The following is a 139,419-nucleotide window of genomic DNA, read 5'->3' on the forward strand; positions in this document are numbered from 1 at the left end:
CTAGTTAATGAAATATTTACAAAGATAGAACCACATGAAGTTGTCATTATGACCATTTTTAAATCCTGAAATGGCAATTTCATTTGGTTCAACCTTATATACGAACATTAATTGTCAAAGACTAGTAGGTTGTGTGTGTGTGTGTGTTGGGGGAGGGGGTTATTACTTTCAATAAATAATCTCTATTATGAAATTCCCTAAACACATTGGTTAATTTACATTATGTTTCTTGACCAAACTCAACTACAGGATATGTTAAGTCCGGTGCCTTATAGGGAGGGATGTGTGTATAATAACTTGGGTTTAGAAGAAAGAAATCTGCCTTCAGGTTAAAAAGTGTGAAGATACAAAATGTTTCACACAGGAAGGTAAATGAAAGAAATGTAGAAAAGCGCTGTGTTTACAAGAGGAAAGCTGGAAATAAAATAGTTAACATTTTAACCCTGAGAGGAGGAAGTAGGGCCAATTTGCATAGACTTCAAACAGTCTCACACTTTTGAGAAAACCTGCAAATCCTGGAAAGAATTAGAAGTAAAAGCCAAAGTCAACACACTTCAAATACCCTTGATGTTTCACAGTCACTAACGAGAAAGCATCTTTTGGTAAGTTCACACTTGGCACAAAATAAATAGTAATTCTGTTGTTGGTAATTTTCCAAAAAGTTAATATTTTACAGTTCAGGATTTTATTTCCTAAGTTTGCCTTTGAAGCAGGAAAAATGCTCTTTGAAGTTATGTTTTCATAGTCCTAGAAATTCAGTCTAAAAATAAAGGATGCTATCGAAGATTTATGTACAAAGATGTTCACTGAAACCTTATATTTATAGTTACTGTTCACCACTTAAGTCTTATGCCTAGCATAGCACCTAGTATGTAGTAAGCACTCAATAAATATTCTTGAAAGAATTAATCACAGGAGAAAATTTGAAAATTTCCAAATTGGGGATGGTTAAATGATTATGGGTAAATTGTGACTTATTATATAATATTATATATAATTTTGATTATATGTAATTATTAAAAATGTTTTGAAGACATTGGGGAAATGTTAAGACACTGGAGAGAATGTTAAGCTAAACAGATGTTAACAATGTGTACACTATCTAATAAAAATTTTATAAAGTAAATATATATGTGCATACAAAAAGGCTAAAAGGAAAAATAAAATTATTGATTGAGGTGGTTTTAATTTTTTTCTTTGTATTTCCTCTGTACATTGCAAATTGTCTATCATGAGTGTGTGTTACTTTTATAATCAGAAAAACATTAAATGTTATTTATGATTTTTTATGATGCTCTGCTAACATTCAGATCTGTAATAAAAATTTATCCATTAAAAGTCATGGAGCTAAATAAAAGGTAGTTGTTGTGCAGAGATTCAATATTTGTACATATAATAGTGGCTTTTCCCCTTCACTTATTTTTTTTTTTTTGAAGATTTTATTTATTTTATTTTTTCCCCCCAAAGCCCCAGTGGATAGTTGTGTGTCGTAGCTGCACATCCTTCTAGTTGCTGTATGTGGGACTCGGCCTCAGGATGAACGGAGAAGTGGTGCCTCGATGCGCACCCAGGATCCGAACCCGGGCCGCCAGCATAGCAGCGCGCGCACTTAACCACCAAGCCACAGGGCCGGCCCCTTCCCCTTCACTTTGATAGAACAAACCTTCACTAGATACTTTTGGTAATTTATTCAGTGGCCTGAATGCAGAAGCCGGAGCTAAACTGTTCTCTACTTTTGAGTATTACACCAATAACAACTTGTGTACAAAAGTTATAGAGATAGGTGAATTATTTCTCAAGTTATACAAGCAAAGATGAAATGTAATGTTTTTTCATCAGAGAGAAATAAAACAACCATCATGGATTCAAATAGGCACTGGGCCAGGCTCTTTACCTGATCTTCAATCCTTACAGCTACCCTGGTAGTAGGTACTTTTATTCATATACATATTATAGTAGAAGTAATAATAATAGCTGAGTTATTGATCAATTGTCACATGCCAGGCTCTGTGTCAGGGGCTTATTTTTCTCTCATTTCATGTTTTAAGCTATGGGGGCAAGTAGTGTATATTACTCTCACTTTCTACTTGAAGACCCTGAGGCCCGAGGTGGAAGCCAGATCTAACCACTCCTCCATGTGGAGAAATATTTTTATTCTCTATCATTAAATCATTTTTGCCCCTTCTTTCAAGAACAATAAACAAACATTGAAAACACTGCATTCTACAAATGGATTTGATCTTCTTTGGGGGGGTGGGGGTAGAGGGGTAAGAAGAGGAAGCTTAATCAGTTAGAGTTGAGGTTTTCTTACTTTCCTTGGAGTAGGACAATGGGAATAGCCAGTCAGACATTACCCATTTATCGGTACTAAGCAAATTCATCAAAATGAATGTTTTCAAAGGTATTGGTGAAGAAATATAATGAATTTCCCTTTGCCTTGTTTAAACGAAAAGTCTTCAATCAAACTTAAGACATCAGCTATGTAAGGGTGTTCCCATAATAGAGGAGGTAGTGGTTTGCCATGTCCTTATCAAATCAGGATGTATTTGTCAATGACTTCATTGAGTTCTTCAAAAAACTTCCATTCTGGCTTTTTTCCTTTACCTCTTTCCTACCATCCAGGTTCCAAGGAGATTTAGAGTGAATGTGGACAGATGATTAGGAGATTTTAAAAATAACTGAATCTCTGTATACTCTTAGTTCCTGAAATGGTCCAGCTGGTTCTATTTTTATAATAATAAAATTGCCATTTTTTTAAGTATTTTCTGCATGTCAGAGCTTTATACATTTTATATCATTTGAAGCTCACAACCATCTTTCAAGGGCACCTAACCCCAGAGGTTAAATACCGATTATACTGCATATCATGTGGCTACTTTAGTGAAATTCGAATCCAGATATGATTCCAACTAACGGGCTTCCTTCAAAACACGTTGCCTAGCAACAAATCGATCCTAGTGATTTCCCTACATCCCAAGTGGAGAAAAACAACCAATTCCTTCCTAGACGCCAAGCTTGAGAACAATTAGAATTTTCTAATAGAAATGTTCCCCCACCCCCTTCTGCGACCAAAGCAGTTATTTAAGCAATAAAACCTCCCATTGGCCAACGTCAATTTCATCCGGGACTTGGCCCCTGCTGGTAAGGAGAGGAGAATCCCTGGTTCTGATCACGCGAAGCTGACTTTTGGGGAAACTGGCGTCCAGAAACCCCCAGGAAAACCATAATCTTTTGGGGGAGACCTCAGGTTGGGGGACCAAGTCCCACAGGGGACATTTGTTCATCCACATCCAGGGACAACCCTCTCTCCCAATTCAAGTCTTCTTTTACTCCACAAGTTTAAAGTTAACGAGGGCACCCCGCCATTTTCCCTCTCCTCCCTAATAATAGGATCAGGTATGGACAAAGATATTCCAAGCCCGCTCCCTTCTGCCCTTCTCACTGTAACCAGTGCGCGTGCGGACGTGCGTCCCCAGGTGTATGCACCCAATTCGCGGCCCGGATGGACCTCCAGAACCGCGGAGATCTCCGGGTCCCGAGTCTCTCGCCCAGCCCCTTTCGTGACTCCTCGAGTTTGCTCCGCCCCCGTCACACCCCCGCCCTGCCCCTCAGTCTTGTCCCAGGCTCGCCAGGCCCCACCCCGCCCCCTCAGCCCCGTCCCGGCCTTGTTCCGCCCCCTCGGCCCCGCCTCTTAGGCGTACCCCGGGGGGTCTCCCCGCCCCGCCGCGCTCCGTCTGTCTCGCGCGCTCCTCTGCTCTCAGGGAGCACCCGGCCCCTTCCTCGCCCCTCCGCGGCTTCCGGAGCTTGCCCCGCCCCCGCCCCGTCCATTCAGTGTCTCCCCTCGGCTGCTCCCGAGGCTCGGGCTGCGCTTGGTCTCGTCTCCATGGCGACGCGGCGTCTGTGGCTCCTCATTCCGAGCGGAGCGCGCACTGCGAGCAGAGGTGGCCTTCCGTGTCTGCCCTTCCGAGGGTCGGCGTGAGGGCCACAGCGGGTAAGAGGCGCCGCAGTGACGGCGGGTCGGCTTCTCCCCATCCCCGCGTGCAGCCCGACCCAGCCCTCACCTCGGACCCCCGCTAGGCCCGGCGCCTGAACCCAAAAACCTCTCTGCCCTTTCCAGGTTCGGGCTCTGGGGCCCCACGGCTGTCGAGGCGGCGCGCGCGAAGGTAGGATCCGCGAGGCTGGCTCGCGCTTGGCTTCCTCTTCTCACTGTAGTCGGGCACTGAGGAAGGGATGTTTCTGTCTACGTGGGTGTGAGTGATAACTGGGCAGTTCTGACAGGCGTGTCCACACCACCATTCTCTGACCTGAGGATTCGCACGCGCTCCCCCACCCCACCCCCTCAAAAAACCCAATGAAAACAGCCACATTCCATCTCAGGGCTTCCCACTACTTCTCTCGGTTCCCCCCCCCCCCCCCCCCCCCCGCCTTTAAATCTTTCTCTTACTCTTTAACTTTTACTTTTCTTTGGAAACAGCTTAATGGCCAATAGGAGCAAGCACTCACTGGCTGTAGTTGAGACACCATTACTCGCTAGATATAACTTGCTCGGCCATAAAAAATTTCGCCAGCGAATTTGGGAAATTATTTAACGTCCCCGGCCTTGTTTTCATTTTCTGTAAAATGAGGAGCTTGAACAACGAATCCCTTCTAAGGTCCAGTCTTCGGCCTCCTTTGAGATGACGAAGTTGACATGAGATTTTCAAAATCAAGATGTCATGGTCTTTTGACTACTCAAACTACACTGCGCCCCTGTAGCGTTTAAATTAACACATGGAGTAATTATAAATTTATCATTTGGCTTCCCTGAGGATATAGGTGAGTTGGATGTATCGGTTCTTACCCCAAGAGACCCTTGGAAGTTGCTTTTTAAAAATAAATGTGAAAAAGACCCATCCAGTCTCAATTGTGCACTTAAAACTGGCTTCCTTAGTCAGAGTTCCCCTTCAGCGCTGTCCTTGCTAGGCTGTCGGTAATAATAATAGTAATAGGAGGAGGAGGAGTTGTAGTAATTATAATTGCAGTAGGAGATAGGTGCTACCATTATTTATTATTAGCTATTTATATTAACTCTCACAGTAACTCTATGAGGTAGGCAGTATTTTTATCTTCGTTTTATAGTCGAGGAAAATGAATCATGGAGAGGTTAAGGAGCTTGCTCAAGGTCACGCAATTTGCTGGAATTTGAATAGGCAATCTGACTTCCGAGTCTGGGCTCCTAGCACTATATTATGCTGTAAAGGAAATATATAAAATTTATATGTAGTCGTTTTAAAATATAAATGTAGGTGATAGATGATCATTGAAACCATTTTTATATACATTTGAGACTTTGCAAGGAAATATTGCCCCTACATCCTATTATGTTTCCCCACTAAGCTCCTCTAGGATGGAGGATGGTGCTTAATCAGCTCCCTCTCTCCTCGCCACAGTTGCAGGGCCTGAGCATGTAGCTGTCTATTTATTAATTCATTCTTTGCCTATTAGAATATAAGGTAGCTTATAAAAACAAATAGTACAACAGGATAAAATAATTGCCCAAGTGAGATGAAGAAAAAAATGTCTTCCAATATTACAAGAGAAACCTAAAATGAGAATTTTGTGAAATCTGAATTTAAACGTTGGTAAATCATTTTATAAAAGATTTTTTTGAAGCCTATCGAATCCAAATAAAACCTATTTGGCCCTATTGGCTGGTGGTTAGTGAACACTTACCTAAAGAAATGGAGATATGAGATGTTTTACATTCTTTTTTTGGTACTAAGTCTTTACAATCTAGTGTGCATATTTCAAATTGAACTAATAACATTTTAAGTGCTCAATACCACATGTGGCTGGTGGCTACCATATTGGGCAGCGAAGCTCTAGTTTAATACATTCTTTTCCTTTGCTTTCTTATTTCCTTCCTTCCCATTCCATTCATTCAACAAATATTTATGCACTAGACACTAGAGATTTTTTTTAAGATGGCATGAGTTTATCTGTTCTTTGTAGCCCAAAAAACCAGCTGAACTAATTGGGCCATTGACTGAGGTTTTTGGTTATAGAGGGAGTCGACTTTTCCTTAAAGCCTAGAACTATATCATGTAAAACTCAAGAATTACTGGGAGCCATGGTTTGCACCTAAGTGTAGAAAATCTGTCTTCAATGAGAGGGAAGAATGAGGCCCACATGTGGAAGAAGCTGGGACAAACAAGGAACAGGGATGCCCCACTCAGCTCCTTGAACACAGCTGTCTGTATCCACTGTGTCCTGACTTCCACACTGTTTGGGTATTCAACTCTTGGATTCTTTGAGCCAACAGTTCTCTTTTTTTGCCTATGCTAACTTGAGCGTGGTTTTTGCCACCAAGAGTCCAGACTCATATAGCTAAGAAGCCAAGAACCAAGCCCTTTCTTTTAGAAATAAGCCCATGATGCACCCCCACCCTGCTATGCCCTGACCCCCAAAGTACATTTTTATTTACATAATACGTAGAGTATTTTCAAACATATATAATTACATAATTATGCCTTTATAAATCGTTTGGTCATGTACATTTTATATGCTTATTTAACCAGATAACATTCGTCTTCTGATTAGTACTACCCATCTTTCTATGTAAGTCTTTCAGTATTTTTTTCTTAATAAGAATAAATCTATATCTGTTTTTCCCCAACTCTTTTCTCTGAATCATCCTTTCCAATTCTATGAGCCTTTCTTTTTATAAGATCATTCTAAACCAGGTAAGTTACTTTATATCATTCCAATGGTTTTATTCATTCAGTCAATATCTGAGTACCTTTAAAGTGGTGTGGGAGCCACACTCATGAGTAAGAACCAGTTTCTGCTCTCCAGAAACTTCTGTCTTGGTTGTACAGTCATTCCCTCACTCTGTAGTTATTTGTCTATAATATTGCTTGTGTGCATTTCCTGGACTGATATTTTTTTTCCCTCCACTGGCTTCTTAAATGTTGGTATTTCGCAGGATTCTGTCCTTGGCCTTGTCTTATTCTGCATGGGCCGTGCCATCCATTCCTACTTTTCCCTCGCTGTCCCATATATCATCTTTTCCCTTGAGTTCTAACTCTGTTTTCAATAGAATAGAACAACATTTGATTTCACATGACCTATAGGCATCTCCCACTCGGAATTTCCAAAAACAAACTCATTATCTCCCAGATGATATCCTCATCCTAGTCATCCAAGCTAGAACCATCAAATTCTTTTCCTCTCCTTCACTTCTATGTCCCGTGACTCTCAGTTTCACCTCTCTTTTTATTCCATGTGTACCTTCCCTGCTTTGTACATCATCAGTTTTTCCCTCGACTAGGGTTTGGGAAACTTTTTTCTGTCAAGGGCCAGATAAGTATTTTAGGCTTCGTAGGCCATATGGTCTTTGTGGAAACTATTCAACTCTGCCATTGTAGCATGAAAGCTACCATTGACAATGGACAAACAAATAAGCAAGTCGGTGTTCCAATGAAATTTCATTTACAAAAGTAGGCAGTGAGTCATATTTGGCCCGTGGGCTGTAGTTTGCCAACCACTGATCTGGACTATTGCAGTAGCCTCTTAACTGGTCTCCCCACCTCCCATTCTCTCTCAGGTTTACCCTCCACAGAATTTCTTTTCTAAGATAGATCTAATCATATGTGGTTGTTCTTCAAAGCCTTGGTTTGCTTTCCATTGCCTACTGGTTAAAGCCCAAAATTCTTAGCATATAGCAATTAAAGACTTGTAAAATTTACTCCCACATATATATCCGACTTCATCTATTGTCATTCTCTGACACACCACTAGAATACTCTTCCCCTTCTATTGACTGACTACTTAGTTAAGTAAATGCCACTTTCATTGTGAACCTGACTCAATCTTGCTTCCCATAGCGGGTAGAATTAATGACGTCTCACTCTGTGCTCCCATGGGCTATGTTAATTCTAGTATTGTAGCTCTTATTATATGTTTTTAGATGTGTTAGCCTCTTTTGTTTTCAAGGAATAGGAGCCATATTAGTTAAGGTCTCTTTTGGTTTCAAATGACAAAAACAACTCCAGCTTCTTGGCCCGGGTAAAGGCAGAGGTTGAGCTGGAAACAGTGACTCAATATCATCAGGGATGTATCTGTGTCTGTCTCTCTCTCCCCGCCTCCCTCTCTCCCTCTCCAGCCCCACCTTTCCCTCATCTCTTCATCTCTCATCCCTGATTCTTTTGTATATTCTGCTTCACTCTTCAGGCCACTTTTTTCCTGAAGGCTAAAACCATGGCTACCAGGAGCTCTACACTCATATTCTCCCATCTTTGTGACAATTCCACTTGGAAAAGTCTCAGAGAAATGTTATGATGAGCTTAACTTGGATCACAGGCTCAACCTTTGGTCTAGTCACTGTGTTATCTTACGAATTACTATGATTGGTCTGTCTTAGGACATTGCTACTCTTGTGTTTAGGTGGGCTGGATCTGTTATCTACATAAAGAGGAAGGCAGACAATACCTTATTCTAGGAATACTTGTAGAAATTATAATACCTGGGATAATATAACAAACCCAGAGAATAGGCTTCAGAACTGGATTCTGGAACTGGAAGATTGTTCAGAGACAGCTCTGTTGACTGCACTCTCTCTTCCTCTGTCTTTTCAATTCTGCCTCCACTGCCTGCTGACTCTCCTTGGGTATCTCCAGTTCATGGGCTCAAAAGAATAGATTTGATTGGTCCTGTTGGGGCAGTATGGAAAATTACATTGGAGCCCCTTAGAGGGAAGCATTTAGTACAGTACTTTGAAGTTTGGTCTGTCCCATATATATAGGAAGTTAGTGCTTGTTTCCCCTATAAAATTCTGAGCTTTTCTTGAATCCCCAGAGTTTATTACAGACATATCTGATGCATAGTAGGTGCCCATCAAATGTTTGTTTTAAATAGACATTGACTATTACCTGAAAATTTGGAACTATCATAATTGTGTTGTTCCCATTACCACCGGGACTGTTGAAAGACACTAGGAGAGTCTGCCCGTGTTCCAAAAGCCAGAGGGTGCACCTGGTAGAGATTCAAAGGGCTGATTAAATGAATGTTGTGATATTAATGTCAACCATAATCAATAGTAATGAATATACAAGGTGTGCACCTGTATACCATTCTTTCTGGATATCATGACCCCAATTTGAATAAGTACCAATGGGTAGAGAAGAAAATTGAAGCAGCACAAGGCCAACATACTGCTCTCATGCCTGTAAGAGATGGATAAACACAGAGATACAAATGGTACTCAAGTTTTAAATTGTATTTGTGGGGCCAGCCCGGTGGCATAGCAGTTAAGTTTGCACACTCCGCTTCGGTGGCCCGACGGTTCGCAGGTTCGCACCCCGGGTGGACGCGGACTGACGCACCACTTGTCAAGCCGTGCTGTGGTGGCATCCCATATAAAGTAGAGGAAGATGGGCACAGATGTTAGCCCAGGGCCAATCTTCCTCAGCAAAAAGAGGAGGATTGGCATCGGATGTTAGCTCAGGGCTAATCTTCTTCACAAAAACAAAAATAAATAAATAAATTGTATTTGCTTATTTTTAAATAGATAATACAATTGTTCAAAGTTCAAGAGGTACAAATGGACATAAAGTTAAAAACTCCTTCCCACCCTAGTCCTGCAGCCCTCTGTTTTTTCCTCCCCAGAGTCAACCAATATTATCAGTTTCTTTTCTGAAAGAATTTCCTTTCAGAGATAGTTTTTGCATATTGATAGTTATTTGAAAAATATCTGTTACCTATACAATGGCTATATCTCATTCTCCTCAGCTTATCAAGCACCGCTTTAACTTGACCTGTGTTCTCAATTACTCTGCTTTTTCCCTGGAGTCAATGATCTTTCTAAGCAAGTATCATTACTTTGGGGCTTATGTATTTTTTTAATTAGTTAATTAATTAAAAGTCTTCAGAGCGAGTCTGCTTGTCTCAGTCACAGTAAAGCCTCCTTTTTGTTCCCCTAAGCAATCTTAATCAGCACCCATAAGACATCTTCCCAGTTTTTCCTTTAGATAAAACATCAAGTTGTTTCTACAGTGTCCCCCCTGTGTGCCAGGCATTGCGCTAAACACCTTACCCAGATCATCCTATTTAATCTTTATAATGATCCAATGAAATTGGTGCCCTTGTGATCCCAGTTTTACAGATGGAGGAACTGAGGCCTAAAGAAGTTAACTAATTTGGCCAAGCTCAAATGGGAAGTGACAGAACTGGGATGTGAATCCAGTCTCTTTCACTCAAGAGCCCCCCCAGCTCTTGAGTATTACTCTGTACAGCTTCCAAGGAATTCAGTTTTATGAAAGGAGATTAAATGGACCCTTCTAGGTAATGATAAAGCCAGTCCTAGCAGAGCCTGGGTTCCATCAAGAGCCAGGCTCTGCCCACCCTAGGTTTTTCTTTTGCCAAGTGAAAATGAGAGGAGAATTACATGCATTGATGTTTCATCCAGGTAAAGGGTGGAATGTAGCAATCTGTAAAGATCCTGGAGCTAGAAAGAAGAGGAGGGCTCTAAATATACAGGGGATGTCTACCCAGACATATGGGTACCCACAGCATTGCGGAAATCTGTGGAAGGAAAGTACCTCTTAGGAGAGGTCATCTTAGATTTCTTTTGTTAAGGCCTTAGTTGGTTCATTATTGCGTTGTTTCAGCTTCTGAGCTCAACTGCCCTAGAGAATCAGGGGTAAAAATCTTTCATTTATCTTAGACTTTGATCTTCTACAACTGTTTTTCCCAAAAAGATACCCTGCTTTTCTTTTTTTTTTTTTTTTTTTTTTTTTTTTTTTGTGAGGAAGCTCAGCCCTGAGCTAACATCCACGCTAATCCTCGTCTTTTTGCTGAGGAAGACTGGCTCTGAGCTAACATCTATTGCCAATCCTCCTCCCTTTTTTTTTCCCCCCCAAAGCCCCAGTAGATAGTTGTATGTCATAGTTGCACATTCTTCTAGTTGCTGTATGTGGGACGCGGCCTCAGCATGGCCAGAGAAGCGGTGCGTCGGTGCGTGCCCGGGATCCAAACCCAGGCCGCCAGTAGCGGAGTGGCGCACTTAACCGCTAAGCCATGGGGCCGGCCCGATACCTTGCTTTTCTGATGGACTTTAGCTCTCTGTGAGCTTCTCAGAGGGATAATCAAATTAATAACATACGGAATGTCTAGTTTCGTCAGGGTTCCCCAGAAAACAAGGCCTGAGGCAAAAGTTTGTGTACTACTGCTTTATTTGGGAGTGCAAATCAGTGTGAGGGAGATGGACTTAAAAAGAGAAAAACTTCATACAAAATAATGAAGCTTGTATTTTATTGTCCAGGGTTTTGGCCTTGAATTTTGTATTCCAGAGATCCCTGGGTATGTGTGACTACTACTAGTTTTAAAAGTCTGGCTTGGGATGTGGGGACAGGTGTTGGGGGAGGAGAGGGCAAGTGAATTGTTACTTATGAAAAATTTAAGTGTAGGCTCTCTCATACATAAAAAAAAACCTTGAGTTGATTTTTCTCTTTACAATTACAATGAAATTTATCCAAATATATAAAGGGCTAACTTATAGGAAAACCAGTCTATATAGGGTAACTTAAGAAAGGTAGACATTCACAGAGAAAACATTATAATTTGTAAGTATTACTGAACACAGAAGAGAACTTATAAGGTTAGAATTGTATTTTAAAAGATGTCTTTGGATAAAATCAAAGGTTAATTTATAAATGTATTTGTTGAAATAATATTTTATTAAAAATACTATATCTTGAAATATCATGGAAAAATTTCTTGTTCTGGCTTATATGCACTCTGTGAAGGTGTTTTTCATAACACAAATGAACTGGAATGTGGCAAATAATTTGGTTTACATATCGTTTTTTAAAGTGGGGGAGAAAAGTGGTATTGTAGACATAAGCCAAGCTGAATCTGTGATTTCTAGGGTCAGCTCAGTAGAAAAGGGGAGTCCTTAACCTGCTGTTGATTGTATTTGGATCTAGATCTAGAATCCAGGTTATGTACAACCAAAAAGTTAACGAAAAGTTAGAGGCTTATTTAATACATCATTTTCTAACGTGCAAAATCATTCCTATAGCTCTTATTACATGAACTCCAAGGTGAAATGGGGAGAAGGGGAAGGGTTAATTTCTCTAGACTCTTTTAACCCAGTTTCATAATCCAGAAGAATGAGCTGTTTCAGTTAGGATGGAAATAATGCTACTAAATACAAAAACAAAATACATACTTAATACCCTACTGACAGATTGAGTTCTGCATTCTGTTTTATTTATATTCTAAATGTATACAAATGTTTAAAGATTTATGAAGTAAATATTTTGTTTTTTGGAGGAATTATCTAGACAAGACAGATGCTGTAAAGGTGAGAGCACATAAACTATTTTTTAGGATGCTTTAGTTCTGTTTTACCGTCAATTTATATAGTTTTTGAATAATTGGCTTTAGTATAAAATTACATTTTAGCCTAGATAATAAAAATGTTTATATAAAAGCTATGAATAAATTATTTCATATACCTCAAACTAAAATAATAATGATAATGCTAGTTTTTATTTCTGCTTTTATTTTAGGCATCAAAATATAGACAGAATGGCAGATTGCTAGTGTTTGATCCAAAGGGTAAATGATTTATTACTTAAAAAGAATGTGTTTGACAGCCATTTTATCTTAAATATCTGGAATGGTTGAGTGTAGTTGAAAGAGTTAGCAATTAAATCCTTTATTATATGGTCTTTCTTTCAAAAAGTGCCTAAATATTTGCCTATCAAGAATTTCTATTAGGAACATCACTATTGAGTAAATACTGAGTTTTTTTTTCTTCTCTTTCAGAAAGAGTGACGATTGAACCCAGTGCAACAATGTCAGAGTAAGATGTCCCTGGTTGTGCAGCTGATCTATCATATGCCTTTTAAGCAATTAGAACTAGATAATGCAATCATTTGTCACCCAATTAAATTTGAAAGGCCAGAAATGCATGGATTAGCACTTTAGCTTTTGCTTCAGTCAAAGCAATTGTCCTAGATAAAAGGGCATTTAAAATGAAAAATGAATTTAGATAAAAATGTAGAGGCATAGATAATATTCACTTCTACTTTCTAAATGCTTAACCACCAAGTATTCTGTATTTTATTTATATCATTTTCATTACTCATTCCTGTTTCCCTTTGATACTTGTTTATTTCTTTCAGAATATCTCTTTAAATGAATATATACTTTAAAACTAAACAAATTCTTTATTTACTGAGATGAATCGTTATTACTAAATAAGGAAAATAATCACCCAACTAGTTGAAGAGATTGGTGTTAAAAAGAATCAGTCCAGTTTTAATTTAGTAGCTAAATATTAAGTACCCGCTTTGTTCAAGGGATTGATTCTGATAATTCATTAAAGCCCTTCTTGATATGATCATCTCCTCCCCCTGAAAAAAATATTCTATTATTTATTCTATGAAAAATTACACTTTGAAAGTTGATCATAAAACACATAGAGATCAATTATTGACAGATTGGTAGGCACCATTCTAGTGGGATTCTATTCAAATTGATATTATTTTGGTTTATTCTGAATATTATTGGCTGGGAAAAATTCTACATTATGTATGTTCATTTTTATACTGTCAAAGCTAAAAATTAAAATTAGAATCTAACTTGGTTTTTGTTGTAAATTATATATTAAATACATATTTTTATATTAAAGAGAAAGTAATGTATAACAGATCAATGACAGAGAATGTTTATTTCAGATTAAATGTTATAGAAACCAGAAAAAGTAAATACCTTGTTAAGTATATTAATCTATATGTAAATATATATATCCTATTACATGGTTGAAAACATATTGAAATAAAGAAATCTAAGAAAATTTTAGTAGTCTTTGAGGGAAATATGATATAACTTTCAATAATAATAAGGGAAGTTAGTAGGTCATTAATGAAGATAATTACTATTGTGTCTATGAATCCCACTGTTCATAGACTGTGGTAACAGTGTGGGAACTAGAGCAAGGGGTAATCTACATTCTGAGGTAGTTAAATCCAAGGGTAAATTAAATGCAGCCTGGGCCAAAATAGAAAGCAAAGTGATTACTTGTTCTCTTGATCTCATTAATACTTGCATCTGCTTATCAAACTGCTTTTTGCGAGGGCAAAATGATCATGTTCCCTTAATTCACTTGCAGAGAAGAGTTTGAGTTTGGTTGTTTGGAGTGGGAGAGAAGGAGGAATGGGTAGTGTAGCCGATAAGCTTCACAGGTGAGTGGCTTTGTCACCTCAGGTACCTTACCCAGAGTTGAAGGTAAACAGGACCAGTCCTGGAAAAAAATGGTCAAGTAGGAAAATAGAAAATCATGGGGGCCTTTTGCTTGTGGAACAGTGTGACTGACCTGCACAGTTGGTAAATTTTCCCATTGTAGCTTCCATTCTAATCTCCACCCTCCTACTGGCTCCATAGTCTGACTGGCAAGTGGAATTTGCCAGAAGGTCCTATCCGGGTTGGGTTATGGAAAACTAGAAGTTTTCTTTCCCTGCCAGTTCTCTGCTTTAATCTTTTGATTGATTATTCTTTCTAGTCAGAAGCTCAAGAAGTGTGTGGACTTTATAAACCAGGAGTTTCAAACTTCTCTGCACACAAAGCCCACATTTATCATTTCCTTTTTTCCTCATGGATCTCATGTGTGAAAGATTTTGTCTACTCAACAAATTGCACTTAATTAACAAACTATTTTCAGCAGTAAAAGTAAAAGATATCTTTAATGCTGGGCAAAGTTTTTTAGATATTGGACCTTTGATCTATTGGGTTTTGGTCAAGCTTTCGAGCATACTTAAAAATGTGAGGGGAAAATGGCTGAAGCACATCCAGAGCATGGTTGAAAACATTTTATTTATAGGTTATTTCATAATCATATGTTTTATCTTTTCTACTAAAATGCATGACAGGTTATTTTTTATTTCTATTTTTACACTTTAAGTAAATGCCCATTTGGACGCAGACCAAGGTTAGCAAGAAAACTTTATACCTCACCAGCACAAGTCTCTCTAAATGTAGCTAAGACGTTCTCAGAAAAGTAAGTTTTAATTAACTTTGTTTTTAAGCCCATGTTTGGCAAACATAAATCATTTTAAAACAAAGTTTAAAATATAAACTTCCTGAAAAAATTATTCCAATAGAAATTCGGGGACATTTCATAAATATGCCCAATGTTCTTAACACACTAAGGAACAATCCTGAAACCTAGGTTATCTACTCTCTAGCATAAATATGTTCCAGTGGGATATCTAACTTGACTAACTCTCTAACCTTAGTAAATACTAAATTAAATACCTTCCATTTCCAAAGGATATTACATCAAGTAAAAATTTGAATCTTTCCTCAGTTGTAACTTCAGGAAATTGTAATTACAATTTAAATTGTATTTAAATTAGAGAAAACAGGTCTTTCCGAGTATCCTGGTTAGAGGCATTATTACCATAAATAACATCAGTTTCTTAGATGGCAGTCAATAGATTATAGTTGAAGAGGAGGTTGGATTTTGGGCCTTTGATTCTTTGAAAGTGTGTGTGAGAAAGACTACAGAAAGTGAGCAGAAGAGGAATTCATATTTTACTGTTAAAATGATGATTTGGTCAATTCTTATATGTATTTTTATGGCATGTTCACTGCTTCCAAATAGTAATATCCCATTTATCTTCAGGCTGTTGAGTATGTTGACTTCCTGCATGTTGTGTCCTTAAGATTATTAAAGGTATTTCCAATTATTCAACTACCCAGAACTATACTAGATAAATTCCCCTCCTTAGGGATATTACTCCCCCACTTAGTGAATATATAAGTACCATATTTCATAGATTCTAAAGCACACATATTTTCTTCATATTTTAACATCTCTTACAATTGATGGCATCTTACACTTAAACTTGGCAATGCTTTTTCTTTCTTAAATTGTGGTATGTCTTATAATAAATAGATGATATCTTAGATTCAACAAAATGCTGTAATTCTTGGGGGAGAAAAGGCAGTAAAGCCCTTTCATCTAGATTAGATATTAGAGCATACAAATTCTAGTAATCACTTATGGTGACCTTTGGCATAATAGGAATCTCACCATGCTAAAAATTGAATACTTAAGTGACTTCTCAACTTTTCATATGTAGAATTTCTTCTTGGATGCTTTCTTTCTTAGAAAGTGGAGGAGGGCAGAGGCAGAACAAATGTAAATTATCTTTGCTCTGCATTTTTCATTACCAGAGAGGGATTTTGCTTTAGCATCGTATACTGGGGAAGTGAAGATTCCCATAGTATTAAGACTACAACAAGCTGTTCAGCCTATTTGCTAAATCACTGTACAAGACCACTAACTTAACTAATGTTCTGGATTCACATTTCAGTGGGGAGTCACCATAACTGTGGGGAAAAAAATAATACTTTACATCTTTTTATATCTTTCCATGCAAACTAGAAGTTGAATTTTTAAACTTGGTAAAGGAGACATATTAAAAGAATCTTAAGACCACAAAAAACAAACTTGGGTTTCTTTCCACCAGCACGTGTGCCTGTCTTTGCAAACAGAGTGCACCACACAAGAATCCTCTGTCTCAATGCGTTATTTATTGATATGAAGTTTCAGGCTTAAAGGCTAAAAGAGAAAATTAACGTATTTTTATTTCAACTACTTAATGAAAAAGCAGGCTACTTTATATTATGACCAAGGGTTAATGTTAGTGTTGGACTCTCTCCATAAGTGTAGCATTTAGCAATGGTAAGAATTGATTTACAAATTTAAAGAAAAAAACTCAAGGCTAGTATTCCTTAAATAGTTTTATTCCATCATATCGCAATGATGTGCCAAAGACATTCATATAACTGATTGCTTATATGATCTATGTTAAAGAACTATGGAAAGAGTCTAAGAATCTTTACACAATGATAAATGCCAAATAGAAATAGAATTTTAATCAGTAAAAATTATTTTTAATGCTTTTCCACAAAGAAGATACTGCATTTAGCTGTTTAGTTTATTGTTGGTATATTGTGTGCCTATATTAAATGTGTGTATGTGTGTGAACCCATCTAAAGCCTTAAACAGAGCTGTAACCTAAGGAAGTATGTTTTCTTTATCTACTTTACCATTTAGGAAGGAAGTCTCTTCAAAAAATATTGAAAATAAAATCTCTTTAAAGAATACCGAGAATAGAATATCTTCAAAGAGTATTGAAAATAAAGATATAAAAACAAATCTACAGTCTAAGCTATGGTCATCTTCCTTCTTAAAAGAAAGCACAGGTAATAACATTTGTCTTGAGTAACTGTAGCTTCTAATTTAGCCCTCCTTATCCATGACCTCTGGGATGTTGACAACTCTGTAGGTCTGGGGTGGATTATAGGAATCAGTAACTTTTCAAATTCATGTACTGGATGATTCTGATATACAGTCAGGTATGGGATCCATGGGTATTGTTATTTATTATTTATAACATGATAATGGTAGGGTATTAAATTTTAGAATGAATTAAAATACCTATGAAAGCATTAACAAGTTCCATTCATTCAACAGTGATTTATTGAATGCCAGGCACTGGTTTAGAAGCTGTGGATATAATAGTTGGCAAGTAGGCAAGGTCCTTGCGCTTACAAAGTTCACATTCTAGTGGGAGATACAAAAACAAACACAAATAAGCAAGACAATGACAGGTTGTGATGGGTGCTATGAAGTAAATAAATGGCACCTGAGAGAAGACCACCTTAGATCTAGGGATCAGGAAACGTCTCTCATGATGCTCAGTAAGTGTTTGTGAGTTGAATGAGACAGTTCCTGTGACATCACACAAAGCCTTTAATTCCCTGTTGTGACCTTCCCTGATGATATCAGTGTAATGAGTCAGTGAACAGGCTGGATACACACTGGAAGATCAGGGTGGTTGTGAGCCGATGGAGACTGTAAATGAAACAGAAGCAGGTAGATGGCCTGAATAGCCCCGCCATCCTTTTCTTGGAAGGACTTGGTATCCCTTTTCAGGGTAGCACTTTTTGTTTAGAGTCAGGAGTTTGCTTTAGGGTCAGGAGTTTTGTCAATTTTTTTCTTTTTTGGTCTGCATTGTCTTAACATTGTCTTCTCTTGGGTTCTCTTGGATTTTCTCATTTCCTTCTTTCTAACACAAGTGTTTCTGTGTTATTTAGAGTAACTCATGGCCACATTCCCATAAAAGAAGGCATCTCACAGGACTTCCCAGACACTCAATCTTACAAGAAAAGGGATGGTGTAGCACAAGTTCAGTTTGAAACTGTGAAAGACATCTGTAGAGCCAAAGGAGTTGGCAAGATCACACAATAGTATTTCCCAAAGAGATAATTTTAGGAAACACATAGTAAACATTTTTTTTAATTACTTTAGTAGTACTATATTTTAATGTGTGTTAGAAAAAAATAATGTAAGACATAGTTAAGAATATGGGCTCTGGAGCCAAACTGACTCCCAGATTTACCACTTAATTAGTGGTGTGAAGTTGGGCGGGTTATTTAATCTCTCAGTCCCTCAGTTTCAACTATGAATGGGATAAAAATAGCACACACCTCATTGCGATGTTGAGAGAATTAAATGAGTTAATATGTGTAATGTTCAGAAGAATAATGGCATATAATGTTGGTTATATTATTATGTTGCTTTTATTACTACATCCATCAGTCATAGATGATAATATTTATGTTCTGATAATTTATAAGTTAAAAAGTAGATTCAAAGAAAAATATTAAGTAAATAGTATAGATGATACTCATATATGGCAAAATGGATGAAGATAGAATAAGAATTACTGAAGTTTGGAAAATATTCCAATACATTGTGCCATGGAGATTTTACCTCTTAAATATTTCTCTGTCCCCTCTTCTCCATCCCTATTTTACCAGCGCCCTATCATTCATCATCTCTCTCCCTTGGACTTTTTAAAGAGACCTTTAACCTCCTTGCTCTTTTTTCTTTTTTTCTTGTCTCCCCTCAAATACGCTTTCCACCGTGCTATCCAAGTGTTCCTTCAGAAATGCAGAATTTATCATACTTATTTCCCTACTGAAAAATCTCTCACTAGTAGCCCCTTCATTCTTAGAATAAAGTCCTAACTCCAAGGCTCCTGGCCTGCAAGACTCTCCATTCTCCAGCTAGCCCCTACCTACCCCTCTCGCCATGTCTGTCACCATTTCAGCCTCAACCTTGACCCTTAAGCAGCATCAAACTGTTTGTAGCTCCACACACATTCTTGTTTCTGCATTGGCTCATGCTATCCCCTCTCCTTGGAGAACTGATCCACTCAGATTGGACAATTCCTGAACACTCTCCAGACCAGCGTGGGGCCCTCCTCTGTTCTCCCATTTACCTTGTACACATCTTTATCACTGTTCTTTCATACTGGTTTATAATTATCCATTATGTTTCTGACTCACCATTGGAGTGTGACTGAGTACGCTGAGGTCAAGGACTGTTCATTTTTGTGTTCCTGGGACTCAGCATAGTGCTGGGCACTGAATGGGTAGTCGGTAATGCTTATTTTTTATTTTTCAGTCATCTATGTTTGGTGATAGGTACTGTGGCTTGACATGAAGAAAAATCATTAATAACGTTATGTAATCTCTGGTTATGTGTAGAATACTTCACGTGTATCTCTTCCTAATTTGTGTGCGTGTGTGTGTGTGTTGAGAGAGAGAGAACTTTATTCTCAGATATCCAAGGATTGACATGATCTGCCTAAGAAGTCTTATTTGCTTCTCAGCCTCTCCAGTCTTACTTGTCCTCTCCAAGCTCTTTATTTAGTACTTACCTTCCTATTAGAACAATTTGGGAAGTATATTTTTGGAGATAGAATAGCAGTAATTTCTTTTTTCTTTAAATTATTATATTCTTTATAAACAAAACTGTTTTCCATTTATTAAAATTTCATGCACTAAACAGTTAACACTAACATCAGCTCAATGTTATTGGTTTGGGTTTTTTCTTCTTGCACTTGGCAGTTTTATTACCTTTTTTGGAAATGGAAATCAGATGAAGTTTATTGCAGTGCTGTTTAGTCATGAAAAAAAATAAACTCCAGAACAGGAAGCCATGTAGTAAACATGTACACTTATTATGTTATAATTTAGGAATAACCATTTTTAGTTTTTGAAATTTTCTATATTTATTGATTAAATGATGTATATTCTATTTTAGGTAGAGTTGGCAAAGATGCAGTCATTGCAGAGCAGGCAAAAAATAATGAATATTGCCTTCAAGATATTGATGATAAGTTGTCCAAATCAACAGATGATGGTGGTAAAGATGATACCAATGGTGAAGATAATGATGAAGACAGTAACCCTAATAAGGATACTCATGCCCCATTAGAGTTAATGGCAGAAGTAAGTTTTACTTGTATTATATTATAATTTAAGAAACTTAAAAATATTTAAAAAACTAAATCGTATATAGCCTTGAAGATTAAAAAAATCTGGTAAACAGGAGAAGGCATTCCTGGCATAGGAAACAGGTTGTGCAAAGGCATTGAAACATCACATGCAGAAACTGTACATAAACATTTACTGATAATTCTATAAAGGACAAAACAATTTTACCTCCCTTGTGGTTTCACAGTCTACCTTTAATTAATATTGTACAGCTTCATGTATATCGTAAGAACTTCATAACAGTACATTTTCATTTCCCTCTTCTCTTCCTTTGTACTGTTGTTACCATACATTTTATTCTACATATAAGCCCCACAATACATTATTATTTTTGTGTTAAATGGTCAATTATCTTTTAAAGAGATTTTTTAAAAATTGGAAAATATCTTTTTTGGTATACATTTCTGGAGTTCTTCAGAGTTTTGTGTAGATCCAAATTTCTACCTGATATTATTTTCCTTGTACCTGAAAAACTTCCTTTAGTATTTCTTATAGTGCAGTTCTGCTGGCATTGAATTCTCTGAGCTTTTGTTCGTCTGAAAAAGTGTTGATTTCACCTTCATTTTTAAAGGATATTATTCCTGGAGAATTCTAGGTTGCCAGGTTTTCTTCTGTGCTTTGAAAGGTTGCTCCATTGTCTAATAGTTTGCATAGTTTCAGACAAGATGTCTGCTGTTATTCTTACCTTTATTCATCTGTATATGTCTTTTTGTCATTTATTTATTTATTTATTTGTGTGTGTGTCTGTGTGTCTGTGTGTGTGTGTGTGTGAGGAGGACCAGCCCTAGGGTAACATCCAATGCCAATCCTCCTCTTTTTTGCTGAGGAAGACTGGCCCTGGGCTACCATCCGTGCCCATCTTCCTCCACTTTATATGGGATGCCGCCACAGCATGGCTTAACAAGCGGTGCATCGTTGCGCGCCCAGGATCCAAACCAGTGAACCCCGGGCCACTGCAGTGGAGCGCGCACACTTAACCACTTGCGCCACCAGGCCAGCCCCCTGTCTTTTTGTCTTTTAAACATTTTTCATCTGTATTACTATTTTTGGTGATTTGATTATGATGTGCCATGATGTGGTTTTCTTCATATTTCTTCTGTTCATTGAGATTCTTGGATCTATGAGTTTATAGTTTTCACCAGGTTTGGAAAAATGTTCAATTATTAAGTCTTCAAATATATTTTCTGACCTCTGCCTCTCTCTTTTTATCTAGGCTACAATTACATGTATGTTAGACCACCCAATATTGTCACAAAGATCACTGATGTTCTTTTTTTCTATTTCTCTAGATATTTCATTTTGGAAATTTCTATTGCTATGTTGTCAAGTTCATGATCTTTTCTTTGCTATTATAATATGCTGTTAATCCCATCTTCTCTCCCCCCCTTTCTCTCTCTCTCTCTATATATCTATATTCATTTCAGATATTTTATTTATCATGTCTAGAAGTTTTATTTAAATATTTTTATATCATTTCTCTCCTCATCATTTTCATATTTTTGTCTACTTTTGAGAATATGGCTTATATTTATAATAGCTATTTTAACATGCTTGTGTGGTATGCTATCATCTTTGTCAATTCTAGGTCAGTTTTTATTGATTAAGTTTTTTCCTGCTTATGGGTCATATTTTCCTGCATCTTTGCATGCCTGGTAATTTTTTACTGAATCCTAGGCATCGTAAATTTTATGTTCTTGGGTACAAACTTTTGGTTTTTTTAAAAAAAAAAATGTTGTTGGACTTTGATCTGAGACACAGTTGAGTAACTTGGAAGCAGGTTTCTCTTTTTGAGTCTTCCTTTTAAGCTTTGTTGGGCGAGTGCAGAGCAACCTTCATAGTATAGGGACACTTCTAAGGCAATACCTGTACGAGGACTCTTCCCAATGCTCTGTGTATTAGGAGGATCTTCCGCTCTGGCTGTAGAGAACATGAACTCTTCTCAGCCCTGTGTGAGGTCCAGTGATTGTTCTCCCTGCTCATTCTAGTGATTCTTTCTCTATCCTCTGATAGTTTCTTAATACTTATATGCAGATCAGTACCAGCCAAAGACTCAAAGAGACACCTCAGCAGATTACTGGAGTTCTCTCTCTTTGTGAAGCTCATCCTCTTTTGAAAATTATAGAGCCCTTGGCCTCTCTGAACTCCAAACTGTGTTATTTCAACTCAGAGAGATCTCTCATCTTGTTTGTATTCTCCCTGCCCGTGCTGGCACCTAGAAACAGCCTAAAAGCAGTAAAATAAGGCAATCATAGGACCCATCTTGTTTCCCTTTTCTCAGAGATCATTGTCTTGTAATGTCTGTTGTCCAGTGTCTGAAAACTGTTGTTTCACTTATTTTGTCCAGTTTTGTGTTTTTTTAAGGAGGGGAGAGTAAATCTGGTCTCTGTTAACTCCATCATAGCTAGAAGCCTCAATTAGAATTTTAACACAATGAAAACGCTAATATGCTTGCCTTCTTAGATAATTTAACCCATATGCTAATTTATCCCATGGAATCATATAAGGAAATCAGACATATTTATTATGTTTTTCTCCTAGAATAAAGCATATGTAGGGAATTTTACAGCTTCCTTAATATTATAAGGTGCTTTTAAGAAGGGGGAAAAAAATTGATTCCAAGTGTTGGAACGATTTCACTTGACCAAACACACTTTTGACTGAATATCTAAATCATTCATGAATTATAGAGCATTCAGAGACCCTGTTTGCCATAACCAAACTGTCTGGAGTTGCTCATTTTATTTCTTTTCTCTTTCTTTTTTGACATTTAATTATAAAGGTAATCCCTGAATTCATTTTCGTATAAGTATTCAGACAGTATGAAATTGCTTATTTTCGTATCTTGTGCTGCTATGCATAAGATCTTTTGTTTCAGAATGTGTCCCTTTTTAATTTTCACAACTTTTTATTTTGAAAATTTCAAACCAGTAGAAAAGTTGAAAGAGTATAACAATGAATACACTTTACCTAGATTCACCACTTCTTAACATTGTGCTACATTTGCTTTATCTCACTCTTTTCATAGATGAGGCATACATATAACCTAGATATATATTTTTGGCAGAAACCTTTGAAAGTAAGTTGCAGACATCGTAAAACTTCACTGCCAAATACTCAACCATGCGTCTCCTAAGAATAAGTTCATTCTTCAATATAACATCATACCCTTATCACATCTAAGAAAAATTAACAATAATTTTGTGATAAAATATAATATTATATTCAAATTGAGATTTCCCAATTTGTCTTTAAAATAGCTTTTATAACTGGATTTTTTTCCAGTCAGAATTCCATCAAAATTCATGTTTTGAGTTGAGTTGTTAAGCATCTTTTTATTTTGAATGTCATAAATAATTTAATATAAGACCAATTTTTTAAAACCTGTCTTCAGCTTAATTTTGAAGTCTTAAGTAATTTTCATGAAAGTCTTTAGCCAGATATTCATTGCATGAATATCTTAATTTCACTGCCTTTTGAACTATTAAAAGAAAATATGTTTTATGTTAACAACCACAACAACAAAAAATAGGTCAATGCAAAGGAGCCTTTGAAATTGATTCCATGCTCCTTATCATTTTCTGAGGCTAGTATTAATATAATGTTTTATTAAGTAGACTAGATATTAGTTGACATTAAGAAATTCTTGTTAGTTTTTTTAGGTGTGATAGAGATAATGTGATTGAGTTTTTAATTTAAAGTGAAATGAGATGATATCTGTAAACTGCTTTAAAATAATCTAGGCAGAGGCAGGAAAAGAGTGTGTGGTGATACTGATAAAGCTAGATTGGCAAAATGTTAATTTTTGAAGGTCAGAATTGGGGACATGTATTTCTTTTACTATTTTCTCTACATCTGTGTACATTTAAATTTTCCATAAAGATTTTTAAAATGTAAACAACAACTGCATATTATACTGGTCACATTTTCTGACCGAGATCAATTAAACTAGGCATTAATAACAAAAATAATACAATAACAAATTAAAACTACTTAAAACTAAAAGATATTCTTCTAAGTGACACTTGAATTAAAAATAAAAATCATAACTAAAGTTATAAACTATTTAAAAAATAGTGATAACCACAACACTAAATATTAAGACTTTTGAAAAGAGCATAAAGTTTCAAATGCTTTGAGGACGATGATGAAGATGATTCAAGGAAGAATGACAATAAATGAACTAAATATTAATGCCAGAAACTAGAAAAAGAACAGAATAAACCGAAGGAAAATAAGAAAAAGAAAGAAATTAATAATTCAAACTAAAAACCAAATTAATATATCAATTCAAGAGCTGGATATCTGAAAAAAGAATGACATAGATAAACCACTAGATGTCAAAATTGAAATGGAAGAAAACCACAAATAGGAATGAAAATGAGCATGTCTTAACCTTAGACAAGAATAGATTTTAAAAATGTAAGAGAATTCTATTTCATGAGTGAACATAGCATTTGTTAGTATGTGAATAAATGAGAATTGTGATGAAATTAATGATTTATAGAAAAATCTCTAGAAGAGTTCTGTTTACATTAGAAGAATATAAGTAATCTAATACTCATGGGAGAAACTGAGAAAACTGGTAGAGAATTGCTTCTTAAAATGGCCCCTGAGTATTTATCAAATATCTGGAAATGTGTGAAAAGTGTCTCTGTATCACCTGATGTCCCTATCTCTTGCAGAGTAAACCTAGTGTACCTGCATATGGCTCAGAATATGTCCCACACAAGCAAGAACAATCATCCAAGTGTAGGGTTATTTTTTAATGGAAATAGTCTAAATAACTAGTAATAGAAGGTTAGTTTAGTAAATTATAGCCTAAGTAAAAAATATATAGGAAAATTTAATTCCATGGGGAGAAAATGTCATGATATGTGTTTTTTTTTAAAAAGGTTACTGAATAATCCTGTTTTTTTTAATTGATGTCTTAATAGTTTATAATATTGTGAAATTTTAGTTGTACATTATTTTTTGTCAGTCACCATATAAATGTCTCTCTTCACCCCTTGTGCCCACCCCCCCAACCCCCTTGCCCCTGGTAACCACCAAATAGTTCTCTCTGTCCGTGTGTTAGTTTATTGAATAATCCTAGTTTTGTAAACATGTTCATTTATGGAAAAAAAATACTAAATATACATGAAGATGTTAAAAATAAACATCTCTGGGTAGTAGAAATATAGATGGTTTTTAATTGGGGACAGAATGTGTTTATTTAGCTTTTAAATTTCCTACATACAAAAATATGTATTACTTTGTAATAAGAAAAATATAATAAGAAACTGGCCCAGTGGTATAGTGGTTAGGTTCGCACACTCTGCTTCAGCGGCCCGGGGTTCATGGGTTCAGATCCTGGGTGCGGACCCACATACCACTCATCAAGCCATGCTGTGGTGGCATCCCACATACAAAATAATAGAGGGAGATTGGAACAGATGTTAGCTCAGGGACAATCTTCCTCAAGCAAAAAGAGGAGGATTGGCAATAGATGTTAGCTCAGGGCCAATCTTCCTCACCAAAAAGAAATATATATGTATATAATAAAAATAGTAAAAGCAAAACTGGATGGTAGAAGAGCAATACTGGAAAATACTGAATATACATAATTGTAAATCTACATTTTTTTTACTAAGTATTGTCTTGTAATTATGGACTGAGTTCACAAATAAAAGCTGTATCTGAACCAAAGGGATATTAAAGTGATTAATATCTTCACTATCTCTGCCAGTTGAATCAACCTGCATATTCTCAAATTGTTCAGTAGTAGATATATAGTGTGGCTGCAGCAAAGTAGAGGTGTCATACATATTCTTTGTTGCCTTGCCATGAGAAATCCTTAAATATTCCTAATTGATTGATTACAGACTCACTCTTGGAAAAACGTGTAAATGTTAAAAGCAAAATAGTTAATCATGAATGAAATATTTCCTAGGGAGTTTATACTTGACATTTAAATTCTCTCTGAAACTACTTATCTTAAGAATTTCTTCATGTTTTCCAGTTCCTGAGAGCAGAAATGAACCAAGACTATCATTTGGCAAAAAAATTATGTCAGATGAGTAAGTACAAACTACTTTTCTGTTTTCCAATCTTCTGTTTCTAAATACATTCCATAATATGTAAGATGGTTTGATTATCATAAGTCTAGTGAATTCCCTGATGAGTGTCTCAATGATTCATTGATAGTAAATTAGGTTGATTGGTATAAGGACTAATTTAGAATTCTAGAATGACTTTGAGTGGGATAAACTAACAGAGACTAATTACCACCACTGAAAAATAAGTCAAAATCCTTACCTTCATAGTAATGGGTTAGTAACTTTATGCCTTTAGTTTCAAAGAAGTGTCAGGTGATGCAGCAAACCTTACTTAATATGCAATTATTCTACAAATATTTAAATGCCTATATGTGCCAGGTACTGTTCTAGGCATTGGAAATACAGCAGTCAACAAGACAGATAACAATCCCATATTTTATATCTAGTATCAGATAATAAACTCATATGTAACTATTGTGTCATAAATAAGTGCTATGGAGAAAAATAAAGGAGGGAGGAAGGAATAGAAAGTACTGGGAGGAAACAAAGTAGTTTTCGATCAGATAGTCCAGGAAGGCCTCACTGACAGACTTGAGCAAAGACTTGAAGAAGTTGAGGAAATTAGTCATGTGGATATGTGGAGGAAGTGTGTTCCAGGCAGGACTCACTGTGCTGAGATGTGAATGGGCCTGATGAGGAACGGCACGGAGAACAGTGTCACCGGAGCCAAATAAGCAAGGGGAAGTATGTTGATGAGGTCAGAGAGGTTATGGGCTGGGGGTTGTGCAAATCACAGGGCATCTTTTCACAGTTTAAGGACCTTGGCTTTTTGTCTGAGTGAGGTGGGAAACCATTGGACACTTTTGAGTAGAGGAATAGTATGATCTACCTTACTTTTCTTTTTATCTTTGGTTATTAGTGGTTTGACTTGTTCAAAATAGTTGTGATTTTCTTTATATTTACACAAAGGGAAGTTTGGGAGGTTTGCTAAGTTTCTTAAATCTGTGGGTTGATGTTTTCATCAACTTTGAAAATTTCTTAGCCATTACCTTTTCAAATATCACTTCTGCCCTATTCTCTCTCTCTCTTCTCTTCTTGGGTCTCCAATTTGACATAACTTAGACTTGTTTTCATGGTATGCCACATGTATCTTATACTCAGCTGTGTTGTTTCCATTTCTTTTTATTTCTCTGCTTCCATTTAGATATATTCTATCAACCTGTTTTTAAGTTAACTTATCTTCTGTTGTGTACAATTTGCTATTAAAACTATCCAGTGAGTTATTAATTTCAAAGATTGTATTTTCCAATTTTAGAAAGTCCATTTAATGATTTTGAAAGATGCCAGCTCTCTGTTGAAATCCACAGTCTTTTCAACTATTTTGTCCATCTTTTTCTCTAATACATTACTCATAGTTATTTTAAAAGAGAAAATGGCAACTCTACAATTCATGTTGATAAAAGGACTCAAAATATTAACTAGTGTTAGACTTAAGTTAAAAGTCCTTGAAGTGAAAGCATACTATAGGGATTGTGAGGGTCTGCTGCTTGCCTCACACAGAGTCTCTACTGTGGATACAGTACTTCTTAAATCATTGGCTAATTTTTAAAATGGGTCTCTTGAATACTTTAACACTACGGATTTTCTATCCAAGGTAAATAATTTGCCTTGTTTAATCCTTTCAAGCTTTTGATCTTTAGAGCCATCGAATAAAATATTTTGATCAAAACTATTTTCGGTGGCCCACAAACATAGAATTTCCAATCAGAAGGAATCCTTAGAGAAAACCACGTCCAAGTCTCTATTTTTGTGAATAATGAAACTGAAGCAGAGAGAGGTTAAGCAGCTTGCTCAGCCCCACCCAGGGAGATAGTGACACAGCCAGAGCTGGAACCCCAGCCTCCTTCTCCCACAACACGTTTCTTCTCTGTGAGGCTAGGGTAGAAGTGAGTGATTCTGTAGCTCTGGCTCCCAGTTCTCTGAGTTTCTTGTGGAGCCTAATTGTGGGAAAATTTATGTATTGTATTTCCCCATTCATCAATCATTTTAGAAAGCCTCTGGCTGAAGCCTACACAATATATGCACTAATACCACCACATCTGTTAGTCAGTTTTGGCTGTTAGCCCTGCAGTATGCTATGTAAACAGCAGGTGTGCAATAAAATGCTTATTGACCTAACTCAAACCAGTAAACACACATTACGTGCCAGGTCAATGGGGATGAAAAAGTTCAAACTGATCTATCTTAATGGGGTTATATCCTTTTAAAAACTCACTCCCTTCCTTTCTTCCAACAAATATATATTGAGCACCAACTGTGTACCAGACGTTCTGCTGGGAGCTGGAGAGAAAGCAAGAATCTGAGCTCTAAACCCTCTTGGGGTTTACATTAGACATGGTTTGGTTTGGTTTTCACACATACTGGCTCATCCAGTAACACTGTTCCACTACTTTCTGTCAGTGTCAATTAGTGATGCCTCTAAAACCAAGAATTAGGCTATAAGAAAAGGAGCTGTGGAGGGCCCTAAGACAGGCACCATGTTCCAGGGAGCCAGTTGAAGAAGAGCGTTGCTCCCACAAGGAAGAAGGAGCTGACTGGGGGTGTGCAAAATAAGATTGGCGCCCTTGAGGCCGATTCCCAGCCAACGATGTGAAATTAGGGAGGCTCGGGTTTAGCAATGCCAAGCAAGTTCAAGGAAGAATGGAGAGTTGGAGACAGACTCTGTCTCAGGGAGAAGAAAGTGCTGTTTCTTTGATGCCAATAGGAACACTTGGCTGAGGGCTGCCCACAGTTCCTCTCTGTATTCACAGCAACAGACAAAATGAATTTTTTTAATCTAGCATGGACCCCAAAATATTATGTGTAAATTCTTACAGTATAGATATTCTTTTGTCTCTTTTTTCTATCTTCTAGCTTTTCTACAGAGCACTCCTCCTTTCTCTCTATATTTATAAATTTATATATGTAAACGTAGATTATATGTTTACACATTTATGTACTTATTGAGCACCTACTATGGGAGTATTTTTTAATTTACACTGTTTAATTCTTAAATCTACTCTGTGAGGCAGGTATTATTAACCCCACTTTCCAGATGAGGAAATTGAGGCTTAGCAAGGAAAACTAATTCACACCAAGTCACACAACTACTAAGTGATAGAGTTAGGACTCGATCCCAGATGTGGCTTGAAAGCCTATGATTTCCATTTCCTCATTTGATTTATAAGCTTATATTTCTAGCCAAGCAGGCAGAGACTTGGAAAAGAAATACTTTTATGGATTAATCAGGCTTGAAATGGCTCCTATGGCTGATTAAAATATTTTCTTTATTTGTATCTAAGGCAATTAATTTATATGAAATAATGCATCTTTATCTCTTCAGAAATGTTTTGCAAATTCATTTTCTTGAATAAAGCTTCTGCTTCTTGGTGTGTTTTCTTGCTGTCCTGTTCTGGTGTAGTCACTTATATCTTCATTTGGCTGCAGTCACTTGTTTCCCACTTGGCGTCCCGGGTGCCCATGGGTTCTTTTCTCTTTGTCCTGCCTGTTAAAAAATTTGTGTTGGGTTCCCCCAAGAAATTTTATCTGTTGGTGAAGGCTTGAATTTTATCTGTCTTCTACACACAGTTTTTATATGGTCCTAATATTTCCTCAGCCATTTTCCTGCTGTCTCATGCAGAACTGATATCTGTGCTCCATGCCATTTCCCACCAGGCATTGGAGGCAGCCTGGAAAAGTGGTTTTTAAGTGGAACTGAAAGTCAAGAGTCCCAAGTACTTTTCTTAGTTCATCTCCCGATTGACGGTGAGATTTTGTGCCAATCAATTGTCCTATTTCTTGGTCTCTTCACATATAAGAAGAGAACCTGCGGCTCAGTCTTCTCAGGGCTCCACACTTCTGCTCACAGGCAGCCCAAGATTCTACACAAAAAATCATTTAGGCCTGGAAGACATATTTCATCGATTATAATAATCATAAATATTTAAGAATAATGGCCTGAAAATCAAAATGGTTCTCTTTATTATAGGTCTACCACAAATACAGACATATCTTCAGAAAAGATAGTTCCTATAAAGTTGTCTGTTTCTTTTTGAGTAAAATAAATCACCCTTTACTGTTAGCCTAGAGTATAATTTTATCTAGGCATAAGGGACTGCTTCCTACTCAATTGTCTGTATTTGTTTATTCTGTTTTTTAATGTTTTGAGGGCTTCAGCTCTAGTGCCAGGCACTCTCATAGAGATGCAACAGTGAACAAGACCAGGGTTCTGTCTACTGTAGAATAGCCCCCAGTCTGAGAGACTTAGAGCCCCACGGGCAGCAGAACCCCCCTACTCCCTACCCCAGCCCTTCAGCCGGAAGAAAACATCCACTGAATGCTTAGGATGGAACCAAGCCTTTCTCTGAGCCCAGAACCATTCCAGGAAAACAGATAATAATGAACATTTATTCAGCACTTACTGTGTACCAAGGACTAGACTAAATACTTTATCTACATTATCACATTGATTCATCAAAACACCCCGGTGTGGTCGATAGTATTATTACAGATAAGGGGACTGAGGTAAGAGATAGTAAATACTTTCCCCAGATGACCCAGCTAGAGAGTGTCAGAACTAGCATTCACATCTGACAGGCTTTTGTCAGGGCCCACACTGGGCTCTGCTTATGGGCCCAGGTTGGGAAACAACCCCCAGGACACCAACTGCATGTGCTAGAAGCTTCTCTTACCTTTTTACAAACTCTACTAGCCTGTCAAAGAGTAAGAAGAATTTTTGATTCATCACCTAGAATGGATATTGCTGGGCTAAGTTTCAAAACAGATGCCATACCCCCACTCTGAAAATTGACAGTTGCCATCCATTTTTTGTTAAACCATGAGAGTAGCTGATCCCATACTCCAGTCCCTTGAGATACTCCTAATTCCACCATGAAATTTTCTAAACTATGGTCCAAGGAATATTAGTTCAAGATTTCTTAATAAGTGTTCCACCAAAAAAGCTTCCATGGGAATAATAAAAACCACATTCTCTTCTCTATAAGATTCATAATAATTATGAGCATATTAATAGTTCTGTAAAATCCTGCAATTCTTCCTTACTGGAAGCTTTACCTGATTAACTTCATTTAACCCAGTTTCCCAAATATGTATTAACATTTTAAGAAACTAGTATCTCAAGGAGCAAGTTGGAAAAACCCTGCTCTGAGGCTTAGCAGAGAAAGATTTAGACTGCTACTGATAAGCATATTTTAGCCCAAGTTAAAATGTATAAAAAGTTGTTTTTGTTAGAAACCTTAAGAGATGTATAAATACCTATAAGGTCTTGAAAGCAGCTTTTGAGCCAGGTGTACAATCATGCTAACCCAGATTGATGGTAAATTGTTATATTAGTAGATTAGGAAATAAAGACACTGGTTTGGTGTGTCAGGATGAAAGCCACATGGGGTGAGGTCCTATGAGCCAATAGGACCTAGTTGAACCATCCACAATTCTCTCTTATGCTTAGCCAGGTGAATAGCACACTTGATGTTTCAGTGCCCCCTAGGGGCCATCAAGATATTGCACAGGTGTCACAATATTAAATGGATGATGCAGGATTATGAATACTCCTCAAGGCAGGTGGGAAAAAGGTAGAGAGAAATCTGTAGAGTGAGATCTGAAAAAAAATAGTATAAAAAACTCTGAGGGGCCAGCCTGGTGGTGTAGTGGTTAAGTTTGCACACTCCGCTTCGGCAGCCCAGGGTTCAGAGGTTCCAATTCCAGGCACAGACGAAGCCATGTGTGGCGGTGTCCCACATTCAAAAAATAGAGGAAGACAGTCCCAGATGTTAGCTCAGGGCTAATCTTCCTCAGCAAAGAAGAGGAGGATTGGCAACAGGATTGGCATCAGACCCAATCTTCCTCATCGAAAAACAAAAAACCCTGAAACAAAAGGTATAAATCATTCTAGCCTCTAGGATGTTGGTAACCTACCAACAAGCCTTAAAAAGAACCTACTGGTATGGTCCAAAGGAAGGATGACACATTCACATGAAGGATCAGCAAAAAGGAATAAATAGTGCTAAAAACAATGGATCTGATGAAGAGGGGAGAATGCTGTTAAGTAGGTGATGACTGGGGTGTGAACTAGGGTAAAAGTTTTCAGGATGAAAAGAAAGAAGAAACATCAGTTTTCCCTATTTCAAAGTTGAGTTTTTAAAAATGACTTCTTTACTGTAGAAGAGCTTGCTTGAAAAGAAAATGAAGAAACAAAAACCACTCCGTTCCTTTGTGTTTGGGTTAAACCTTTAGTAAAGGATGTGTAGACATTGAGTGGGTGAGGTGAAATGGGAGATTAACAGACCTCTAGGCACACAGTCTTCTCATTAGGAAGTGTCCATATTTTCAAGATTTGTACCTTTTTTGGAGAATAATTATGGTCAAGAGACACTTTGACTACAGGCCTATGAGGGAAGCCTCATAGTGATGGAGACTGCATTCTTTGGACAGGAATTAGAAAATATAATAAGGATTATATCTCTTACAAAGCAACTAAGATAGGGAGAGCGTTTTCTTTATTTGTACTTAGATATACCCGTGGTATAATTGTTGGTGTTTATCGCTTTCTGCATTTTCACTTACTCTGATTGACAGTTTCAGACTCATTCTGAGGAGCCTGTTTGCTAAAACACTTTGAACATTAATAACACACATCCTGTTGTCCATTTTCAGTTCTAATCTATGAACCAGAAAATCCTGAGGCCAAGGAGTTTTTCTCACTTATTGAAGAAATGTTGCTGATGGGTAAATTAAAAAATTGAAATTCGTTTTTTTCTCATAGAACTGTGAGCAGTCACTATTTAAAAACTCGGTATCCCAGGAGATTGGCAAAGTACATCCTCAGAAAGTGGTTGAGCAAAGGCATAAACAAACACATAGATAGGGAGAACAGATTGATGGTTACTATAGGGGAAGGGGGTTGGGGGAGGGCAAAAGGGGTAAAGGGGCATATACGTATGGTGACAGATAAAAACTAGACTATTGGTGGTGAACACGATGCAGTCCATACAGAAACTGAAATATAATAAGGTAAACCTGAAGTTCACACAATGTTCTAAGCCAACGTGACCTAAATAGAATAATTTAAAAAAAAAAAAAGAAAAGGCCAAATGGTTGTCTTGGATGGTTTAATGAAACCAGCTTGTCCTCTAGAAGGTCAAAATGACTCCCTTTTCTCTGTGGGGTGGAACTGCCCGAGCAGAGCAGGCTCCCTGGGCACCAGGCATCAGGCACCGACAGAGTTTTTGAGGGAATATAACCTGCTAATTGCCCCATGTATTAAAGGGATTATCCCACAATTCCAAGGAAAGCCAGTACCCTCTAAATTACCCTAAATCTCACTCACTCTTATTGTATTTAAGTAAGAATTACATTGACAATGGTTATAGACTTATGTTTTAAATTTACTTTAAATCCACAAACATCTTTGTGCCAGTAAGAATGTATTCTTCTTTGTATTACTACTTTGACCCTACCTACAGTTAGCAAAGTTCAGCTCAGTTCTCACATTCCAAAAATGGGTATTTCTTGGTGGATGGAGAAGCAAGGAGAATTATGATTTTTCAAAGAGAGGAAATATTAAGAAACATTTTAAGCAATTCTCTTCCTTTCTGTGGCAGAGAAAGCTCAAAATCTTGAGGAAGATGATGAAGATAGTGAAGACGACAGTAGCGGTGCAAGTGAAGGGGAGAGCAGTGAGGGTCTAAGTGAAGAAAGCTCCGATGAATGTGAAGATGGGTGATGAACGCTGCCGCTATGGTTTACTCTTCACGTATTTTCATTTCTGTATATCATGGAAATATAAAGAAGAGAGCTGCATTTTGCTCTAATTGTTCTTTATTTGGTACAGAGTTCTTTTAATTTATCCAAGTTAGTTTGAGTTCCTTCATAATATTTAGGTCTTACTTTAATGTGAGTTACTCAGAGGAAAATAGTCAATAGAAAACACTTACATAGCACTAACTATGTGCCAGGTACTGTTCTACATACATCAATTTACTTAACCCAGCAGACCCATTGGGTAAGTACTAGTATTATCTGCAATTGACAGATGAGAAAACTGAGGTACAGAGAAGGTGAGTAGTTTGCCCAGCATCATACACCTGTTGAGTGGTAGAGCCTGGATTTGTACGTGGACGTTATGGCTGCAGAATCTATACTCTTAGCCCGTCCCTTGACCACCACTTCAGGCACTTTAACCTCCTTGGTTTTATGTTCTTTATGGCATGTATCAGTACCTGAAATTCTTATTTAATATTCGTTCTTGTCATCTTTTCCCTTTCTGTCAGAAAATGTAACCTCCATGAAGTAGGACTTGATCTTTTTCAGCATTATGTCCCTAGCAACTGGATAAGTGCCTGGCAAATAACGGGATATATATACCAGTGAATGAGTGAATGAAGTGAAAGTTAGTGAAAATGTTTATAGTCTTTCATGAAACATTTGTAAGACTTTATTACACTTTTTATGTATGAATCTACATTATTTTGCTGATTCTGTATTCCCTGATGAATTTCTGCCACCTTCAAATTAGGTTGTAAGGTAACTGAGGTAAAAATGAGAAAAATATTCCTAAGTAATTTGTTTTTGAGTGTGCCAGTCTGACTTGGGGGTAGGCATTTTGAATTTTTATTCTTATATTAGCACAATATCATGTCATATCCAAAATGCTTGCAACATAGTTTATTCTTTGGGCATTTTGTAGCCTGCTAACACTCAGAGGAAAAAATTCTGCACCATTTCATGGGAGTGACTGAAAGAAATGAAGATGGGTATGTATAATCTTCTAGTTACATAAATAATCAGATAGCACTGGAGGGCTGACTGACACAGACCTCGGGAATGGTTTGTTCTTTTCATTTGAGGGTTCATTACTCCTCTGCACCACAGGAAAACCACCATATGTCAATATGATGACACTTATCTGATTATGGAGCTCCCCCTACCATAAGAAGTGCATAAAATACCCTAAAACTTATATTGCAGACTAAGTAAGTTACACTAATGAGATTTTAGTTTTCTTTTAAAGGAACAGGAAAGGTCTGAGGAAGAAACTTTCTAAATAAAAAGCCATGATATCACAGGCCATGTTACAGCTAAATCTAAGAATTTGCAGGGTTTGCTCATGCAGGATAATCAGTACCCTTCTATCCATATTCTTCATACTACTTGGACTCCTTAATCAATGAAACTTAGAGTGTTGGCATAACCTAACATAGGCACGTGTGTCTGTGTGTAGTAATAATAGCTAAAAGATAATCTGTGAAGTATTTTTATATAACCTAACCCTCTAGCTTCTCACGATAGTCCTAAGAGCATGCTTATCTCTGTCAGTTACACGAATGGAATTTGGGATGCTTAGGGATATCCAAAGGTTGAAGTTAACTGGAGTATTGGAATTCAGATGAGGTAATTAAGACTTAAAGATGCTAAGTTATGTCCCAGGATGAGAAATCTAGTGAATCTTGAGCTCAGCGTTCCATGCTGCTTCACACATAGCTAAACTCTAGAAACTGTTTAATGAATCGGCAAACAAGTTGTATCTAGGTAGACAGTTCAGTTCCAGACCTATGCCCTCTTCAAAACTTTATAACAGGTTACAACTGTGTGAAAGAACCCAAATATCCAACAACACGGCGATGTGTGAGAATGTCTACTCAATGGATTTGTTTGAAACTATTTCATTAAGAAATGAAATAGTTTCATTTATTCAATAAATATTAAAAATAAATATTTACTGAAGGCCTACTAGGTATGCTATGGGGAACAAAACTCAGTCCCTACTCTTAAACAGCACTGTTGTAGTTGAAATACAGGGTGATAAACACCACCATTGAGGAAGTCCAGGGTGCTAAGGGAGCACACAGGAGGGGCACCTTAGGCAGGCCAGGCATCCAGGGAAAGCATTCAGAGGGAAGTGAAGTCTAAGTTGAGAAGGTAGAATGAGCAGGAAATAGCTACAAAAAGAGGATGTGGGGAAGAATGTTCTATCAGTAGATACATTCGGAGTCCAGACAGTAAGTAGGTAAGGTTGGATTCAAAACAAAAATGAACCAGTTAGAGATGAGACAGATGAAGCTATGGTTATAAAAGGGCTCGGTAATGGAGGATCTTATAAGCTGCGTTAAAGTTTGAACTTTATCCTTAGAGTAGTGGGAAGCCATTGAAGGATTTTAAGGAAAATAATAATTGTATTTGAGAAAGAGCATTCTAGTAGCCAGATAGAAATATGTTGTCTCAAACTACAGGTCATGATCCATTGGTCAGTTATGAAATCATTATAGTGAGTCAGTAATAGCTGGGGTTTTTAAAATTAAATATGTAGGATAGAAAATAGCACACATTGCAAAAGAGTATGGGAATTATGGTTTTGTGAAATTTCTGGTTCAAGAGTTTGTGTGTGTCCTAGATCTTGATGTGAAATGTATTTCTTCCTATGGACCCAAATTAAGAAATATATATATATATGAAAGTGTAGAGAGCAGACTAGAGTGGAATACAAAACTCCACTGTGTAGGGGAAGAAGAGAATTCCTCTACCCTCTAGGTCCTTCTGGCTGGGCTACAAATAAAATTGACATGAGGTAAAATAACAAGAGAAAATCAAACAGAGCTTTATAACATGTATACATGGGAGAAACCCAGGAAAACTGAGCAACTTGCCAGAATGGCCAAAGCTGTCACCTTAAATATCATCTTCAACTAAAGACAAAAGAGGATGTTGGGGTGGGGAGAGTCAGTTATGGAAGGTTACTAGAAAAGCACAGTAAACAAGATATGGTTATTATGCAGATTTAAGTCCTTGCCTTCCACATTGGTAAGAGTTTCTAGAGATAAGGTCATCCTCCTCTTCCTGGTATAGAGAGGGAGATATCTTTACAAATGGAGATTTCCCTTACAAATATAAATGTCTCTTACAAAGGGTAACTTCTGTTTGGTTTTCAGAGCTTTTCCCATGTCTGCATTTTTTGTTTTTTTTTTTTTTAAATAACGAGCCAAAATAGTCCTCATGCCAAAGAGACACATTTTGGGGTGGCCAATTCTGATTCACCACAACTGTTACATAGAAATTCTAGCAGTTCAAAATTATAGCCTGAAAAGAGGTAGTAGCAGAGAGATGCAATGGAATGGAGGAGTTATTTGAGAGGTAGAAAGAACTGACAGGAATTAGTGATGAATTAAATGTGGGGGAGAGGTAGAGGTCAAGGATGACTTCCAATTGGATAACTGGGTCTATGGTGGTACTCTCCCCTAAAAAAGGAACACAAAGAAAAGCAGATTTGCTGGAGAAGATGGCAGTTCACTTACACAAGTTGAGTATGGGAAGTATATTAGTTTTCTATGACTGCTGTTACAAGTTACAACAAACTTAGTGGCTTGAAACAACACAAATTTATTATCTTCCACTTCTGGAGGTCAGAAATCCAAAATGGGTCTCACTTGGCCAAAATCAAGGTGTCAGCAAGGCTGCATTCTTTCTGAAGGCTCTAGGAGAGAATCTGTTTCCTTGCCTTTTCCAGCTTCTAGAGCCTGCCAGCATTCCTTGACTTGTGGCCCCATTCCTCCATCTTTAAAACCAGCAATGTCTGACTGGGACCTTCTCACATTGCCATCTCTCAAGTTCTCCCGTTTGTGAGTTTTGTTAAATTAACATTTGTTAAGTAGAACTTTCAGGTGTCAGATGGTGAGCCATGGTTCAACAAAGACCACCAGGGAAAATGAAATAGAGTAGTTTATTATTCACAGGTCCTGGAGGAGGTATACTGCATGCCTTGGAGGGCCCACATGGGGAGGTCAAGGTGCAGGCAGAAAGTGAGCAGGAGAACCTGGGATACATGTCTTTATTAGGGTCCATGAGTGGAGTGCTTTTGGGGTTCCTGGGCTGAGGGTGAATTAGTCAACTCACACCCAAGAAAAGCAGGGTTTTGGTACATTCCATGGGGATCTTATGGAAGGGGCACACAAGGGGAAGGAGCTGGGAAGCAGGAGAGACTATTTATCACCAGGGGCCTTAGGGGAGTCATATCAGGAACTTGCTTGTGACTCTGTGGGCTATTATCTCTGATGCACAAACTGTTACCTAGGGCATACACTTGAGGGAGAGGCTAGTGTCAATTCAAGGCCCCTGTAGGTCACTTAGCCACACAAAACGGACACAGAGGCAGCAATATTATGGAATAGTTTAGCTAAACTCTCAACACCCTGCCTCCCTCTTCCACTTTAAAGACACTTATAATTACTTTGGGCCCATCTGGATAATCCGGTATAATCTTCCCCATCTTTTTTTTTTTTTTTTTTAAGATTTTATTTATTTTATTTTTTCCCCCCAAAGCCCCAGTGGATAGTTGTATGTCGTAGCTGCACATCCTTCTAGTTGCTGTATGTGGGACTCGGCCTCAGGATGAACGGAGAAGCGGTGCCTCGATGCGCACCCGGGATCCGAACCCGGGCCACCAGCATCGCAGCGCGCGCACTTAACCACCAAGCCACAGGGCCGGCCCTAATCTTCCCCATCTTAAAGTCAGCTGATTAGCAACCTTAATTCCATCTGCAACCTTAATTGCCCTTTGCAATGTAACCTAACATATTTATGACTTCTGGGGATTAGGACGTAGATATCTTTGGGGGTGGGGGGGCATTAGTCTGCCTACCACAGAAAGTAGTGGGTGTTAGTTTTTTTGGAACTCATGGTATGGAGCTTCATGGTATGAAGAGAGAGTTTGACTGGAGATATACACTTTAAGTAGGAGTTATCAGTTTAGACTCAATTAGATAACACATAACAGAGATATCTCTTTGATTAGAGATAATCAAAGATAAGACAATGGTGGCCCACAGAGAAAGTATAGGCTGAATAGAAGAGGACTGAACATAGAATTATCTTAAATAATACATTTAAGAACATTTAAGTGGTAGTCCAAGGAAGAAAAATGCACGAAGGAGACAGAACAGCTAGGAGGAAATTCAGGAAAGCGAATATAGTGGATACTGTTGGTTGCCTACTCAGCATTTATCCCTCTCTGCTTCTTTGCTAAGAGAGCCCTCATTCTGAACAAATATTCACTCCCCACACACGTAGCCATAGAACTCAGGAAAGACACCCTCAGCCAATCAGTACATGGCATTTCTCTGGTGACTTATTGTTCCAAAGGTGGATGTGTGACCTACATTGGCCCAATCAGATCAAGGATCTTATTTCATGATTGGAAGGAAAGGTTCCTCCATTCCTTTGGTTAAGAACCAGGAAGCATCCTGCCCTACTTACTGCTGGCAGCCATTTTGTGATCATGAGAGGAACTAATCTTAGGATGAAGCAGATGCTGTGCATGGTAGAGCAAAAAGAACCTAGGTTCTTGGTCATGTTCAGCCATAGAATCAACTGCTCTGGAAGCCAGCCAGCCCTCTGAGCTTACTGTTATTGTGAGATAAATTTTCTTATTGTGTAAACCAGTTTGGATTGAGGTTTCTTTTACCTGCTGCCAAGTGTCCTCATATTGAGTAAACCGCAGAAACCTAGAAAAGAGTTTCAAAGTCTGGAAAGATCTACTAAAAGTTATAGAGAGGACAAGTAAGGTAAGAACTAAAAAGGGTGATTGATAGCAACAAAGAAGGTAGTTGGTGACATTAGAGAGAGCAGTATCAGTTGAGTGTGGGAGGGAGAGCCATATTTCAGTGAGTTTGAGTGCACTGGAGGTAAGGAAAAGGAGAACAAGGAGTTGACTATGAAGGAAAGAAAAAAGATGAAGTATTATTGAAGGACATAAGGCAAAAGGAGTATTATTTTTTAAATGTTTAAGATGAGCATATTTAGCAGGAGGGATGACAATTAGATGTACTGATAGCCTATTATGTGTTAGGCACTGTACTAAGCATTCCATGTGTTGATGTTTTTAGTCTTCTTAATACTTGTATGGGGTAGACATTATTATCGCCATTTACATATGAATAAACTGAACCTAGAGAGATTGAGTAACTTTCTAAAGATCACATATCTGGGAATTGGCAGATTCAAATCTAGGTCATTTTTTTTATTTGGTGGTTTTATAACTTTATTGGATAATCAGTGGTCAGTTGTCATCCACAGTCACTGTAGATTTTTTAAAGTGGTGACAGGTACATAGATAACCAACACTTGTCTGGTGAATCTTCATCCTCAGTACATTTTCTTGCACATGGATGCGCTATGAGACGTTCCTCATTCTTTTGGCCCAAGCAGCTTTGTTGAGCCTGGTGTCAATGCACATATCCAGAGTTCCCATCTCCATGGCAAATTTCCGAATCTCTGTGAGTGCTAGAGAGGCACACTTCTCGAAGCCCACTCCATGGATGGATTGTGAATGTTGATGGTGTATTCTCTCGTCACTTGCTCGTTGATGGCAGAATGGCCCTTCTTCTCGCCACCCTTTGCAGGAGCCATTCTGCCAGGCCCAGGTTGGAAAGGAAGCCTGCGAGGTATCCCAAATCCAGGTCATTTTACTCTAATGCACTATCTTTCACCCGGTGCTTTCCTCCCTAAGAGGCCAGTAGAGAGAAACAGATTGAAGAAAGGGGGATAATTTATGAAGTAAAGACTATCTAGGGGCCGGCCAGGTGGCGCAAGTGGTTAAGTGCGCGCGCTCCACCGCGGCAGCCCGGGGTTTGCTGGTTCGGATCCTGGGTGCACACCGACGCACTGCTTGGCAAGCCATGCTGTGGCGGCGTCCCATATAAAGTGGAGGAAGATGGGCACGGATGTTAGCTCAAGGCCAGTTTTCCTCAGCAAAAAAAAAGAGGCAGATTGGCAGATGTTAGCACAGGGCTGATCTCCTCACACACACACAAAAAAAGACTATCTAATACCTTAGAAAATGCATATAACATAACTTTAGTATGTGGTAGTTGGTTCCATTTGGACCCCTGCCCCAGCAGTCCAAGTGTGGAGTCAGATAGCCTCTCCTTTGTTCTCCAGTATTGGTCCTTATAGCATAGTCTTCAGTTATCCTACGTTTCCTTATGTAGTAAACAATGTGATAACTTGCATTCTCTCTAATTGAGGTTTTTTTCCTTTTAACTGTACTCTGGTTGACATGTAAGATCTATGTAATTTTGGGTTTTTGCCTGAAATATTGATGTTGGACAAGGGGGAGTGCTTGAATAGAACTCATGGTGCCAGGTGTGAAGGAAAGCCTAGATCTATTGGAAATGTTTTGGGGTTCTGGGCAAGTATCCTATATCATGAGGTATTGAGAGTTCACAAGAGGCAGGTAAGATGAGGCTGCCAAGGCCAGACTAAGGAGAGCAAAGGGGTCTCTGATTGGTCTTCCTAATAAACTCCCCAGCTGCCATGGGATATGAGTTATAATGGAGTCGCAGGAGTGTGCAGAACTTGGAGAGGCTTGTGAAGTGAAGAACTAGGAGATGAGATTGGCTTGCATAGCCTGTTCAAAATGTACCTCTGAACCCGGAGATAGCCTATACCAGACATTGTGGTTGATTCTCCTACATCCATTGCAACCTAGATGATAAGTCTAAGCTAATCTTGGTACTCCCATCCTCCTTGCTAATAGGTTTTTTTTTTAAAACAGCTTTATTGAGATATCATTGACATATAAAACTTGTATTTATATATATATTTAAGGTATACAAATTGATGATTTGATATATATTGTGAAATGATCACCACAATCAAACTAATTAACGTATCTATCACCTCTGCATAGTTACCAATGTGTGTGTGTGTTGAGAAGATTTGAGATCTATCCTCTTAGCAAATTTCAAATATATAAGTACTGTTAACTATCATCACCATGCTGATTTCCAGAACTTATTCATTTGCATAACTGAGACTTTATACCCTCTGACCAACATCCCTTTGCTACTAGTTATTACTAGACATGGACAAAACTCAGCCAATCTCAACTAATAAAACAGGAGCAGGAATTAGATGTGGACAAGAAAGCAAGTAGCCCTCGTGGCTACTGGCAGCCATCTTAGAACCATGAGGAGGCTTTATGCTGAAGCCAGTGTTAAAGACAGTAGAGCAGAGAGAAGAAGAGAACCTGGTCTTTCATGACATTTTTACTGACTCAATCAGCTCTGGTTTAGTGCCTGTCCTATCTGTGAATATCCTATGTAAGACAATAAATTTTCTTACTATTTAAGCCTATTTGTTTCAGATTTCCTATTACTTGTAGCTGAGAGAGTCCTACCCAATGTATCTGCCAAAGCATAGCAAGCATGATAACACCTAAGACTGTAAGCCATATATATATATCACATTTTGTTTATCCATTCATCCAGTGATGGATACTTGGATTCCTTCCAACTTTTGGCTACTGTATAATGTTGCTATGAACATGGGTGTACAAATACCTGTTCAATACTAAAAACTTTTAAATTAAGCCTATACATGGGGTGGAGGGAAATCTGGAAAACCATTAATAAAAAGGTTAACCATGGTTGTGTTTAGATGATGAGGTTATTTCATTTTTCTTCATTATAGTCATATACTTTCTTTAACAATCATATATTACTTTAAAGGAAAAATTATTTATTTTTCAAAGAAAGAAACTTTAAGAGTTAAGGTAAAACTGACCTGAGATACAGAAAAGTTAATACTCGGAATGGAAGAAACGAAAAAAGAGTATTCGTGGAGTACCTAATATGTGAGGCATTTTAGCAGGCCTTAGTACCCTTTTTGGTGTACTGGAAGCTTCTAATGAGGATAAATACTAAGTAAATAAATGGGTCATGAAGTTCAGAAAAGAAATGTCATCTAAGACAGAAACTTACTGATCTTCATAGAAGATTAACCAGTTAGTACACTCACAAATTTGCTTACCCTTATGCCTAATTGGACTATTTAAGTAGGGATAATTGCAATCCATCACCAATAGCCCCCCAAAAGTCCCTGTTTTCTTAGAATTTATTATCTAGTTCCTATTGTTGCACAACTGTATGAATATTTTTTTAATAGTTGCTTAACTTTCATGAGGTCTTTTCCCTCTTTTTTAATACTTTAGCTTGCCTCCTCTTCTACTCTGGAACAAGGCTTTTGGTGTTTCATCCCCTCAGGTCCCTAAGTACATTCCTCTCTAATAAAAATTATTCTAAATGTGTTTTCATAAAAAGGATTATTTGAAAATGATCATCCTGTAATGATGGTAAATTTCACAGTTCCCTGTCTACCACTGACAGTGTGTTAGGAGGAAAATCTCTTCCCCATCATAAGAGGCACCAAATTCAGTCTGTTCCTGTTGGCATCCGAAGAACTCAACCAAAGGCGGGGCCAAATACTTAAATCAGCAGACAACATTGGCATCCTAAAGCTACCTTCTCTTAGCTAGCAACCCACCAATGAAAGAAAATAACAGGAAAAATATTAAAAACCATATATACCAAATGGAGTTAAAAGAATACTTTAAGAAATGTCTCCAAATAAAACTTGCTAAATTGAGATCTTTTATAACCTGTGAAATCAATTATTTGAATACTAGTGTAACTGGCTGTCCTACTTAGGCTAGTTGAGGTCTCCTAGGTGGTTCTTTTTGGGACTTATTTCTTTTCTCTTCTCTATGTTTTCTTCTCAACTCACCTGAATCCAGATGTAGAAAAGAAAGAAACTTATGCTAAATGACTGCGCACACTCATTCTGCAGTTGCTAGGTGTCTTCCAGATGACCACCTGAAGATTTTAGGAATATATTGTCTATTCAGCTGCACAAAATAAAAACCAGCAAAATATGCACTGGTTGGTTATAGTGTTCCAGGAACCATCTAGGCTGGGAATACTTGGCTTAAAAAAAAAATTACCTGCCCTCATGGAGCTTACATTTTAGTGGGAAGAAAGAAGCAATAAATAATGAAAATATACAATATGTCAAGTGGTAAAAAGTGTTATAGGAAAAAAAACAGAGAAGGGGTAGGGAGTGCTGTGGCGGGGGAGAAGGGCAATTTTAAATAGAAGGATAAAGGAAGGTTTCCCTGAGAAAATAACATTTGAACATTTGAGCAAAGGCCAGAATGAGAAGGAACAAATCCTACAGATACCTGGGGGAAGAGCTTTTCAAGCAGAGGAACAGTAATTGCAAAGTCTCTGAGGTGGGAGCATACCTAGAATGTTCAAGAAACAGCAGGGAGGCCAGTGTCACTGGGGAAGAGTGAGGACTTCGTCACAAAACAGGCTCCCTTTCACCCCTTCTCAAGTGAGTCTGAATATTCCATCAGAAAATTTTCTCCTTTAGGAATCGGGGTGTTGAGGTGGAGTGGAATATACATTCCTGATCTAGGGAAGAGAAAAAAAAGGTTTTACCAGTTCAAGTTTCCCCATACTCCAGTGCTTGTCCCTAGGTTATCTATCCCTGGCTATGAAGTTGAGACAATGTGCCTATAGCCCCAGTGAGAAGATATTGATTATCATTTAATCAGCATATTTAGGGACTGCTTGAGATTTCAGGTCATGCAGATCTAAAGGATCTCTGACCCACCCAAAGGCAGAGAAAACAGGACCTCAGGCCCACAACTGAGGGTAAGATAGAAAGAACCAGCTCCAGGGGAGTGACTGCTTTGGGGAAACCCATGGCACTGATTTGCAGATGATACAGGTGAGAACCTCGGGTGTAATAAATAAATAAATTCCAGTGAGCTCTTACGTGTAAGTTCTTGACATGAAGGGGACTGAGCTAGAGCAGCAATGATGAATCCCTCCCATTAAGTTTCCAGTTTTCTCCCCTGAGTAACTGGCCAGGATTAGGGAAGGAACTGGATCTGAAATAGAAGTTTAAGTTATCAGATTCTCCACAACTAAGTTAGAACCTTCCAGAACCTTCCTACAAACAGCAGTCCCCAGCACCTAAGTCTGAAAATAAGGGCTAAATACCTGTTATTTTAAATAGTTCAAGAGCTTTTACACTGAAAGATATGGATAAAAATATTACTATACCTAGTCTCCCATTCCATACTCTCTTTCACTCAAAGCACCTCGTGCAGGAAATCATCTTCCTTGCATCCCACTCTTTTTGGAAGGGACTGATTCTGCCTTAATTTTTGTTGAGAGAAGAATTGAAAACATAGCTTAAAAGCTCTCTGTCAGAACTACAGTTCAGATCTGCTATTTCCTTGGTCTCCAGTTTCTCAGTGAAACACCTGGCCTGATATCAAAGAGTTCCCTTTGTAAGGCTACCTTAGAGGAGCAGCTCTATGGGAAAGAAACAGATACTCTGCATCTCCTTCTCTTTCACGAAGGGGACAGAGACTCTGGGTGTTTCAGGCCACTTTTTGCAGCATCTTTCAGAATTAAAAAAAAAAAAAAAAAAAAAGGCCCCGCTTTGTGAAATACGGCAGAACGAATGAAGTAGAAAGGGCCTGGAGTTTTCCTTGAAGGACTGCTTCCTTGTGGGTCTCCTTGTTTCTTTTCAGAAATTGTAATCTATCGCCACCTGGTGGTCCGTCCCTCTGTCATCGTGTTTGGAATTGCAAGAACTGGGCGTCTTAAGATTTGCCCAAGATTTGCCCAAATACAAATCACTCTGTCCTCCTTGATTAATTTCTTTAATATTAGAATATTTTCATCTTTTGAGTATCAAGGGGGAAGGGACTATTTGACGATTATCTGAGGAACTCAGCTCTCTTTTTTTAGGAGAAAAGGTTGTAATTTCCGGAGTCCTCTCCAGCGTTCCGGCTAGAATTCTGCCTCCCTCGCCACAATTTTAACCCTTTCCTGTCTCCCAGGAGTTTGTGCGGTGGGGTCTGTTGGGGTAGAGGTGTCGATTTAGCTATGGTCTCCAAAGAAAGTCCAGAATTATTGGGGGAACTATCTTTAAAGCACGCAAACACACCGAATAGACCTTAGCTCCGACTTAAGAAAAGCCGAGTGTAAGGTTAACAACGCTTCCCACAGCCCTCGTCTCGGGAGACAGACGTTTAAACGGTGAGCACTGCCATTTTTTTTTCTCTCTTTTTCGGTCATAAATTAGATACTTAAAATAGACCTTAAAAAGCCGGCTGAAATAAGCCAACACCGTGGCTCTAAATTACCTTTCCTGGAGGCTAAAAATGCTAAATGCGTCAAAAAAAAAAAAAAAGATTGACGTTTCTTATTTACTCACCTTGACTTGGACCATGTTTTACGCATAAAAATCCCCGCAGCCCGTCTGGGCGACCCTTCCACGCCTTACTCTCCTCCCACCTACTCCCTTTTTTCCTTTGCCGAAAGGCTCGGCTCCAGATCTGCTTGGAATATCTTTAAACCTCCCGGGGAAAGGACGTTGTAGGTGGAGGGTCGCCTTCCCAAGTCCCAGCCATCATTGACCTAAAGGAAGGTTGTCCTTGGCAGACAGGATCGAGCAGCCGGGGCTGCAGGCTCGCGAACCCCGGGAAAGAGAAACCGGAGGGGTAGCGCTCGCCCACTCCTCCTTCTGCCTCTGGGCGTCGTGTTGCCATTTCTTCAAAGCCCTAAACCGTAGATCAAATGCAAACGAAACAGCTGGGCGGATACCACTCCCTTCCGGGCCCCACCACCACCACCGGTTCGAGTCCCTAGAGCGAATATCTTATTTCCACCCCCATTATTCAAAGCATCTTCCCCCGGGAGTAATAAAAGATAAAAAGAACAGTGAAAAACACAAACAAAAATACAGATTCCAAGTGTTCTGAAGAGCCAAAAGACAACTACAACTACTCTCCAGGCAAATTCTTACTGGGAGGAGAAGGCGGAGAGGGGCGAAATGCTGCCAACAAAGAAAAACAAACGCAGCAGTTACCACACGGGAGGGAGGCGGGCGCGAGCGACTGGCCAAGAGCTAAAGACTGAAGCTGACCTAAGGGAGGCTGAAGGGACTGAGGGGTGGGCGCTGTCCTTGGTGCTGAAAGAGTTGGGCCCCGCTCTGAACTCGATGCGGTGGAACTGTGTGGGATTCTAGGCCCACAGTTCCTTACCATGTCCGCTGAGCCCGAGTCTGGGTTAGAATGGGAGATAAATGGAAAATAAATCAAAGCCATGAATTCCTCAAGTCTGTAGCTCTCCCCGCCTAACTGGAATGTCAACTCCATGAGTGCAGGGATAATGTAAGTTGCTGGGACAGTGTAAGCTCCGTAAGAACAGTGCTTGGTACATAGTAGGTGATTAATAAATGTTCGTTTAATTACTAATATTTAATTAAACAATTTTAAATTAAAGACGAGCAGGAGCCTTCATTCCTCCACTTCCCCTCCATAAAGGAGAAAGGGAGGAACATCCTCGCAGCTGGACGGACTCAGCTTTAATTTCGATACCTGGTCTTGTAGGAGATTTCTTTTTCCAACGAGATTTTCTTGGCTAAAACATTAGGGATGAGCGTTTTGGACAACAGGGTCAGAAGAGGGAGTGGTTGGAAACTTCTCAGTCTGATGCCACAGGTGACAGTAAAAGAATCTTCCTTTCCAGGGAATTTCGACTCTTGGGAGAAGGTTAAGGAGACAGAGGGCGAGCGGGCATCTTCCTGGGACAGCGGACACGGAGGGACTTGGAGATTTGTCACCACCTTCCGCCTGTCTCCTTGCCCCGCGCATCTAGAATGATTTAGCACTGGCACCAAGCTCCCTGATTGGTGCAATCATCGCTTTTAGGCAGGCTCGAGGAGGGGGCGTGGGTGGAATTCCGCTCCTCACCTCGTAGTAAACCGCTCATTTCAGGAGTAGCGAAGAAGGTGCGCCGTGCGCAATTTGAAGAGATGTTTTCTGCGTGGAGGGGGCACGCCCACCCTGCCCAGCCGGGAGCTCTGGCCCCGGAGCAGCAGTTACCGCACGCCCGCCGTTCAGGATTCTTTTGTGGCCTTAAGAAGTGCCCGAGTTTTTATTGTAAGGCGGAGAGAGGGCGACAGTATTTTCTTTAGTAGCAAGGGCAACGCAGTTACTTCAAACCTCACAGCGAGATCCCTCTTATTGATGGGACTATGTCTTCTCAGGGCGGAATCTTCCGTCTCCCTTATGGAATTTTCAGTGATTTGTAAGATTTTTGGCATTCCCACTGTGTCATGGTGAAAGGCGATAAGACATTCAGAGAGAAAGGACGGGCCTCGGGTGGACCAGCAAGGCCGCAGACGTGTCCATAAATAACCCCCGCCTGCTGCACCGCAAGAGGAAAAAAATCACTGTGAAGCCGAGTAAAGGAATCACTAGTTACATGGGGTCACCCAGACACACACACAAAGATCCACTTTGTTTTGCCCTAAAGAAAAAGAAACTGAGGTAGAGGAAAGAGAACATAAATTAGCGACGAGGGTGGATGAGGGATGTCTTATAGAGGCAGGAGAGGAACAGAGCCTAGCCAGCCCCTCCAGGTGTTGGCTCCGGCGCGGGAGGAAAGACCAGGCTGGCAGAGGGCCTCTCGGTCGCTGGGCGCCTGGCGCCCTCTGGTGGAAAATTTTCCGTGAACGCCTGTTTATCGCAAGTGGCTTTTCCGAAAGCGGCAATTCATTAGGTATGCTTCAATATTGCGAAAGGAGAATCCTTAAAGCGTGAAATCGAAGGTGGAGTGAGGGGAGTGGGCCTGGGCAGGGAGGGCCCATCCGTCCCTACCCTCTCCGCCCCCCGCCTGGGGCCACCTCTGTGCTCGAGTTCCCCGTGTGTATGGAGAGGCGCTCGTGCGTGTTATTAACCTTCAGATGTGATCAATCAAGAGGACTTCTTTCTCCACCACCAAGGGGACCAAGCTATCAGGGAGCGCATAGGGGGTGGGCAATGGGACCCTTTTGTCTGCCGGTGGCACTGGGTAGCTGTGCTCAGGTGAGGTACTTTGACCCCACTCCCCAGCTGGATGAGGAAACTGGTGAAAAGGAGAGATGGAGATTCCTCCAGGGTCTGAGTGTCTCCCTCTGCTTTCCGCCTCCTCTGCTTTTTTACAACAATCCTGGCTCAGTAGAGAGCCAGTGAGGACAGGATCCAGAGGGAGTTTTCGCTTAAGGGAGCATCGCGGGGTCGCAGTACTGGGGGAATCGCGGGGAAAGAAATAGAGGCAAAGCCACTGCTCTTGTCTTTTCGAAGACATGGGAGGGGGAGGGTAAGGAGGAAGAAGCGCTCAGCGAGGCAGAATTCTTCAAAGGAATTATCTTTTCCCTCGTCTTACCCGACACCCTGCCTATTTCAAAAAATAGAGTGTGCTGAGTACTTTCTGGATTACTCATAGGGCCTTTTTTTTCCGGGCGCAAAACCGTGATCTGGATTTATAATCGCCCTATAAAGCTCCAGAGGCAGTCAGGCACCTGCAAAGGAGTCCCGCCGCTCTGCCGACGAGCTGCCCCAGCGAGCAGCGGCCTCGTGATTCCCCCGCCGAGCCGGTCCCCGCCTCCCCACTCCGCCCCCGCCTCCCCCGAAGCGGAGCAGCCGCCTCTCCGGATCGCTCTCTTCTCCTCCCGGCGCTCGCGTGCGGGACGGTGCTAGTGGGAGCGAGGCAGCAGCTGGAGGTGACGACGGGCAGATAACGCCTGTGGCAGGGCCCGGCGGAGCTGAGCGGATCGCTGGGCGCTGTGCAGAGGAGCGGCGGGAGCGCCAGGCTTGCTGTCGCCGAGCCGAGGTGGGTGAGCGCGCAGCCGCCGGCACTTCCCAGTGCCCAGCCTCGGCTGTTCAGCTGGGTCCTCTTCACCCGAGGTTTCTCGGCCAACCCCACCTCCGGCGACCGCCATCTACCCTCCCGAGCAGAGTGCCTCCCGCCCGCCCCAGTGCTGGCTCTCTCTTGGTGCGCCGCGCAGGGACCCCCGCCCTCGCACTCTTCGGTTTCGCACTAACGAGATTCACGCCCCGGGGACGCACAGAGGCTGAGGCTCGCCCTGAAGTGGAACGAGAGCGATTTTCCCCTGCGCTTCCCTGCTGCGAGCGCCCATCACACCGAAGGGTTCTTGGGCAGCAGCAGCCGAAGGCGCGACTCGGAGCAGTAACCTGTTACTTCCCCCAGAAGCCGCGGTTTACCTGCTACCTGCGTTGCTTTGCGAGTGCGCGCGCGGGGCTAGGTGTGGGGTCCTATGGAGGGTGTAGAGGCGGTGGCCGGCAGGTGCTACTCTGCGGGGTCTTAGATCTATCCAGATTCGCCCGCACTCTCTCTGTCCCGGGGCCTTCGGACGCCATCGCGCCAGCGCCGAGCGCCGAGCAGGGGCGCCGCACACGGATCCTTGTCCGCCGAGTCTGGCGCGCTGGGGACAAGTTCGTTTCACCGGTGACGTTCTCCTTTCTTGCCTCTTTCACGTTCTCCGGGTCTGTACCGCGAGAAATCTGGGGTCGTCGGAGAGTTGGATGGAAGGGAAACACAGAACCCCGGACCGAGCCTCGTCCTAGGCTTCGAGATAGCTTAAAGCGGAGTGGGACACAAGAGGGGGAAGAGCGAGGTTCGGGCCCGCTGCTTTCTAGCTGTCTGGTCGCGCAAGGTGACTGTAATTCCTCCCCGGCCAAGTCCGAGAGAGAACGTAAAGATATGGACCCTTTCTTCCTCTCAGCTTGTCTCACCTAAGTCCTGGGGCCTCGGAGCAGTTAGTCTCCTTCTTTCCAGGGAACTAGCCAGACACAACAGCGGGAACCAGACACCGAACCAGACGTGCCCGCCCTGTGTGCCCTCCCCCCGCCTGCCCGCCCGCCGGCTGCTGAGAGCCCAATGGGGCTTGTCGCGGCTCCGCTGGAAAATCGCGCAGAGCGTCCGTTGCCCTCCTAGCCCAATCCCCCGCGCCCTCGCGTCCTGCACTGGCGCTGGGCCCCCCTACTCTCAGCGCGGTGCTCCAGGTCACCCCGCTGTGCAGCCAGACTGGAGAGCCGCCCCGGGCTACGTTGCCCGCGACGGAGTCCCCGAGCTCGCGCACGCGTCTCCCCCTCCCCCAGGCGCACCTCGACCCAGCCCGCTAGCTGCCCTTCTTCCTGCCTCTCCCGTTCCCAGACTTCAGGGGGAGCGTCCGCGCTCCCGGCCGCTCAGTCGTCTCCTGGGCGCCGGACCCCGGAAGCCCTCCCCGCACAGCTGTCGCTTCTCTTTGCAGCGGGTTCCTGCGCCCGACCAGCCGAGGACCCCGGACAGCAGAGGCCCCGGGACGACCGAGCTGATGGCGTCTTCGACCCCTTCTTCGTCTGCAACCTCCTCGAACGCGGGAGCGGACCCCAATACTACTAACCTGCGCCCCACAAGTAGGTCCTGCCCTAGTTTCCTATCAAAAGAACTGCGGGTAAGATGGGGGTGCTGGGACGTGGGGAAGCTGCGCTGGCGGATAGGGAAGCGGGAGCGCGGAGATGATGAAGGCTGGAAAGAAATGGGGCCCTGACCCGGGTCCTGCCCAGAGGTCGTTCGACTGCCAGGGACGCTAGGCGATTCCAGGGCGCTGGACAGTGGGAACCACTCAGGGTCGGAGCGGCGGCGATCTTTGGGGGCTTCACTGAGGGGTAGGGACGGGCAGCGAGAGTGTTGTTTTTGCTGTGCTGCGTGTGGTTTCTTTTCTTGGTGGGACGAGGCGAGTCGGGGCAGGGGGCGATGTGAGGAGCCGGGAGTCCCAGCGGGAATAGAGAGTTCTGTCTCTGGCTTTCGTTGAACCGAGATCTGACCCCCTCCTTTCCCCCTGCGCTGTGCTCGAAGCCTATAATCAGCGGAAATTTCGACGTTAATTGCAGCTTTTAGAAAACTCGGGGTCCCTAATTGCTCCAAATTTGCGTCGAGCTGTTGACGAGTGAGGGAAAAGCCAGGGGCGAGAAAGGTGCATAAAACGGTTTGAGACTGAGCCTCGACATTTCAGACAATTAATTACATCTCAGAGGAAAGAAAAAAAGGAGCGGGCAGCATCCTGAGTGGCGAGTGGTGAGGAACTGCAAGAAGGCTGCAAGAAGGTTTGCCAGGGCGGGAGGAGAGAGCACCCCTCTCCTTTCTCCAGGGTAGGAGACTGTCAGCAATTGTGTCAATTGACACGTCTTGAAGAGAGAGGAAGAAAGGGGGAACCAGATAAAGGGGGTGGGGGAATTTACGGTTCCCCACCCGTAGCTCAGTGCGCTTCTCAACCCATTTCTAGAATCTGTCGTTAATTCAGATTGATTTTCTACCTTTCTGTAGAGGTGTGGGGATGAGGGAATTGTTTTGTTTTTCTTCTTCCAATTTGGATTGAAATGCCCTCACACCCCTCCAATCTATCAGCTCCAGACAATAACGTCCCTAGAATTTCTATATAAGAGGGGCTTAGGTATGGCAGTCTGGTTAGAAGGAGGGCTTATTGCTGCGTTTTTACGGCACTCTGTAAGCTTGAGAAAAGGTCAACTGTTCCCGTCAACGAAGGTGAGGGATGTTACCGGGTAAGCCCCTTCTCCAACCCCTTGGTGCTGTCCCTGGCTCCTGGGCCGGAGGCCTTGTCTTAAGTCTTTAGGCTGCGTTCCAGTTCCCTTTGCAGCGTCCTCTCCCCGCCCCCCAGGCGAGCTACAATTACCCACACAACAAAGAGGGGCTCCGGAGAGCCGCCAGCCCTGGTGGCACGTGAGCCAGGCACTGGCGGCCGAGCTGGCTGGAACAGGCCGGGAGGAACGCGAGGCCTGCACGCCTTTGTCTGTTGCTCCGGCCTTGGTGGATTTCTTTTCCAGCCCTCTCCACATTTCCCGCCCCTTTTTTACTGCCTGGCGGGGCTGGGCGGCGGATGTGTTCACCCACCCTTGAGTACTGCACCCCACCGCCGACCCGGGCTCTTCCTTCCTGGCGGCAGCCCGCGATGGAGCGCGTATACCGACTCCGGGTCCGAGACTCAGTGGAGGCGCTAGCCAGAGTTCGCACTTGGCCTGGCGCGCCTGGAAGCCGCCGAGGCGGAGGGAAGATAGACGAGGCCCGGCGCGGGAGGAGCACGCAGCACCTGTCCTGAGAACGCTGCCGCCCGCCCCCAACAACTCAGCGGCGGCGTGAGCATCCCAGGCTGCGCGCGCGCGCGGGGCTGTCTACCCGCTTTCTCCCTCCCTTGCAGACACACCCTCGCCGGCCCAGCTGGCTCCGCTTCTCTGCCCCTCCAAGGTCTCCTGGGAAGTGGCCTTGCTCAATCGCACAAGCTTACTCGGCCTCTTTCTCCAGCGACCCCCTCCTCCTTGCCCTCCGCCACTCGTCTTCCCGACCCTCGGTACATCAAAGGGGCTCTCTCACTTCTCTCCATCTCTCCTTCCCTTTCTTTCACTGTAATCCCCAACTCTGAAAGGCAGTGAAATGGGTCTGAACTCCAAACGCCCCAGCTGAGTGACCTTGGATAACTCGCTTAACCTCTCTGAGCCTCAGTGTTTTTATTTGTAAAGTGAGTCTCAGATTAACACTCGTCTTGTTTCGTAGGGTTGTTGTGAGGATTAGATGGTGTTTAAAATGAAAGCACTTTATCGGGTGGAAACAGCTCTTTACCCGCCAGGTATTATTATTGGGGTTTTGCTTTTGCACCGATTTCCTGTCTGTCGCAGGAACTCCATCTATCTGTGACATGCTGTCTCACTGGCGTGGGGCTATTTCTTCTACCGGCTGGGGATCTGTTGTTTCTCGGGTTAAATGGATGTCACTCTCCTTATCGCAGCCAGCACCCGCGCCGGGCTGGAGGCACCGGCCGGGGTGGGGTGGGGCATGGGAGTGATTGAAGGCGCTTTGCTTTGAGGGGTCCGAAGGAAATTTCACACTGGGCCCTCCACGCCGAGTGCGGGCTCCGCAGGCAACTCAATGCAGGCACGCCAATGCTCTTTGCTGGAAGTTGAACCCCGAGGACAGGATAGACCCTGAGGAGTTTAAGAACAGCCTGGTAAAGAAGGAAAATACGGCGCCTGAGCCCGCGGTTTGGACCCACAGGAAAGATGCCTGTTTCCCTTCTCCTTCGCCTGTTCCGGATCCGAGATGTCCCAGGGAAGGGTTAACAAGGGGCAGATTGGGAAGATGGGACCAGGGATGAGGACGGGAGGCGCACCATTGTCTTCCCGACTCCCCGCGGTCCGACTGGAGAGCAGCCATGCGAGCCCGATCATCTAGTCAAATACTATTTTTCACCCAATTAATTCCTGAACTCTTCCGCGACCCCATTTCATGCCAGTTTATTTTAAGCTGCCACTCGGCTGGAGACCCGCCAAGAAATTATGAGACGTTTTGGTCCCAGATGCCTGTGTGTTCCCTTTCCGGGCTACTGTGGTCGCCCTTCGAGTCTGCGGGGCGGAGACCAAGGGACAGGGCCTGGAGGGTGGGTGCTGGGCAACTAGCGCGGCGGGGCCTGGCACTTTGCACGTGGGGTCAGCCCTGCCTCTCTCCCACCACGCCTCCTCGGCTTTCCCGCGGGGATTACTAGGAGGCCGGGCTGGGCGCTGGGTACGCGGCCTCTCAGAAACACTGTTCTTTACCTGAAGGTGGGAGCAGGAAGGGAGTACGATGGGGCCTCGGAGGGCACGAGTGTGCCCCCTGGCCCACAGTTCTGGCTCCTTGCTCCTTTCAGGAAAAAGCTTTTAATGAGGAGCACTGGCGAAGACCTGCCCCCCACCCTCTCCAGAAAACCTTTGCCCTCGACCAGGTCCCATGGTCCAAGCCTCACTGATCGCATCTCCCTTGCTTTCTAGCGTATGACACCTGGTGCGGCGTGGCCCATGGATGCACCAGAAAACTGGGGCTCAAGATCTGCGGTAAGTGAAAGGGCCCGCTGGGGTCCGCTAGAGCTTCGCGGCGCGCGGTCTTTGCGGATTTGGGAGAGTGGGACGCACGCTAAAGGGAATCTCGGCTCTTGGGTCTGGTTTTCTAATGTACCTAGAGCCCCCACGCCCGGCGCAGACGCTCCTCTACAGGCCTTGACCCTCCCCTGCCCTCCTCTGACTCTGCCCCGAGGGACCTTTTCCGCTGGTCCCAGACTCCCTGAGACCGCGGGGCTCCCACTGTCTGGGCGCGAGAGCGTGAGCACTGCGCCCTCGCGCGGCAGCCCGGCTCTTCTCGCCTGGCGCCAGGGCCGCCTCGACCGGTGGGGTCTGCTTGCCCTTCCCGAAGGTCGAGTAGAAAAGGTGAACTGGTCTGGCTTTCCTGGAGAGCAGGCCTAAGACGCGGTATCTGCCTAAGGCGGTGGCTGACACGTCGTCTCCCTTCCTTCTCCACCATCGCACGTTAAAAGTGGCCTCCCGGCTTGAGATTTTTGGCCTGAGATCATAACGGATTCAGATTTCATTTGGGGGCCTCGAAGGCCAAGAGAAAGGATCGCCTGCAGCCCTCTGTGGCCTGCCACGGGGAGGTGCGGGCGGCGCAGGCCCGAGGGTTTGCCGAGCTTGCCCGTGAAGGAGAGGAGGGAAGGAAAGGGGGCAGCGGGGTCGTGGGGCCGCAAGAGGAGAAAGGGGTGTCCGGCACAGTTTGCCAGAGAGGAAAGTAAATAGATCTGGGAGCTGGAGAGGAGAAAGAACTGCTCTCGAGTGAGGGTCTGAAATGAAAACGCCCAAGGGATGTAATTTTTTTTAAGGAAAAGAGGAGATTTGTTCGAAGGGACACAGTTGAGTGGCTTCGGCTGGACAATGAGGACTTGCTTTCCTTGCTACATTTCACCGTCTAAAATCTGTAGCCTTATCGGGCCAGAAAACACGGACGTCTGCGGGCAGGAGGTGGAGAAGCGGGAGGAGATTAACGAGGGGCTTATTAAAGAGCCATCCGTCAGCTGCTGCGCGCGGGAGATAGCGGTGGAGCGCGCGCGGGGCCCGCCTGCCAGCGGGTCGGTGAGACAGTGCTCTCCAGGCCTGACCTTCCCAGCTTCGCTGTGTTCCGGGGCCTCGAGGGCGGCGGCCGTTTGGAGCCAGAGCGGAGAGAGGTTATTTAGCAGCTTCTGGGGAATCACGCTCCCTTCCCTGCTGTGCCGCGCGGCGCCCTCCCTGCGTTGCTGTGGTTCTGTTCCCTTGATCCTGGAAGCGGCACGGACGGTGAAGAAGGGTTGCTCAACCCCTAGAGCTAGCCATTTCCCAGGGAAAGCCCAGCCCGGCCGCGGGGCGGCTCCGGGGTTTGGCCCTCTCCCCAGCACGCGAGGCCCGCGGGGCGAGGCCGGGGTCGGTGCCCGCGCGGGGGCAGCTGCCTGCAGCAGAGCTTTGTTCTATAAATAGCCCCCTCCCCCCGCCGCCGTTCCCGGCTTAATGGTCCGTTTCGCGCCAGGTCCCTTCGCCGGCCGGCGCTTGGCTTCTGCAGCCGTCATTGTCCTGCAGCTGGGCAAACAGAACTGAGTGAGCCCTGGGCGCCCGCCGCGGTCGAGGACCGGTGGAGGGAGGCTTGGGGTGAGGGCTGCCCTCTCTGCCGTCCTGGGCCTGCCTGGGGGGCAGCCTTCATCCACCCCCATCCCCGCATCCTGGCCCTCGCCCCGGACGGTGCCTTCTGCTGCCCCGACTGCAGGCCCTCCGATTCCGGGGAGAGAAAAGGTCTAAACTTAAACTCCCCTTCGGGGGACACACCCGAAGTGTATCGAAAGGGTAAAGGGCAGGAAAGAGTTGAACTCTAGGTCCACGAATAGGGTTTGCGTCACCTTCCCCTAAGGGAGAGCTCTTGGGCATTTGGGGCTACCATCCTCAGAGTGTTTCTTCTGTTTCCACCCCTCTCCTCCCTTTAGAACACTAATTTCAGAAAAATTCCAACCGGTGTGACAGGAGTAGAGGGCTGGTAGTCCGTTGAAGGGAAATTGCTTCCTGCTAAAATGCATGCCTTGGGGGCCACAGGATAGGAGGCTTCACATTAGATTTGATTTTGAAAGGAAACAAAACATCAGGAGGATTCATTTTCCATACTTTGGGCCAACTCTGCCTTTCCATTTTAATCTAGTGGAGGGCAGGGTGCAGTCTTTGGTTTTGACCTCCTCCTCACACAGACACTCCCACTCCCTTCTTCCCAGACCTTCATGGGGCTGGAGGGAGCCCTCTTGGCCTGATACTCTCCAGGTTGGTTTGACTTTTCACCTTAATGCAGAGGAACTAATGGTCCTCTTCCCACCTCCATTAGTAAGCATCCTCAGTGCTCGCCAAGATTCAGCCCCACCCCCTCTCCTACCTCTGTCCCACTCTCTTACCCCTCTTCCCTGGAAGCCAGAAGAAGGAAGCTGCAAGGAAGGCTCTGGGTCTCACAAATGGTACCCTTAGCTCTGGAGGCAGAATCCCCTGGGAGAGTAATCAGCTAGAAGAAACTCAGGGTCTTGCCAAGAGGTAGAGAGTGGTGTGGCTACAGGCATGGTGGCATGACCTAAATAGAAGGAGATGCAGGGAGCCCTAAGTTCTGGCTCAGGGCTCTGCTGACTTCCCAGTGTGTCCCTCATCCTCCAACACTTATCTATGCAGAAGGTCCCAAACTGGCTGCCAGTTACAGCCCGAGCTCATTTAGCCCATGCAGTGTGTGTGTCCACATTTCTATGTGTGTATTTAATTTTGTGTCAGTTGCCAACTTTTAAACGTAGACTTCAAATATTCTGTATTTCTGACTTCTCTTGAAATAAAAAGTGGGGAGGCGGGTAGGAATCTGGCAGGGTACTGTTAACCCAAAAAATTGGAAAAAGAGCCCCTTTCTCTAGGTAGATGCAATTCTATGCTACAGCTTGGCCAGTGAGAGCAGGGGGATTGGGCTTCAGGCCCCACTTAACCCCTTGGCCATGTGCCCTTGTGCCATGCACGGCTCGCAGCCCCACTTGGAAACAACTGGCTCTAGCAGGTTGCTCTCTCATTTCCCACACTTTCCCTCACTCACTGGGCCCCCTAGGCCTTTGAGTTTGGGGATGGAGGTAAGGAACCAGCAGCAGGATCTCCCCTCCACCCGGAGATGGAGTCCTCAGAGGGCTCACCTCCTGTTCTTGCCTCGAAGCCAGACAGAGTGCCACAACCTGACCAAACCCAGCTGCCCCTTTGGCTCTCTGCTTGCCTCTTTACCTTTTAAGAATGCTGAGCTCGGTTACCAGTCACTCACAGGCTTAAACTAGGTCCTCACAGCTGGGGTGTAGAACAAGAGGGAGTAGAGTCAGCTTCAGTCTGGGAGAGCCCTGCTTCCAGGACCCCTTGCTAGCCAGGGCAGTTGTCAAAGCACTGACCTCAATGTCATCCACTCCTCCGCTCCTGGGAGAGGCATATGGTTCTTTCCAGAGCCTCTCAGAGCCCAGGGAGGCCTGGGTCATTTAACTTTTTTGAGGCTCCCAGTATTTTAGAAAACAAATACCTTCCAAAAAATTGTTATTCCAATAACAATATACATTAAATGTTTATATTAGCAAATTAATGGTTTTTAACACAAATTATAACGCAAGATCAGTGTGCTATTCATAAGGTAATTACAGGATTTATAGAAAATACGGAGTCCTAGTGCACTACAGGAAGTGTGGTCCAGGACTGGGGTGCAAGTTTAAAGTTGTGTCATAATTGTCATCTCTCAACCCTGTCAGGACATCTCTGGAATGCCTGTATCAAGACCTCCTTTGGAGATCACATCCAAAGTCTAAATGGAGGCCCCAGGTCCTGCAGCTGCCAGAGGAAAGGAGTTAAGGAGTCTCAAGGTAGAGAGACTTAAGGCTTTCCCAGGGAGTGAGTCAGAGCCAACCAGAGGTCAGAGACCTAAAGAGGAGGAGTTCAGCTAGGCTTGACCTCACCTGCATCAGGCCACAGGGATTTGGTCTTTTCAGTGTGGTGAATTCCACAGCTCACTGTTCCAGAAGCAGGGGAGCGGTCCTGGAATTTAGGAGCCAGGTGATCCTGCATTCCTCTGGCAAATGAGTGCTGGCTCCTGGGTTTGTACTTTGGGGATTTGGGGGAGGAATTTAGGAAGTAGGAGAAGAGGTGAGGAAAGGATACAACCCCCATCTTTATATCCAAGTGCAGATCTATTATAGTGCATTCCCCTCTTCTGCTGTCCTGTAGGGTGTTAGTGATAAGTTTACAAGGTGCTGGGAAAATGAAGGTCTAGTGCCTCTGCCTTCCTATTCTTCCCTCCAAAAATAGTCCCTGCTCCTGTGTGTGGGAGGATTCTAATCACTGCAGCCTTCCCCCTGAGTCCCTCCTTCCTCCACCCCTCATCACTGAATCACCATCCTGGGGAAGTAAAGCTGAATTCCCCAGGTTAACTTGCCTCTCCTTGAACCTCCTGGGACTTTCCTCCAAGCCTGCCTGTGACGTGTGTGAGTCCCAAAGGATCTTGGTATCTACAAAGCCAGCTTTGGGGTCATCAAGAAGCTTAGAACTTTCTTCCTCTTTTCAATATGTTGCATTTCAGGCTAAGACTGAGGCTGAATTGGAGGAGATAACTGCAGGAAGGAGTGGGTCTGCAGGCCCTAGAGCCCCAAGGGGACTGAGGGAGGGCATGTGCTCCACAGTGGCAGTCTCCAGCCCTTGGGGCTCAGCCTGCTTCTCTATTTGCTGCTGGTGGTGTTTGCACTGCTCGCCTCAGGCAGGAGAGATTTCCACTCCTGAGGGGCAGAGGTGAGGCGCTTTGAACCCCACCTTGGGCTTGGAGTTCATCTCTGTGGAGTTCTTGGATGGCTTTCCAGCTTTGTTACAACGCTGGTCACCACCTGCCAAACTGTAAGCTCCTGGAGGGCCAGGATCTGTCTCACTCGCTCATTTGTCTCTGTCTGTCCCCCGTCCTAAATGCATAGCAAAGTGCTTTTCCACAATAGGTGCTCAATAAGTATGTATAGAACTAAATGTCACACACAAGATTTTAAGCTTTCTTATCTCTTTCTCCAGTACCTTTATTCAAGGAGAGGGGGTGGTACGGGGAAAGCTGCACTTCAGGTTCAGGGCAGAAAAATTACACTTACATTCAACCCTGTGAGCATTACCGGGTGCCGGAGGAAAGCATCTTCCCTCATCCCCAGAACTGGTCCTCACTCCCTCCTCCCTCTGCTAGTCCTCACCCGCTCCTCCCTCTGGTTGCACAGCCCATAAACCCAGTTCTGGCAGCGTCCTCTTCCATTGCATCTCTTCCCTCAAAACTCCATCCTGGGGCTGGTTACTGGAGTGGAAGCTGTCCAGTTGACTTAATTCTGAGTTCACTGTCACGTTCAGAGAGGAGAATGGGCTTCGCTCACTGTTTTTCTCTTGCCTGACTGGTTCTGCGCCACTGATGACGCTTGGCGCTGCCCCCTCGTCACCTAAAGGCAAGCAGTGCCAGAGCCCTTATATAAAACACAGACACTCAGCTTCTTCTCAAGAGAAGGGAGAACCCTGCTTGGAGAGTCAACCAGGCTCAGCTGATCCTCTGAGGCTGGGAGTTCAGTGTACTCCCTCTGACCCAGCTTCTTATGCTCCAGGCTTCTTGCAAAGGACCAACAGCCTGGAAGAGAAGAGCCGGCTTGTGAGCGCCTTCAAGGAGAGGCAGTCTTCCAAGAATCTGCTTTCCTGTGAAAATAGTGACAGGGATGGCCGCTTCCGGCGCACGGAGACCGACTTCTCCAACCTGTTTGCTCGAGGTAGCCGCTCTTCCCCAGCCCTAGTGCTATCAAGTAGGTTCCTTATTTGAGTCTCTTGACTTTTTCCTAAAATTTTACTTCTTTTGCCAAAAATGTCATCACTCTCTGAACCGTCATGAAACTGCTTTTCCAATATTTGAATCCCTCCTTCCCTACTGCCTAGGTCTCCATCGTTTTGGAAGCCAGATGAGGGCAGTCAATAAACTAATCAGCTCTAAAGAAACTTGCAGGGCCAAATATGGGTTCAGAGAATCTCAGATTCCAAAGGAATCTCACATGTACGAAAATCCAGTGTCCTCTTAATAGCATTTATCCTCCAAGGTTGACGACAACAACAAAATCACCCTGTGGGAAGCTGTGTGGCTGGGCCTAATGACAAGTGCTGTCCTGAAACTCATTTCCCTTTTGGAGATGTTTCACTAATTACTGCTGCCCACACGACTCTGGTCTCAGCAGGTGCTTTCCCAGTCTCTCCCAAACAGCTCGAAGGCAAACCCACCACCATCCCCTTCCATTAACTCCCCACAGGCCATAGAGGCCAGACCAGAACAGTAAACAAGACTTCACTAAACCTCAGAGATACTCCAGGGAATAGACACAGAACATCATGTACAGCCAATATACTCTTGAGTTATGGCTGACAACCTCAGTTGGGGTCCCCTACAGCCTTCATCCCTGGCTAACTCCCCAGCCTGACTCTGCGTAGCAGAGGCAGTAACCCAAAGTCACCTCCAAACATCCCAAAGTCCAGACGCAAAAGGATGAGGTCAAGAGAGAGGTGGGAATTCCCTCTCCCGCCTTCCTGAGCCCCATCTTCCAGTTCTAATTTCCTATCTAAGGACACCACAAAGCACCACCCTCTTCAGGGGAGACCTCAGCCTCTACTCACAGAGGCCTGACTCTCTGCGAGGCCTTACTCTCTGCCATCAACAGATCAAGCACATCATAACACCAAACCAAAAGCCCAGTGTCTGCACTGGATGTACAGGGACACACCTGGTACCGTGGGAGCAAGGCAGAGGCCCCCTCCATCACATACCTGACCGGTCCCCAGTTAGTCTGCAAATAGACAACTGCAGTGGCAGGCTGCTCCTGGCTTCTCAAAGCACTCCATTTATGAGCAGCCTAACTATCAGAAAGTCTGTGAACCTCTAGAGAGTATAAGCAAAACTTCTGTGTATATGCATATGTGCATTTCTCTGGAGAGATAGTACATCAGACTCCCAATGCATATACATATTCTAGAATGAAATTAGGCCTGTAAAGATATCATGGCTGATACTAGGGATTTCTGGGCTGAGGAAATCAAGACATGAGTCAGGTGACAACCACTCATGGGCTTTCCCCCCTCAGATCTGCTTCCGGCTAAGAACGGGGAGGAGCAAACCGTGCAGTTCCTGCTGGAGGTGGTGGACATACTCCTCAACTATGTCCGCAAGACATTCGATCGCTCCACCAAGGTGCTGGACTTCCATCACCCACACCAGCTGCTGGAAGGCATGGAGGGCTTCAACTTGGAGCTCTCTGACCACCCCGAGTCCCTGGAGCAGATCCTGGTGGACTGCAGAGACACCCTGAAGTACGGGGTCCGTACAGGTAAGGGGGAGAGCCAGGTGGACGTGCAGCGGGAAGCTTGTCCTCCATTGCACCCTTGCCATTGTGAGGATATCAAACTCGTGTAGAAGGAGAAACACAAACCCTAGTGAGGGAAGGTAGCAAAGTGCTCAGTGACCGCAGATGGCCTTGGGCAGTGACAGTTGGTGGAAGGCCCCACCCCTAGCAAAAGCCCATCATCATTTGTTGTTGTAAAAGTGGATTTAAACACAAATATATGGTGCTACGTCAAGTTTTGTATAGAGTTTTCATTCTTGGTTTTAGGCTATTCACAACCTAAAGAGAGTGAAGGGACCTGTCCCCTACTTCTTTTCCCTCCTCCATTTTCATGCCCATTTCATTCAGATAAATCCTACCCTTGCCTGACCCTGAAACTAGGGAGAATTGCACACATTTCCCTCCTTTCTGTATTAGTTCCTGGGGCTGCCATAACAAATTACCACAAACTGAGTGACTTAAAATGGAAATTTATTCTCACAGTTCTGGAAGCTAGAAGTTCAAAATCAAGGTGTCTTCAGGGCCATGCTGTCTCTGAAGACTCTCAGGGAGGATCCATCCTTCCCTCTTCCAACTTCTGGTGGTCGTGGGTATTCCTTGGCATTTCTTGGCTTGTAGATGCATCACTCTGATCTCTGCCTTCACCTTCACGTGGCATCCTTCCTGTGTATGTGTCTAAACTTCCCTCTTCCTATAAGGACACCAATCTTTGGATTAGGGCCCACCCTAATCCAGTAGGGCCTCATCTTAACTTGATTACATCTGCATAGACCCTATTTCCAAATAAAGTCACTCACAGGAACCAGAGGTTAACGCTTGAACATATCTTTTTGAGGGACACAATTCAACCCACAACACCTTCTAGCAGCTGCGCCAAAAAATTACACGCATACACACCCTTCGCATTCTACTCCAACCTCTGGAGTTTAGACACCCTGAGCCACCAACTCCCATCTCCAACAGGGAGCCCTTGAGGATGCCCTCTTGCCTCCTTCTCATGTTACAGGAACCCCCTCTAATCAGCATTCCTGGCCAAAATGGTTACTTTCCAATTGCCTCAAGTTCAAGGACTTTTTTGGATCTCTGGCTGGCTGTTTCTAGCCTAGGGGTGAAGCAGTGGTTTCTTCTCCCTACTCTTTTTCCCCACTGCAGCCTGGCTTTCTTGAGCTCTTGGGCAGATCTACAGTAATTGGCAGTTCATGGCATAGTTACCACCACAGGGGAGCCCCTGAGGCCACAACTGGTCACCCCTTGTTCTTCTTTCTTTATTCTCTCCCTCTGCTTTCTTATCCCTCTCAGTCTTCCTAGTCATTTGAAGATAAGACTGGGGAGGTTGGTGGTAATAGAGCTGAGTAAGGCTATTGGATGTCAAAAACAAGTGTTATAATGAAATAATGAGGCTTGTCCAAGAGGCATTTTTAAATAAGGAATCCCAAACAGCTTTTGAGGTCTGCCAACACCACTGGAATAAGTGTAGCTTCGTTAAATAACTGCAAGATGAACAAGACTTAATTATATTACAAAGACTGATTTTTAAAGAAAAGCATGCTCATCAATTTAGTTACATCCCACCTTGGTCTGATGGCTAACCTATTCCTGATGGAGATCAAGTAGTGTTATTTGACTGGATAAAAAAGAGTCAGAATTCTCCATGTGTGTTTTAGCTTGACTTGCTGTGATCCAATGTTTTTTATTCTGTCAGGTCGCTCTACACGTGCTTTCTTAGAGAGATGAGACCACATACTTTTATCATTAAAGCCCAGAATAGTGTTGTCTTTCAAAGAAAAAAAAACATAGATTTGTCATAATAGCAACTCATATTGCCTACAAAACTGAGGCATCACATGATCAGAGAACCATGGACTCTTATTAGTCCAGTATGAATCCACTTAGACATGTAGCATGCAGCCATCCATCCCTGTTCTTCAGAGCTGCTTCTGGGAGTAGATGTTTGCGTTTATGAGTTCATAATCGTCCTGCTGCTGCATCTCAGGGTGTTGACCCTGGCAAAGTGTACTGTTGCTGCCGTGTGAAAAACACAGCTCCTGGTTCCTGGTCTGTAATTTAGATGTAGATTCTGGAGCAATAGACTAAACTCCACAGGTAGCTACACACAGTAGAAGATATTTTTTTAAAAGAAAAGATATTAATGCTCAGCCAAAATAATGAGTTAGGTTTTAATAGTGAAAACATATTGATCTGGGTACAGTTTGTGAAGGGATGATGACGGCATTTGGAAATTTCTCTACAAATGAGCAAAAGACTTCTGAAAAAGGAACCAGAACCAGTATATATAGATTCTCCATGAACTGAGACAGATACTGATCAGCCCTCAGTCACAGTAGATATGCCAACTTCCTTAGTTTTTCTTTTTTTAACTTTTTTTTATGGAGAATTTTAAACTTATACAAAAGTAGAATAGTATAATGAACCCTATATACCCAACATCCAGCTTCAACTGTTATCAACTCCTGCCAATTTTGTTTCACCTGTACCCCCACCCTCTTCCCCTTCTTTTATACTCTATGGAAGAAAATCCATGACATAGTATTATTTCATCTGTAAATATGCTTCATCCTCAAGAACTCTTTAAAAAAAATAACCACAACATCATTGTTACATCTGAAAAAAATCCAAAATTTACAGTTCCTTACTATCAAATGTTCAGTCAATGTTCAAATTTCCAATGGTCTCATGAATGTCATCAATGTTTTGTTTTATTTTGTTATAATTCGAGTCAGAATCCAAATAAGTCCTTCACATTGCAATTGCTTGGTATGTCTCTTAATCAATAGATTTCCCCCTCCATCTCTCTTTTTTTTCTTGAAGTTTATTTGTTGAAAAACTTCACTTTGAAAAATTACCGTGTCTTTCTCCCCCTACCTGACTTTAGGCCATGTGCTGCTCAGTATTACATCTATCCTCTGTTATTTTCATTGAATATAGAGAGTTGAAATTGAAATTTAAAGTAGGTCGTTTTGTTACTTCATAGAAATTCTGGTACAGTATAATATTGGGGGGGCATAAGGCTGTAGCCATAAGATAAAAGTAAGGTTTTTGGACAACTTGTGTCCTTTATATTTTAACGGACAAAGAGATACTGTTTCACTTTTATTTGAGGGCATTTGTCTCTGCTATGCTGCATTGTTTTGATACATTGTCGAATAGTGTGATTAGATTTATTTATGATTCAGTCCTGTCTTAAAATGAAAAGTTTGTTGTTAAAAGTTTTCAAATGGATATTGCATATATTTTTTAATGGATTTCAACAAAATTAGTTATGTTCCAGGAGATCTCATAGATTATATTGGCACTGAGCAAAGTAGAGTAAAATGGGCTAGCTTAAGCTATTTAGAGTAGTCTACATAAATGTCAGAATCTGGGCCCATACATACACTAAGCTTGCTATTTATACTTCTTTCATTTTTTTCTGAAGATCAGCATTATTTTTTGAGGACTCTTGAGATGCAGAGATTGTTTTATTCTGATATAAGAAGTCAAGTCCAGATGTTCTGAATGAGTCCCCATCACATCTAGGGAAGAAGGGACATTCTCAGAGAGGGAGCTTAGACCAGGAACATTCAAACATGAGCTCTCTGACAGTTATTTCAGAAGCAAAAGCAATTTCCACTGGAAACACAGCAGTCAGCATATCTTTCTAACACCAGTTCTCTGTCACACACCCCTAGATAATCTATTGCATTGATACCTTCGTGACAGCTGAGCCAAGCCTGATGATGTGGGGTTGAGTTTTCCTGTGAACGCCAAGTTGGCCAAAACTTGGCAACAATCCTGAATTTGCTAAGAACAAAGCCTGTTAAAGCATATTCTGTGTTGCAAATGGCTTTAGAGTTATATAGTAATAACAATTATTTTACCAACAACTCAATGAGTGAATGAGACTGTGTCTGCCCCTGTTTCACAGAGAGGCCAGGTCATCTCAGCAATAAATTTAGTTTAATAATCACCTGACTATATATGGACAAAACAGACCAATGCTTGGCATAATATTTGACTGACACAGAGACCCAGAGTGTGATGGCATGCCCTCAGCATCAACATTAAAGTTGACACTTTCCCCAGGTTTGTGGTCCACAGAGCCACAAACCCTCTCTGAGGCCTGCAGCCTCTCCTCCGTCAGTAAATCTTGATTTTGGGGTTAAATCCTTGGGATGTTAAATTAAAAGTTGGAACATTTATGGGCAAAATCAGGACCACCACATCCTGATTTGTAATAAAAAATATAAATACAACAGAGAAGTTCTTCTGGAAATCAACAAATAAGACACTAGAAAGATTATTAGTTTCATGATATTGGATTTTTTTGAGTTTAAAAGCATTATGCTTTAGAAACATATAATATTGGGGGACATAATGCTAAAGTTTGGTGTAGTGTGGGTCAACCTGCTCTTCTTTCTCCAATATCCTTGGGCAGCCCTGTTAGACCATTGGGATGGAGGCCCCATAAATGTGGCCAGCCTTTTGCTTTGAACATAGCTTGAAAAATCTGGGTTTGCCTTGATGCTTGCCTGTTACTCATCTCTCTAGGTCATCCTCGATTTTTCAACCAGCTCTCCACTGGATTGGATATCATTGGTTTAGCTGGTGAATGGCTGACATCAACTGCCAATACCAATATGTAAGTTTCACATATTATTTTCATGTAAGCAACCATGATGTATGATTATGCCTTGTTGCTTTAAAAGTCCAATTCTGATGGTTCTATAATAATTTTATTACAGTTGCCCTAGTCATCTTTTCTCTTAAAATCTTTTAGGTTTATCACAGTTCTGATTTAATGGTAGATACTCAATAAAACTATTTTTGAATTTAATAATGCAATTTAATGAGTGGTCATGTGAAATAATAACTCTAGCTTTCAAAATTTGGTGTGAAATTTCATGTTAAAAGACTCCATATCTCTTAATGATATATCTAAAGAGGTCATGTTGTGGAGTATGATCTTGGTCCATTTTTCCATCTAAGCGCGTTAATCCTTATCATTTAGGTCGTATTTCCTTCATAGTTAAAGCTGCTATAAAGGCACAAACCAAGTTGATCAACCTATTGCGTAACTAAAAATTCTAAAACAAGATTCAACTGGCAGTGATACATTATATATTCCTTTCAAAATAACTGACTGTTTTTCTGAATTTGACATTTTTGCCATACTTCTTTGAGTAGGCAAAGCTTTTGTTTGTTTCTAAGTTCTTGTAAATTTATATGAAACTGACTCTAAAGTCCTGGGGCTGGTACAAGTACTACCTGGGTAGTATTCTTGCAATCACCCAACAGTTTCTTCTGTAGACACGTGCCCTCTTTGAAGACAAGGACAGGTTTCAAGTTGATGGAGGGTCGTCATAGCCTACTGAGTCCTATCTTTTCTCTCAACACTATGACAGTGTTTTATGATAATGTTTTACACTCAGACAATGCCACTATATTCTATTAAAGTATCCAGGGGAAAATAATAAAACAAGTTTCTTACAATAAGTTTTAAATAAGTACATAAGAATTATATGGGTTTTAGTCACTGTGGAAATATTTAGAAAATAACCATTCACTTTTTAAGTTCATGGTAAAGTAGAGTTGAGAAATGAGTTTAGGGGAAAGGGTGGTATTGTTTAAAATGAGAAATTCCGTTTGACATCAAGATAGAATGTAAGTTATTAAAGTTCAAGGTATTCTATTTTTCTTAAACAAACTACTACCAGCCACAGCACCTGAAAGGGCATTTGAAAATTATATATTGGTTCGTGTGTGTTCCAAAGCTGTTTACTGCTGTGACTCAAAATACTTAACTACATTCAGAAAAGTTTCTATTAATTAAAGATTCCTGCTTTGTTTGCTAATTTGAAACAACAATGACAAATTTTTAAAAGCAAATGTGAATATTGAAGCCTTTAGTGCTAAAAGGCATAAAAGATTCAAGTGATTGAAAACAAAAATGGTTTTCACGCTCCCTGCTCGCAAGTCATGGTTAACTTCATGGAGTGTCCATGTTGGAGCACCACGTGTGCAAAGGGCCAAGAGGAATTGGGGTCAAAGATGCAATTGCTTGTATGATCCCCTCAAACAAAAGTCTCGCCTTTGCAGTCTTTACTGTAGTCTGATTTATGAGATAAAAATATATCAGCAAGCACAGGCATCATAACATACCAATTATAACTTGAAAAAAGACACTAATGCTTAATTGGAGATCTCACACTAAGGAACAATTTTAATGAGAAAATACAGCTTTTTAAAAAACTTAACTATTTGGAAAATAAATGAGAATAATAGAGTAAAATGTATATATCCATTAAGGCCCAGGTACCCCTATTAATATAGGCACTGAATTCACCCATTGCCTTTTAGTGTGTATTCTGTAGGCCTCTCAGCTGCAGTTTCCTAATATACATAGCCCAATCTCCAGGTAAATAAAAGGAACTCACCCCTTTGAACCATTTATGACCAGATATTCTCCTAAAAGGCTTTTCTTCAACCAGAGAAATCTCACAAATTCTCTCTCTTTTTTTTTTTTTTTTGGTATGTGTTCATAAAATCAAAGTCTCTTGCTCTTCCCCTACCTCAGCTCAGCCATGAAGCACTAAAATATGTCCCAGCCATCTAAGGTCAAGGCTAGTCCAACTAAATGGCACGTAGTAATTGCAGCTGTACTGAACAGTGGATATTTATAAAATATGATCTGATTCCAACAGATCGATAGAGAAGGTTATTTAAAATAGTGAAATAGTTCCTGTCAGTGCTAGAGACAAGGCATTGTCTGAAGACGTAATAACTATTATCTAGAAATTGTTCTCAGCCAGTTCCCCTGGAAGATCCTGAAATGTGGCAGCACTGTCAGGAGCTTACACAGAAATTTCCTCCCTTGCGACAGTTCCTTCTCTAGCTGGGAACAGTGTTCAAAAGAAGCCTGCGAAAGAAGGACAAAAGGATCTTTCTTTGGCAAAGTAGGATTTAATTAGTGATATACTCATTTTTTTTGACCTGCACTATCATTGAGTTTGGGTGGCGCTGGTAATAGAGAATAATAACTGTATACCTCAGTATAGCATTTTTAAAAGAACTATCCAATATCCTAATTCAAGTGGCAAAGTGTAAGGTATCTGTTAGAATAGAAAGGACACTTGTGTTCATGCTTTTATACCTGCCTGTGCATATAGCTTTGAGATACACTCTTCCAACCAAGGACACAGTGAAGATCCAAAGAAAACTTCACAAATATGCAGTTGTCCATGGCACGTTCAGCTCTTTTCTTCCAAAACGGGGCCACCAAGCACGACTGTGCAGGTTGAGCAGTGCCCAGCTGTAAACAACAGCTTGCCCTCGAGCGCCTGACAACAATACGTAATCTCAATGGCACGATCTATCCCAGCCCTTTGTTATGAGGTTATGATTTCAAGTATCTAGTGCTTTATTTTCATAGAAATTACACAGGAGAAATTTTCTATGGGAGTTATCAGTCATTTTATACGACTAGGCAGGTTGTTAGAGAGGAACCTGCAGTGAGCGGTTCTCGTTTGTCATAGAAAAGCAGCTGTGAGGTAAAGGACTTAGAATTCTGCTTCTGAAACATACTAATGGTGAGATCTTAAAACAAAGCATGGAATTTTTCTGAACCTCAGTTTCTTCTTCAGGAAAATGGGGAATAATATATCCATCCTACAGAGTGGTTCTGAAGACTAAAAAAGGCACCAGTCTTAAGTGCTAGTGTATGCGAGGTGCACTGCACACACCTAGGAAAGACAGCCACCCCACAGGTCACTGTTGCCACTCGAGATGCCTCCCTTCAGCCTGCCAACTCCTTTTTTCTGTCTCTCATCATCTCTGGATACCAGAGGGGCTCACTAAGTTCCCCCTCAGGTGTGTTATCTTTTAATGTGAAGACGGACCACCTGCCACATCTGTAAGGAGGGGAACTCTAAGAGGAGTGTCAAGTTAGAGTGTCAACGCTGAATTTCTCTCATTAAAGAAGTTCCCAGTTTGGCAGTCACTGAGAATCCAGGTTCCTTGTGCCTTTCTGATCTATATTATAGCACATGGTTCTCATCCTCAGAGTCACCTCATGGTGCAGGCTAGCTGCTGGAGCTCTAACCATCACTTTTGTGTTCCAGAACTCAGGAAGGAGGGAAGGAGAAGGAATTGATGGGGAGAGGAAGAAAGGAAGGAAGAAAAGAAGGGAAGGGAGGGAGGGCAGGAGGGCAAAAGGGGAACACACTCTTTCCTTCTAAAGAAACCTTCTCAAAATCTCCACAGAACGTTTTCCTTAGCATCTCTTTAGTGAGAACTTAGTCCCATGGCCACACCTAAGGAGAGAGGCTAGAAATGTAGTCTTTGATCTGGGTGAATTGCAACTCTAAATAAAATTGAATGAAGCAAAGGAAGATTGATATTGGTTAGCAACCAGCAGACTCACACATAAGAGAAGTACAGCTTCTTAACAATCAGTTTGCCTTAGTTCAGAGTGAGTCCCGCCGGGAAGGAGAGTTGAACCACTAAAAAAGGGCTGACTCCCTACCCTATTTGGAATAAAGAAAGGCTCAGAACTCACCTTTAGTGTCATCCGTGAGTGTCACCATCCTACTGTTTTAAACTCGAACTTCCAATCCCATGTTCCTAGTTCTTGCTTCACCTCAGAGCTTGTTGCAGATTATGTTTCTTGTTCTCTGATTCTGAAATGTCATTTGTACTCTGATTTTAGCATTGAACCAGCTTCTTCTGAATCCATATTTGACCTTTGATCTCTTGACTTTATCTGCTTTCATCTGTCATTTAGGGAAGGGGCACCTGACTTGGAGTCCAGGTTGCAAGAGGAGAATCTCCTTCAATTGTATACAAAATGTTGTGCATATCCACATTTTCTTCCTGGAGAGAGGGACCATAGCTTTCCTAGGATGCCCAAAGGCATCTATGATCCCAATTAAGTTAAAAACCACTGCTCTAGGGTGAACGTCAAGGCCTTCTATAAGACTCTGGGTGCAGGCAGACTCCCAGTTGTAAACATGTCCCAGGATGGGAAGGCAGGGTCAGAGAAGTGTCGGGAACAGGGAACACCATGTTAGCCCATTTGTCAGGCCTGGCAGAGGATCAACAGCTATGGACCAATCTACCAGCTTCCAGGAGAGGTTGTCAGGACTAAAGCCATGAATCAGGATAAGCTTGGTATTAGCTGTGAGATAACTAGTCTTTCAGACCCAGGGAGGGACTGTCAAACAGGATGCAGCCAGGGCCAAGAACCAGATGCTGGATTCATCCTAGTAAGCTTCCTCCTCAAGGTTGGGAATGGTGTCTTATAACATCTTTGTCTCCTTGGTACGTAAGATGTCATCTGGCAGAGAACTGTCACTCAATAAGTATTTGTTGAACAGAACTGAAAGAAAGGTTTAGGAATTGGGTACCTGGTACAGATAAGGAACCTGAAATAGATGAGATCAGATAGTCTCATGATCGAACTCTCTAGACTCTTCCTCCTAATCCTGAGAGTAATGGCCATGTTCCTGGTCCTTAGGTAGGATCACTAATTCATGGAAACCTGGGCCTAAATTGATTCAAATCATGATGTGGACCAACCCCCTGGCCTTCAGTCCCATCCCTTCTCCCTTCTCCGTGTGGTTCCTGCCTGGCCATCTAACACTGGCTTGACTCCAACTCAGCTTTCATCCAATCCTTGATAAGGTTCTGATATTATGGTGGATGATTCCATTTATTCCTTGCCTTACCCCGGAAAGCCTTCTCTTTAGGTATTGTGAGATTCCGGCACACACTCTGCCACTAGTCCCTCTTCACCACGCAAACAATTTTGGCATTCCAACATTTCCAAAAATCAGTGGCACTATTGATAACACATTTGTTCGACAATGGTTAGAAGCACATCATGAGTTTGCCTCTTGGTACACTCAGCAGCACAGGCTAAACCAGGAATCCTTCTCTTCTTCTTCCTTTATCAGGCCATCAGACATGAGGGAGTGTTGGTTGCTACGGTGATGGGGCTCAGAGCAGAACCAAAGCATGATTGTGACCTCCAGAGGTGATGGTAACTGAACATATGATTTCCAAGGGTCTTTCTCCTAAATTTCAAGGGTCCAAGGAAAATGAACATAGTCTTTTTGAAAACAAAACTCTTCTACCAATAGATATATTCTGAGGATCCTCTAGGATCTCTTTGTCCTCTTTTACCACCATGTGATTAATTTGATTGCTTTTTTCCTCCATGATTAAAACTTAGTAGCTTCACCTGTGTCTTATGTACAACAATTGTTATCTCATCCTTGCAAATATATTTTCTAAATTATTAAGCCAGCAAGAACTGCCATTAGTCCTCAGCATTGGCATTCAGCCCAAACACCCTAATAAATGATAAAGTCTCCCCATATCACTCGGCTGAGTCAACCTAGGAATCTCTCTTCAGCAAGCATGGTCTGAACCGAGCTCACAGACTCTAATGCTTAAGAAGACCAAGCAAAAAGAAGAAAGACAAGAGCCTGAGAGTCAGTAAATAGGTTTTTGTTTTCTGGCTTAATTTTCTGTGAATGGACCTTCTTTGATTTCTCTTGAGGCCTATCCTTGGTACCTCGATCTTGTTTCAATGACTAGTCTACCAGACTGTGCTTCTGTTTTGAATTGCTTTGAGAAGAACATGGCTTGCTACTTTTGAATCAGTTTGTTAGAAGACAAAGCTAACCTACCAGGATATCTGATGCTCAGTTAGCTGTGTATGCAGTTGACCATCTTCTCGTTATTTATAATTGCCAATTAGAAAATCATCACTTATAGTTATTCTTGACAGATATTGACTTAAGAGAATTATAGAAACATAGCTGTCCTTGGGGATTATCAGTAGAAAAACCATGTAGATAATTATATTGAGATCTTTAAAACCTGGGTCAATATTTCCAATTTTCTTCACAGTTAGCTTTCAGATGTTTACATTGTTTTTAAAAGATAGGCTTTGGCTCTGGATTTTATAGATTCTATAAATCAATTTTTTTTAATGTTGCAAACCAGTTTTATGTAAAACTTAGAATACATTTTTTCAATTAACATTGGAATCGTTCTACAGTCTTAGAGGTGAAAGGGACCCAGAAAAGTCATTTTCTTTCCTTCTATTTCTCTGGGTGGACGACACCTACGACATTCCATTCAGATAAGAATCTATTTTTTTGGTGACGGATCCACCGAGCAGGCTCTTCCAGCACCTCTCTCGGTAACCCAGGCTGGTTTCTGACATTTTACTATTGGCGGCTTAATGCATTTCCAGGAAATGAATTGTTTTAGTGGTTTCAAACATCTTTTTTTTGGAACCCAAGTACAAATACTCAACCAATCATCTGTGTTCCCCAAATAAGTGGTTTGATTTCTTTATTTTCATTCTTTTTCTCACCACCTTTTCAGGTTTACATATGAAATTGCACCAGTGTTTGTTCTCATGGAGCAAATAACGCTTAAGAAGATGAGAGAGATAGTTGGATGGTCAAGTAAAGATGGTGATGGGATATTTTCTCCTGGTAGGTTTCTGTTCTCTTTCCCTGACTCTCCTCAAGGTTTGTAGTATGGATCCTTGGGACTCTTGAGAACACTAAACACAGAGTGAGTTCATGGAAGAATAATGGCCTTAAAAATAAATTTTTCAGTACTTGGGCCTTCCTATCTTTCTGGGTGGAAGCTAGCAAGAGTGCTACATTCTATGTGTACTAACTAACAAAGGCTGTGCATAAACCTGTACAAACCGACAAAGGCTGTGTCTAAATCATGCTAAGCAACTCTGGTCTGTCAACAGTAGTTTGATTAAGCTGGGGATCAGTGAATCAAGATTGTCAGTTGACTAAGTGATTTGACCAGCATAGTATATCTACTTTGAATCTCTTGTTCAATGTAGATACAATAAGAAACTTTAAAACAAGGACAGATATTCTTGGAGGTGGGAAGGAGTTTGAGATAGTGTCGGAGACAATGTGATTGTGTACAAGGGGAAGAGAAGAAATAAGAATTGCAATTGTCCAGGCAATTCAAGCTGACTGTGGATTTGCCTGTTTAATTGTTAGGTGATTGATGCAAAAGTGATTAGTTTGTGTTGGCCAGACGTAGCTAGTTACCTCAGTTCTCCTTATGTCTTTACTTGAGTAAATACGAGTTTGGATTTATTTTAATAAACTTTGAGGTCTCTTAAATGACTCAACTCAGTTGGGCTGTTCTTTGAGGAGAGTATCCAGGCAATGTCACGGTTTCCTTCTGTAGGCTCCATTACTCTCTCTTTCTCTGTCTTTCTGACTCAGAGAACAGATTCATCTTTGTTCAGTAAATAGATTGAGCAGAAAGTAGAAGCAGGAAGGTTGTAACTCACCTATCTCTTTGCAGCCACTGCTGCTGCCGCCTCTTATATATCTGTCTACACTTCAGGTGGAATGGGCACTGGAGTAGGTGAATCAGCCAAATTGCCTAAATGGCTTTGGTAATGAGTGTGATTATTTGTATTCCCAGGGCAAAGGGGCCAGAGGGAAGCCCTGGCAATAGGGAAGCCAGCAAAACCTGTCAGGATATTGCCCTTCCCCTTTCTGACCTCACTTGTTTCTTGAGACCAGGTCATATTTTGTTGTTAGAAATGATAATGGGGGAGTCCCAACACCTCCCACTGTGTCTGCTTGTTGATAGGGGGAGCCATATCCAACATGTACAGCATCATGGCTGCTCGCTACAAGTACTTCCCCGAAGTTAAAACAAAGGGCATGGCGGCAGTGCCCAAACTGGTCCTCTTCACCTCAGAACACGTGAGTTGGTTGCTCCTGCTCATGGATTTTGGTGTTTTCCAAGGGTTTATCTAACGTCTAACCTCAAGCCTCTGTTTGTTGCAGAGTCACTATTCCATAAAGAAAGCTGGGGCTGCGCTTGGCTTTGGAACCGACAATGTGATTTTGATAAAGTGCAATGAAAGGTAGGCAGGGGAGAGTGAATATTAGGTTCTTGATGTATTAAATGTGTTCATCTGTTAAATTTGTTTTATTGTGCTTAAGGACTGACTCAGTACAGTGTGCCAAGCTGCTAATGGTCTGTTGAGAATATCCGATTAAATTACTTTTTTGCTGCTGCTAAAGTTTTTTTCATGTGCAATCTCATTGATTCTTCATTTTAATTTCTCTCCTTTTATAATAATTACAGGGGGAAGATAATTCCAGCTGATTTAGAGGCAAAAATTCTAGAAGCCAAGCAAAAGGTATGTACTCTATGGTGCATCTAAGCTCTGGTGAATACAAATTTTTAAAAAATACCTTCTTTCTGCCCTAGACAATAAAAGTCTTTGATAATATAAGAGATAATTTTATTGTGTTTCTAAAATTCTATTCTCAGCTGTTTGCTTACTTCCAAGTTGTGAAATGGTTTGGATTTAAAGCTGTGTCTATACAGTATCAATTTTTTTTTTGAAAAATGAAAAATTCAGTCATTAAACCACTTGTCCATCTTCATTGTGCCAAATGATTAGTTTGATATACTTCAATAAATCCACACCCCGAGCATCATGAAGATACAACCTAATTATTTTCACTTGCTACTTGTTTAGGTATGATCTTATTTTAACAAATATCATTTTAGTTTAGGATTCTGTTTAGCAAAGTGCTCCCATGCCCTGGCACATGGCCTGTGGTACTTGGTGAATCCAGCCTCAATAAATTCTATTGAACAAAAAAATGTCATAGAACAGATTTATCCACAAGACACTGCCAGGTAGCTGTCAGGCCATTTACCAACTTGTTTTGGTTACATTCTTGTACCTCCTTCTGTGACTATAGTTGTTTGCTGGGGTCTCAGTAGAGGAAATGGATGGAAATGTCCCCAGGACTGAGCAAGAAACATGGGTGGAGCTGAGCTCCAAAAAAAGACCTGGGACTCATAGATTTCCCCAAGCCTGTCTTAGCCCTGTTATTCCACTTCCTCATTTATTTCTTGTTCACATCAAAATTTTACCATGTCCACTATTAGTGAATGTTTCAGCTTTCACAGTGTATAGACTTGTTTTAAATAACCAAACAATGCTTCAGTATAATTATTAGGTCAGTACACTTAGAACAACCCAGCTTCTCAAACATACAATGTCCAAATGATATTCAGAGCTACCTGCCCATCACTCCAAACACTTATTGCTACTCTTTCCTGCTTTATTGTTTTCCATAGAACTTATCACTATCAAACATACTCTATATTGTGCTTATTTAATTTTGTTTATTGTCTGTCACTCTCCACTAGAATGTAAACTCCACAAGGACAAAAATCTTCACCAGTTGTGCTCACTGCTGTATTCCAGCATCTACAACAGGGCCTGGCACATAAACATCACTCAAAAAATAGATGTTGAGGGGCCAGCCCAGTGGCATAGTGGTTAAGTTCGCATGCACCACTTCTGTGGCCCGGGTTTTGCAGGTTCGGATCCCAGGCGCGGACCTACACACCACTCATCAAGCCGTGCTGTGGCGGCATCCCATGTACAAAATAGAGGAAGATTGGCACAGATGTTAGCTTAGGGACAATCTTCCTCACCAAGAAAAAGAAGATGTTGAATAAATGAATGAATGAACCAACAAAGAATATTCCCAGATAGAGTATCTGATACCACATCAGCTTAGCTGATCTCTGTTAGAAATAAATGCTACTGCAATTATTCTACTTCATGTGGAAAGGAGAAAGGTTAATAAGTCTAATCAGCCCATCTCTCTTCCCTTATAGGGATTTGTTCCTCTTTATGTCAATGCAACTGCTGGCACCACTGTTTATGGAGCTTTTGATCCGATACAGGAGATTGCAGATATATGTGAGAAATATAACCTCTGGCTGCACGTCGATGTAAGTGCTATAACTCATGGAGTGAGTCCACTCGGGGGGTGGAAGCAGCTCTGCTTTGTGATTTGCCTCAAGCTTCTCCCAACTCCCCAACTGGCTCTGTCTCCACACTACATTAGTGCCACTCTTCTCCAGCCCCCAGCCAGCCATCCACGACTGGTCCACACCACAGGCCTGCACATCCTCTGGGATTCATCCAGTTCCTTACTGGCCAATTGGTATCTTCTGTGGTTGATGCTAGAATATGGTCTCCATCACCTTTCCAGGAAGCTTTTGTCTGGACAAATGGCTACAGAGTGAAATATGACTGATTTCAGAGGGAAAAAATATAAGATACAATGTATAGAAAGTGGCCTTGAATCTGCACACTCAGCTATCTGCCTTCAGGCCAGCCATCTCTGACATTTTTCTAAAAAAATGTGTATCTGGTACATGCAGGAAAAATAAGGTGGTATGTGGAAGGTGTTATCAACTGAGAGATTTAGTCTCAAATTTTCCCAGGAACACAAAAGGTACATTTTCACATGTGTGACTGGGTGTATTTTTTTCTTTGTCTCTCTCTGTTCTCTTATGGATAAAACTTCTCACAACTGGACAACGGGGTAACCCACCCTGCTATTGAACAAATGACTAACAAGGGCTGTTCTTGTGTCCCAGGCTATTCATTCAACATGCATCAGGTACCCACAAAAATGTCATGCTGTTGCAGGAGGTATGGTGGGACCTCCAAGCCTGGCTGCTGCTTTGTGAGTCTTTCAGGAGCCCTTGGAATTCTGCCCTAGGGAGAGTCAGATGGCAGGCTCCAGCCCTTCCTGTCGCTTCCAGAGCCACCCTGGGGGCTCGTGGAGTGTGTCTTGCTTTCCAGAGTACTTCGGTGTACCTGTATCACTCACACAGCTACTGTAACATGAACCTGAACTTTTGAAGAGGGCGTGACAAACAATGAACAACGGCCACTGGTTGAACAATCAGCGTGGGTTCCCTTTGTCAGAGAGGCTTATGTTGTTTGCTGTTTACATTCTCTCTCGTGTTTTACTAGAGGTGTGGAGTGACTGGTTTTGGATTCTTAAATGTTGCTGTTCTGCCTCCCCTCCTTTCTCTGTGCCCACAGGCTGCCTGGGGCGGTGGGCTGCTCATGTCCAGGACGCACCGCCATAAACTCAGTGGCATAGAAAGGTAAGGGCCGAGCTCGGGGCCTCCTCCCATTCAGGCCGTCAAACATGCTGCACTGTGGGGTCTGCTGACGTCCCCACATCTTATTTCAATCTGACTAAGCTCACCTGAGTTCGATAGGCATTTATTGAGCACTTATTGTATACTAGGCAGTAGGAAACCAAAAGTGATCGATTTCCCAGTCACTTGAGTCCTCACCTCCATGAGTTCACAATTTAGAAAGAGAGAGACGACTAAACATTTGTACACAATGTGATAAGCGCAACAATAGATGTGATCGCTAGGTGCCCAAGTAGGAGAGTAGAGAGACTAAGCAGTGAAGGGATTTGGAGGCTAAATGAGGGTTTTCCAAGGACGCAGGAAGGGGCACTGATTCATTTCTCTCTTCTTTCTCATTAAGCTTACTGTTGGGAAAGGGGTGGGACCCTCAGCTCACCTACTTATTTATTTTCTTGTTCATCGTTCAAGTTCAGTGGGTCTTCTAAGCCATATAGGATTTTGACCTGACTCCTAAATATTGATCCAGAATAAACTCACATTGATTCATTTATTCATTCAGCAAATATTTACTGAGCACCTGTCATGAGCCAGGCAGGCATGGATGTGAATGCTCAGTTACCTGCCTTCAGTCCAGCCATCTTTGGCACTTTTCTAAAAAATGTATATCTGGTACATGTAGGAAAAATAAGGCAGTAAATGGAAGGTGTTATCAACTAAGAGATTTACCCTCCTGAAGCTTACTTTCCAGTGGGCTAGATGTTCATAAACAAAGAAATATTTAATCTGGTCATAGTAAAGAAAAATAAAACGGGGTTAGATAACAATGAGTGACAAGGCACGCTATTTGAGACAGGGTAGTCAGAGGCCTGTCTGAGAAGATGACATTTCAGCAGATACTGGGATAAAGGGACACAGGAAGCAAGGATACAGTGAAGAATATTCCAGGTGGTGGGAAGGGCAAGTGCAAAGGCCCTGAGGCAGGACTGTTCTTGTGAAGTTAGAGGACCATCAAAAAGGCGAATGTGGCTGGAGCAAAGTGAGAGAGGTAAGAGCAGACTGAGGTTGGAGAGGTGGATAGGGAGCAGGCATCAGGAAAAGCACACCAGTGGCTTCTCACAGCAAGGACTCTGGCTTAAGTTTTTGTTACCTCTACTGTGCCTCTTCTCTTCTGGGTCTGTGTGTTGAAAGGCCAAAGTGAATGGGACTGACTCTTTGAAGCATGGTTATATGACTCTACACCTCGGAGGATAATACAGTAAGTTTAGATAAGCCAGTCCAACTGTACTTTAGATTTCTCAGGCAATTTTCATTTTTCCATCTTTGAGTCTAGGAAAACTTGAAACATTTTGCGCTAGACTTATTCTTTTCTAACATTCTAAAGCACATATGTCTTTTGAGTGAAATCAAATCCATGTTGTACCTTATTATTTTCCATTTGTAGCAGCAAAGAATCATTTACTTCAGGCCTTTAGGACATTCAGAAAACCTTTTTCTTTAAGACATTTTATGATACCTAAATATAATTTTTTAATGACTCAGTGATGAGAGTTATGAGAAAATTGATTAAATCCACTACCCTTTAAATATGGCTTGACACTCATGCTTTTTAATGAGATAAGCATTTAGTCAACTTTTCTTAGAACTTTTCACAGGTCTCTTTCACAAAGGTTTTCTTCATTATGCACTTAGGGGAAATGTTCTTTAGGCCTTTCTCTCTTCTCCTTGAAACACAGCGCACACCCTATAGTCATGTATACGCTAAATTATTTTCCCTCTAAAGGACCTAAGCAAGATGAAGAGGTTAAAAATTCACAGCAAGGATTTAGCTCTAGGGAGAACAGAGGCAGTATAATTCTGAACCAACTGCTATGTCTGGGGAAGACATCCTTCACAGGTACTAAAACGCAGAGCCCAGCAATGGGCCAGGCCGTTGGGAAGGAGTCTGTGTAGCACTGAAGCAACTTACCCAAGATTTAATCCTCATACATTACACTTCGTTTTTTCTGTAATGTCCTAGCTAGTGCTCCTTAACCGTTTAATTGTGTCTGACAGAGTGATGTCGTTGCTAGGAGACCATGCTTGTTAAGCTATCATTGCAGCCTAAACTGGCAACCTCATGTTCATTTAGCATTTAAACAACGCTGCTAAGTAGTCAAAGTCTAGAATTGTCCAGTTAATCCTTGCTTTTAGGTGTCACTCTTCATACTACCTCATAAGTAGGCAGGTCAGCATCATTTTATAAAAAAGAACAGGAAGGCAGAAGGAAGCCAAAGTCTGTTGCCTAGAGAGTGGCAGGCTAGTGAGGGGTTCTGAGCTCTGGCTCTGCAATTAGTCTCCCTGGATTTGAATCTTGGCTCCAACAGTTCCAGCTGTGTGATTTTTGGGTGCTGTATTTAACCCTTTTGTGCCTCAGTTTCTCCATCTAAAATAGAGGTGATGATAGTCCCTACATCATAGGGTTGTTGTGAGAATGAAGTATTCCAGGCACGGTTATTAGCATTTTGTATTTATTAACTCATTTTATCATTTATTCAATTCTGCAAAGTTGACACAATTCTCCCCATTTTACAGATGGGAAAACTGAGGCACAGGGGAGTTATGTAACTTGCCCAAGCTAGCAAATGTCAGAGCTAGGATTCAGACTCAGCCAGTCTGGCTCCAAAGCCTGAGTTCTTAACCATGGCATCATTCTGACATAATGCCCATAAATCTCTCAGAACAATAGGACACATAATAAGTACTTCATAAATATTCTCTATTATTAATAGCAGTTATTTAGAAGAGGCAGTCTGAAACTTAGTACCCTGAGACTGCCTGCGAAATATTTGTTTACTACTTAGTTAGTCAATTTAGAGGACTAGGCATCGAAAATGTGTACTGACTTGAGTTGCGATGGGTGGTATTTTCCTTAAGAGGACAGTTGCCTCTTGCTTCCTCCTGCACCTTCTGCTCAGATTATCATGGCTTCTTTCAGGGCCGACTCAGTCACCTGGAACCCTCACAAGATGATGGGCGTGCTGTTGCAGTGCTCCGCCATCCTCGTCAAGGAAAAGGTCTGTACTCCCTCCAAAGATGAGCTGGTGGCCTGCACATCCTTTAGAAGGCATAAGAAGAGCAAAGCATGGGGGTCTTGTTACAGTACTTGTTGACAAACTCACAAGATTGACAGCCCGTTGAGACTGCCATTGCTGTTCTTTCCTGCCCTTATCTGTTAGCCTTCAGCTAACCCAGTGCCTCCTCTTGGCCCTCGCTCTCTACTGCCCTTCATCCTTGTTCAGTGCCCAGGGCCCTGTCAGTGACAGAAACGATAAGGACGTTATTTCATTTCACATTCCTTCATATTTGTACAAAAAAAAGTGAGAGCGATTGGGTGAGCCACCAACTCTCACCTCGGTGAGGACAAAAAGTGATCACTGGAACATACTTTAAATTCTTATCATGAATTGTGTCCCAAGAGCTGAAATAAACTAGGTGGAACATCAACTACAAGTGTCAACTTAGGGCAACCTGGAATGTTCACCAAAAAGCTTCTGTAAATGAGTTAGTGGTATGTTCCCTCCTTTAAGCATCTAATAATAGGACCCTGCCCTCGAAAGCACTGTTGCTCCAGTAAAACTTTTCCACACTGAGGCATTCCAAAAAGTCTGTCTCCAGCCTATAGGAGATACGTCTTTACTCTACTCCTAAGTAGAGTGCCTGTTAATTTCATAGGAGACCCTGGAAAAGACGGGAAGACTTTTTAGGGGGAGCTTTTGGAAAGGAAAATTCTTCACAACATGAGGCTGTCACACCCACTGCAGAAGTTTGTATCCCCAACCCCTGCCCACTGAATGCCATAGCACTTCCCAGTCTTTGAAACAACCCCAAACACCCATGCACATTTCCAAATGCCCCTAGAGGGACAGTGGGGCCCTTGTTGTAGACATCTGATACAAAAGATCATTTTCTAATCAGAGTGACAGAGGGAAAGTGGCAAAGGTTTTTCCAGGGATAGTTTTAGAGAGGGACATCAGAGCAGGTGCAAGTCTTCATAAAGATGTTAGAAGAAAGGCTGCACGTGACCCAAGTCCAGCCAGCCCTGTTTCAAAGCCATCCACATCTCTGACCTGTGAATACAGATGCACAATTGTCTTGATTTCCACGATAGGGTATACTCCAAGGATGCAACCAGATGTGTGCAGGATACCTCTTCCAGCCAGACAAGCAGTATGATGTCTCTTACGACACTGGGGACAAGGCAATTCAGTGTGGCCGCCACGTGGACATTTTCAAGTTCTGGCTGATGTGGAAAGCAAAGGTATGAAGGCGAGAATTCAGGAAATAGAGCAGAAGTGTAATTTGCACAGGCTGGCTGGCAAAAGAGAGACAAAGATATATCACAGATAATTCCCTATGTGTATAATCAATATCTGGAGAATTGAGTTAACTGTATTTTCTTTGTTTGCAAATGAAATCACTTTATCCCTTAAGTCAAGTTCTCCCTCCTTCCATTCAATTTGAATTAGCCTAAAGTTTTCTTATGACTTTCTCTCATAACAACTAAAAATTATGCCAAGATAAGGACTTCCACAGCAATCCTTAGGGATGCTGAAATTATTTAGTGCGGATGTAGAGAAAGAGATAAAGATAAAATTACTGCGTTATTCTGTGTAGAACCCTGAATTCCTTTATGAAGCCCCGAATCATGGGATATATGTGACACTTTTAAGTTCTATCTAAAATAATGTCTTTCCCATTATTTGTACTTTATACGCTATTCTGGGAAATGTATACTTTATTCTGAGAAATCCTACTGCTAGACTGAAGCACGCTGTGCCTGCATCCATCAGTCTTTCCGGTTGTATTTCTATATGGAGAAAAAAAGCAAACTATTGGAATTTCCCCCAAAATATGGGTAAGGAAGAGGATTATGTTTATTTCAAAAGTAGTTTTATGCAATCAGGTAAAGGCAGTTTTGGTTTTACAGCTTTATATCGCGTCCATTATTTTTATTTACCTACTATAAATTAATTTTAATAATTTTCATGTTTAAGATTGGGCCTACCTAATACCACAATGACAAGGCTTTCCAGAGAAATATCCAGTCAAATCTTTCTTCTCTGGAAGAATTTGATGGATTATTAGTTTTTTCCTCATTAAATCATTTTATCTTAGTATAGAAATAGTCTGAATTTGATTTCTACCACAGAGTAATTATAGGTATTTTAAGCATTTAAGTAGCCATAATTGCAACAAGAGAAAAAGGCCTATCATTTAGAAATATAATAACCACATGGTCTTTCTCAGTAATTTGTGTCTTCGTTTTGCCTAACAATAACCTCTTGAACCATCTGCCGGAAGTTTGGCTCACAGTGAATTGGTTGCTGGGGGACCCTGGTGTGGGCTTCATTCCCAAGCGGAAAGTGGACTGGCCAGGGTGTATGCTTAGCAGTGACTGCTGCTTTGCCAGTGTTGGACTTTGCCCAGGCCCATTAGCAGTCCACAGGCCGGCCAGCCTTGTGCATCTGCTCTCCTTGTTAACACCGACCCACTCAACAACCCCCATGCTGCTGTTATTAATCAGCCATGCTGGCTTTTGAAACTCATGCTCAACCAGTTTGTAAATAGTTGGAGCTATTGCAATCCCAGGGCATGTACTGAGACCAGTGACTTCCCCATCTGCCTGCCTGCCTGTCACCAAAAGGGAATAGTACACTGTTGTGTGGAAGATAGCCTGCCTGGGAGAGTAGGGAACATGTTTGGCCAGGACTTACTGCTGAGGAAGGTGGGTTCTAAAGTAGTATTTCTCAGACTACCTGTGGTGAAGAACCAGTTGGATTTTGTTTTTAACCTATCATAGACCAATACAACAGAGATGAATTGCTGGAAAAATGAAATTAAATATCATACAAAGTACAAACACCAATTTTTTAAATTAGAATCAGTAGACATAAAGTTACTCCGTCAATTGCTATAAAAGTCTTAGTGATTAATCTCAATTTCTGCAGTCATCTTATCATGAACCAGTTACAGTCTGTAGACTAGCCTCAGTCCATAAACAACACTTTGAGTAGCACTATCCTAAAGCAAACCAGAAAAAGGCTTCAGGTCCAGGCTATGAATAACTAGCAGGAAGCTAAAAGTCCTATGGAGAATAACTGCCAAGAGACTAGAGTGCCTTCAAAAGAGAGTAGGCACACTTCATTTTATTGCATGCAGAGCTGTGAAGAAGCTGTACACATTTAATTAGTGGTTCTTCCTAACCATCTCCAAGAATACTCATGTATAGCTCCAATAGACAAAGACAGCACAACCTTTTCAAATGCCCATCACAGGGACATGCAACTCCTCACCAACAAACACGACTTTTCTTTTTTTACAACAGGGTACAGTGGGATTTGAAAATCAGATCAACAAATGCTTGGAACTGGCTGAATACCTCTATGCCAAGATTAAAAACAGAGAAGAATTTGAGATGGTTTTCAATGGTGAGGTGAGCTGTCATCATGCACTAGATGTACAGGATTTCCTGAAAATCTGTTAAGGGGAGCTCTCAAAGCCAAATTTTCCCACGTTGCCAGAAGCTGCCTCTTGAGTTTTCATTCTTATGCTCTCTTCATTTAATTCCCTCTGTGTCCTTGAACTTTTCTTCTAGTAGCATGGGGATAATTTTTCCTCTTTGCCTCTTCTAAAATGGTGTAGCTCGTGGCCAGTGTTTTGCAGACAAGAGGTCTTTTCTTGGCATTTCTGAATCCTTTATCATTCTTGTGTGTGTCTTATTACTGTGTTGAACCTCCATGATAAAGAGTTTCTCAGTTCCAAGAAACTGATAGAATAGGTATATCATTGTCTCCCAAGACTAGTTCTAAAATGAAGGTCTACTTTACATAGATTCATTATGAGGAAAGCAAGATAAAAATGTCTCTGCCCTGAGTTCATATGCACATTGTACACAGTAAAGTACTTGTCATACCAGGATTCATCAAATGCCTGCTGTGTACCTTGCCCCATGCCAGGAGCTGGGTTATATGTTAATGACCCAAACAGATACTGTCTCTTCCCTAATGGAGCTTGCAGTTGGATAAAGAAAGTTGGAATAGGAGCCAGTGTTGAATAAAAGAAAATCCAAACACATCCCATTATAATATAACACCACCTACGTTCAACCTAGTACATTCATCAGGCAACCTAAACTATTAAGAACACACTGGAGAGTTACCAAATGAGCAAGAGCCCTGAGCAGTTCAAATCAATCATACAGTGCTCATGCATTTCACCTATGAGACCTCACTCTGATCATTTACACTATTTTAAACATTCTACTGGGAGATTAAAAATAAATGTGATATTTCAAGCCAGTTAGAGGCAGGCACAGTGATGGCAAACAGAGACTAGGAAGGAAACTGAATAACTACAACAAGAATACAGAAGAACTCAAAAAGCAAAGGAGTCTTTAGGGCAGGGACACTAAACAATTCTAGGCATCTCAGTAAGCCCCGTCTTATGGTTTAGAACCAGTATTAATGTTCATTATGATAATCCTGAGTCATCAAGAAAATATTCAATATCAATATAATAAACTCAGTAAAATGTTCAGTATCAAGAAAAACTATGTTGGGGCTGGCCCAGTGGCACAAGTGGTTAAGTGTGCGCGCTCTGCTGCGACAGCCCAGGGTTCGCCGGTTCGGATCCCGGGTGCGCAGTGACGCATCACTTGGCAAGCCATGCTGTGGCGGCGTCCCATATAAAGTGGAGGAAGATGGGCATGGATGTTAGCCCAGGGCCAGTCTTCCTCAGCAAAAAGAGGAGGATTGGCAGATGTTAGCTCAGGGTCGATCCTCCACACACACACACACAAAAGAAAAAGAAAAAAGAAAAACTGTTTCGAGCATCTTCTATATACGAGGCACTACAAAATGGCAAGAGGGATAATACCCTTTTTTAAAACTACCCAAATATAATTATTTTTTAATATTTTGATATTTAAAGGTGGTAATTTTAGTCATCTAGAAAATTGGTTATGGGAAATAGCTTTCTTGCCAGATATGATTGGATAAACTAGGCATTGTTCTCCCAAGTATGGAAATAACATTGGACATAAAGCTTTTTTTTTTTTCCCATCTGAGAAACTTCCACCAAGGATACAAAGCGGTTTGGGAATAGGTTTCTCGCAAATTCTCATAATTTTCCATTTTGTTTGTATATTTGCTTGTTTGTGAAAATCTCTGCAGCCTGAGCATACAAACGTCTGTTTCTGGTATATTCCACAAAGCCTCAGGGGCGTTCCGGATAGCCCTGAGCGACGGGAAAAACTACACAGGGTATGGAATCTCTCCTTGTCTCATCTCACCCTCTGCAATTTCTCTGGCTGGTCAGAATGTCCTCAGTCTGATGTGTTTTTCTAACAAGGGAGAAATAAAAAATACAGACTTGGGGTGGTAGGGAGCCATGTTTTTATAGTCTTCTTGGTTCTGGGTTGTCCCCTTGCTGTGGTTCAGATACAGTGGGAGCCTCTGAAGGGTACATCCCTGTCTTGGGTTGGTGTTCTTCATTCAAGTGGCTGTGTGCAGGGCAACTGAATAATATGCATGTTTCTAGGAACATTCCATATTAAACTATGTCTGTGGAAATATCTTTTACTAAGTTCAAGTCTACTCTAATGCTGATTCATTCTAGTTGTTGATTTCTATATCTGGTTGATATATTATTTATAGTTGTTGGTATTATAGCTAATTTATATAAAATTTCATTCATCCAACCATTCAACAAATATTTGTGGAGCACAGTCTATGTGCCAGGCGGTATCCTGGGCTCTGGATTATACCGAAGCCTTAATTTGTGTTGTTGCCCATAAAAGTTTTCTGGTTTTTTTTTTTTTATTTTAGTAATAAATAAAACAGTCATTGTTCTGTGACTGACTTCCAAATTCAGTCACACAGTACTTTCTGAGGGAAGTTATGATTGGGTGGTCTTAAATAGTCATAAGATATTAGTCACTGAAGAAACCTAGATATAAAATATTTCTTTGCTTTTGTGTCAGTGTAAATACAAATAGTAAAAAGCAAATTGTTCCTTTTTCCAACCAAGAAATGGGTTGCATTGTTAAAGAGAGGGTGGTGTTAATATCAGTCTTGAGTCTTGTTTTGTGTTTCCCATCACAAGGTGGCTCCCAAAATCAAAGCCCTGATGATGGAGTCTGGCACAACCATGGTTGGCTACCAGCCTCAGGGGGACAAGGCCAACTTCTTCCGGATGGTCATCTCGAACCCAGCCGCTACCCAGTCTGATATCGACTTCCTCATTGAGGAGATAGAGAGACTGGGCCAGGATCTGTAATTGTCCTCCGTAGGACATGAGTTTATGGGCATTCCCTTTCCCCTCTGGCACTCTAGAACCACCTCTATAAGTTACTGAAACACGCAGGCCATTTCATTGAGGGAAAATATAATATCTTGAAGAATACTGTTAAAATCTTACTTAAGCTTGTTGTAGTTAGCGGGAAACAATGTCCTTTTTAAAAAGTTGCACACAGGGCCGGCCCCGTGGCTTAGCGGTTAAGTGCGTGCGCTCCGCTGCTGGCGGCCCGGGTTCGGATCCCGGGCGCGCACCGACGCACCGCTTCTCCGGCCACGCTGAGGCCGCGTCCCACATACAGCAACTAGAAGGATGTGCAACTATGACATACAACTATCTACTGGGGCTTTGGGGAGAAAAAAGGAGGAGGATTGGCAATAGATGTTAGCTCAGAGCCGGTCTTCCTCAGCAAAAAGAGGAGGATTAGCACGGATGTTAGCTCAGGGCTGATCTTCCTCACCAAAAAAAAAATAAAAAAATAAAAAAAAAAAATAAAAAGTTGCACATTAGGTACACAGTATATATGTACAGTTATATATACCTCTCTCTATATATATGTATGTATAGTGAGTGTGGCTTAGTAATAGATCACAGCATGTCTCCCACTCCAAGAGAATTCACTTTAACACCTTCAGCAGTTACTGAGGGGCCAAACATGCTACAAACCAGCTTGACCAACAACCCAGGAAACTTGTTTTTCAAAATGTCGTGTTGTCAGGACCAAGGGAAATGCTGTTGGCGGGAGTTGACCTTGTTGTCAGTGTTTCTCCCACCTGAAGTGATGATGGATGAGAAAAACCACCCCTAGGTGACAAGAGTCCCACCTTCCCTATTTGTATCCTGTTAGGGGAAAATAGTAGCAGAGTCATTGTCACAGGTGTATTATTGCTGTATTTTGGGAGATTAATTTGTGTAGAGTGTGTACATTTCTGTTGTCTGACCTTGGGGAAGAGGGGAAGAACACATATATGATTTCAATGACTGTTTAATTGTAGGTAAATGAAATATTTGCTTATTTATATTCAGAGATTTACCATGTTAAAGAGGCGTCTTGTATTTTCTTCCCATTTGTAATGTATCTTATTTATATATTGATGCAGTAAATTCTGAAAACTGTTTATGGTATTTTCGTGCATTTGTGAGCCAAAGAGAAAAGAGTAAATTTAGTGAGACTTGTATTTATATTAGAGTGCCCTTAAAATAATGATTTAAGCATAAGTTTACTGTCTGTAAGAGAACTCTGATACTGTACATAGAGTCGTATGTATGGAAATCCCGTTACCTAAACAGCATCTGCTCTTCTATTACCCTCTCTGGCTGTATGTCTGATGTTCTCTATGCTTTTCTAGTAACTGTTGGATAATAACTAGATCCCCTGTAATTTTGTAGTAGTTCATGACCAATCTCTGTGACTCGCTTAGCTCAAACCTAAGGCAACATTTCCGAAGACCTCCCGAAGATCTCAGATAAACTGACCAGGCTCACAACTGTTTTTGAAGAAAAGAAATTCACACTGTGCATTTTAGAGTATGCAAAAGAATATAAATAAATAAAAATATTCTCCATGGAGAATTTGAACAAAATTTTCTTGCAGTTTGTATTTTATGCAGAAAGAGAGAGTTCCAATCATAATGACTTGGATCACCGCAGCCCATTCACTTTCTGCTAGCCCTCTATAGATGATGCTCCGTTTCCTTATTAAGCTGGGACTCTGCCCACTGTCATAGGTTCCTGAACCCCTTATCTATAAAATCATTTAATTGTAATTAAATAAAATTTGTGGGGATGGCCTGGTGGCGCAAGCGGTTGAGTGCGCACGCTCCGCTGCGGTGGCCTGGGGTTCGCCGGTTCGGACCCCGGGCGCGCATCAACGCGCCACTTGTCAAGCCATGCTGTGGCGGCGTCCCATGTAAAGTGGAGGAAGATGGGCATGGATGTTGGCCCACGGCCAGTGTTCCTCAGCAAAAAAAAAGAGGAGGATTGGCAGATGTTAGCTCAGGGCCGATCTTCCTCACAAAAAAAATAAAATAAAATTTGCAATTCAAACCTGGAGAAAGAAAAGCCATCCCTGTTTCTCATTTTCCTATTTGCATCTTGGTGCTCCATTCATTCAGTCATTCAACAAATGTTTCCGTCCTCTGCAGCAGGCACTGTTCTAGGCACTGGGGTTATAGTGGTGTGCATGGCAGATAAATTTTCCTTCTAGGGAAGATCTTAACAGCATTTGATGTCTGTGGTTTCTGAATACCTCTAAGATCACAGAATCATACCTTTCTGCTGCTTATGCTTGTTCAGTGGGCCCAATTCACTTTCTCAGGACATATGTCTTGGTGCTGGATCATTAGGAACAAGGGCCCATTTTCTACGGTATTCTATTAAAACTGTAATAATACTGTCTCATTTAGAATACAAGGAGTTCCCTATTTAGCCCAGGTAGGGTTTAGATAAGAGTCATTTGTAATTAGCATACTGATTGCATGTGTAAGCATTGTTTTAAACAAACTGGGCTCCATAGGGAAGTGATCATCAAGTCACTTTATTCTTTCTCCCACTCTTCCTTCAAATCCCCTCTGCTGGCTGATTCTTTCCATGCCCCTATTTGAATTCAGGCCAATCCCATAGCTTTTCTGGCCTCTCAGTCACAAGAACAGTCTTCTTTTAGCAACTGAATATCCAGCTCAATGTAATAAGCAAGACTCCAAATTTTTACACAATATAGATTTTCTCCCCTCCCTCCATCTGGTACTGTTTCAGGCTGCAATCCTACAGTGGCAGGGCGAGTGACGCTGGTGCTGGGGAAAGTTGGTTTCTTTTTTCTCTCTTTCATCTCTACTCCTCAGCTGTGGTATTTCCCCATCCAGGGTCAGGCCTAAGGGAAAGATGGTTCAAGTAACAAACGCACAATTTTAGGTAGTTAATTGTCACAATGTTAAATTGTCATCTGGCATGGGGGCCCCTGGCCCATGAGATTTTTTTTCTCATGGGACAATTTTTTGGGAGGAATGGGGATTTTTTTTTATTAAGGTAAAATTAAGATACAGTAAAATTCACTCTTTATAGTGTACTATGTACAGTGTTCTGTGAGTTTTGACAAACCTGCTCAGTCATGCAACCACCACCACAATCAAGATCTAGAACAGTTCCATCATACCAATAAATTCCCACATATCCCTTTGTACACAACACCTCCCCGAGTTCCTGGCAACCTCTGATTTGTTTTCTGTCCTTAGAGTTTTACATCTCATCACGTAAATGGAATCATATAATACGTAACCTTTTGAGTATGGCTTCTTTCACTTAACACAATGCATTTGAAATTCATCCATAATGTTGTCTGTATCACTTGCTCATTCCTTCTGTTACTGCATAGCATTCCATTTGTATGGATGTACCAGTTTGTTTATCCATTCCCTCATAGGGGGAAATTTGGGTTGTTTGCAGTTTGGGGCAATTAATATAAAGCCACTATAAACATTTGTGTGCAGATTTCTGTGTGAACATAGGTTTTCATTTAACTTGGGTAAATACCTAGGTATAGGATTGCTGGGTCATATAGTACGTTTAATTTTATAAGAAATTGCTCAACTGTTTTCCAAAGTGGCTATACCGTTTTGCATTCTCACTAGCAATGTACAAATTTTCCAGTTGTACTTTATTCTTGCTGACACTTGGTATTGTCAATTTTTTTTAATTTTAGCCATTCTTTTTGTTGTTGTTGTTACAGCTTTATTGAGATATGTAATTCACATACCATATAATTCACCATTTCAAGTGTACAATTCTTTGGCTTGTAGTATATTCACACAGTTCTGCATCCATCACCACAGTCAATTTTAGAACATTTTCATCACCCCAAAAAGAAACCCTGTACCCATTAGCAGTCACTCCTCATTCCCACATATACATCCCCTCCAGCCCCTGGAAACCACTAATCTACTTTCTGTCTATAGATTTGCCTATTCTAGACATTTTCTATAAATAGAATCACACCATATGTCGTCTTTTTTAACCACAAGTGACTTAGCATGTTTTCAAGGTTCATTCATGCTATAGCATTTATCAATATTTCATTTCTTTTATTGCTGAATAATATTCCATTGTATGGATATACCACTTTTATTTATCCATTCATCAGTTAATGGACATTGGGGTTGTTTCCACTTTCTGGCTATTGTAAATAATCACTACTATGAACATTCGTGTACTAGTTTTTATATAGATGTATGTTTTTATTCTATTAGTGGTATCTTGCTGTGGTTTTAATTTGCTTTGTCATGAAGCACTTTTGAAGGATCCCATTGGAGTCCTCCTACCTCATCATACACGAGGCAGTCAAGGACTCTCCTCTTGTGACCACTTAGGACTCAGACCCTCAACCCTGGACACCTGGCAATCTACCCTGCCCAGACCTTACATTGGGATCCCTTCTCCTCCAGGCAGTACTCCTGGCTGGAATCTCTTTTATTTGAAATCAATTATGTGGATTACATAAGGAGGGCTTTTTTTAACATACATGTGTAGGATAAAGAATGACAATAACATAATACTTGAGTACCCACTACTCAGCCAAAGAAATAGAACATTATCAGCACCTTAGAGCTCTCCAACCCCATCATGAACTCTTCTGTAATTCGATGCTCCCCTTCCCCAATAAATGATCACTGTTTTGAATTTTATGTTAATCGCTCTCTTACTTTTCTATCTAGTTTTACGACATATATATGAATCATCATTGTTTAGTTTTACCTGGTTTTGCACATTATATAAATGGAATAATACAAGATATATCCACTTCCGTGACTTGTCTTTCTAGTCAACATTATGATTTAGTAGGGCCTGAGCTAACCCGTAGGAAGCCTTTGTGCAGTTAAAAAAATTAAGAAGGCACCTCTTCCTTCGGGGAAGGCATCCCTGCGCCAGTGTGTCCAGCTTGGCATGTGGAGCATGTAATAGATTCTAGTGCCTACTGAACCCACTCCCACAGCCCGCAAGCACAGCCTTATGTGGCAGCTCTGTGTTTTTAAGATTTGCAATGATGCTTCTAGCTGTAATTCATTCATTTTTATGGCTGTAATGCAGTTTCATTTTTTGAATATACTTCGGTTGGCTTACCCATTCTATCAGGAGTAGATATATGAATTTTTTCCCCAGTTTTTTGCCTTTAGGGACAATGTTGCTATGAGCTTTCTTGCACTTGTTTCCTGGCGCACATGTACAAAAATTATTCTAAGGTTTATGCTTAGAAGTGAAATTGCTGGCTCATAGAGTACTTGTTGAACTTTATTGAGTAAAGCAGAGTGGTCAAACCAAGCTGTACATTTTCTATAACCTCACCATCACTTTGCCTAAAATTTTTGTCAGTCTGGTAGATGTGAAATAGTATCTCATTGTGGTTTTAATTTGTCTTTCCCTGATTACAAATGAGGTTGAGCATCTTTTCACATTTTTATGAACCACTTATATTCTCTCTTCTATGAAATGACTAAATCATGCCCATTGTCCAATTTTTAATTTAGTTGTTTGTCTTTTTCTTATGATTTTTGTAAGTTCTTTATATATTCCAAGTACCAATTCTTTTTGAGTATATATTCAGCAAATCTCTTCTCCTAATTTGAGGCTTGCCTTTTCATTCAACTAATGGTCTTTTTCAAAAACGTAAGTTCTTAAATTTAATGTAGTAGAATTTATCAATATTTTTCTTTATAGTTTCTGATTCTTTTTGTGCCTTTTTAAAGAAATTCTTCCCTATTCCAAAGTCATAAAGATATTCACATATATGTATTGGCTTCTAAGTTTTATGGTTTTATGCCTTTCACATTTAAGTCTTTAATCCACCTTGAATTGATTTTTGTATTTGGTTCAAGAGTGAAAGAGCTGTTATTAGCCTTTACTATTCCATATAAATTTTAGAATCAATTCATCAAGTTCCACAAAAAAATCCTCTTGGAATTTTTATCAGAATTTCATTGAATCTGTGGATCAGTTTGAAGAACATTAACATATTTTAAGTGTTGAATATAATAAACATAAGCATAGTATATATCTCTATTTAACTAGGTCATCTTTGATGTCTTTCAATCAAGTTCTATAATGGACATGCACAACTTTTGATAGATTTATCCCTGGGTGCTTTATATTGTTGTTATTTTTAAAAGGCATCATTTTAAAATTACGTTTTCTAACTGATTGTTGCTGATATATAGAAATGTAATTCCCTTTTGGGTAATGATTTTGTATCATAAAACTTGCTAAAACTCACATAATGTTGGTTCTTTAGTGATTTCCAAATAGAGAAATATACCATCTATGGATAATGACAGTTTGTTTATTCCTTTCTGGTCCTTATACCTTTTTTTTTCCTTTTCCTTGCTATACTGCACTGACCAGGATACCCAGTACAATGCAGAAAAGAAGTGTTGGCGGCAGGCACGCTTGCCTTATTCCTGATATTAGAGGGGATGCTTTCACCAGTCACCATTTAGTTTTATGTTTCCTGTAGGTTTTTTTGTGGATGCCCTTTATTGGGTTAAAGAAGTTTCTTTTTATTCCTAGTTTGCTAAGAGTTTCTATAATAAGCTAATGTTGAATTAATGTGGTACTACTCATGAACTATTTAACCTTTTCCATGTCTTCTTAAGTCAGTTTTTGCAAGTCGTATTTTTCCAGGAATTTATACATATTTTAAAGTTTTCAGATTTATTGGCATAAAGTTGTCCATAATATCCTGTTATTTTTTTTAAATCTGTTGTGTCTATAGTTATATTCTCTATTTTTTTCTAATAGTAATAATTTGCATCTTCTTTTTTTATTGATTAATCTTAGCGAAGGTTTGTCAGTTTCATTAAGCTTTTCAGAAAATGTTTCTCTTGGTCAATACTCTCAACTGTATGTTTGCTTTTTGCTTCATTCTTTTTTTTTTTTTTTTTTTTTTTTTGGTGAGGAAGATGGGCCTTGAGCTAACGTCTGTACCAATCTTCCTCTATTTTGTTTATGGGACACAGCCACAGCATGGCCTGATGAGCAGTGTGTAGGTCTGCGCCCAGGATCCAAACCCACAAACCCCGGGGCCACCAAAGTAGAGTGCACAAACTTAACCACTACGCCACTGGGCCAGCTCCTTGCGTCATTAATTTCTGCTTCTATATTTTTTTTTCTACTTTTTTGTTTTTAGTCTTATCTGCTGTTCTTTTTTCTAACTTCTCAAGTTCTATGCTTAGGTCATTAATTTTGAGCTTTTCTTCTTTTCTAATGGAAGCATCTAAGGATGTATATTTCCCTACAAGCATCCCTTTACCTATATACTACAAGTCTTGATGCCCAATATTTTATCATTCAATTCTAACTCCATAGACTTGTTGATTTTTTCCTTGTATTTTAATTTTTGCTCTGTTACTGTGTATAAACAAGTTTATAATTGTCATATTTTTCTGGTGATTTGAAACTTTTATCGTTATGTAGTGACCACTTTTTTGTGCCTTCTTCTGTATTTTGTCTGATATTAATATAGCTATACCACATTTCTTTAGTTTTTGCCTAATATATATTTTCTCCTCTTTGAATTATAATATTTCTGTATCCTTATGTTTTAGGTGTGTCATATAAATAGCTGTATTTTATTATCTTTTCCATATGACCATCTTTGTCTTTTAACTGAAGGATTTCGTTTATTATGATTACTGATATATTTGGATTTAATTCTACCATCTTATTTTGCACTATTTGTTCCACCTTTTCTGTTCTTTTTTCCTCCTTTCTTGTAAAAGATTTGGATTGGTTGAGGTTTGTTTTTTGTTTCGTTGTTCTTTTGCGTTAACTTGTAAGAGTATAACTGCTCATAAGTTATACTCTCTATGTTTGTTTTTCATTGCTTACCCTAAATATGTTAGCATAAATACCATTTCAAAAGTTAATAATTTTACTCTACTCATGAATCATATAAGAACCTTAGAATACTTTTACTCTGATCATCCTCCTCTCAATATATATGCCAGTGTTATCCAGTATTTTAGGTCTCTCATTTTTAACCCTACAACTTGTACATTATTAATAGTTTTATTCAATTGATTTTTGCTTAGATACACCCACGTATTTACCACTCCATTTGTGCATGATTCCTTCTTACATCTCAGGCTTTGCATTTGGGTCATTTTCTTTTTCCTTGATCTACATGTGTTTGAACTTTTCTTTATTGAAGCCTGATAATAGCCCCTCTCTGAGAATGGGCTCTCTAACTTTGCTTTCTGGGCATCGTTTGTGAGGCTGCTTTGAAAGCACAGTGATCCAGGTGATTTGCTGCCTTGAAGCTGGAAATGGTATCTATTAGATAAGGCAGATTGTTAAACAGGAAATGTTCCAGTCACATCAAGGGGCCCTGCTCCCAGACATTATGGGGATTCTGTTATCTCTTACAGATAAAAGAAACCAGATACATGCATCAAATTTACCTGCAAGAATCTTAAAACCCTTTAATCTGACCAAATGGTGTAAAGTAATTTAAAAAGGGGGATCTCACTATATTTGGGGCTGAAGAATGGATTATTTATAATACAAAGTTTCTTTAATATTCCAACAAAACCATTTCAAAACTCTTCCTCCCGATTCCCCCCGTCTCCATAATGGACACCTGTGTTCCATGCCTGTCCAGCATCTGTTCTCTCTTCTTCCAATCGTATCATTCTAATTTTCCTTTGAGAGAGTATCATTTCTTCATTCTTGCCCAATGTAATCTGGAAGGATGAGCCCACCCTCTGATTCCACAGATGGTCATCTGACTCAGATGTAGGCAATCAGGGCATTCCATCCCCTGGGCCACAGGGATGGACTCTTGACCCAGGACAGGCTGATGAGATTCCTGAGGTGAGGGGATGAAGCCCTAGACAGTAAGGATTCCATGAGCGAAGCAACATGTGAGAAGCCTAAGAAATCTTCGCCTGACACAACAGATGGAAGAGGAGCCGCCTCTCGAAAGCCTAGACTACGTTCATCCCAAGTTCCTTTAATAACAGCTGAGCTTGTCTGGAGGGCTGTATTAGTTTTCTATTGCTACCGTAACTGATTAACATGAATTTAGTGACAACAAATTTTTCTTACACTTCTGGAGGTAGAGCTGCTTTCCTTCTGGAGGTTCTAGGGAATCTGTTTCCTTGCCTTTTCCGGTTTCTAGAGGCTGTGTGAATTCCTTGGCTCATAGCCCTACTTCACATCCCCATCTTTGACACTCCTGCCTCTCTCTTTCCATTATCGGACCCTTGTGATTACACTGGGCCCACCTAAATAACCCAGGGTAATCTCTCCATCTCAAGATCCATAACTTAATCACATCAGCAAATTCCGTTTTACCACATAACATACTCCTAGGTTCCAGGGATAAGAATGTGGACATCTTTGGGGGGCCTATTGGTAGGATCTACCATGAGTTAAATGTGCATAGGGGCCAAGGTACCTCCTGACAAAAACCTCATCTGAGGAAAAGAGACAGTTGATGATTTAAGGACAATGAGTTGGTGTGAACAGGAATCTGTCACGTTCAGCAGGGAATGTCTTATTGAGATTAGTTTTTGAAGAGGGAGACCTTGGGTTATTCCTAAGAACTAGTACCAGAAATCTGTGAAGAGGAGGTGGTGGGAAGAGAAATCATTTCACTACAAACTGTGAGAAATTTAGAGCACATGCTGGTATGGCTTTGTAGCCACATAACAGAATAGAAACCACATGGGGGTTTTGGGGGAATAGCGTCCAATGGTTCTATGGCAAGGTGGACCTCAAGTTATTGGATTAAGTTTGGCTAGAATAAAGACTCCAATGATGATGGCTTCAAAGTGGTTAACTTTTCAGAGTACTTTTTCCCACCCATAAGTACACTTCAAGGCCTCAAGGGAAGAGAAAAGGATGAAAAGGACACCACTATTCTGCTGCCAGGGCTGCAGGTGCTTCTGCGCCAGTGCCAGGACAACTTGGCCATCATAGCATTACCCAGGTCACTCCAGCAGGCGTGAACAGAGGAACAACAGGCAGACCAAAAGGCAGGAGGATGTGGCTTGGTGAGCTTTTCAGGGTCTGCCTGTGCTTCTGGTCCTCAAAGCATATGTGTGTGTGGGAAAGGGAAGAGGGTGTGACGGATGGTCTTGTACTCTGTAGCAGGTTACTGAGCAGGATTTTTCTGTTTGCCCAAAATTGGTACTTAGGATCTAATTATGGAGACAAAAAGGCGATAAGTACCTCATATTTTAAAGAGAACTGACAACCGTTGGGTTGCTTACCTTGCTCACAGCTTACTGGGAGGTGGTAGAACTGCCCCTTCTAACAGCAGCCATAGCCTCAGACCGGGCCTCCAACCCCACTACCTTCCCAGGGAGGAGAGGGAACTTGTCAGGGTTGTGAGTTGGGGCCCAACACTCTGGAGCAGCTGGAGCCTGGAGGTTGAAGGGGTGGAGGCATCCCAGAGGAGACACAAGTTCGTCCACTCTGAGGTGAGGGTGGAAGGAAGAGAAACAAGCAGTTCATGGCCCTGCCCCTCCCACTCCAGTCCCTTAAGTCACAAGCCTGGCAAGATGGGGAAGTGGACAGCTTTGAAAAGCTTGCCCATCTTTTAAGAATCAAGAGTGAAAAGGCAGTTATGGAATCTAAGCTGGTGCTAGGGGTCCCCCACATAGTGAGAAACAGAGGTTCAACAATTGGACCAGAGACTGGAAGACAAAACAGGTTCATGTTTTACCCCACTGAGTTAGGATTGTTCAAAAATGTTTACAACAAATTTACAATAATGGCAGAATAAGCACCAAGCATCTGATTTTCTCTTGATAGTAGGCAAGCTGTCTTACTCTTTCCTAGAAGGGAAAAATCACCTGGAGAGAAGAGAAGAAGATGGGGGGGGAGAGGGGAGGGGAGGGAGGGAAACATACCTTCGGCTAAACTTAGTTGTGGGCCTTGGAGACAATCAGCTGAAAGGAAGGAATGGAATGAGGTGAGGGTTACTGCTGCTCAGTAGGCTCCAATTACAACCGAAAAGCAAATGAAACTGGTTGGGCAATCCTTTCTGACTTAAGATAAAAGACCAGCCTTCTTGCCTTACTCTGGTCAGGGGAGTCTGGGAGAAGCTGGAATCCTCCTGGGAGGGAGAAGTAGAAAGGTGCCTTGTTTTAATGTTATTTTTATGGTTGGAGGTGGTGGGGGTGGTGATGGTGGTGGGTAGAATAGAAATGAAAAAGAAAAGCAAAGGAACACTTCCTTTGTGCTTTTTTAACAGGAAAGCTTTCGTTCTCTCTTCAGGCTCAACAGACGCCACCTAGTGGGCAAACAACCGGCTTACACTCAGCCAGCAACTGTGGCCAGGCCAGGTTTGACATTTCATATTTTCCTTGCTTCACCTGCCAAACGCGGGGGTGTAAATGGTGTTTTAGCCCCTCAAAGGCTGTCCATCACATTGGGGTAGAGGCAGCAGCTGATCTGGGCTGGTTGAAAATGGCCCCAGAGAGCCAGGGAGCCCCGAGAGCTGGGGTAGACAAAGGGGGACTCAGCGGCTGCCAGACTCAAGGCAGGAGTCTGGAACCAGAGAGGCAGAAGACTGGCCGTGGCTTATAGCTATCTGTGGTCAGCAACAAGCCCAGGGTCTGGAATGTGGGGTGCCTGATGAGGCAGGTTGGAACTCATTGGTCCTCAAGACAGACATCTGACATTTAGAAGGTCATTATTATTCAAGACAGTAGCACCAGCCAGCAGAAATAAAGTGATGAAATTCATTCTAGGCAGGGACCATCTGTCCTCTGACCCACTCTGTATTTCATACCACTGCATGTACATACTGGACCTGGGGAAGACTTCTGGGGCCCACAGGAGTCTGGGTAAAAGGAATATTTCAGCCAGTCTGAACTGAGTTTTTTTTTTAAATTGATGTATAATTGACATACAACATTATACTAGTTTCAGATGTTACAACATGATTCAATATTTGTATATCTTGCAAAACGATCGCCACAATAAGTCTAGTTAACATCCATCACCTGACATAGTTATAAATTATTTTTTCTTGTGACGAGAACTTTTAAGATCTACTCTCTTAGCAACTTTCAAATATGCAATACAGTATTATTAACTGTAATCACCATGCTATACATTCCATCCCCAGGACTTATTTATTTTATGACTGGAAGTTTGTATCTTTTGACCCCCCCTTTACCTATTTTGCCTACCTCTCATACCCCAACTCTGGCAACTACCAATCTGTTCTCTGTATCTATGACCTTGGGGTTTTTTGTGTTTTTAGATTCCACATATAGGTGAGATCATATGGTATTTGTCTTTCTCTGTCCAACTTATTTCACTTAGCATAATGCCCTCAAAGTCCATCCATGTTGTTGCAAATGACAAGATTTCCTTCTTCTTTGTGGCTGAATAATATTCCTGTGTGTGTGTGTGTGTGTGTGTGTGTGTGTGTGTGTGTGGTATATAGATACCATATACCACAATTTTCTTATCCATTCATCATTGAGGGACACTTAGGTTGCTTCCATGTCTTGGCTATTATAAATAATGCTGCAATGAACATGGGGATGCATGCTTCTTTTCAAGTTAGTGTTTTCCTTTTCTTCAGATCAATACCCAGAAGTGGAATTGCTAGATCATACGGTAGTTATATTTTTAATTTTTTGAGGAATCTCCATACTGTTTTCCATAATGGCTGCACCGGTTCACATTCTCACCAACAGTGCACAAGGGTTCCCTTTTTTCCACCAACACTTGTTATTTCTTGTATTTTTTTTTTCCCTCCCCAAAGCCCCAGTACGTAGTTGTATATTCTAGTAGTAAGTCCTTCTAGCTCTTCTATGTGAGCCGCTGCCATAGCCTGGCTACTGACAGACTAGTGGTGTAGTTCCACGCCCGGGAACCAAACTCTAGCCCCCAAAGCCAAGTGTGCCAAACTTGAACCACTAGGCCATCAGGGCTGGCTCTTGTCTTTTTGATAATAGCCATTCTAACAGGCGTGAGGTGATATCTCATTGTGGTTTTGATTTGCATTCCCCTGGTGACTAGTGATGTTGAGCATCTTTTCATGTACCTGTTGGCCATCTGTAGGTCTTCTTTGGAAAAATGTCTATTTAGAACTTCTGCCTATTTTTTAATCAGATTTTTTTTTGCTGTTGAGTTGTATGAATTCTTTATATATTTTGGATATTAAGCGCTTATCAGATATATGATTTGCAAATATTTTCTCCCATTCAGTAGGTTGTTTTTTCATTTTTTTGACAATTTGGTTTCTTTTGTTGCGCAGAAGCTTTTTAGTTTGATGTAGTCCCATTTGTTTATTTTTGCTTTTGTTGCCTTTGCTTCCGGTGTCAGATCCAAAAAATCGTCACCGAGACCAATGTCAAGGAACTTACTGCCTATATTTTCTTCTAGGAGTTTTATGGTTTCAAGTCTTACACTCAAGTCATTAATCCATTTTGAGTTAATTTTTGTGTATGCTGTAAGATAATGGGCCAGCTTCGTTTGAATTGAGTTTATGACACTTACAATCAAAAGAATCCTAAATAACACAGCAGCTCAGTCCTATTACAAAGGACTATGGAGAGTGCCAGTGGTCAGAAATAAAGTGGCAGTAAGGAGTAAACATGATCACTCTACCTACCTGCCCGTATCCCCTTCTAAGGGCCTGTCCTGCCTAGAATACCTTGATGAAGGTGTGGGTCTAAGCCTGTTACTCCAACCTGGCACTTGCCCAGGAGCAGATGCTTGACCCTAGAACAGTCAGGATAGGTTAGGTTATGCTGCCTTAACAAATAACACCCACAATATTAGCAGCTTAAAAGAACACAGAGGGGAAAAAAAAACATAGGTTTGTTTCCTGATCACATTCCATGTCCATAACAAGTCAGCTGGGGGTTCTGTTCCAAATGTCCTCGATCTAGGACAAGTTGAAGGGGCAACCACCTACTGGAGCATTGCTGGTCACTACAGCATGAGGAAAAAGAAAATGGGGGAAATAATAGAACGAGTTGAATTGTCAAATCAAACTCACAGGGATCATAGATCTTACCCAATACTAAAATGTATTACTAATTAAGAGGATATAGGCAATCCCAAGATACAAGAGAAACATGGAGAAATTTGAGACTGTCAATGCAGTTCTCCCTTTCTTTCTGCATTAGGACACATTCTGGTTCAGATTTAAAATGGTAGGTTTTAAGGAGGGCTTCACTTGGAAAAAGGGAGCCTTTCAGTTATGAAATATCTCCAGTTTATACTCTACTCATTACATAGCTGATTGACAGTTTTCCAGTGGGCTGTACCCCATAAATGCATAAATTCCAGATTTGTTTACCATAAGCAACCTAGACAGATCAAGTGCTTCCTGTTAAAAGCATTTCATAGGTGAAGACTCTCCAATATCTGCCATGAGGAGGTGTGCTTAGCACATTTTCAAGGAGTAATTCCTTTCTTTAATCCTCCCTACCACCCCTTTGTATCCCTGGGAGAAGGAGAATGGGTTGCAGGCCAGCTGCTAATTTCTTCCTTTCTGATGATGAATCATGCTTTGGCTCCTAAAGGCTTCTATCTGGAAATTAAGCATATCACTTTTACTCACATTTCATTGGCCAAAGCAAGTCACATGGCCAAGGCTGGAATCAAGGGGGTGGGGAAGTATAGTCCTTCCTCGGGGAGGGGAACCAGATATTGTTGAACAGTTATAGAGTCTACCACAGGCATCCAATCCATAGTCAGGAAAGGGGACCCTGATATACAGATTTGCATTGCATTAGGGTGACACTAACTGCCGTAACAGATAAACCTCTAAATTTCAGGTGCTTAACACAAAGAATGCTTATTTCTCTTTCACATTACAATTCAATGTGATATTTGGTGAGCAGCTTCCTACATGGTAACTCAGGATCCCAGTCTCCTTCCACATAATTACTCCGCCATCCCCTAGGGTCTCAGAGATCTCTTCCAGCTGGCTAACAGGGAAAGAAAGGATGGAGAAGTGAGAACAGGTGCTTCTTAGGAGCTTTGGTTCATAAGTGCCACACACAGTTTCACCTATACTCAAGGTAGACTAGAAAATGTAGTCCCAGACTGTACAGCTACTTTCCAACCACAACTCCACACAAGGGAAAGGAAACAAAATCTCCGGTGGAAGACAGCCATCTCTGTTGCAGACGTTAAAAGATGGGGCTGGATGGATCTATCTTTCTCTTGGAAATTTCAGCTAGCAAACACTAAAGGAATTTTTCAATTTGTGATAGAACTGTAGCTAAAGGAACATATCAGTTAGGACTGGGTTGAGTTGTGAAGGGGTGGGGAGGTGGTTTGGTGAGGAAGTAGCAGCTTTAAAAAGAAGTTTGTTTCTTATATGTAAAAGTCCAAAAGTGAGCAGCCGAGGGCTAATATTCTGGCTCTGCTCCATAAAGTCCTCAGGGATCCAGGCTCTTTCCATCTTGTTTTAGAATTCTTGGCCTCCATTCCCAAGGAATGGTTTTCTCCTGGTCCCCAATGATGATTCCGTGTCCAGCCATAACCATAATCTAACCAACGAGAAGGAAGAGAGGACACAGAAGAAAGTAAAGGGCTCATACCTCCTTTCATTTTCCCTGAAAGGTTCCAGGAAGCCACCACAAGATCCTTCTGTTTATATTCCACTGGCCAGAACATAGTCATATGGCCAAATCTAGGTGCAAGAGAGCCAGGAAATGTGACCTTTATTCTAGTAGGCCAGGAAGTTGACTGGAAGGGAGAGAACCGTTCTTTTGTTTTAGAAAAACAGCCTAATGGATAGGATTGGTTATGAACAGCTAGGCTCCTTGCAGATTAACCTAGATGGGAAAGAGTAAGTTAAAGAGAATTCAGTTGCTTTTCACAATAAAATCACAGAAAATTTGAATCTTCCTTTATTGTGCAAAAAAGCAAGATGATGGGAATACAGGAGAGAAAGAGAAAGTTCTTGGTGGAGGAGGAATCTGGGTACAATGGTGTATTGGTTTCCTAGGATTGCCGTAAAAAAGTACCACAAACTGTGATGGATTGTAATTAGTATTTGGATGGTGAACATGATGTAATCTATGCAGAAATAGAAGTATAATGATGTACACCTGAAATTTATACAATATTATAAACCAATGTTACCGCAATTTAAAAAAAAGGACCATAAACTGAGTGGCTTAAACAACAGAAATTTATTGTCTCACAGTTCCAGAGACTAGAAGTCCAAGATCAAGGTGTTGTCAGAGTTGGTTCTTCCTGAGGACTCTGAGGGAAGGATCCCTTCCAGGCCTATCTTCTTGGCGTGTAGATGTCCGTCTTCTGCCTGTCTCCTTATCGTCTTCCCTCTATGCATGTCTGTCTCTGTGTCCAAATGTCCCCTTCTTATAAGGACCCAGTCATATTGGATTAGGGCCCATCCTAGTGACCTCATTTTAACTTGATTTCCTCTGTGAATACATTGTCTCCAAATAAGGATACATTCTGAGGTACTGGGGATTAGGACTCCAACGTATTGTTTTTGGGGGAACACAATTCAACCAGTAACAAATGGTGAGAAGAAGGATGGCTGATGAGAAATTCTCAGGGGAGAGATGGCAAGGACCTTAGAATAGCAATGTTTAATATTCAGTTTAAATGTTTGTTCATTTAGAATGAGTATGTTCATTTAGATATAAATCCCCTCTATTACCCCAAATCTTGTAAAGAGTCTGCTGCATACAAACAACACTCAGGTTAGGGGTGCTTTGGACAATGTGATTGTCTGTCTGAGGAAGCCATCTCAGCTTGCGTGTCCTGTTCTGCCCACTCTCAAAGCAAGCCCAGAGAGTTAATGCCCCCAAAGCATCCCCCAGCCATTTCCAGATGAGCTATTGGTGGGTAAATACCCCAACTTCCTCGTCCCCTACTTGGGACAACTCCGAGGTTTGTTCCTCATTATCTTCAGATTCCCCAGCGGCACCAACCACCAATTGCCCACAGTGGGAATGCACATTTTATTCACTTCCTTCCCCTCTTGACCTCACATCCCCACTCCCTCGCTGGTGTTTCCTGGGGTCACCTCTAAAGTAAACTCCTTGTCATCAAATCGTAGTCTGCAAGTTTGCTACCAGAAGATCCTAAACTTGGACAATGACCAAAACTCTGAAACCTTAACCTGGAAACCAGGAGCTTTCCTAGCTTAGTATGCTTAGGAAAAAAATCCTAATATTCTTAGTTAATGTCTATTAATGTCTTTGGTAATCCCCTGCTCTGGAAAACAGTACCGTATCAAAGTCTTTTGTTTCATTCAGGGGCTTTCACCATTGGATTTGAAAAGGTGGAAAACAACAAATAATTGTATTTGCAAAGTTCATTTTTACTTTGCTCCCTGCCAGCACCTTGAAACAGATGGTATCCATTCAAATGAAAATGAGGTATAAAAGTGATTTCTATTAAAATTAACATTCAACTTAAGTTTTGCTGTATTAGGCATGCCACAAATAACTATATGAGTTCCCTGTAAATAGGTTGTATATATGACATAATTCAGAGTTATTTGTGCTCTACCAATTATATTGAAGTTATGACTGGAGTCACCACAGAACCTCAATAATCATTACTATGTAATTTGCAGTCTTCCGGATTGGGGAGCTCTTTGGAAGCTGCAAGTAACTAGCCGATTGTTTTTAGATAGTACAGTAATGACTGTTATTACTGAGGAGTTGAAGCTCCTTTTTATACCCTGAGATTACTTGATAATTACACTTAATGCTATCATTAAAAAAAAAAGTAACCAACAGATAAACAGACAGCAAACTAACTGTAATAGTGGTCCAATAATGTGGGCCAATACTGTTGGCTGTGAAAATTAGCACAATCTTCCATTGATTTTTATTTCTCTAATGGGAACACCTGCCTGTACAAGTACACTTAATTAGATGGATTGCCTTGCCTCATGAATGACATTAGAAGAACAATAAGTGAAATTAAAGGGAAGATTTCTGAGATTTTGTTTTTATGTGAAAGTACAATAGACCACAAAGATGACTCAAACTAAGTCGGCTCCTCTCGCCTCACCCAAAACAAACCTAGCTCCATCTTCCCTTCAAAGCTCCTTGAATATGGTGCCCAGATCCACCACCACCATTTCCTTTCAGTAACCTGACCCTGGACTAGAATGTATTACTGTGGCCCACTTCTTAGAAAAATCTTTATTTTCTATAGATGAATCCCATTAAATATTTCTTACATTTAAGTACTTTAAAAGAATAATTTCTCCTCTACTTTTTTCCCTGTTAAACTAAGCCATGGTAGACTTTCCCCAGACATTTTTAATGCAGGGAAGCACTTCTCATTCAGAACAGACCCCAGGCTAAAGTGTTAGGGATTCCAAGTTCGCCTTCAGTCCTATTAGCCTCCCTTCCCCCTTCCTCCTCCTCTCACCTTTAGATGTTCAGTGTATGTCTGAGCAAAGCTTGCTTTTATGATTCATCTTGTGCCAGCTCCTGTGTTACCCTTCCCAGTGACAATTGCTCTGTCAAATCCCCTCCAGGGAGTGAATAACAGATTTTCTCCCTACCTTAAAGTACCTCAGCCGGGGTGAGGGCCGAGTGGTTTCTGAAATCTGATGTCACAGGCTGTACCTTGTCAAGTTACCTTCCTGCAACTGTGGGTACAGCCAAGGAAACTGCCCACCATCCTGACTTCCCTGCTGGAAAAATGGAAGTCTCTGCTTGGAAACAGCCACAAAGACGGCATCGAGACTTACTCTTAATGCCCTCCTTTTCTGCAGCAGCTATTCCAAAATAAAAGCTCCTGCCGTTCACTGGTAAGTTGCCCTGGGAACCACTTTATTAAGTCTATTAAGATCTTTGTTCATGCTCTGTCTCCCTGCTAGTATTGGCTCCTATTTCTAATTTTAATAAGACTTACACTAGCCAGCTCATTGAAATGGCCCTCTTATATTTTTATTCAACTGATTAACTCCAGCTGTTTTATGACTAAACCATTTTATTTAACAGTCTCCAAAAGCACCCCATAAAATGCTTCATGAGTCCTTTCTTGGGGCCATTTTAACAAGCAAGACCTGCTACACTTTTCCAAATTCCTATGATCGAAGTCTCATCTACTTCTAGAAGACTCCAGTTGATGGAAATACCACCTGTAGAAAACCTACTGGCTGTGTGGGCTAAAATGACAGACTGACAAGATGGATAGAAAGGCTGAAGTAGACATATTGGGGTGCTGCCTAGGTGTCCCTCTTCCAGGAAATGTCCTTCCTCACCCCTTTCCACACAGTTGGGCCACCGGCAGCCATATTTATGCTACAAGTCCCCTCTGCCTTGGCCACAGCTGATGGACCTGAGAGGAACATCTAACCAAAGTCCTGCCAATCTGATTCTCTGGTCCAGAATCTCAGGAGCAGGGAGTGGGGGTGGGGTGGATGTTACATGCTGCCATGTGGACAGGGGAAGCAAGAAAGCCAATCTGAAGAGAAAGGAGAATGAAGTCAACAGGAGAGGACTAGATATAAAGGCAAAGTGTTCTGACAGCATTCTAGCCCTTGGGCCTAGCCCTGGCTGAGGGTTAGCTTCATTTCTGCCTGCCCGAGGGTTCCACGAGGCCCCCTGCAGCCTTATAACAAAGCACTCAGTTCTGCTTCAGCTGGCCTCTTACCATGGCCTACCTCATGCTTTTAAAATATATCCACAGATTCTTTGACACTCCTCCCTTCACATGGTGAAGGCTAATTTCCCTCCCCTGAAATGTGGGCCGGACTTAGTGACTCACTTCTAACAAAGAGAATGGGGTGGAATTAACAGTGTGTGACTTCTGAAACCAAGTCATAAAAGGCATTGCCGCCCCATCTTGCTCTCTCACACCCCACCCACTCTGGGGGACTCCAGAAGCCAGGTCTTGAGAATACTCAAGCGCCTGTGGAGAGGCCCAAGTTGAAAGGAGCCAAGGCCTCCCGTCATCATCCAGGAGTTCCTGCCAGCCACGTAAGGAGCGACTTTGGAAGCGGATCTTCTCTCCCCAGTCAAGCCCTGGCCAACATTTTGACTAAAACCTCCTAAGATCCCTAGCCGGAATCATCCAGCTAAGCTGCTCCCATATTCTTGACTCATAGAGACTGTGAGGATAATATGTGTTTATTGTTTTAAGCCTTTAAGTTTTGGGGTAATTTGTTACACAGCAGCCTTCAAAGTCCCCAAGATCTGGGCTCCCTTTCAATCCTCATTTCTGGCCCCTGCTGTCCTTGTTCATTATGCTCTAACCATATATTTTCCTCCTTACGACCCTCCCCCATAATATTCCCATTACCTGAAATCCTCTTCCCCAAATAATACCTTCTCATCTTTTAGGTCTCAGCTTAGATGCCAATGCTTCAAATAGACCTCACCCAAGCGCCCAATGGAATGCTATCCTTCCACTCCATCCCCACTATTCTCTCACCATATCCCGTTCTTAGTCTTCATAGATGTTACTACAACTTATATATTTATTTGGTTGGTATTTGTCTTTCCACTGTAAGCTCAGGGCCAAGCACGGTAGACTCTGAATAATATTTGTGGAATAAATATTGTAAATGAAGTAGGTTCCATTAGCTGTGACCGAGGAGTCCTAACTAATGGCCCAACATATCAACACTGGGCCAGGGGACCCAGATTCTATTTCCTCGTTTTCAGTAAGCCAAATGCCCTTTTCAGGGTGTTTTTAGCTCTTTAAAGAAATTTTTAGGACAGGTAGATGCTCACCTAACAAAAAGGGCCCCCAAGCCCAGGTGGTTAGGCTGTCAGAGGCCAAATGGTTAAAGGACCGTGGACGAGCTGGCGGGCCAGTGACGGAGACTCACAGGCACCAGCTCTCAAGGGCAGTCTGCTGGCTTCCCTGTCCTTCCTCAGTATACCTTGCTTTCCAGCCTTTTTCAGAACAGCAGGACTTACCCTAATCCCAAAATGTAAGAAAAATCTCATTGTCACTGCACCTGCTGTGGAGTTCCCAACGTCCTTTCCACCTGTGCCAGAAGCTCTTCACTCTCCTGCCCTCCTCTCCTATGCCTCAGAAGGGAGTTCTTCTCGCCTTCCTCTCATTCCACCCCTCCCTGCCCAGGTCACACAGCTCCCCTTCTCCCAAGGGCCTCATTCTCCACTGTGTTCTCAGACTAAGTCTGGGGCCAACAGCACTGCCCCCCAACTCCCATCTCAAGTCTGTAATTTACCTCTTAGGATACCTACAGCTTCAGTGACCCCCATCCCTACGGTCACCCACAGGTAAGGTGACATTTCCTCACAACTAGCCAGAGTAGAAAGCAGGGCCTAAGCCTGGGGAGGACACAGGTGAGTTCCAGGAGAGTAGCCGTTTCATGGGCAGAGCCCATGGTTTATGTGGCTGAACAGATAGCCACAGCTATCGTTCACACTTTCTCTCTCTCTGTCTTTCCCAAGACCACTGGTCACATCTTGTCTGTGTCTCTCCTTCTCTCTGTGCAATCTGCCCTATTCTTTTATTCAGTCCCAAGCAGCCTCCTCTGCTTGCTTAACTTATACAAGGCCTACCCTATACTTCATTTCTACAGGACCTAGTACCAAAGCACCCACGGGTCACTGGGATTTCCCTCTGTGGCTTTAGTTCTAATTCTCAAGACAGCTTGTGAGAAATTCAGATCATCTTTTCAGGCCAAGCTGTGCCAGTCAGAGGGTAGTGGCCCATGTCTGCATGGAATCCCCTGGGGCAGTCATCTGGGGCTATAAGGGGCTAGGAACAGGGTCCTCACCAGACTGTGGTCAGGCACTTTTCCAGAAGGGTGTAGGGTGAGCAGGCCTCCTCAAATGCCACTCCTCCACTGAGACCTGCCTCTTAGGAGGGTGAGTGTGATTTGAGGGTCACCCAACAGCATAAATATCTACTCCATCAACCTTTGGAGTTCAAGGAATTTTCTCCAGAAAAATCCTGCTACTGGACAATGTGTTACATGCAAGCTTAGCTTGGAGTCTTACAAAATGGGGCTTTAGAGACCACCTAATCCAGGAATAGCAAACCTAACTCATGCCAACTCTGACTGCCTGCAGCATTGTATTATAAAGAATTGTGCCCTGATCACTCTGTGATGTTTGGGTGTGAGGATCTGCTGGATATTTGCCCCAACATGTGGAGTCATTCAGCATCATTTCTTCAGGGGAACCACCCCTTTCCCAATGTTGTGGACTGGAATGTCCCTTACCATATTTTGTCCCTTTCATCCTCAGTGGTGGGCACATGATCCAGGCTGAATCAATTCTAGTACACCATCCCTCTGGCCTCATTGATTGGTGCATAGGTGGCTATGTGACCCATGATAGATATGTCTTGTTAAACTAGCAAGCCCTGAGGCTGCCAGGTGCCCTCTTCCCCATTACATGAGAAAGCCTGGAGACAGCCTGAAGACAAGGGAAATCCTGCAGAACAGAGAGATGAACAGAGAAAGAGAGAGGGAAGGGAGGACCTTAATAATATAGTTTGAGCTGTTGGATCCAACTATGCCCAAAGAAGCCAATGCATTCCTTTTTTTCTTAAACTAGTTTGAATTGAGTTTCCTGTCACATGCAACTAATAGAATTCGAACTAATAATCCCATTCATTTCACAGATGAGGAGACTGGGAGTCCAAGAGGTTAACTACCACTCATCTAGTTAGTTATATGGCCAATTGGAAAGCAGGTTCTAGAAGAATGTGACATGAGCCACCTATCCTTGCTGGGTCAGAGAAAAAGGCCCTGTTGAAAGCTATTTGGTTGCTGATTCTGTCCTTAGCTCTCTCTTCCATTCCATCTGAAAATTTGATAAGCATCCCATAAATGTCTAAGCCTCAGTTAATATTCTTAAACAAAACAAAACTGGATCCCAACCACAGAAACCTCTCCCAGAATGACACTGACCCATTGACCAATCTTCTTTTTGATATAGCTGGTCAATTGCTTACTAACCCACCTAACTGTACTATTATGCAGTCTACACCCTTGCTACTCAAAGTATGGCATGTGGACTTGTGCAACACCTGGGAGCTTGTTAAAATCCAGATGCTCGGGCCCCACTCCAGACCCACAGAATCAGGATCGGCATTTTAACAAGATCTTCAGGGGATTCATTGCACAGTAAAATTTGAGAAGTGTGGATCTTCATTCCCTACCTTAACACACACACACACACACACACACACACACACACACACAATTTTGCCATATGCTTTCTGAAATTTAATGAACTTATACACATATGCCCCTTATCTAAAAATCAGGAGTATAGTTAGTTTGATGTGTCTTTTTCTTGCTGAACCTATACAAGCTCGTATTGGTCACTGCTGATAAATCGTAATTTTAATAAAAAGAAATATTACCTGGACTTAACGCCAAGTTGCCAGAATTACAGATTAGAGTGTCTTTTTTATTTTTTTGACTTCTTGAAAATTGGGATCATATTTGCTCATCTCAAGTGTTTCCAAAACCACTCCTAATATTCTTCCACCACAGTCTTCACAGTTTCTTAAAGATGGTCAGAGGGATTTAACAATTTCATTTGCAAGTGCTTTCAGTAGTCTGGAACTCATCCAGGTCAGGTCACTCAAGCTAACTTAGAGCAGCAAGGTCAGTGGATTTCAACCCTGGCTGCATAATAGAATCACCTGAGACAGCTTTAAAACTATCAGTGCTTGTGCCCTTCGACAGGCCAATCGAAGCAGCCTCTCGGGGGTGGAGCCCCAGCACGGCACTGCTTTTTTAAGCACCCCAGGTGATTTTAATGTGCCAGGGTTAAAGGCCATTGAACAGAGGGTTATTCCCTTGGGCCGGCCCCGTGGCTTAGCAGTTAAGTGCGTGCGCTCCGATGCTGGCGGTCCGGGGTTCGGATCCCGGGTGCGCACCGACGCACTGCTTCTCCCGCCATGCTGGGGCTGTGTCCCACATACAGCAACTAGAAGGAAATGCAGCTATGACATACAACTATCTACTGGGGCTTTGGGGGAAAAATAAATAAAAAAAAATAAAAATTATAAAAAAAAAAAAATCTAATTCCCTAGGCTCCTGCAATCAGAATCTCTGTGGCTGAGGCTCAAGCATCAATAGTTTTAAGCCCCTCAGATGATACTCCAGTGCAGCCAGGATGGAGCACCACTGACAAGAAACTGCTCTCGACTTAAGCCAGATATTATGTATTCTTCTATTATATTCAGCCCAACCTAACCCAAATAATGCAAGTGGGGTTCACCCTTTGGGTAAGTTTCCCAGACGTGCTTGAGCCCTCCTCGCCCAGGGCCGGCTGGAAAGCTGGGGGAAAAGATCAATTCAAGGAAAAAGTACAAAAGACCAGTTCAGGAAAAATATGTAGCTGCCGGATCAACTTAGTAACCGAAGACGTTTTTGTTATTGAACTGAAAATATGCCTCTAACCAGCGCAAAGATGTTAAGATGGCCCTTTGCCTGACCAGAAGGAAATGATTTTAAATCTTATTGGATTTTGGTCCAAGTCCCTGGAGGAAACCTAAGGGAGGCTGGGCATCATCAGGAGGTGGAGAGATGAGGGGAGGGTGCCCTGTCTAAGGCTCCCCCACATGTAGGCTAATTACCCCTTATAGAGGTGTAAAGATGCAGGAATCAATCCAGAGTGTCACCCAGATCCCAGAGCTGAATTAGTGAGGCCCTTGATGTCACCTCGAGAACTAACCTCATGGCAAGGGCAGCACACATGAGTAAGAATCTCTAATTACTTTTTCTTTTATTGATCTCAGCTGATCTATTCATTTGGCCCAACCTGCACTGAATGGAGGCTGGTCTATTTAGTCTCCTCCTGGCTGTGGGGCTTGCTTGATTATTCTTGGCATCTAGTTTATCACCTCGGAGGCTTCCTCATGAAAGATATCATTGACATCTCAGAGAAGGGAGTTCTTTATACTATAGCATTTTTCTAGCGAGGATTTCACCTGCCAAATGGGAAAATACAGCTTGTCAGGCAGGCTGGTGGAGCATTTTTCATGCTCTGCGAGTTTTCTCTCAGCTGTTCCACAGGCCGCGGTCTGGGCCATTTTCAAGATCTGAGAGCCAGTCAATGGCTGTGCCCACAGATGGGGTTGCATAGGCCACACAGCCCTCCTGGCAACACTTCTATGCTTGGGCCCCCTTCAGAAGTACCATGTGGCTTTAGAAAGAGCAATGAGCTGCTGCTCTGGGTTTAGATTCTGACTCTGCCCCGTTCATATTGTGATTGATAGTAAGAAATATAAATACTGGTCTCTGTCCCCAGGTCCTGACACAGAACTCCTGAAACTCTTGTAATTTACTGGGTGATAGGACTGTCTTGTTCTATTGAGGTGACTCTAGGTGGGCTCCTGGATGGCTCCAGGATGAGGTGTGGTCACCGGAAAGACCAAGCCATGATTAGAAGCTTGGAATTTTCAGCCCCACCCTCCACTCTCTTGAGAAGGGAGAAGGGCTGAAAATGGAGTTAATGATCCATCATGCCTACATTAAGAAGCCTCCATAAAATCCTAAAAGTATGGGATTCGGAGAGCTTCCAGGTTGACAAACACATCCACATTGGGAGGGTAACATACCCAACTCCACAAAGAAAGAAGCTCCTGTGCTCCAGACCCTCCCAGACCTCACCCTGTGTATCTCTTCATCTGGCTGTTCATCTGTATCATTTATCACACCCTTTAATAAACTGGGAAATGTGAGCATTTCGCTGAGTTGTGAGCCCTTCTAGCAAATTAATCAAACCTGAGGAGGAGATCATGGGACCCTCCAATCGTAGCCAAATCGGATAGAAGTTGTGGGTAACCTGCAGGCCTGCTACTTGCTATTGACATTTGAAGTAGAGTGGGGGGGCAGTCTTGTGGGACTGAGCCCTTAACCTATGGGATCTGACTCCATTTCTGGGTAGGTGGTGTCAGAACTGAGCTAAATGGTAGGACACCCAGCTGGTGTCACAGAGAATTGCTTGGTGTGAGGAAAAACCTCCACACATTTGGTGACCAGAATGATGTGTTCTGTGTGACAGTAAACAAAGACACAGGAGTTAGGGAGAACTGGGTTTTTCCCTACTCAGGAGGGAAAAACTGTGCAGGCTTTTTCTTTTCAGCTCCTCACTCTGATATGGCCTGGGGTGACGCCTTTGGGCAAGTCAGTTAACTTCCCAGAGCCTCAGTCCACTTATTTGTAAAATAAGGTGTTAAAGTATTCTTTAAGAAATCTTTCAGCTTTAAAATACTATAATTTTGTGGATTTTCTTATTAGGAATAGAAAAGCGAGAACTTATCTATATTTTTTTCACTGCACGTGAGCGATTATTTTTTATTACTCAACTAGCACACATACTTTGCCAGAAAGTACAAATATCTATTAGCAGAAAGATTAAAATGTAAATCGTCCATACTCCCACCACTGTTAATATTTTGTATATATCCTTCCACACTTTTATCTAAGCATAAACATGCTAGAAATCTTTTTGCAAAATATGATCACATTTGATCAACTGCTCTGTGATCTGCTTTTTCAGTGAACACAATATTCAAACCTCTTTCTACGTCAAATCTGTATATACATCATGTTAATGATCACATAGTATTCTACTGTAAGAACATAGCAAAATTTATTTAGCCAAATTCCCTTTTTTTGCTGTAGCAAATATTGCTGTACTGAATATCCATGTGTGTATATATATATATCTTGTCTAATATATATCTATATATCTTGTCTAATTTCTTTTTCCTTAGGAAAAATTCCTAGAAGAGAAATTCCTGAATTTAACAGTATCCTTCTTTTAAGGATTTTATACATATTCCAAATGGTCTTCCAGTGAGTTGTTACAGTCCCCAAGCTGAGAATCCCTTTTCCCCATCCTCTCCCTCATTCCTTTTACTTTTTGTCTTTCTGGGAGGCATATCCTATTGCTTTTAATTTTTCATTTTTGACAACCAATGGGATTTGTTCTTTTTGCTTATTTTTCTTGGAGATTGTGTATTTTCCCTAGAAGACTGTCCATGTCCTATGTCCATTTATCTGTTGGCACTGTCTCTGGGCTCTCTTGTATAGACAGAGACACTGCCACCTTAAACGTGACAGATGAATGAAACGTGACGGGTGAAAGGGTGAAGAGAGAGGGAGTCCCCAAGGAAGATTTCTAGGGGTATCTGAAGCTAGCAGATAAGCCCATGCGCTCCCCACATCCCCATCCTGCATCCCTAGCCCCTGGGTAACCCTCTCCAGAACACAGAGGAGTGGGATGCAGAACCTGTGCCCCTAAGGATGTAGGGGGAACTAAAGCAGCTCTCCAGATGACTAGCTGAGCCTTGGCTGTCATGGCAGAGTCTGGGCACAGGGAGCTCCAGAGCAGTCCAGGAGCCATCATCTAGAAAAAGTGACTAGAAGACAATGAGTGAGGCATGGGGTTGGGAGTGTCTCCAAAATGTCTAGCTGCGTTACTGATATCCATCACACATTTATGCTTTAGTTCTTTGATAAATATTTACTGAGTATTTACTATGAGCCAGGGACTGCACTTGCCAAAAGAAATAAATACTCTACAATAATATTGTTACTTATATAACTATTTGGTTTTTGTTTCTTCAAAAGGATTCCATTTTCAGCATTCATCAGACTAGGGGTATTTCATTTGCAATAGTTGGAATGCATAGTCAGAACACTAAATGGGATAGGATCTGAATGGATGAAATGGAATAGTATTCCAAATATGTTATTTTTATAGAACCATGTGATTAGACAGGACCTAGAGGTGACGTGGATTTAAGCAACAATGCCTTAAATGGCTTCCCTGGAGGAAGTGACATAACCCTGTGATATTCCCAGTGATACTCCCAGCCAACTCACCAGGTGGGAATATGTTTTCACAAAAGGCAAACTTAGCAAGAGTTTGTACTGAGTAGTGACAGAAGTAGTACCAGCAGTGCTAGTGCAACATCTATCCGTATTTACAGTGATATACTTTAACATTTTAATGTGAAAATCTCCAAGCTACTGACATGAAAGAAATGGAATCTTCTGAATATGACCCTGTGGCAGCTGTTCAGTAATTCACTACAGGTGACTCAGAGAGTTCAAAATCAGTGGAGTTCAGCCCCTCTTCCTTCCTGCCCTCAAATATCTGGTGCAATCAAAAATCAATAATTCAGTCACATGGATTATCTCAAGGGTACAAGGCAGTGCAATAAATAAGTCCCTCTTCTTTGTTGCTTGCTCATTTTACATGTGTCTCCATATTTGTGAGGCAGTTTTCACATTTCACCCTGGCATATCACTTGCCTGGGTGGTTTTTCCTTTCTGTGAGTTTTGTTCCATAGGACCAGAGGCTGAATATCACAGTTTGCAGCTTCCAGGCAAGGGGGTGGGGGTGGGGAGCAGATTTTGTTGTATCTCTAGCAATCTTCCAAATAAATAATAGCCATTCAGGAACATACACCTTTGTTTCAGCAGTTTGGGAGAATTTGTTCTTAGTAGAGAAAACTCATTTGCTGGTGACAGTGATTCAAGCGGCTAACTTCACAGAGAATATCACAGGAGCCAAATTGTTTCTCAGTTATGAAGGTCAGAGGTGAGGCAACTATGCTTACGGGGCAAAGCTTTTATGGATTCCCTTGGCTTTCTGCTTTCTTCTTTACAGCTGATTAACACCCAATGGCCATTTCTTTAAAAAAGAAAAATTCAATTTCTCAGTTTAATTAACTTCCCTAACGCAGTATTCACCACAGCCTGCCGGAATCCAGACAATGACTTGAGACTTCATAATACTTGATTTCAGTTCAAGGTAATTCATTGCTGCAGCTCCCTAAATGCCAAATATTCTCTTGGGGCTCTGTGGTCAAAATAAGGCCTGGACTTAACCCTTGGCTGGCACCCGTGAGGGCACCTGAATGCTGAGTAGTGTATCTATTGTAGGTGATTTTTGGAAAGCCTGCAACTTTTTGGCTTCATTTGACCTTTTATGTGTGTGTGTGAGGAAGATTAGCCCTGAGCTAACATCCTACGCCAATCCTCCTCTTTTTTTTTTTTTTTTTTGGCTGAGGAAGATTGGCCCTGGGCTAACATCCGTGCCTATCTTCCTCTACTTTATATGGGACGCCGCCACGGCACAGTCTGACAAGCAGTGCGTCAGTGCGCACCCAGGATCCAAACCTATGAACCCCGGGCCATCAAAGCGGAGTGCGTGCACTTAACTGCTAAGCCACTGGGCTGGCCCCTCATTTGACATTTTGTCTCCACTTCTTGAGCAAAGTCTTAAGACCAGTCTTCCATCCCTCTCCATTGCATCCACTGACAGCATGGGTTTTGTTATTGTTAATTTTAACACACCTTGGAGTGCTTCTTTCTGCCCCATTCTTTGAACAATCAATACACAAATGTTTACCGAGGATCCAGAGAGCATGGTTTACTTTATATATTTACTAAGTAGCTGTAGATTTAGACAATCATATGCATTTCTATTTTTTTATTACAGACCTTCAGTATTATATGGTAGGGGCAATAAAATATAACAGTTAAGTGCATGAATGACGAGCCAAATTGCCTGGGTTCAAATCTAGCTCTGACATTTCACAGTTATGTGATTCTGGGCAAGTTAATTGACCGCTCTGTGCCTCAGTTTCCTCATATATAAAATCAGGATAATAACAGTATCTACCTTGGGGTTGTTCAGTAGTAAATTAGTTAACAAATGTAAAGCAGTTAGAACAGTGCTTGGGCCCATAGTAAGTCCTCATAATGCTCACTCCTAGTATTTATTAGAGGATATCATGACTGAAAGATCATTATTTCTTTGAGGAGTGAGATTGTAAATTATCTGCAACTAATTGTCCTGTCAACTATCATTCATCTATTACCTGTTTTGTGCAAGGTATGGAGGGTGATGAAGCCACAGAGGTGAATCCTACATGAGCTCAGCTCTAGAGTTAATTGGGAATTTTGCACCCACATCACAATTGAGTGATAAGATGCTTTGTGAAGAAGTCAACCAGTTGCACCAACCTGGCTGTGACTGACTCAGGACTCGTACATCACATGGTGATATGAAGTGTCACAGGGCTCTGATATCCAACTCATTATTTCCTTTAAGCCTTTCTAAATTACCTCACCTTTGTCGGTGATCTCTGCTCCTGGAAAAAGCTCAGGACACAAGAAAGGAAACAATTCCAAGTGACCTTAAAAAGAACCTTGAAGAACATGTTATTGCGTGTCACTGGTTCTAAGATGCACAGTTTATTCTCCTTTTTATTCTTCTGAAATCGGATGCAGCGAGAAAGCTTTGCCATGGCCTATGTGTGTAGATGTGGTCACAGCTGCTCAGCTGTCACTTCAGTTGACTTATGTGCATTGTCAGTACCACAGGACTTGAGATTTTATCGTCGTTAAAATGTCTTCAAAAAGATTACACTATGATTTAGGTTGAAATGAAAAGTTACTGTACGTATAGGAAGGCACAGAAATAGCACTGCAATATATGATAAAAAATTATGCCTAGTATGTCTAAAAGAGAGCTTTCATTAAACATAAAACAAAATTCTAAGTGCCAAGAAAGCATAAGCCATCGTTTAGTTGGCTGAATTTTCTTCGTGGTATATAAAATAATGGTTCATTTTACAGTTAAAAACTTCTTAGATTTGATGAAATATAGTACCTTTTAAAGCTTGAGAAATAATTACAAGATCCTAAAATAGTTACTTTGAAATTTTCTCCAACATTCCAAATTTTCAATTTTTTGCAGAACCAAATTCTACCTACATTTATATTTAATTAATTTTTAAACTCATCTCATTTTTTCACTTAAATACATTTATTTTGAAAGAAAAAGTATATTATTCTTACAAATATAAAATGAAGATTTTGATGTGCTACTCAAATAGTTTAAATATGAATTATAATAGATCCATAACCATTAAAATGAAAAAACGTGTTTGACTACCACCTAAAATCATCTTACAACAGAATGCAGACATGTGCAGGATCCCTTGGGGAAACCTCACATTTAGATGAGGTTCCACCTGCTCAGATCCATCACTTTCTTCCAGCCACTGAGCCATTTCCACCATTTCCAGACTCTTTATTTGCATTTGCTTTCAAGAAATTCACTCTGAAAAATCCCACCGAAACTAAACTCACAGAGAGCTGCCACCAATTTAGTATTTGACTCCTCTGTGCCCATCATTCCCATGTTTATTTTTGTTATTAAGAGATGGAAACTTTGATGCCCTACTTTGGCTGTGATGACTGATCCTCTAGGGTTGCCGGAGGCTTTACCATGAATTCTTACCAACATTTTGACACAGTAATTTTGGAACTTTGGAGGAGGGATCTGATTTTAGCCTAGGGAAATCATTTTCAAGATTGGTACCTGTCCTTCAATTTGCTTTCAATTTGTAAACCCATTCATACATCTTCTTTGGCTCAACAGAGCATAACTTTCACATATGGATGGGATTCTTGTATCAACAAGATGAGGAAATTGTGTTCATCAGCAAGTGACACCTTCCCCACTTTGTACTTCCTACTAATTATGGCTGTTAAGTTTTCAGGGTCCTATCACAAAGAGCAGCTCATTAACTTTAATTATTTTTGAAATTCATTGGCTCCAATACAGAATGAAGCTGGCAGGTGCCAGAGGGTTAGAGTTGCAGACATTAATTAACAAAGAATGGAAGCTCTTATTAGCTGATGATTTTGCTATCTTTCTCTTTCTCTTTTAACCAGTTCAGAGTGGGTCTAAGACCCTTCAAACTGGATGCAGGGAAAAGGTAAGAGCTGAATGTTCAAGAAGCAAGAAATCCAAGTCTCAGGACTTGGCCAGGAGCAGAGCACTTGGCTCGTTTTCCATAATTTTCCAACTATATCACTATCGGGTCTGGATTTAGAAAACCCACAGATCAGTTGGTTCCCAAATCACCTCCAACTGGTGTCTGTTTAGTTGATTCCAGATAGAAGTTGACACTTAAAAACTTGACTGGAATCCCTCTGCATGGCAACCTGTTAAAATTAGATTTCAATGGCCCACGGAAGCCTCTGCTCTGTGAAGATACGACACTTTGCTGGTATTCTTTAAACATCAAACCAGTTAGAATCTATTGCAGCCTCCACTAGTAAGTCCATGTCTGTTTCAATTTCTCTTTTTGAAAGTAATTCCTGATGCGGAAAAGTAGTACTCTCCAACACTGCTAGAGGCAGTATAAATTGGTACAATACTTCTTTCTTTCTTTTTGTACACTCTGTCTTGAAAGAAAGATAGCCATAGGCATAAGATGTCATCAAATGCACATGTAATTTGACCAAGATTTCCACAACTTTTTTGTCCAAGAAAATTATAATAAATGTAGGCAAAGATTTATCAACAAGGAAGTGCATTGTGGCATTAATTATAGTAGTGAAATATTAGAAAAACCTAAGCATCTCAACCACTTGAATATTCTATAGCCAGCAGAAGTGAAGTCATAGAATATTTGACACAGGAGAATGCTTACCTTATATTGTGAAGTTAAAAAACCATGTCACAGGACTGTATAGTGTTATTCTAATTTTTAATATTTGTACACATTTATAGCAGTTAGGAGGGGTAGAATTACAGTACATTTTACTTTTCATCCCTGATTGTTTCTGTATTTTTCTAATTTTCTACATTGAACAACTACCTCTCTTGTAATCAGAGAAGGAACATTAAAGACTTTAAAAAAGAAATAAAGGAAATAAAACACTTCCTTGAGGCATAGCATAATTGTTGAAATTAAAAGTTTATCGAGGGGCCGGCCCAGTGTTGTAGTAGTTAAGTTCGCGCGCTCCGCTTTGGCAGCCCAGGATTTGCAGGTTTGGTTCCCAGGCACAGATCGAGGCACTGCTCATCGAGCCATGCTGTGGTGGGCATCCCACATACAAAATAGAGGAAGATGGGCACAAATGTTAGCTCAGGGCCAATCTTCCTCAGTGAAGAGAGGAGGATTGGCAATAGATGTTAGCTCAGGGCCAATCTTCCTCAGCAAAAAGAAGAGGATTGGCAACAGATGTTAGCTCAGGGCCAATCTTCCTCACACACGCAAAAAAAGTTTATCAAAATAAAGCCCTTATTCTTTCTGAAAGTTCAAGAAAAAGAAACTATGATTTGTTGAGGGCTTGCCATGTGCTAGGCACTGTGCTGGGACCTTTGCACACACTATCCCACGTAATCATCACAAAAGTCCTGAAAGGTAGATGCTATTATCCTTACGGATGAGGATGCAAAGACTAAGAGAACTTAAGTATCTTAATTTATCTCAGTTCAAATAACTATTAAATGACAGAGTCAGAATTCAGAGTCAGATCTCATTCATTTGTTCATTCATTGATTTATTCACACAGACACATGTAATTATGAGCATGGTTAAATAGCTCTGGCATTTGAAAAAATAGAGAATAAAATAACAAACATAGAGAATAACATTAGAAATATCCATATCTTCACCTTCCAGCTTAAGAAATTAAATATTTCAGATAGAGAGGATGCTGCCTGTGTATTTATCCCCAGTTCCATTCTGTTCTCTTCCATCCAGAGGTAACCATCATCTTGAAGATGGAGATTTTTATTCCCACACAAGTTATTGTCCCTTTGCTACGTATGTTTGTATCCATAAACTATACTGAATCAGTCACTGTCCAGTCAGGAAAATAGAAACCACTCTATGTATTTCATATAAAGGGAGATTTAATACTGAGAATTGGTTACAAAGGTATAGAAAGGGCTGGAAAAGCAAACAGGATAAGTGGGCTATGTTCAATTTCATCCATTTGCCCCCCCAGATTAGTTCTCCACCTTTCGTTGTGCTCAAAAAACTGAGCAGTACAGACTGCTGCACTGGACTCCCTTGATCTCTGACTTTCGGTTGGTTTTGGCCAGTGGGAAGCGCTGGCAAGAGGTTGAGGGGAAGAAGAGAATGAGATCAGAGTATCTGCTCACTTGGCTTCTTCCCTCTTGGGTTGCTTTAGGTTGGAACTACCACTGCTAGAATAGCCACTGATACTACTGAAATGCTCATTTCAGCAATAACTCCTACTACTGCTGCTGCGCCACTGCTGGAAGCACTGCCAAGAAGAGAAAGGACAACAGCATCTACCTTTCTTCTGCTTTCTAATCTCTGGCACTGGCAAAACCTAACCGGAAACCAGATGACAAGGGAGGCTGTGACATGTACTTTACAGATTTCCAGCCCCTTGTGATACACAAGAGTGCACAGAAAGGCTGGAGTAGGGTTGAGTGCTAAGGGCACATAAGCAGCACAAATGCATGGTATTGATTGCATTTTAAATACTCTATATAGATAGTGTCATGCTATACAGGTCCTTGCTTTTTTGTATAACTTGATACTTTTGAGATCCTATCCATGTTGATACTTGTGGCTCTGGTTTATTCACTTTAACTGCAATAGTGTAGTCAAAAATGGTATTTTTGCAAGGAAACTAGTGAAGATAGAAACATGGACATTACTGGCATTGGAAATAAAGAGGTACACAGACAATATATGGCAAACTACCAAAAGTAGGTAAAATTAGATTACAGGAAAATGTTTCCAAAAGCTGTTCATTCCTTCATTCAACACAGATTCATTGAGTTTCTACCATGTCCTAGGCATTGTTTGACATGAAGGACAGAAAATCGAACATGACCTGGTCCCTGCTCTCCAGTTGCTGATGCATAGACAATTAGATATACTATTTTCATCAGAGTAATAAGTACTATGACAGAGTTATGACTAGGGTGCTATAGAGGCATAGAGCTTGATAGAAGAAAGAAACTACAGAGCAATTTCAGTTATCGATGTATATTTTAAATTTCTAAATAACTAAAATACTTATTACAAACGGAATCCAGCAGTATGATTAAAAAAAAAAATACCATGACCAAAAAAGGCTTATTTCAAGAATGCAAAATGCTTCAACATATTTAAAAACCTATAAACATAAGTTAAATGAGAAAAGTCTTGGATTAAGAGGAAATATGTTAAAAACTCATTTGAAAAAATTCAGCTTTTCCTAATAAAAACTTGAAGTAAAGTAGGATTAGCAGGATTCCATCTTAACATGATAAAGATTAGTTAGCAAAAATTTAAAACAAACATCATATTAAATAATAAATCGTTGAATACACTTCCATTTAAAGCAGGAGTAAGACACCACTAGTAATCATCTTGTTTTGGAAGTCTTAGATAATACAGCAAGTTTTTTTAAAGAAATAAAAATTAGGCATTATAACAAGTGTCAAATTGTGAACTATGATACTACAATTAAAATAGAAGCATGTCCATGATATACTATTAAATGAAAGAGAGAGGGAAAGCAAATTGCAGAGTCTTGTGTATAATGTGATCCTTTTTTGTGTGTGACAGAGGAAGAGAACAACCAATGTGTGTGTACATAGGTCTGTATCGGTTTGTATTTAGCTAGGGAAAGAAGTGCAACTCTACATACCAAACTCTTAACATTGGTTATCTCAGAGGAGTAGTGTTAGAGAATGAGAGTTAGTGGCCTTTTTATTATTTTAATTATACACCTTTGTATCATTTAAAAATGAGCATGTATCACTTTTATCATCTAAAAATGGAGTAAAGTAAACAAAACGTTTAATCAGATGGGAGGTAGTCAAAGAGGGCTTCCTGTAGTGATGCTTGAGCTCAGTTTGAAAGATGAGCAGTAGTTCACTGAAGATAGAATCAGTAAGAGGGGTTTTCTCAGCAGGGAACAGTGAGAGCAAAGACATGGAGGCATGAGACTAGACCAGCTCAACCAAAGATGGTATATATGTGTCATCTCCATCATCACTAAATTCCGGCATTTATGGGTTTACGTGCAGGATAGTTGGTCTCAACAAAAGAGCAGCGATCAAATTCAGCACCAAGTTAGGGTTTTAGAGGCGGTAAACACACCCCTTCCAACCTCCTAGAGTTCAGAACCAAAAGGACAGGATGCAGGAGTTAGGCAGAAGGGCCTGAGCTAAGCATGCTCACTTCCTTCCCTGGACCCTCTCCAATCAGTCACTCCTCTCCCTGGACCAAGCAGCTCAGAGGATCCTCCCTAACTCTTCCATCCTGAGAGCCTGTGGAAGTTACCTCCCTACGGAAACTTGAGGAGGACAAAGAAGTGTTCAACCCAATACTCTCCAGCTTATGTTCTCACTGGACCCACTGGGCTTAACATTTAAGTCAACAGTGGAACAGCCCATGGTTGTCCTGGTGGAGGAAGATATGCACATTGCTCTCAGATTTTAATTTATTCCCTCTGCCAGCCTGAGAGACATGAACCAAAGGATGCCAGGCCCACACCACCTACCAAGCACAGTGAGTAAGCATAATTTGTAGAAAAAAAATTTTTTTTCCATCAAATTCTTTTGGCACCATTGTGGTGTTGGGGAGGAAAAATAATTTTCCCTCTACTCTTCTAGGCTGTTGGCTGAGACTCCCCTGTAATAAAAGACAGATTAACAATAGGAAAACAAACAGAAGTTTTATAACATGTATACTTTCTGTATACATGGGGGATGCTCAGAAAACTGAGTAACTCCCTGAAATGGCCCAAGCTACCACCTTAAATACCATCTCCAGCTAAAGACAAAAGAAGATGCTGGGGGGTGGGGGAGCCATTTATGGGAGGGTATCAGGCAAAGCACAGGTGTGATTGTTATGCAGATTTAAATCATTGCCTTCTCCACTGATAAAAGTCTCTAGAGATTTAGTCACCCTCTTCTGGTACAGAGAGGGAGACACCCTTACAAATTTTTGTAAATGTCTCTTACAAAATGGTAACTTGTACTACGTTTTCAGAAATTTTTCTATGTTTGATATTTCTTAAAAATAAACAGGTCAAGATAATCTTTATGCCAAAGAGGCATATTTTGAGGTGTCAAATTCTGCTCCCCTTCAGTGGCATAGCCTGAAGGAAGGCACTAAAGTCACCCTCCACCCTCCACCCTCAGAGAGGAACCCCAAGCACTTCCTCTGAGATGACATCAGTGTGCCCTACAGTGTCCCAATCAGCCTCAAGGAAGGAGGGCCTGCGTCAAGTTGTGTGTGTGTGTGTGTGTGTGTGTAGGGAGGGATCACGATTAGAGATGATGGGGGCATTTTCATTCTTTCCCACCAGCTAGATCTTTCTTTCCCTTCATTCATTCTTTCTTTTTCTTCCTTTCCCACTCATTCTATCCCCAACCTTTCCCTCACTTTCCCCCAGTTGCTGTGTGGCCTCATCATGAACATTTCCATCCTGGGTGGTCAAGTGATCCCTTTGCCCTGCAGTGATGTCATCAAGCCAAGCACCGTGAAGAGACTCCATGGTGAAGGGCTTCCCTTCTCCAGGATACCCAGCAGGGAGACCTCATCGTGGAGTTCCAAGTTCAGTTCCCAGACAGATTAACAACAAAGACACAACAGATCCTTAAGCAGCTCTTCCCCTGTTCCCCGGCCCTGCCCTGGCTGGTCCACCACAGCAGTACCCCCATACATGCACCCTCACCGCATGTCCACCCACTCTGGTCCACTGGACACTAGCAACTCTTTCTGAAAGGCAAAGTACCACTGACTTTAGGAAAATATTCCTGTCCCTGACTCTCCTTAGAACTGAGCTGTCCTGAGGTGAGGAAGGAGAAGGAGGGGAGAGTGTGAGAGCTCGCCTAGGCCAGAAGTCAGTTTTCATGTCCTTAGCTTTGAATCCAGTTCCCACTCCAGTGACCAGAGAGTGACATGAGTGCTAAAGATACATAGAGATTCCTTATAAACAGCATTCTCCTCATTCCCTTAGGCTTGCTGAAGATTTCCTCTGCTCTCCCTTCCCTCTGGTCCTCCCCTGTTGGGGGGTAGGAGAGGAGAGAAAGGGTGCTACTTGACCATCCCCATGACACAGAGTCCAATGGTCAGCAAGGCAAGATTACTACACATATTTTCATGCACACATACTCCTCACACAGAGCTGGCTGCGTCTTCTTTGGGATTGAGAAAGGAAGGGAAAGTTGGTAAACCACGAACAGGGCCGTTAAGCACAAGTCGCTTTTCATTTGGGGCAGGGAAGTGACCGAAGCCTACAGCAGCCTCTCTGACTGGCCCAGCCTACAGACACAGAGCTGGAATCACTGTCTCCCCCACTGCTCTAGAGAATGTGCAAGGTGGACAAAGGAGAAGGTGATGACTTGCTATATTAAGGTAAAGCATGGAGGTGGGGAGCAGGGCCTACCTCTCCAGCCTCCATCAGGAAGGGAAGGGATCTTGAGGGCAAGTGGCAGCTTTTTCCCACCAACAGATTCAGGGTCACAGGTTTCTCCCCACCTCTCTGAACTTAGACCAAGCCACCCCCAAACTTCCCAGTTCCCACTTTGTGGCAAGTAAGCTGCTTCTCTCTTACCCTTCAGCTATGTGGAGTTCAAAATAGTGAGGGAGCAGATGCAAGTGTGCTTGAGCCACGTGCTAGGGTGGAATCTTTATTGGTTTTCCTCATTTTGACAAGCCCTTGAATGCTTTTATAGGAGAGTTTTGTTTTGGTTTTGCTTTGTTTTGTTTTGGTATATTTTTTGTAAATGACTGTATTAAGAAAACACAAATTATTTTTAAAATAGGACATCTGAGCAGGTGCGAATGAAGGTCCTCAGGATGGGGGTGGGTGTGCAATACCACAGTCAACCTCCCTCCATGCCCCTTGTCACCTTTTAGAAGGCAAAGCAGGCACTCGGAGCTTAAGCTAACCCATTCCTTTCTCTAAGCTCAAACCCGCAAGATATCCTAATCCTCTACACCAAACATGACACAGACGGAAGACAGCACTCTTCTATTAGAAGAATCAAATATATTTGGAAAGAATACATGCCCTTGGTTATGATAGAAACAGAGAGCATCCTCTTCAAAGAATATACTGTCATGAGAACTCATCAATTTTCTCTACGTGTACTGAACTTTCTCATTAAAAGAAATTTTCCTCCAAGGTAGGTCTGGAGAAGCACTATTTGGCTAACAGAGATACTTCCCCAAAGGCAGAGTCTAGGGTGACCGTGGGGTGGCCTAAGGAACATGGCATCCTTGGCTCTTGCTGGAGGGGGCTGGCTGGGGACACAGGCTTCCTGGGAGCATGGACCCTCCCATCCCTGCTTGGAAAACTCCAGCCCTGAGAGCCTGCTTGATGGCCGCAGAAAGTGGCACTAAGAGTCAGAGAGACACACTTTTGGGGTGCTCTGCCCTGAGGGCTCTCAACTCTTCCTCCCTCCACCCATGCACATGTCCCATCATGCTGGGGCAGCTCTCTTCTCTCCTCCCAGTCCCCACCCTCCCCTACCCTTCCCCAGTATTGTAGTCCCTCACCTTCATTACACAGAGCAATTCACCTCCCCCAAGTCCCTCCTCCAACCTGCACACCCAAACCTGTCCTGATTTGGGAAGCTGTTGAGGCTTTTTCTTTAGCATAACCCAACCCTTTACAGAGACCCATTTGAAATTATATGTAGCAATACATTGGTTTGTTTTGAATCACAATTATGGTTACTTCCTCCATGAAGAATTTATTGATTTTTCCTATCCACTTTCTAGCTTTTCAACAACATCTCTATTGGCCTCTCAATACTTTTTTCTTTTAAAATCATATATTTCATGGAAAAATTCTAATTCTCTAATAAAACTGTCTCACGCAAGAAGTCCAACTGATATGTTATAAAATATATTCCCATGCAGTTAGATTCATATGAGATAGAGATAAGTATGCCTGTAGCCAAGCTGACAATTTAATTGGGAATTGTAACCGATTCCCCTCCTTCACCCCCATGCTCTGGTAGGGACTAATCTGTTTTCTGTCCCTGTAATTTTGCCTTATCCGTTCTGACATACAAATAGAATCTACAGCATGTTTTTATGTCTGGCCTCTTTCACTTAACATAATACTTTTGAGATTCATCTAGGTCATATCAGTAGTTTGTTCCTTTTTATTCCTGAGTAATATTCCATTGTTTGGATGCACCACAATTTGTTTATTCATTCACCAGTTGATGGACATTAGGTTGAGATTATAAATAAAGCTGTTGTAAACATTTGTGTTTAGGTTTTTGAATAGATATTTTGTCTAGACATTTATCTTCTGTAAATCTAGGAGTGAGGTCACTGGATCATATGGTGTTTGTTTAACTTCATAAGAAACTGCCAAACTGTTCTCCAATGTGGCTGTACCACTTTGCATTTCCACCAGCAACATTTGAGCATTCCAGTTGCTCTGCATCCTTGATAGCGATTGGTATTGTCAGCTCGTTTTCTTTTAGCTACTCTGATAACTGAGTGGTATCTCACTGTGGTTTTAGTTTTAGGTTTTTTTTGTTTTTGCTGAGGAAGATTCACCCTGAGCTAATATCTGCTGCCAATCTTCCTCTTTTTGTATGTGAGCCACCACCACAGCATGACCACTGACAGACGAGTGGTGTAGGTCCGCGCCCGGGAACTGAACCTGGGCTGTCAAAGCAGAGGGCACTGAACTTACCCACTCGGCCACCAGGGCTGGCCTGTGGTTTTAGTTTTCATTTCCCTAAAGCTAATGATTTTTTGTGTGTGTGTGTGTGAGGAGATCAGCCCTGTGCTAACATCTGCCAATCCTCCTCTTTTTTTTTTTTTTTTTTTTTGCTGAGGAAGACTGGCCCTGGGCTAACATCCATGCCCATCTTCCTCCACTTTATATGGGACACCGCCACAGCATGGCTTGCCAAGCAGTGCATCGGTGCACGCCCGGGATCCGAACTGGCGAACCCTGGACCGCCACAGCGGAGCATGCGCACTTAACTGCTTGCGCCACCGGGCCAGCCCCGCTAATGATGTTAAGCGTCTTCTCATGTCCTTATTTGTCACCCATACATCTTTGTGTGTGTGTGTGTGTGAAATATCTGTTCAAGCTTTTGTCCATTTAAAAAATTGGGTTTTTTTATTACTGAGTTATGCGAGTCTTTTATATGTTGTGTATACATTTATTAGATATGTGTTTTGCAAATATTTTCTTCTAATATGTGGCTTATCTTTTCTTCTTCTTAATAAGTATCTTTTGAAGAGCCAAAATTTTAAACTTTGATGAAGTGTTATATATCAATTTTTCTTTTATGGTTTATATTTTTTGTGTCCTATATAAAAAATCTGTGCCTATGTTTTCTTTTAGAACTTTTAAATTTTTAAGTTTTGCATTAGGTGTATTATCTATTTTGAGTTAATTTTTGTATATGCTGTGAAGTATGAGTTGAGCTTCTTTCTTTTTTTCTTTCTTTTTTTTTCATGTAGATGTCCAATTGTTCCAGCACCATTTGGTGAAAAGACTATCCTTTCTCCATTGGATTGCCTGAGTACCTTTGTCAAAAATCAACCTTATAGGTGGGTCTAGCTATTCTGTACCATTGATCTGTCTATCTATACTGTAGCCGAGATCAGTGTGACTTGATTACTAAAGCTTTATAGTAAGTGCTTCATGAGCCCCCGCCTAGTCCCAAGGGTAACTATCAATTAGTCTAAGTCAAGCCTGGTATTCCTGTTGTCAGAGTCTGATTTAGTCATGAGCATATGATACAACCTTGGCTGATAAAACATAAGAAGTGTTCTGGAGGGCTTCTAAGAAAGTGTTTCTTGGTCTTAAAAAAGATACAAGGCCAAATATGAATTCTCTTTTCATACGCTGTCATATGACAATGTAATGTGTGGAGCTGTTACAGCCGTCTTGTTTTCATGTGTGAAAAGCTAAGAGAAGCAGAGAGAAGCTCACCCTCCCTGTGCCCTGATGTCATTGAGACCATGAGTTCACCAACTCTGGAATTTCTCTATCTCCAAACTTTTTGTTATGTGAAATAATAAAATTTCCTCAACTTATAAGCCACTTTTAGTTGCCTTATGTTGTTTGCAACTGAAAGTGTTCCAGTACAGCCCACATTGAAGGCAACACAAAGGAGAACAGACTTGACTGAAAACACAGTAAGAGACGTGGAGGACAGGATTAAGAAAAGCAAGAAAAATGAAACAGATGAACAGAGATAAAGAGGATTAGAGAGAAAATTATAGATATAGAAAATAGCCAAGAACTATCTAAACATATAGACATTTAATGTCCCTAATAATGAGAACTAAAATACTGAATCTGAACATATATGTGAATATATAGGAAAAAAATTTTAATACACTGAGGGATACCAAATGAGCATTGACCAAATGGAAAGTCATTTCCTGTTCTAAGATAGGAAGACTCAACATCATAAAGGTGTCAGTTCTAATTAGTCTATAAATTTAACAAGATCCCAGTAAAAACACTAAGACTTTTCTTTTTTAACTAAGCAAATTGATTTGTCTAGTTCAGGGGTCACCAAACTATGGCCTATGGGCCGAGTCCAGTGCATCCTGTTTTTATAAATAAAGTTTTTTTGGCACACAGCCACACTCACTCATTTACTTATTGTTAATTGCTGCTTTCACTATACAATGGCAAAGCTGAGTAATTGCAAAGCCTAAAATATTTGCTATCGGCCTTTTACAGAAAAAAAACTTTGCCAATCCTTGATCTGGTTCGTATAGAAAAACAAGAAAGCAAGAATAGTAGGAAAATTGTGAAAAGAAAGAGTAATGAAAAGTGACTAGTTCTACCAGCTATTGAAATGTATTGTAAATGATAGTAATGTATGAAATGTGACACTAGCTCATGAATAGACAATGGGCAAAATAGAAAGACCATAAATAGAATCAAATATATATAGGAATTTAGTATTTGGTAAAGATGGTATTTCAAATGATATTTCTTCTGGGGAAAGTTGGATAATTCACTAAATAGTTTTAGAACAACTGGGTAACTATTTGGGAATAAATTAGGTTGGATCTATACTTACTACTCACGTCACAATAAATTACCTCACATGATTCTGACAGGATACACGTTGGTTGCCTCCAGGGAAGGGAACCGAGCAGCTCCGCCACAGTGGTGAGAGGGACACTTGTTTTTCACTGTTCATTCTTCTATGAATGTTGAGTCTTGTTACAAATGTAGGTATTACCTATTCAAAATTAATAAATAAAAGTTATTTTTTAAAGTAATAAGATCTAAAAATATCACAAATGACACAAGGAAAGACAAAGCCCTCACAATTTTTTATGTATGTATCTCTAAGAAATAACTATTAACACACCTAAAAAATTTATAATACTTCTTTAATATCATCAAATATCTAGTCAGTGTTCAAATTTCCCTGACTGTTTTATAAATGTCTTTGCAGTTAGTTTGTTCAAATCAGGATTCAAACAAGAGCCAAACATTATGTTTTGTTTATATACATCTTTAGTGGTTTTTCTTTTAATCTATAGGTCTCCCCTCCCTTTTTTTTTCCCTTGCATTTAATTTGCTGTAGAAACCAGGTTGTTTGTCCTGTAGAGTCCCACAGTCTGGAGTTGGCTTGTTTAACATGTTCCTCAGTATGCTGTATTTATTAAAAATGTGTAGTTAGTTTCCAGAGGTTAGATCAGATTGGAGGGTTTTTTTTCCCCCTCACAGTATCTTAAAAACACCAATGTAGCAATATTACCATTAACATTTTCTGACTGAAACCTAGATGTAGTCTCTGAACCTTTCTAAAATGTATTCTACAGTCACAGAGGCTCCTCCAGCCAGCTCAGAGATTCTAAGATGCTCATAGTGAGGTCCCCAGTTTAACTTTCCTACCCTGCTCCGCACGGGACTGTGAAAACAGACAAACCCTCCAGGCTGCCTCCAGTGTTCTCCTGCATGGCGCTGGGCTGGGTTCTCCCTCCTCCTGCTCGGCAGGAGAGGTGAGGGGGTAACATAGGTACAACTCTTCCATTCCAGGGAGAGGCAGGATGGTGTAGCCAAAGGGCATGGACTTTGGAATCTACAGGCCTGGATTTGAACTCTGATTTTTCCATTTTCTAGCTGTGGAAACTTGGACAAATCACTTAACTTCTCTGCATCTCAGTTTCAACAAAAAATGAAGTTAATAATACCTACCTTGCATTAACAAACTTGTTTTAATGATTAGAGATAATGCATATAAACTGTCAAGGGAGTTAGAAAGATACAGCTGTCATTCAATAAATGGGAGCTACTATTATTGCTCTAGTTATTAGTGCAGTGAAAGGAGTTCTGGACAATGATCAAAAGACTTTGGTGCCACATCTGCTTCTGCCACTTACCAGCTGCTCCAATTTAGGAAGTCACTTAACCTCTTTCTTCCTCCACTTGTAAAATGGAAATAAAAATCCTTGCCCTGCCTACCTTAAGAACCATGGTAAGGATCAAACAAAATATATGACATTGCATCATAAATGCTAATGTGCTCTATCACGTCTAAGACATTGTTATTTTATATGTTAAGGAACATTAGCCATTCTTGGCACAGTGGTTTAGTATGTTGTATTAATCAAAGATCACAAACTGAGTGCCTGTGGAGATTTCTATCCAGCCCAGACTTATTTGTTTGGTCTGCATTATGTTGGCCCACAAAGTGTTTTTTTGTTTTTGTTTTTGTTTTTAAAGTGAATTGATCATTAACATTAAAAAATTGGGGGATTTCACAGAAAAACTCTAAGTTTCTAGCTTTTCTTGAAGACTCAAATTTGGCAACACTGGACCCAAATTCCTGAATGTCCTTAGTTAGGTGGAGATAAGCAGTAGCTAGTCTATTTAGAAGGGGCTTGAGATCTCCAGTTCCCCATGGCCCTCACCATTCCCACTTTTCTCATATCCAGCCCAATTCATTCCCTCCATGGACAGATGAGTTTGTGACCCCTGGTTACATCAGTAATATGTTACTACTCCTAAAGTATTAGCATTTGCAAGTGACATTTTACATGCACTAAAGCAAGTTCAAAGAATTCCTGTAATAATATTACTCTCACCTGCTTACATTTCAATACACTTTCTTAAGAAAGGACTTAAGTCACAGTTGTCAAACTGAAAATTTTGCATAATCCTACATGTGCCCCAGCTGTGTGTCCTCCAAGTGAATATAATTTGTTAACAGCGTTATTGTAGTCTGAATGTTTGTGTCCCCCCAAAATTCCTATTTTGAAATCCTAATGCCCAAAGATGATGGTATGAGGAGATGGGTGAGGCCTTTGGGAGGTGCTTAAATCATGAGGGTGGAGCCCTTATGAATGGGATTAGTGCCTTATAAAAGAGGCTACAGAGAGATCCTTCTCCTCTTCTATCATGTGAGGACACAGTGAAAAGACACCAGCTGTAAACCAGGAACAGCACCCTCGCCAGAGAACATGACCATGCTGGCACCTTGATCTTGGACTTCCAGGCTCAAGAACTGTGAGAAATAAATTTCCATTGTTTATAAGCTACCCAGTCTGTAGTATTTTGGTATAGCAGCCCGAATGGACTAAGACAGAAAATTGATACCAAGAAGTGGGGGCGCTACTGTAACAAATACTTAAAAACGTGGAAGCAGCTTTGGGCCTGGGTCACGGGCAGAGACTACAAGTTTTGAGATGCGTGCTAGAAAAAGCCTACGTTACTGTGAACGGACTGTTAAAGGAGATTCTCCTGAGGATCCTCAGAAGGAGAACAGCTGTAGAGAAAGCCTCATCTTAGAAAATACCTAAGTGGCCGTGAACAGAATGTTGGTAAAAATATGGACAGTAAAGGCCATTCTGATGAGGTCTCAGACAGACATGAGCAACATGTTATTGGAAGCTGGAGGAAGGGCGATCCTTGTTATAAAGTGGCAAAAAACTTGGCTGAATTCTAAATTCTAGTGCCTGGCTCCTCTGCTGCCCCTAGGTGCAGCTTGGGAGGGCGCAGGTGGTAAACCTTGGTGGCCTCTAAGTGGGACACAGAGGGCACAAGCCATGGAGGCATGGCTGCCTCCCCCTGAATTTCAAAGGATGCCCAGGCAGAGGGCTGCCATGGGCGCAGGGTCGCTGCAGAGTGCCCCCACTAGAGCAATGCCCAGTGGAGCTGTGGGGCCGCCCCCCACCCTGCCTGCCCAGGGGAGCTGCAGAGAGGCCCACATCCTGCAAAGCCAGAGCAGCCTGGAGTCTGGGGTGCCCCGGCCCTGCCCCAGTATGTCAGAAGATAGGACCTCTGCCCCCCCGGATCTTAGGGTTTTAGACTTGCTCCGAACCTGCTACTCCTTTCCTCTTTCCTATTTCTCCCTTTCAGAATTGGAATGTCTATCCTATGCCTGTCCCACCATTATATTTTGTAAGCACATAACAGGTTTGATTTCACAGGTTTGCAGCTGGAGAACAATTTGACTAAGATGACTGTCTCACCCATATCTGATTTGTGTCATGGGGAAAAAAGAATTTGTCTTAACATGAAACAGCTATCCCCTTGGGGTAATTTCCAGGGGGAATGAGGACTAATGTGTTATTAAACCCTTTGTAAGTCCCTGAGAGCCCCTTGGCAGGTTGTGGCCTTTAGACAAGAGACTTTCAACAATCACCCTTAACATCACTGTACATATTGTGCTTTAATGACATGACTTACACTGTCCCATGATACAGAGCAGGGGCAAGGAGAAATACAATGCCTGGGACAGCAAGATAGGTTCTTCTCTATCACCCAGGACCGTATAGAAACTCTACCAGCCTCTTCCACGTTCTGAGGAAGTAATTTGATCATGAGTTTCCATCTCTCCACAATATTGAGGGAAAAAAACCCATCAAGCGTGTAAGACAGGTCTCAGGATGTCAACGTCGTTCTTATTGCACTAATTACTGGTCCTACCAGCACTCTCATCTTCAAAGGGCCCACAGGTAATAATTAACCTAAGCACTCATTCCCTAAATTACACACCCACAAAGTTGCTAGAAGGACTCACCTGCTAGGAGACAGTTGAAAGAAGTAGACCTGGGAAAGCTGTTTAAGCAGGTTCTTGTATCTGCAAAAAACAGATAGGCAGGTTACCTCAAGTAATAGAGGTTTTGCTTAAAAATACACGTAGTCATAAAGGTGATGGAAATGTCAAAGAAATGCAAGAGCATTAGGACATTTTGGACCTCATTACTGAGTTTGTTTGCTGGGAAGATTGTACCCACCTCTAGATATTCCCTTTGACAAAGGTACAAAGATAATTCCATGGAGAAAGGATAATCTTTTCAACATATGGTGCTGGGACAATTGGATGTCCACATGCAAAAGAAATGAGCCTCAACACACACCTCACACCTTATACAAAAATTAACTCAAAATGGATCATAGACCTAAATGTAAATTGTGAAACTATAAAACTTTTAGAAGAAAACATAGAAAATCTGTGTGACCTTGGGTTTGGTGATAAGTTTTTAGCTATAATACCAAAAGCACAATACATGAAAAAAATTGATAAACTGGACTTTATAAAACTTAAAAATGTTTGCTCTGTGATTGACATTGTTAAGAGAAGGAAAAAACAAGCCAAAACCTGGGTGTAAGTCACATATTTGGTAAGGATTCATATCCAAAACATATAAAGAACCTCTAAAATTCAACAATATGAAAATAAACCTAATTTAAAATTGGTCAAAATATCTGAATGGACACTTCGCCAAGGAAAATATATGGATGGCATATAAGTATATAAAAAGATGTTCGACAGCATTTGTCATTAGGTAGATGCAAATTAAAACCACAATCAGATACCACTACATACCTAATAGAAGGGTTAAAATCCAAAAACTGACAATACCAAATGCTGATGAGAATGCAGAGCAATAGGAATGGACATTCATTCCTGGTGGGAATGCAAAATAGTACAGCCACTTTGGAAGACAGTTGGCAGTTTCTTATCAAGTTAAATATAAACTTACCATACAACCTAGCAAATCCACTGCTAGTTATTTATCCAAGTGAATTAAAAATTTATGTTCCCACAAATCCTATATATAAATGTTTATAGAGCTTTATTGATAGTCACCAAAAACTGGAAGCAACAAAGATGTCTTTTAACAGGTAAACAGAAAAACAAAACCATGGTACATCCCTACAATGGAATACTATTCAGTAATAAAAAGGGATGAGCTACTGAGTCACACAAGTGCATGAATCTTAAACACATTTTACTAAGTGAAAGAAACTAGACTCAAAAGTCTACATATTGCATAATTTTATTCATAACAACATTCTGGGAAAGGCAAAACTATAAGCATGGAAACAGATGAGTGGTTGTCAGGGGTTAAAAGAAGAGGAGGGGACGGGGGCTGGCCTGGTGATGTAGCAGGTAAGTTTGCTTGCTCCACTTTGGTGGCCCAGGGTTCGCAGGCCCAGATCCCAGGCGCAGACCTACGCACTGCTTATCAAGCCATGCTATGGCGGCGTCCCATATAAAGTAGAGGAAGATGGGCATGGGTGTTAGCCCAGGGCCAATCTTCCTCAGCGACAAAGAGGATTGGCAACAGATGTTAGTTCAGGGCTAATCTTCCTCAAAAATAAAAAAAGAAGAAGAAGAAGGGGAGAGATTTATCACAAAAGGGACACACAAGGGAATTTTTAGGGTGATGGAAATGTTCTGTATGGTAGTATACAAGTGGTGGATACAAGCATTTGTAAAAACCTGTAGAACTGTACATCACAAAAGAGTGAATTATAATGTGTATAAATCAAAAGAAAATCAACCAGGATGTTAGGCATCCCAGGATGGAACGCAGACTGGGACTAATGAATCTAACTGTATTGCACAGGTGAATGTTACCATATATCTTCATTTTACTGAAGAGAGTAAGGGGAAAAAGGAGCCATCATAAGTAACTTTGGATAATGGTGTTTTGACTGGAAACCTTAAAGCTAAAGATAAAAAACTATATATAAATATGATACTCCAGTTGGTAAATTTGTTTTTCATGGGAGTTTGTTGTTGTTGTTAGTGCCATCAAGTTGATGTGACCCCTAGTGACCCCGTGTACAGCACAGCAGAACCCTGCCCAGTCTTTTTGCACCATCCTCTCACCTTCCAGTGCCATATCAGACAATGCTCCACTGCTTTTCACAGAGTTTTCCTGGCTAATTTTTTTTTTTGGAAAGTGGGTGTCCAGATTCTTCTTCCTAATCTGTCTTAGTCTGGAAGCTCTGCTGAAACCTGTCCACCATGGGTAACCCTGCTGGTATTTGAAATACTGGTGGCATAGCTTTCAGCATCACAGCACACTCAGCTGCCACAGTATGATAACCTACAGATGGGTGATGTGGCTCACTGACTGGGAAATGAACCTGGGCCACAGTGGTGAGAGCGCCAAATCTTAACCACTAGGCCACCAGGACTAGCTTCTCATAGGAGTACATTTAACAATTCCAAAACTACTTTATATGTATACTAAGGTTGAAAAAAATAAGTAAATAAATGGTAGATAATGGGAGCTAGGTTTCTTACTTTCCTTACAAATAAGCAAAGGGAAAATGCTAAAATGTATCCTGTGGTTCTCGATTAGAGTTGAAGACAGTATGAACTCATATTTAGTTTAATGTATATACAGATAGATATAGAAATAATTCTAGATATGTGTGTATACACAGATCACTATATATTCACATGTTTCCTAGCTCTGCTGAGAAGGCCTAAAAGTAGTAACACTTCAGTAGCAATGAGTACACCCGGCACCCAGATCTTAGTTTCTAAATACCATGCTCCAATTAAAGGAATCAGGACTCCTTGGAGGAATGGCTGATTGTAGGGGTGGAACAGGAAAAATACAAGATGAGCCTGGGGCATTTTGTAGTGCCAGAAAGTACAGAAATGCTCAAATACCAAAGAATGATTGCACAACATTGTGAATGTACTTAATACCACTGAACAGTACACTTAAGAGATGGCTAAGATGGTAAATTTTATGTTATGTGTATTTTACTGAACAAAAAAAGTTGAGAGCCTGTGAAAGGGACACAGAAGCCAGCCTGAAAATGGTCCCAATGGGCAAAGCTGGAACAATTTGAACAAAAAAATGTACCATTTTGCATTCCCACCACCATCAAATAACATAGTGTTGGATTATAATCGAAATACAAAACAAATACACATGAGCCCCTACTGATATAAATAAAATGATTGAATAAACAAATAAAAAGGAGAGAAGAGGCAGAATTTCTTACAGAAGAATTCCAAATTATTTCTGTGGATACTCCCCTCCAGGAGGTGGAGCTTGAGAGTGAGCTAGACTAAGTGACTTGCTTCCAGAGGAAAAAGAAAAATAGTAGCTTTGCTATTACGGCAGACAGCACCTTCACAAAGTGACCAAGATTAACTCACCGGTAATGAGTCATGTTACCAGCATGCACTCCTGATATGATGTAATGAAAAGAGCACTTCACCTCCATGGTCTTCTTCCCCCAAACCCATAAGCCCAGTCTAATGGTGAGAAAAACATTTGACTCACCCAAATGTAGGGATATTCAGCAAAATACCTGACCAGTGCTCTTTGAAACCGTCAAGGTCATGAAAAACAGGAAAATCTGAGATACTGTCACAAACCAGAGAAGACTAATGAGGTAGGACAACTAACTGTAATGTAGGATCCTGGATTGGATCCTGGAACAGAAAAAGAACATTAGTGGAAAAACTTGTGAAGTTTGAATTAAGTTTAGAGTTTAGTTAACACTAATGTACAAATGTTGGTTTCTCGGTTTTGACAAATGTACCACGATTATGTGAGACATTAACAATAGGAGAAACTGAGTGAAGGGCATATGGGCACTCTCTATCTCTGACTTTCCTGTAAATCTAAAATTATTCCAAAATAAAAAGTTTGTTTAAAAAAACCAAAAAGAAAAATTTGACAATAAAAGTAATGGGAACATCAAAGAAACACAAAACATCAGTACAAATTGGGCTTTGTGGCCATGATTGATGGCTAAGAGGATCCCTCTCAGCTCTAGAGATTCTCATTCCTTATCTGATTACCCATGAAACAGCAGGGGTTTGTTGATCATTGCTCTAGTGTGGTAGTTCTCTAATTTTGTGTGTATCAGAATCACCTGGAAATTAATAAAAACTACTGGAACCAAGCCTTACTGAAGTAAACTAGCACTTAGACTTCTATATTTTCACAAAGTTCCCTGATGATTGTGATATAAATCCAAGCTTGAGAACCGCTGCTTAGTGCTTTTCTGTTAACATGACCATTCATTCATTCATTCAACTACCGTTTATTGAGCAACTATTTTATGCCAGCCCATTGTTAGCACTAAGCATACACTACACACAGGCAAGAACCTCATGGAGCTTACATTCTAATATGCAAATATACACCGACTGAATCTCTTCTTGTATTTCCCAGGTCCAAGTCCCCAAAGGGAAAATCTGATTGGCCTAGTTAGTTACCATCATCTGTTTTTTTTTTTTTTTTTTTAGGGGGGGTGAGGGCAGAGCTTTTCTTAACAGGCCACTTCATAGGTTATTGGTTAGTGTAGGTGTTGGTTGCCAGTAGGTCAGGGGTTCCCCTCTACTCCAGTCAGCTATGGCTGGGGTTTCATGGCCATAACATGACCCTTCTTGAGGTTTGCTTACTCAGCAAAACAAACTAGGTCAGGAAGGGGTCGGGGATGAGGGAGGCCCTACTGTCTGACTATGCAGAGTGGTTGTGATCCAAATGCATCAAGAGCCATACTTTCCCAGGGCAGTCTGGAGGCAAAAATATTAGGCTGCACTAGCTGATATGATACAATGACTCACCCATCACGAACTGCTTATTTATGGGAACACAGAATTAATGAAACCCGGAATAGACACACAAAATTGCATCT

At 41.5% G+C, this 139,419-nt stretch overlaps 2 protein-coding genes and 1 pseudogene across 11 annotated transcripts; 2 read left to right on the plus strand and 1 right to left on the minus strand.

Annotated features, from left to right (window-relative positions):
- Positions 1-3,890: 3,890 nt before the first annotated feature.
- On the plus strand, positions 3,891-34,316 carry ERICH2 (glutamate rich 2). Of its 6 annotated transcripts, none has more exons than XM_087435383.1 (10): positions 3,891-3,991; positions 4,118-4,163; positions 12,811-12,847; positions 14,159-14,231; positions 14,948-15,043; positions 17,111-17,259; positions 20,171-20,358; positions 26,402-26,459; positions 33,150-33,221; positions 34,097-34,316. In XM_087435383.1, exons 4-10 carry the CDS (start codon positions 14,203-14,205, stop codon positions 34,216-34,218), a joined length of 714 nt encoding a protein of 237 aa, XP_087291509.1. In that variant the 5' UTR covers positions 3,891-3,991; positions 4,118-4,163; positions 12,811-12,847; positions 14,159-14,202; the 3' UTR covers positions 34,219-34,316. The 6 variants fall into 6 exon arrangements, with proteins under 6 accessions (XP_087291509.1, XP_087291512.1, XP_087291513.1 ...); XM_087435384.1 differs by lacking the exon at positions 3,891-3,991 and adding an exon at positions 12,552-12,600 and having other exon boundaries at positions 4,143-4,163; XM_087435386.1 differs by lacking the exon at positions 33,150-33,221.
- Positions 34,317-40,559: 6,243 nt separating this feature from the next.
- Positions 40,560-46,873, minus strand: LOC101400167 (large ribosomal subunit protein eL31 pseudogene; annotated as a pseudogene). Its single transcript, XR_015553217.1, has 4 exons — positions 46,560-46,873; positions 45,105-45,219; positions 44,566-44,737; positions 40,560-40,987 (listed from the first exon to the last, which is right to left on the minus strand). The product of XR_015553217.1 is annotated as a large ribosomal subunit protein eL31 pseudogene (transcript).
- A 2,987-nt stretch (positions 46,874-49,860) lies between these two features.
- GAD1 (glutamate decarboxylase 1) lies at positions 49,861-89,340 on the plus strand. Of its 4 annotated transcripts, XM_004428203.3 has the most exons (17): positions 49,861-50,002; positions 51,444-51,588; positions 54,991-55,053; positions 60,663-60,821; positions 62,175-62,417; positions 66,981-67,071; positions 73,827-73,939; positions 75,084-75,199; positions 75,284-75,363; positions 75,588-75,642; positions 77,148-77,264; positions 78,373-78,437; positions 81,409-81,487; positions 82,582-82,731; positions 84,799-84,906; positions 86,645-86,734; positions 87,576-89,340. In XM_004428203.3, the coding sequence occupies exons 2-17, from the start codon at positions 51,507-51,509 to the stop codon at positions 87,747-87,749; spliced, it is 1,785 nt and encodes a 594-aa protein (XP_004428260.1). In that variant the 5' UTR covers positions 49,861-50,002; positions 51,444-51,506; the 3' UTR covers positions 87,750-89,340. The 4 variants fall into 4 exon arrangements, with proteins under 4 accessions (XP_004428260.1, XP_087291516.1, XP_087291517.1 ...); XM_087435389.1 differs by lacking the exons at positions 49,861-50,002; positions 86,645-86,734 and having other exon boundaries at positions 51,060-51,588; XM_087435390.1 differs by lacking the exons at positions 49,861-50,002; positions 75,084-75,199; positions 75,284-75,363; ... (6 more) ...; positions 86,645-86,734; positions 87,576-89,340 and adding an exon at positions 72,383-72,468 and having other exon boundaries at positions 50,817-51,588; positions 73,827-73,937.
- Positions 89,341-139,419: the final 50,079 nt, after the last annotated feature.

This window comes from Ceratotherium simum, chromosome 9 (genome assembly GCF_057802395.1).
Source record: "Ceratotherium simum simum isolate JZ-2026a chromosome 9, ASM5780239v1, whole genome shotgun sequence".
Classification (NCBI taxonomy): domain Eukaryota; kingdom Metazoa; phylum Chordata; class Mammalia; order Perissodactyla; family Rhinocerotidae; genus Ceratotherium; species Ceratotherium simum.

Coding starts and splice junctions, on each gene's coding strand:
- ERICH2 (XM_087435383.1), top strand. CDS start 14,203: ATGGGTAGTGTAGCCGATAAGCTTCACAG. Junction 14,232..14,947: donor GTAGCCGATAAGCTTCACAG/GTGAGTGGCTTT, acceptor TTACACTTTAAG/TAAATGCCCATTTGGACGCA. Junction 33,222..34,096: donor TGAAGAAATGTTGCTGATGG/GTAAATTAAAAA, acceptor TTTCTGTGGCAG/AGAAAGCTCAAAATCTTGAG.
- GAD1 (XM_004428203.3), top strand. CDS start 51,507: ATGGCGTCTTCGACCCCTTCTTCGTCTGCAACCTCCTCGAACGCGGGA. Junction 67,072..73,826: donor TCAACTGCCAATACCAATAT/GTAAGTTTCACA, acceptor CCACCTTTTCAG/GTTTACATATGAAATTGCAC. Junction 84,907..86,644: donor AGATGGTTTTCAATGGTGAG/GTGAGCTGTCAT, acceptor AAATCTCTGCAG/CCTGAGCATACAAACGTCTG.